This window comes from Camarhynchus parvulus, chromosome 8, assembly GCF_901933205.1.
Source record: "Camarhynchus parvulus chromosome 8, STF_HiC, whole genome shotgun sequence".
Lineage (NCBI taxonomy): Eukaryota > Metazoa > Chordata > Aves > Passeriformes > Thraupidae > Camarhynchus > Camarhynchus parvulus.
The window spans coordinates 26,905,729-27,043,077 of NC_044578.1; the positions used below are offsets into that span (position 1 = coordinate 26,905,729).

Sequence of the window (137,349 nt, forward strand, 5' to 3'; positions counted from 1 at the left end):
GGTCCCTTCCAACCCCAACAATACTAGGATTCTGGAATCAGACGCTGGAACGGGCTGCCCAGGGAGGCGGCGGAGTCACCATCCCTGCAGGTGTTTCGGGACGTGGCATGGAGTACCCCGGTCTGTTTGACGCCGGGGTGCCGGTCACAGCCCGGCCCCGCTGCTCTGTCCCAGCCCCAGCGCTGCCGTGAGGGAGCGAGCGCGCCTCTCCCCGCCCTCAGCGCCGGCTGAGGGCGGCACGGGCGGCGCTGAGGCGGCGCGTGCGCAGCCCGCGCGCGGCGCCGGGAGGAGGCGGGCCGGGGGGGGTCTCTGCGCGCATGCGCGGGCGGGGCGGGCGCCCCCCCACGCTGTGTGTGTGTGAGTGTGTGAGAGTGTGCGAGAGTGAGTGAGTGTGTGTGGGGCACTGTGGCCGCGGCCGCCCCGCGCCTGCGGAGCCGGCGGCGCGCAGCGACCCGCGCAGAAACTGCAGCCCCTCCGGCAGCAGCTCCGAGCGGCCACCCCGCCGTCATCCATCCCCCCTCTCGCAGGTGAGCTGCGCTGTCGCGGCGGGGAGAAGGAGGAGGAGAAGGAGGAGGAGGAGGGAGCCGGCGCCCGCCTCCGCGGGGCTCATTGTCCGGCTCCTCAGAGGAGGAGGAGGAGAGAAGAAAGGAGGCTTCACCCCGGCTCGCACGCCGGGCCTTGCAGGGCTGTTGCCGGCCGGGGATTGGAGGCGCTCCGTCCCCTCCCAGATCCGGGGAGGGTCCCGGCCCCCCTGGGGCTCCGCCGCCCACCTGCCGCCCTCTCCTCCTCTCCCTCCTCCTCCTCCTCCTCGCACGGGGGTGGCGGGGAGCGGAGCCCCCTCTCATCGGTGTGTACGCGGCGGGGCTCCAGCCTGGCTGCGGGACGGAGAGCTGCGGGGCTTCGGGAGAGATGTTCGCCCCCCCGGTGCCTGCTTGCGGGGCTGAAGAGTGGGTTATAACGTGGACACCCCACCCTTGCTGTCTGTGGAGCCCTCAGGGACGGGGGTGTCGGTGCGTGGGGACGGGCAGAGCCGCGTCCGTGTGTGGGGCACCGCGAGGGCCGGAGGGCGGCGGGGGCGGAGCGGAGGCTGTGGCGGAGAGATACCGCTATCCATCGGTGCTGCCCCGGGGTTGGGCCCCGCCGCCGGGACACGAGGGACAGGGCAGCGCACAGGGATGGAGACACGAGGGACAGGGCAGCGCACAGGGATGGAGACACGAGGGACAGGGCAGCAGGAAGGGATGGGGACACGAGTGACGGGGCAGCGCATAGGGATGTGGACACGAGGGACAGGACAGCAGAAAGGGATGGGGACACGAGTGACTGGACAGCAGGAAGGGATGGGGACACAAGGGACAGGGCAGTGCCCAGGGATGAGGATACAAGAGACAACACAGACAGTGGCTGTAAGAAAGGGATGAACACCACGTCGCACCACTTTCGTGTAAACCAGGGTAATTTCAGAGCGTGTTACCTTCCAGTAGACAGGAGTCTGCTTTAAAGGATGGACAAATAGATGCTGTTTATAAGACATGAGTTGTGTTTAGCATTATTTCTTTCCTGGCAGCAGATGCTGGAAAGGCAGTTCTGTAGATATATTTCAAAGCACGATGAGTGGTGATGACAGGTAATATTTTGGAGTAACTTGCCCTGGGGTGTAATAGTAGTTACAGGCCTGGTGAAATTCTGTGGATGTGTATCTCTGTTTGCAGGTTTCCTATACTGACACTATTGGAGAGATCCCTCTACAGAAAAAAACGTGCTTTTGCACAGGTCCTATTCCTGCATCCCTCCTTCTGTGCCTCTGCTGAATTAAAGAGCTTTGCAATCACAGATAGCTAGAAGAGGTGGAGAGTGTTTCTTTTCGGATGATCAGTAGATAATCAGTAGGCAATCAAATGTTTGATAGGCCTACAGCTTTTTAGGTTTTCTCAGGATTGGAAAATACGGGATGCACAATGATTATTTCCTATTTTTCTCTTATCACCGCTTGCTTCTGCAGCTGACTTAGTTTTAGTTGTACTGTGGTGGTGTTTATTTCTAAACAAAATGGGTATAACATTCTGTTCATGTCAACTGGTGGTTTGAGACCCTTTTTGGTATATAGACCTATTGCATGTTTTACTGGTTGTGCATAATTTTATTTAATGAACTTCAACTTATCAGGTGTTTGTTTTAAAATACTATTAACTCTCAACAGGGCATTAGAAATAATACATGGACCAAAGCATGGGAACTACTCATGCATTTTTTTGTGTATTATTGTAAGATGTAGTATCTGATAGCAGAGCCAAAGGATTTCCATAGGCACCTCTGCATGAGCTGTACTGCCTTGGACCCGGCATTTGGGAGCTGATATGATCCACATGGGTACCAAAACAGCTGGATTGAGTTGGCACCATCAAGTGCCACAGCATAATGTTGTACAGAAGTTGGTAGTAGGGATTTTTTTCTAGCAGTGTCTCTGATTACTCTGGAAAATATTTTATGCTTCTGGGCTACATAAGTAAATTATTTTTATTTATTTTTAAATTTCGATGGCGGGCTTTTTATTTAAAGGAAATTCCTTGCAAAAGCAGAATTATTCCTGCTTTCCACAGCCTCTGCTCGTCCCTGTTCGTGGGCTGTTTGCAGTCCTGCTCAGAAGTTGGCTGAAGCTGGGTCACTGGAATTGAGAGGGTGCCCTCTGGTGACATCTGTGCTTGGAGTTCGGGCTGCGTGTAAAGGAGCGCTCCGGCTAGTCTGGAATGAAACATTGCTCCCAGCCCAGCTGGGGCTGTGTTCTGCGCGGAGATGCTGGTGTGGCTTGGCTGAAATGAGGGACAAGCACTTGGGAATTCATGTGGAGGATGTACAACAGTCCCTTGGTGTCTAGGAGCCCCCTTGTGAAATATCCTACCTTGTAATTTATTTTGCTGCATTTTAATATGAAATGTTTAGCTCAGTCCAGTGGAGACAACGCCCCCCCAAGAAAAAAACCCTTCATGTGGTTATCCTCTTTACTCACCAGTGGGTTTTGTTTGGTTTTTTGGGGTTTTTTCCTGTAGAAATGTGGGGGTTTTCCTGCAGAATTTTGGAGCTGTCTTTTCCTTTTTACACTTCTATCTTGCCCTGTGACTGTAGATTAAAAATGTCAGTGTTCAGATGTTTTATTGATCTTTATGCTGCTCGGCACTAAGGAACAAGAATGAAGATACAAGGCTAACTTTAACTATAACCAATTGTGTAAACTTTGATTTTTGAAATTGACTGTGATTTTTGAATGACTGGGATTTTTGAAATTGACTGAAATTGACAAAATTACTTTTGTATGGAAAAGTAATGCAGTCACAGTGTGCTAATGTTCTGCTTGATGTCTTTGAATATTAAAAGATTTGAATTGACAAGCCACACCTCTATCTTAATCAGTTTGTTCCACTATTTTTTTTTTTTTGCATTGAGATTAGGGGTTAATCTTTTCCTTTATATTTGCTTGAAGCTGAGTCATTTGAGCTCCTCCTTTCATTCAATAACTAAAGCTTAGTTGAAAATATCCTTTAGGGATGGGGAGTGTAATTGGTTGCATTTTTTCAAAGTATAAGCCACCAAAGGCATGATATATTTATCTTCTAAGTATTGGTTAGAAAACAGACTTAGAAATGTATTTTCAAAATAATGAAAGATTTCTGTTAAAAATCTTTGCATTTAAATACCTGGAACTGCTGCAGTAGGAATCATCTTTTAATATAAGTGTATGTGTCATAGTTAGTGCATGAACAGAAGCTTTGTGGGCTTCATGTTTGGTCTGTTTATGAATTAATCACCTTAAAAGACTGCTGAAGTGAGTGTGTCTTAATGCTGCAGTTGGGCGTTTTAAGTAGATTCTCTGTGTGCTCAGTCCCCTGGAATGTGTGGATGTGTGACTGCAACTCCTTTTGTTTTACAAAGATCCATAAAAGCCTTGTAGGATTCTAGGGAGAATGGCATTGAAGTCCTGGCTGTGGGCAGGCTGGTCCCAGCAGGATGGGGCCATCAGAGATGGGAGCTGGAGCAAGGCAGGGTGAGGTGTGGGAGGGCTCCCAGTGCTGGCTTTGCAGTCAGGAGAAGGTGGGGAGCAGGGAGAGGGTGGCCCAAAGCCCTAAACAGGGAGGGTGTATCCTGCATCGTGGTGTGTTGTGAACACTGGAGCTGCTGGCTGTGACTCAGGGGTTAGAATGGCACAAATGATATAAAATAAATTACATAAATGATAATGAAATAAATGATATAAATAAATGATGGGCATTGGAGCGGCTTGTGGCCAAGGGACACTGTTCCCAGTCTGGGTTTGAGTTTGTAGGAGAGTTTGTCTCGAAAGGGACCTGTTTGGTAAATCTTACAGTATGGCAAATAAAACACTGGGAAGTCTAGTGAGTCACCACAAAGTATTTTAAAATGCAGTGTTCTTGATCTGCGTATGAGGTTGATCTTTACTCTCCTGGACTCACTGCTCTGAAGTGTGCTGCTTTAGGACACTCTCAGCTGGTGTTTTCAGAACTCCCCATGGGCTTCCAGATGGGTTGTAGGCTGTCATGTGGCACAAGTGGTGTCTGCCTTGAACCCATGGAGATCCCCTGAGTTTGCTCACAGAGTGCTTCCTACCCCAGCCTTATTGTCACTGTGACTTTACATGTCAGTAATTTCAGCACAGACAAACAACAGCTGGGTGGTAAGGTGTACTTTTCCATAAGGATAGGATTCCCTTTCTCTTCCCATGGCTATGTTGTCCTACAGTCCTGACTTACAAGAATGACAGTTTAGGTAAAACTGGGAAAAGAAGCAGCTGTGTACCTTGCAGGGCCTGGAGGCTTTGCCCTTATTTCTGTAGGTCTGCACTGTTTAGATGTGTTTTGGTTCTTTGTATCAACTGCACTAACAAGTCAGAGTTTCCTACCCCAGAAGCTCCCTGGCTGTGCTTCAGGCACACCTTTGGCTGGCACTAAGCCCTAGAGCTGCTTGGTCAGAATATCAAGAAACTCTCTTATCAGTCCCTCCTGAGCATCATATTTGTGGTTTAAAAACCTGGCCTATTTCTCAGTGGTAAAGAGCAGCCTCCTGTGTTAAAGATTAAGGCTGTAACATGGCAGCTGATTTGATGCCAGACCTGAGAGAATAACACATCCATTCCTGCTTGATGGTCAAGGGGAAGCCTTTCCCTTTTCTTCAGGCTGATGCTGCTTATGGTCCCCTATGATAGGACAGATCTTGATTCAAACTCCTAAGAATAGTTATTTATTCTGTTCCTTTGAGATGCAGGACTCGTGGCCTGTTCTCCATGCCTGTTTCAGAATTCCATTTGTATTTAAAGGTGCACATACATTCTGTAGGCACGGGAAGCTTGAGCTGGCGTGTGAATGTGTGCCTGCCCTATTTTCCCTGGTCTGTCTGAGGAGACTGTGAGTCTGTCCCATGTATTTCAAGTGTGACCACAACAGTTAGTGTAGCTCAGTGCCTCATCAGTATGTAGTTGAGATTTGAACATGGATTAGAACAAGCTGGCTGAAGTTCAATCCAGATAAAATATACATGATGATGTGGATGTAATTATCAGCCTCCCTAATTGAAGGGCTGCATTTGCCATTTGGTAGAAGTGTTAGTGCCCTCTGGTGACTCACGTTTATTACTTGTTCTTAGCAGTCATATTGAAGCAGTAAAATCAGGCTTTTTTAAGCCTTTGACTGGAAGACTGAGACCCCCCCCCACTCCCCTTCCAGCTGATTAGACCTGGAAAGTTTTGACTGGAAGTTGTCTTTGCCCTTCTCCCGCAGATTCTAGATAGTAGTATAGTTCCTAGTGCAAGTAAGGAACTGTAACAAGTTTGGGTCAGTTAAGGAGTTGACACCAGCATAGCCAAGGCAGAAGCAGAACTGCCAGTGAGGAGATTGATTGTGGAGCTTGCTGTGAGCTCCTCTGCCAAAAAGTGGTTGGCCCAATTTATTAATTTCTTGAAGCTCCTGGGTCTCTTGACTTACACTGCTTGTGCTCTGGGTCCATCAGCTGTCTGAGGGTTGAAGTGCTCAGAGAAGAAATGGGTAACGGGGTTTGCAGAGGAGAAGCTTGAGGTACCCTGGCTCTCAGGGTGTAATTCCATTTAAAAGCTCTTTGGATGCAGAATGTGGTGCAGAAGGCTTTGCTGGCTTTGGAGCTGCCTCAGTGGCACTTGGGCTTTGGGGATATGTATGTGTCCCCTCTTTTCCTCTTTAATGGAGCTGTGCTATTGGCAGCAATCAATTTCGTCTGAAGTGACCCAGGTCTGGCTGTCCATGCTCTGACCATTGCTGTAGTAGTGTGGCATTAAAAGTTGATTTGTGCCTCCCTCATTATTCATTAAGGGGCAGCTTGGAGACTTTGTAATCAGCTCTCATTGAAATGGGCTCAGATTGATTGTGCTGGGGAAGAAGGATATTGATCTTTTTCAGAAGTTGAAGGTGTATTTCTTAGATAATAGTGGCTAGATAAAACTGGCAGAGATCCTGAAAAAAGTGATCTTAATGCAGTTTGTAAATTGGATTGCTTTTATCACATTATTAATGTGCCCAGGGTTTGGGGTAATTGTTTAGACTCCAGTATTTTATTTTCATTTAGATTTAGAATTAGTGGTATAGTGTCACAGAGTGACTGGACTCAGACTAATAAATGAATAAACAGGACTAGTACAAAACACATTTTCTGCTGTGATACATCATTTTCAGATTAATGTGTAGGCACGCAGAAGCCTCCAGTGAAAAGCTGAAGGTCTCATCTCTACTGTTTTTCTTTATTAGCTTAATATATGAATTTGTCTGAGGAGGTGTGTAAGCACAGTTAGACTTGTGAGTTCTGTGTAAAACTCAAATCTAAAAACTCTGTAAGTGGTTGTTTCTAGTCCACTTGTTTTATTGCTGGGTTGTTTGTGTAATCATCTAATTGCTCTTGCTTGCTTGCTAACTTTGAGGTCTTCCACAGCTGTAACTAATCTAAGTTGGTTTGTAATTGAGTTAGGTTGTGACCCCCATGTGCAGTGGGACAGCTTATTTATTGACTGCTCACTTCTCTCCCTGTATTGGCAGAAACAGAGAGATAATCAGCAGAGAGAACTGCAGGGAACTTACCCAGCTAAGAAATTAAGCTTCCCCCCCACCCTTGCCTTGTTTTTCAGTTTGATAGCTCCCCCAAACTGTTCACTTCAGCTATACAAACTCTTGGGCTAATCTCATGGCAGAGAAAGGAACATGAAAAAGCTTTAGTGCTGGAGATGAATGGCAAGTATAAAATCAAGTTCCCATAAACCAGCTGAAATCAAAAGTGGATCAAATCACAATTGTTTATTAGCTGAGCTTGTGGAGTGGTTATCTTGAATCCCTAACTGGGTGTGCAAGTCTGGGAGCTTGAAATAATGTTGAAAGTTTGTTTCAGATTTTATGCAGGAAAATTTAAGGCACTTTAGGGTCCTTGTGGCACTTCTGAAAATCCATTTTGCATAGAGCTAAGCTCTACCATTGTTGCATCTTTACAGTAGGCTGGTGAAGTGAGTTGGCAGTGATGATGGTGTTGGTGGAAACTTGGTCATATAGCTGATCATGTCCAGAAGTCTGTGAAGTATTTTGGGGATTCCAAAAGCATCTGCAGTTAGCAGATGTGAGGTGTTAGAATGCTGGTAGCATTGCAGTTTCCTGAGTGTTCATTGTGGAAAATGCACATAAATTCTAAGTGCCAGACCAGTAAAAGATAAAAGGGTCCAAAGTTTCAAGCTGCTCACTTTCCCATTACTGCATCACTGTTTTGTGCTGTCACTAATTAGTAACTTCAATATTATGAAGTGTGTTGATAAAGCACACGGTTACGTGGATGACTCATAATTGTTGTACTTCCTCTGCCACTGTTGTGTCATTAACTTTCCCTGTGTGGTTAAAGGGCACCTGAACAGTGCTGCTGTTGCTGGCAGGTCCAGAGCACTCTGCCAACAGCCACTTTTCCCATGTGCTTTATTGGTAAGCCTACCTGAGAAGGGGCAGCTATCTCGTGTATTTTTAGAATATTAGTCATGTACTTTTAGACTGACCAGTTTGTTTAGGCATTAGTCATCAGGCTTGTCTGGTAAGTGCCTCTAAATAATTTTGATACAATTATTGATCAGACTTTTGCAGAACTATGCCAACAGGCATTTTGGAAAAGAATAATGTATAAGGGTAGAATCCATTGAGTTCAGTCCTTCCATGCAGTTGAAGTGATTTGCAAGTATTTTCTGGAGCTCAGAGTGCAAAATTACTGAAGTATTAGCAAGATTTCTGCTTAGCTACACATGAACCCTCTGCTTCTGAGTGACATGAGTGTGGTAGACAGTGAGCAGCCTGAAACTTGAGGCATTTGTTAGGGTGGGTAAAACCTGGCCCTTGCAGGTCTGCCTCAAGATAAGATGAGGTTAAACATTGCCTAGCTATAAGGCTTTATTATTATTACCTTTTAATATGTCATTCAGTGATGGTGTCAGGTGTGTGGTTTCTTAGGAAACTGTTTCCTGTGTTCTTTATATCAGAGCAAATGTCCCTCTGTGGTAGAAATGTTTTTGCTGCTTTGTGTTTGAAAAAGGCTTTGCTCTCCACTCATTGCTGGTTATTTGCTCTGTTGATGACACATAATTTTTTATAATCCTCCTTTGGGGATTTTTTTCCCTCCTAGGCTGGGCCTATTTTGCATTTATTTTGAACAGATTTTGCCAGGTAGCTCTTTGATAATAGATTTTGGTATTCATAGTGATGTGCCTTGCTAAGTTTTTAATGGTGCTTTAAACAAGCACATATTGTGTCACATGGGACAAAGGAAGGTAGCAGTACCAAATCTAATCATAGTGTGAAACTGTGATTCTTTGATTATCTTTTATACCCTTAGGTAGCTGTAGGTATGCTGGCAAAAGATGGTTTTATTTGTGGAGGTTGTTCAGCTCTACTTCCAGTATCTATTAAAGTGGCTGAGTGTCCACCTGGAATAATTTTAAAGGAATTTAGAGAGGAAAATGATGTTAACCAAATTATAGTCAGGAGATGAAACAAAAAAGCAAGCTTGGTAAGTTTTCACTATTGATGTGTGCCAGAGGTACAGTGTTTTATAAAGCTGAAGGCACATGCAAGCAATGTGAAGCAAAAAAAGCTACTTTTGAGGTACTTCTTTACCTTTGAGGAATGGCAGGTAAGCAGATGGAGTGCTCTAGGACCTGCTTGTGAGCAGCTTCCTCAGTGCCTGCATGTAATGACTTGCCCTTGTACCTAATTAACTCTCTGGCTTTTTTTTTTATGTGGATAGGGTCTATGTGATGACAGAACTTGAACTGTATTTCATGCTGTGACTTGCCTTTAATACTTCTGAAAAGTCAGTCTTGACTCTTTTTCTGAAGCTGTCTTGGTGGGAAGGCTTCTTCAATTAGGACCTAGTTCATGTTTCAGATAAGGCAATTTAATTTATCTTCAAAGAGGTATTTCTATAGCTGTGTGTAAGCTGGTATTCAGGGACATGGGTTTGTTAGGAAGAGAGGTCTAAAACTGTTCAAGACCAGCAGTTGGAGCTGTTTTAATTTCTTCTGATTTCGGTCATCAATGCCATGTGACTGGGAGGGAGAGGGGAAAGAAATATCCACATATGTGTTGTTGCACATTGCTATATTATTTTTTTTCTATGTACAATAGAAAGTTTTAAAGTATTTAAGGTGACATTATGTCAGGGCTTATAGCAAAACTTAGCAAGTGTGCAAAACAGGTATGAACTTTTAAGCGTGTTTAGACTAAAAGGAGTTGACAATATGCGCTATTGATTTGAGGCTGATGTGGTTTTGTTCAAGAATAATTCTTGATCTGAATTGTATCACTTACAAGACAGTAAAGACATTAATTGAAAGGGCATTGTTGAGGCCAAAGTCTTTTATAAAGGGTAGGTTTGGAAGATGTGTAATGCGTTGTGCAGATCTGTGTGTTGATACAATTCAGAGGTGTGTTGTATTTGTGTTGCGTTGTTAGACAGACATAGAAATCCAGTTGGCATCTGTTAAGTGATACTGCTAAAAAGGGAAGATAGCTCCTTGCATTATTTATCAGACAAACACGAGAGATGTCTTGCTAAGCTATTGCACCCACAAAACTTCTGTTAAATCCCTCCTTTGTAAACAAAGGTATATTGTAGATGAGTTTAGACCTTTATTTCAGCTGTACCTGGAGGTTTTTTTTTAAGGTAGCTCTTATTTTCCTGACTTAGGAAATTATTTTACTTACTTTTTCTTCATCTCTTTCTATGAAGTTATAATCTTAAATGGAAAACAGAATCAGGCAGTAGTGGAGCTAAAGGACATGGACAGAGGTGAGATCTCTGCAGGGACCAGGAAAAGACAGGCTTCCCTTGCTGCCTTGGGATTTGCCTTAGTTCTGTGCTGCTTTCAGGTGTCGGATTTCTGTGTCTGGTACTGAATGTCATGGATATCTTCTTGATTCTGCTTGAAGTGAGGGAGGGAAGATGAGGAGAAGTGATGGACTTCAGCAACTGAAGTTTTTGTTGCTTGTCTCTTTCTCTGGTGTCATCTTTCCCTATTATGTTCCAGCCTGTTAATGGAATTGGATATCTTTTTTTCCCCAGGGCAGTAGGGTGTGTTTCTATGATGTTATCATTAGACTTGCTGATCAGTCTTTCTTTGTTGCTTTTTCTGTATTTCTGATTCTCATAAAGTTGGTAGAAGTGCTTTGCTTAAAGAAAAAAAATTGCTGTCTTTTGGAATTCATAATCAGCATCTTCTCTGATGATGAGGAGGCTGATGATTTTTAATGTAACAATACTTAAAATCAGAGAACATATAACGGAAGAGGTAAAGGAGTCCTGCTTAGGTTGGAAATGCCACTTGTGAATTGTGTTCTCTTTTGGGTATGGGGCTTTTGGAGCTGGGTTGAGCATTGCTTGGGTCCCAGGGTGAGCTGATGTTGAATTGGCTTCATTTGTCAGTGAGGGGGCTGGTTTATGCAGCAGTCTCTGGTAGAGCAGCCCTGCTGTCTGATGCTTGCCAGCTCTGTCAGATTAATGGTGTTTATTAGCCACACACAAGTCTTCTGGAAAGCTCTGCTCTGTTGTTTGTGAACAAGCTAGATTCTTCTGTCAGAAAGACCCTGTAAATCCCTATATGAATATTGCATTTAAATTAGTAGTTGGGTTGCCTGTTTTTGCTTAGGTAGTTTTTGTTGGCTGACTCGGAGGTAGTGAAAGATAAATTTGTATAGGTCATTAAAATAGCTTTGCTTTTAAGTGATAAAGCTGTTTCAGAAGTATCACCTGCCAAAACACACTAACCATGTTGTGGCTGGTGACTTCAGGGTATTTCAACAGTGAGGTACTAATACCCTATTTATGATGTGGCTGGTTCTCTTTTATGTTTAAATAACAGCAGGACCAGCATGAACCTCCCCTACTTGGCAAGCTGAACGTGAAACTAAAAGATTAAAGTGTTTTCAAAGGGCAGCCAAGGTATTGACTTTTTCAGCCATTCTTTCAGCAGGTAAGAGGCAACTTGTTTCCGGCTAGTTTAGAATGGGGAAATGCATTACTAATTTGTGTTTTGCTTTGTTTTTTTAGTTTGATGATATGGATGATCTTGACTTTGAGATAATACTGAAAGCTCTTAATTAGTTTAGTTTATATATATACACACATGCACACACACATATATTTAATTGGGCTCCCTGTTGAGCTCTCCCAGCTGAGTTTGTTTCCCAGCACAGCTTTCTCTTTGGAGCTTTTTTGTTGCTCAGGCAAGGCTGCTCCTTCTTTGGTGTGCAGCATCCACTCATCCTTCTAATGTTGACAGATTGCCTTGTACCTCCAGAACAAGAACAGTTTAATGACAGTAATGACAAAGCAGTATCAAATCCTTGTCCAAACTGTAACTTGGGCTACTCATTCCAAATGCTTAGAAACAACTGCTAAGACCCTTTCAGTTCTCTGTGTTAGTCATGGGCATTTCTTTCATGTTTTTTCCTCCTATTCAAGGTGAATCTTGCATGAGAGCAAAAGTGCTTGTCTTATCTAAGCTACATGTTTATGTGACTGGATTTTTGTGTTAAGGCAGCAATACAGGGCATGGCAGGGCCCAAAGAAGTGCTGTATTTTCATTTAGATGAGGAGAAGAATTAGCTTCTCTTGGTTTGTCCATAATGACCAATGTCTGTTGCTTTAGAAAAAGCCAAAAAGTGTTGTTGGTTATTCTGGATCAAAAGATGTCCTCCCTGCAGAAGAGGGAAAAAATGTTTGTGCAAAATTTAGGACAGAATTCCTGCAGGATTCCTGCCCGAAGTTGCCAGGGAATCCTTACCTGGTAGATGTCTTAGGATCTGAGGATCTTTGCTTTAATTCTTCTAATTGTGGTTTCCCTGAGCTTTGTGCTGTTTTATTGCTGTGATGGTTTTGGTGAACCTGGTAAGGAAGCAAAGCAATTTCCAATCATTTTGCTAAGATCAGAGATTTTGGCTATTAGTATTAGTGAAGTAGCAGATAGGGGATTCTTTTGGAAGGTTCTAATCTGTGAGCTTTTTAAAGATAAAGTTATCATCACCTCATGGTCCCATGACAATGGGTTTTATATTCCTACTTGTGATAGCTTGCCCTGCCATGCCATGCACTTTCTTGCATTATGGCGTTCTAGGTTTATTTTTTATCAGTTAAAAGATTAACAAAAAGTTGAATATAATTCTCTTTTTAGTTAAATGAAATGTCAAATGGCATGGTTTCCTTAAAAGGAAAGTGTTATCTGCTGTAAATCAGTAGTTTACATTCAAAACACCATTTTCCTTCAAATCCATCACAGCTCTATTGTGTACAGAGTACTTCTGTCATTACTCTTGGACCCAAGTTTCCAGCTTGCACATATCTGCACTCAAATCAATCTTTAATGTCTGCTTTCATTGATTTGGCAGAAATGGACACAGCTGTGTTTCATAAGCTTAAGGATATGTTTGAGTGATAATTATCCAGTCATGCACTGAATGGTTCAAATATCCAAGTAGCTGGGTAGGATATCACTTGTGAACATACTGTGCCGAATTCACAGTGCTGGAATAATCTTAAAAATCCTTCTTGACAGTCTGTATCGAAGGCATGTCATTAATCTTACCCCTGCAGTGTCTTTCTCTTGGTTTTGTAACAAGAATTTAAGGCTTGCCTTTACTGCCCTTAGAGGTATACAAATGATTTTGTATAGCTGGTTCTTACTCTTTGCCAGCTGGGCTCTTCAAATTAATGCTTGTGCTGCTACATCTCAGTGTCTTTTTGATACCTTCTGGAAAGCATTGTATTCAACATCAGTTACACAAGTTCTGAGGATATTTATTATGTCATTCCCTCTTTAGGGCACATCCTTTCATCAATAATGCAGATAGATGACTTAGAAATGGCTCCAGCAGGGCTCTTGTTTATAATGCCCATTTACCTGAAATCACATTGAGGTTTTTCTGGTGACTGGACTGTTGTTGTTAGTGAACAAACAATAAATGGGTTTACCAGAATTTCAGACCTTCAAATAAATTCCTGTCTGCCTTGAGTGTCTAAAGAGACACCATTGCCCTGTGATCTACTATAAGTTTCTATTTTGATAACAAGAAAAAAAGTCTGATGCCATCTTAAAAATACATTGTCCTCCTTCAGGAAAATATTCACTCTGAATTGTTTCAGTTGAAGCAAACATATTTTTGGTCAACAGTTTCAAACACTTTGAGTGGGTCACTGGTAAATGGTCAGGCCATCTGACTGTTGGAGTCCTGTATTTGAATTAACTTGGTTTCTAGGTTTCTGTGTAACTTGGTTTCTGTCATGTTTTATTAGGCTGGTGCTTTGGTGGTCACTGGTTGCTGACTGATCTTGTGTGGAGAAAGGTATTTAACTTTAAGTGATGGGTATTTGGGTCTTTATCTGTCCTCTCCCGAGTTGCTTGATTTACTGAGGCCCTTCCAAAGGAAGGTAGAAATATGGAAAAGAGGTGAATGGGATGCTCAGATTGATAAATAACTGGTTTGTGTGTTGTTTGCTTGTTGAAGTTGTCTACCCTGGGCTTGACACGCTTCCATAAATGAATGCAGGGGATGGTGACACAGGCAGAAGATCCAGCTCTGATCAGAAGATCCCCAAATGCCTGTTGTAGTTTCCCATAGCAGTCGTCATACCAAACAGGCAATTCATAGGCAGATAGATTTTCCCCTGTTAGCACCATTTCTATAGCAACAGTGCATATCAATGCATGATGTTCAGGCAAGAATAATTATAGAGAACATGGCTGAAGTGTTGCTGTCCCAGGTTTTACTGATAAAGGCTGTACTCATCTCTCTGAAAGCTGAATTTCAAACCAGACTAAGATACTGTGTGTCCTCTTTGAGAAAGGTCCTTAGTGTTTATTAGTGGCTTCATAAACAAATACATGAAAATATTCTCAACAGTATTTTCTTCTGAGTGAAAAACTCAGGCGTTCAACAGGGGAGGAGTTTTGACTTCTTTTCCTTTTTTGCTTTACTGTACAAACCAAGGGTGCAGTCAGGGCTGGTGGATGAGCCAAGTCCTTAATTCTGTGGATTTGGAGGCTGTTATTCAGCAACAGTTGGGACTTTCTCATTTCTCTCCTGTTAAAAACCGCCCTAGGATGATTTGATCGTCTTAATTTTGGTTTGACTGTTTGCAATTTTGACTCTAGCACTTGATGCCTACAGGAGTAGTCATGGAAATTTGAGTTTTCTTTACATCCCTGTGTAATGTGTAGGTTTACACAGGAAATTCAGTGTGGATCCTCAGGCTTAGTTTTTGTCAGGTTTTTCTGTACATGTGCTTTTGGCATATGAGGCTGGTGACTGCTGTTGTCAGAGTTCCTGTAGTCTGTTTGCAGTAACAACTCAGGCTGTCAATTGTCATTCCTGTACATAAAATTATATTCAAGTATTTTTCCTGAATCTTTTTCCTTCTGAGAGAAGGCAGCCACCTGCATGGATCCATTGGCAGATCATTACAATGATTTACTTCAAGTCTGCCTTCTGCTGAATTTTTTTGTGCTGCCTTATTGAAAATAATAATAAAGATAGGAATACAGAAGGCAGTTCTAGAGACTTTTCACTGTGAGATGTAATATTTTTGCTGATGCACAGTCTTAATAATTCTTCCTCATTTGTATGTAACTTGTATTATCTTCAAACAAAGCAAAACTGGATCTAACTACCTCTGAAAAGGGTTTTTGGATCCTGAAGTCCATGTTAGCAGCATTCAGTGCTCCACTGTTGCATGCTCTTAAGTATGATTCTGAACCACCTGTTCAGAATGGTGTCCACAGATGTGTTCTTTATTAATTTCACTGATTTCATGCCTGCACTTCTTAGCCAGAATAACACTTTGCAAACTGAGCATCACTTAATCAAGGGGACATTAATCATTTACTGCTCCTCTTGTTTGCAAACAAAACTGACAACTGTATGGCTAAGTGGTGGAGGTCTTGAAAATCCAATTGGGGAAAGATTATCATCTTATAGAACTGCCTAATTAATTAAAAATATTTGCTTCTAGTTTAAATCCTATTTATTTTCTTTGCAATCTTTTTACTTCTTATTCTTGAAAAAAAATATTTCCTTCAGAAACATCTCTAGGTTATATTTTCTCCTGTTGTGTCTTTGGGGCAAGGAGGAATTCTCAGGTTCCTCACTGAGCAAACCTGGATTTCTTCTTCAAGATGAAAGCAGATTTTGCTCCAAGAAGTTAAACTTTGGTTGGCTTTAGTTGTGGGTGGGAGATGAGGAAGGAAGAACCTGTTGTACTTTCTGTGCTAAAAGAATTCCCTACTGCTTACTCTATTGCAGTATGGGAGGAAAACCAAAGTATGTCTCATAAATTCAGAGTTTCACTCTTCTGGTAACAATTGCAGAGTTTAAAAATTGCAGATCCAAAGAAAAAAAGCTTTGTTCTATGCACTTTTCTCAAGAACTACAATCAGAGGCTTCTTGGTGATCTCTGAAGGAAGAAGCGCCAGGGACCTGATGATTTGTGAGCAGTTTGTGAGCAGAAAGTTCTTCAGGTTTTGTGCAATTATTGTCTTAGTGTGCCTACATTTTGTCTTCTAACACTCAGACTGCTGGAGAGGCCTTTTGGTAGCAGAAACCTCTTGGGACCTCAGGCTAAGCCTGAATAGCACATAGACGTGTTCACATTTTTGGCTTACTCCATTTGTTGCCTGCAATGATCCTTTTCCTTCTGCTCGATTCATGCCTTTGTGAGGGCCCAGATCTGCCACTGCTTGCAGCTGTGTACCAGTTCTCATACTCCAATTTGTTGCCTTCTGCTAGAATACCTCCCATTTAAGTCTTGGCCCTGAGTCAGTCCACTGAGGAAAGCTGCTTTTGAGTGGTGGAAGTCAGAGTGGTAAGGATCTCCTTCCTATTTGTGTGTAACTAACCTGGAAAAATTTCCATTTGGAGCTGAACCTCTTGATTGTTGTTGCAAGTTGATGACAGACTGAGATAATGGTTTGATTTTTGTAATAGGATTTGGTAAATGAGTAACTTGTGCCTTGGAGAAGGATATTCTGGCTTTCAGTTTTGGTTTTTCTTTTTTTATCTCATCCTAGGACATGGGAGCTACAAGTTGTACCAGTTTTGGAGATTAAAAAGGGGAGCATGGGTACTGGAGAACCACGGAGAAGAGGCCTAGATAGCTGGAAACCAAGATATGAATGAGACAGAGCCTTGCTGTTACCTTGCTGTTATCTCTCTTTCTTTATTTCTCCCCCAACCTCCTTCCATTCCCTAAGTTGGGGAATGAGGTGCATAAAAGCAGCAATAGGATTTATTCAGAGCAAATTATAGTGAAAGTGCTCTGTGAATAGTGTCTTAAAGAATAATAATTTTGCCTAATTGGCAGCTAAAGCATTTTTCTAAGGTAGAAAAAGAGAATCTAAATTTAAATGAAGCTTCATTTTTATTTAAAACTTCAGTGTCAAACCTAATGAAAGAACTTCTTGTTCCCTTTCTTGCTATTCTGTGTATTCTAATTTCATCTGTCTTGGAGCTTAACCAGCTGGTAGTGCTGTGACTGTTGTGCAACAGATGCTTGGGGAAAGAATGTGTGTGTGACAGAAGTGAGCTGTGTGAGCACAGAAGTGCTTTGAGTTTCCAGCACGAGTCTGTGTCACTGGGTCAGCTGTGCTGCTCCTGCAGCACCGTGTGACAGTTTCTGTCAGGAAGAAGTCCAGCATGAACTTAAGCAGCTGTGAGATATTTGCTATTAGTGGTGGTGTCTGAAAACTGCTCAAGAATCCAATTGCTGTTACTCCAATTTTGAGCATAAATTTGCATTTTATTCTTCTGGTTTATCTGCATTATATACTTCTGGTTTGTCTTCCTGATAGTTAAATATGGCAAGTGTGTCCTCATGCAGATCTCAGTTTCCTACCATAAGCAACCAGAGGTCTCATGGGTTCCTCTTAGGAAAGAAGTTTCACTGCCTTCAAAATACCTGCAAGCCCTTCTGTGCATGAAGTTCATGGAAAAAATGTTTTGAGAACAAGGTGACCAGAGCTGCATGGAGTACAGCATCAGTGTCCCTTGTGCAGTGTTTTGCAGGTAGTGTTGGTTCATAACTAATGCAAATATCTGGGTCTCATGTGGCTACTTGGTGCTTACAGCTTTAGTGGCATCATTTCCAACCGAAATTCACAGCAGAAATTTTACACGAGTCAGCTACAAGAGTCCTTTAATGATTGACTTTTTTTTCTTTTCATTCTTCTGTCCATCAGATAGTTTTATTTCTCCTGTATTACATTCCTTTCCTGTATTTCTAATGGTTTTTGTTATAATATTTGTAGTGGTATTGCATATTTAATAACTCTTAGTAATCTGGTTTTTAACATTATGCTGCCCTGTCTGGTTTTGTCATGTCTCTACCCAACGTGTGTCTTCTCTCTTTTATCTCAGTCTTCACTAGTGGTAAATTAGGCAGTGCTTTGCCAAGATTTACACATCTGGAGATTTCATAGTGTGTGAGATTTTAGGTCTGGGATTTTATTATTTTCAGTGATAAATTTTCTGCAGGACAATGCAGTAGTATTAAGTTGCTTGAGCTTTTATTTTATGTCTTTTGTGGAAGTTACTATTTTTATCAGTTTTACTATCTTAATATCATCATGCCTACTGAAAACTGAATTAAGTGTGGCTTTAGGTGATCTTCATTTCTCTTCTTTAAGGATATTTCCATACTGCCTTTATTTGTACAGTGCAGTAACTTGGGTGGGTTTCTGCTTTGGTGGCTGGAATGTGAAAATGAAGGATATGGTTTGGAAGGTGCAGTTTGTTTTTTCTTTGTTGTTCTTTGCCTCTTCCTTGGTGACTCTGCTTCATTGTGGGGCTTTTATGTTCGTTGGGTCTTCTCCTTTAGGTGTGGAGTGTGTGCTTTGCTTTTTTTTAGTATGTTTGGTTTCTTAGTTTTTTTTTGTTTTGGGTTGTGTTGGTTCTTAGCAGTTGTCTCAGCTTTTACCTTTTAGACCACAAGTTTTTCTGCACTCTAGTTTCCTCAAGATCAGGAGCTCAGGTTCATTGTGTCTGGAAGTTTTTTTTTTTGTCCCTAAAGTCTTGGGTAGTGGCTCTGCATTTATAGGTAATGATGATCCATGCAAGACACTTTTGTTTTCTTAATGGAGATCTGTGATCAAAACAAATGACACTTTGTACTCACATTATGCATAAGAATAAAGAGGATATTGGTCATCTTGACTCTTGAGCTATTCCTAAAACTTCAGTGTTTGTTTCCTCAAAGCTTCTGTACTGTTCTGGGCAGGAAATTTCAAATGTAATTTTAGGGTTGTCTTTTAAAATGCTGTTTATACAGTATTTTGGGGACAGTGTTTGACCCAAACTGAGCCAAGAACATCTGCTGTGGAAGGGAGTCAGGCATCAATGCTCTGTTAGACGTCTGGGAGAGTCCAGTACTCTCTGCTCAGGTTCTTTCAGATATTCCACACACGGAGGGTGTAATGTTTAATGCTAGATTAGCCATTTGAATATAGCTGATGTTACAGAGGATTTCTGATTTAGCAGTGTGATACAAATGCAAGTTCCACCTAGCAAACTCCAGCAATTGCAGTATACAGTTTCTACACAATACTGGTGAGGTCCCCGTGTGTGATCTGAAGTGTGCTCACTGTCACGATGCTGGTGACCTCAGGAAGGAGTAGGTGGGCTGGAGCCAGCTGAAGTTCCCTTAAATTCCGTGGTTCTGTGGTTTTGTAGAGGCTGTCTGGGCTGCCCCGTGGTGCTGCAGCTAACCCCGACAGACAGTCACTTGTAACAAAGCACTCGGGGAGAAGCGTTTCCAGCAGCAGTTGATTCACTCACAATCAGCTGGGACGCAGTCGTTGGGTCTGGCAGAGCTGGTTATCTGGAACAAAGGGCACTCTCTGCTCCCCTTCGTGCTGAGATCAGGTCGGCTCTGCCTCAGCTGTGCTCGGGCACACCCTGCTGCTGCCCTTGCTCGGAGCTGCCTTCCCTTGGGGGGATCTGCAGGGCAGCCCCTGTGTGGGAATGGTCAGCAGCACAGCCTTGGGTGAATTTGCAGAAAAACTCACTGAAGGCAACAGACCCTGCTTAGCTGTGCTGGCTTTGGCTGGGATAAAGTTCATTTTCTCCACAGTATCTGGTGTGGGGCTGTGTTTTGGATCTGTGCTGAGAGCGATGTTGATACCACAGCAATATTTTGATTACTCTCAGCAGGGCTTACACAGAGTCAAGGCCTTTTCTGCTCCTCATCCCACCAGCAAAGAGGCTGGGGTGCACAACAAACTGGGATGGGATATAGCCAGGGCAGCTGACCCCAACAGGCTAATTCTAGGTCATAAATATAATAATATAAATTTGGAGGAAGAAGGTGGAAGGGATGACATTTGGAGTGGCTTTTGCCTTTCCAAGTCACTGTTACACAGGCTGGAGCCCTGCTTTCCTCGAGCTGGCTGAACACCTGCCTGCTCATGGGAAGCAGTGAATTAATTCCTTGCTTTGCTTGAGCACACAGGTTTTGCTTTCATTACTGAGGTGTCTTCATCTCAACCCATGAGATTTTTCACTTCTATTCTGCTGATTCTCTCCCCCATCCACTGCAGGGGAGTGAGTCGCTGCATGGGGCTGAATTGCTGGCTGGGGCTAAACCACAACAATAGTCTAGATATTTTCATTGTTTGGATGTGATGAATATTTGTATCAGTATTTTTAGTTTGCTTTCTACTGTACGGTATGAATGGCATGGTAGGAAGATACCACACAGTGTGTCAAGGCTTCAGGCTGGCATAAATGCTTAGGTGTTTGTGCATCGTAGGAAACACTCTCAGTTCCACATGCAATTAATTTCTGAGCACAAAGGCATTTATTGAATTGGAGAGGAGAAACTGACTGGAAGCTCAAATTACTCAGTGTAACTCAGTTTTGGTAATTTGATATACAAGGTAGGCAGTGAACACTGTGACTCTATTGCAGTGTGGTGGCAGTCATTCCACAGACCCAGCTGTGCTGCTCTGAACTTCGCTGCTCTTGGTCACTTTCTGATATTGCTGTTCACAGATTATTTGGCTGTTGAGCAGAAGGAAAGTATAGGAAGCAAATGATTTAGTTATTCTGGTGTGAGGATTTTTTTTCAATATTTGTCTCTAGTGGCACATTGACCAAAACTGTTGCTGTGGCTGTTCCTGTTAGGGGAGTGGTGATGTACTTCTGAAAGCTGCTAGACGTGAGAACATTGTGAAGGTTGCCAATTCTGGAACTTTAAAGTTGATATATATATATTTATAGCAGTTCAGTACTAATTCAGCTCCTTACTGTATCTCCACAAAATATGAAAAAGTGTAAATATATTCAGGCGTACTCTTGTAATGTAGCAATGGGCACAAAATTATCATTGTATGGACAGCTTTGTTAGGATACAGCTTGATGGCAGATGTTATATTTTGTAAACTCCATTTCCTTTGCATGGAGGGTTTTTTCCCTAAGTGATTTTCTGCTTGTTGAAAAAATAAATGGAAAAAACCAATGTTTGTGTGCCTCATAGAAGTCACTCCTCAGCATGGTGGCCCACACCTAACTAAGAGAGTTCTCTCAACTCCCATCACAGTAAGCAGGTAGAAAAGGAGAACCTGGATCAGTGTGCAGCACTGCTGTCCCTTCCAAGCAGATCCTGTGAGGTGGAAAGTCTGTCAGGGAATATGGGGAGGAAGTGCCTGTGGGTGGCTGTGGATTATGTGAGAGGAGTCATTGAGGAAACTGAGATTGAACATTTGCTGATAGAGGAGTTAATTTGCTCTTGTTGATGTGAGGCTGAGCTGCCAACTCCATAGGCTTCTATGACAGCTGTAATTTCTTTTAATTAACACCATCCAAATATGGCCAGAAAAAAAGCCCCAGAGCTCAGGTTTTTATTTTTCCTTGCACAGAAGGACATCCCTAATTCTTTCCCTTTTCACCTCCCATTAATATGGGGAACAGTTGAAGCTGATGTGAGCCAAGGGTCAAATATATAACCTTGATTTAAGATTACACAATTTTGTCATAATCTGCATAACTGTATCATACAAAGCCAAAGTGCTAACTTTTCTTAAAAATCCTGTGGTTAAAAAAACCCCAAATCTTTAAAGGCTAGGGTTTTTTTAAGCAGAGGAGATTACTTTGGGATAAATGTACCATTTTGAGCATGTGGGGGGGACCTGACACTGGTGTTGAAGATGTGATACCTCTGTCCTCTACTGTCATTACATAAATGAAACTTGTAACACATCAGAGTTTTATTTCTGTGCTTTTCCCTTCTGTAAATGAAAAAGCTGCAGGAGAGAGGCATTGGGGAGCTGTGCATTTGGCAATATTCCACAAGACAATCTGAAGAGTAATTGAGATGGGGAAGGACAGGACAGCAGTGACACTCAGAAGCCAGAGATGAGATTTTTTCCTTTATGTGGTCTGTAATTTAAAGCTTAAGTGCAGTTGAATGCATTTTCAGTGGAGGAATCTGTTAATTAAAGCACATGGACTGGGAGTGTAACATTAAAGTGAAATGTAGCATCCTCTCTCCTGGGAATGAGAGTGTTCTGTCAGTTTTCCCAAAACAACAGAGGGTGGAATGTGAGTGGCTGTCCTGAACAACTCAGATGGGACTGGTAATACTCAGAAATACCTGGAAGCTTTAGTGTTTGACTGACATTTGCCACATTGCTCTCTTTCATTGCTTTCCTTTCTGCAGTGCATTCTTATGGTGACACTTTAAAATGTGAGGATATTTTACTGCTTAAATATTGCTCTTTTTTTGGGATATTTTCTTATTTAAATATTGCACTTTCCTGCCTTCTAAGCTTGTCTGTCTGACATATTTGGTTTAGGTCACTTGGAGATACAGCTTTTCAGATTATTTTATTTCATTCCTTAGAGGCATTAAGTATGAGCTGCTGTAAAACTATTTTGTCATGTGGAATTGTCCAGTTACCTGTCACTCTTCATTTGTTTTCAGACCATGCAATAGCTCTGAATTAAACTACAAACCAAAAGTGAATTTAATAAACAGCAGCAACTTTGGAAGCACTCACCTGTGCTATAGACATAGATCCATGGAAGCTGATTTATAGTAGTTTTCACACTAGAGGGCACTAACAGCTCATTAATTTAAGCACAAACCAATTTTTACTCTGTAACACCGTGGTTGGGTAGTCGTACTCTTTTTATAGTGGATGGGTTCCATTTCCAAAGGCTTCCATTTCTTTGCAGCAAAGATGCAAAAGTGAAAGTTGTGGTATTCATGCAAGGATGCATTAAAAGTCAGTGTGTGGAGTTTTCCTTTGTGTGTTTTTTCTGTTTGGGTTTTTTTTTACTAAGCAATAGTTTGGGTCATTTGTGGAGAAAAGTATGAATTCCATTTTTACTTTTAATTGCTTTCAATGTAATAATTTTTGCTTAAAGCTAATGAAGAGTCCTATAAGACAGGAAGTGATAAGATAATACTTTAAAGTTACCTAATAGAGTTAACATATATACTGGAATATACTTTTTAAAGCTGGTAGTAAAAGGAAAAGCAGAGTATGTGAACTGATGTTGCAGACCTCAATTTGTTAGGGATACTGCATATATTTATATATTGATTCTTGGCATAGAGAAAACAATAGGGGAAAATAATGTGGTAAGTCAGTACTGCCAGTGACTGATGGATCTTAATGGAACCTTCAGTTGTTTATGTTGGTTTTAAATATTTTGGTAATCTTAAAATACAGGTTAGAATCCGAAGTCTGGACCTCAGAGTGATGTAGCCATTTTGGAAGTCCTTTATTTTTGTTAAGGATTTTAGGCACTGCATCTTGATGAAAACCTCTGCAGAAAATGGTTTCTGATACCTTTTTGCTCTTTGTAGGAATGGTTGTTGGGTTGCCTTGGAGATGATCCTGCTGCTGTAAATGTAGGGCTGAAGATTAATGGTGTGGGCAGTATGGAGCTAATGAACGGACAGTCCAGTGGTGTTAACATTGCAGCTACTGCTTCAGAGGTAAGGACTGGAAACCTCAGTTACTGGCTAACTATGTACTCAATTTTTACTTTAAAGTGCACTAAAATGTGAGTTTTTCCTTTAACAGCTGTCATCCAACAGATTCTTGTTCTATGTGTTGGTTTCATACACTCCAGTTTAGTGTGAATAAAATGTAAAGTCCTGAACTTGGCATACCAAAATAGAGCATGAACTTGCATATACCATAGCCAAAGCTGACTTTTTCCATATTCTCTTCCATCACATCTAGACAAGGAAGCTTTTCTTTTCAAGTTTTAACAAGAATAGACACTCTTAGCACATTAAGCTGGCTTGGCAAGGCTGGTGGGAAATGTTCTTTTCTTTGACAGGTACTTGTGTGTGTGTACTGAGGGGCAGTCTGACACAGCAGCAGTGAATAAAGTTGTTCCCTTTGTCTCTTGGACTCTGTTCTGGCATAGGTGGGGGTCCCTCCTGCCCATCAAAGCTTCTGCCCTCTAGAAATGAGCAGCTTGTGAGCTGAGTGTGTGCATCAGCCAAGCAATGGAGATTGGCCTCATCTGCTGGTGCCTCTTAGTTTGAATTGAATGAAGTTTTCCATTTGTCATCTGCTTGTTAAGGAAGAGGCTTGGGCTGAAATTAGATTCCTACAAAGTCAGTAGAGATGAGAGCCACAAAGTCCTGACTGAGGTTGCTTCCTCCACAAATCTCTGCACTGTAGCAAAGATGTTTTGTTTATTTATTTACATGTTTACAGATGAATTTTGATAGCAGCTGTGTGTGATATGCACTTGCATATGGAAATGGGGAGTACTACAAACAAGGTAAAAGGAAAATTGGAGTCTTGTGCTACCAAAAGGAACCAAATAATCACCACAATTTCACAACTATTGTCAAGAAAGCTGGCATCGGTCTCCAAGACTGTTGTTTGTTTTTATATAGATTCTTGTACTCCTGTTGTAATTGCTTCATAAATCATTGACTGTTTTTTGGCATGCACCTGAAAAATTTTCTTGGAGGAAAGCAACCTTTTTACTCAGCAAAATAATCTTGAATGTTTATGTGATGTCTCATAAAATTGAGTAAAATATATTTTGGCAAAATTACATAAATTTACTTTAAGCAAGTGGCATTTTTTTTTCCTATCTTGACTAAGAAGTAGGAAAGAGGACTTGTAACTGAAATGTTTTTGTAAGCATACTGGTTACTGAAAATGCATGTCTGGTTTGGAGCTTTTGTTGGTGTTTTCAAAGGCAGATTTTTCAGAGAGATTGTAATATCAGAATCTAATTAAAAGTGGACGTCACTATTAAATAAGCATTTTCTTTATAATGTGTCCTTGTAACAAAAGTGCTTGAAAATGGACATGAGTTTATTTCAGCTGGCTGACTTCTCAAGGACCCATGTCCACAGCCTTGAAAGCTTGCAACATGAGCAGTGAAATGGCACAGGCTGTCACAAAGGGCCTTGATTGTGCTGGCCACCCCAACAGTCCCACCCTGGGCATCCCTGGGAGTGGTGTCCAACCCCTCCTGGAGCTCTGGCAGCCTCGGGGCTGTGCCCATTCCCTGGGCAGCCTGGGCAGTGCCCAGCACCCTCTGGGGGAGAACCTTTTCCTGATAACCAAGCCTAACTTCCCCTGACACAGCTTCAGGAATGAATAAATAGAATGTAGCTCTGCATCTCTGTGCTAGAGGAAGTGATTGCTCATAACACAGGTGTATTGCTTTAATGTGAAAACTGTATATGAAACATTTGAAGCCAATATGAAGTGTTTATTTTTTGAGCCATATTTGTATTTTGCAGGGAAGCAAAATCTTTGTTTTGTAGATAAATGTTCATAGAATGATATCCCAGGATCTAGTATTCTTTTGCAAATGTGAATTACTGTAATTTAAAAACAAAATTAAAATTCCTTCTGCTAAATCTCTTCAACAGGAACACATGTAAATCAGTGTAATTTTTGTAAGCTTCCTTGTTTTTAAGAGAAAGAGGAAGAGAATTGATAACTATTTCCATGGGGCAGACCCTTTTTCCTTATCTTTGTGATATTTTTTCTGTTTAAAATTCAATGTTAACTGTATTGCTTTTGTTGATATAGTTGCTGTTATTACCTTTCCTGTCAATAAAATTGGAATTTAATTGTGCATTGAAATATAACTATTGTGTTTAGAGGAATTCCTTGAAAGCATGGAATTATTGGGATAGGAAGGGATGGTAAACCCATGCAGTGCCACCCCCTACCATGGGCAGGGACACCTTCCACTATCCCAGGGTGCTCCAAGCCCTGTCCAGCCTGGCCTTGGACACTGCCAGGGATCCAGGGGCAGCCACAACTCCTCTGGGCACCCTGTGCCAGGGCCTGCCCACCCTCACAACAAAGAATTTCTTTCTAATATCTAATCTAACCCTGCCCTCCTTCAGCTAGAAGGAAATCCACAGAAACCCAGATGTCACTTTGAGGGTCTGATTTTTTGCAGTCCACATCAGGAAGAAGTCTGTTCTGTGACTGAATTTGAATTGATAATTTACCCAATAGAAAAATTATGTGAACAATGGCGTTTGGACAGAAATTTTGCTTTTGGGAGTGTAAAAAAGAGAAGACAAATAGAAGAGGATGGGTCCAAAACATCCTCAGTGTTTTTTTGTTTCTGCAGAAGAGTAGCAGCTCCGAGTCCTTGAGTGACAAGGGTTCAGCTGAACTGAAGAAGAGCTTTGATGCAGTGGTATTTGATGTTCTAAAGGTCACACCAGAGGAATATGCGGTAAGCAAGTCCAGGAATTCCAGTTACTTTGTGTGTGACTCTCCTTTGCAGCTTCTCCTGCGCTTCTCTATTGCTGCACCTTTTTTGCCTAATTTCTATCATCCTGTTCTTTAGTTCTTCATTGTCTCCATTCTGTTTGAAATTTGAATGGAAATTAAGTGATCTTTTTGGGCTCTGCTGTCCAAGTATTTTTCATACTGTTATATGTAGCACAGACCAAAGATTCTTCATTTATGTGATGCAATTTAATTCTGACATGCATATTTTAGTTGCAAGGCTATACTTGATCTGTACTTGGGTTTTTCTCTGGAGCTATTTTAATGCTTAACTCTGCTAGTTCTTGCTCTAGGAAGCTTTTCTAGTTTTCTTCTTTTGGCTGCAAGAATAATGAGATGTTTAACCAAAACGTTGGGTGATTGTTTTGTTTTGTTTTGTTTTTACTCCCTGTGGAGGTGAGGACAACAGATGGTCCCTCTAAGTGATTCAAGTATGTTGCTATAAAGATTGCTAAGCTCTTAATGTATTTCCAATTCAAGTGATGAGATTCATGAGGAGTTGTCCTGGGGAGATTATTGATATTGATATTGATACATGTCACAAAATATTCCCATTTAGTTTGGTCTGGTTTGTAATTGTTAATAACTATTTCAGTTAATTATTAATGGCACAATTGGTTTTAATGAGAACACTGAAAATTTAAAGCAGCTGGATTATGAAGTGGTACTTAAATTCTTGGCTAAGGCTCATAATTAATTATGGGATTTATTCCTGACTGAGGCTCAAGTCATGTGGTTTGGGCCTCTTCCTTGCACTGTTGTCAGGAACAGCTGGGCCATGCATCACCCACTTTCCATGGCAAGATATTTTTTGGGGCTGGCTGTCCTTCCAGTTCTATCTTATGATTCCTGTACATAAAGTAAATCTAACTTAGGAAATCTGGGGCTAGGGACATGAATTCCAGTGGAATTATGCATTCAGGCCAGAATAAGTTTGTTGAATGGCTCTACTATTTACCAGTGGTAGATGCTGTTGGGCAGCAGAATAGATCAGTCAGTCTCTGTGGAGCTGCTGTCACTCCCTTGGACAGCAGAATATACAGAAGTGCCTTGTCATAGAATCACATTTCATAATTCTTGTGCTCCACCATCTAATCCTTCTTCTCTCAAATGCAGCAACCTTTGACTCCGTGTGTTCAAAATGTTACCCACTTAAGAAATCTTGGTTAGGAAAAAATCTGTATCCAAATCCAGTGTTTTTCCTGTTTTCATGTTATGCCTCAAAGTGGGTAGAGTTCTACTCACCAACAGGAATCTTTTAATTAAACATTTCACATTACAGTTATGAAGCTGTGCCTGTATTTTTGGTTTATATTACTAAGTATAATTTTGCTGTTTTCTTAGTTCCTCAGAAGAAACATTTTTGCTTTTAACTTGTTTCCTTTTAAAGTGTCTAGTTCTTCATACCAGGTTTGATTTATTGTAAATCAATACGAAACATCTTGCGTGTAGAATTCTGAACAATTGAACAAAATCATCAGTATTTAGTCCTTTGGCAAGGAAATAATTGATTTCATTTCTTTTTGAGTGTTTCTTTACACAGCTGCACTTCTTTGTTAATATTTGTTTCCCCAGGCATGTATCTGCTTTTCCAGTAGCACCTTTTTGCTTTGAATACTGTCTTTTTCTGATCATTCTTGCCGAAGGTTGTAGAAATAAGTAAATTTGCCAAAAACTTAGGTACCCTGGAGGAAAAGTATCTTTGACCCTTGTTTTTATTTTCTTGGCCACTTCCTTACCCTTCCTGGGTTTAGTTCTGCTATAACAGAGAGGTGTAAAATCTTCATCTGGGTTTCAGCATGGATGTGAAGACCACCAGAGTGATGCAGTAGGGCCAGACTTATGAGGATGTAAAAGTGTGTGAGGTTTCCTGGTGGTGGATAGTACCTCTTGGGTAGGACATGGATATGCTGCCAGTTGCTTTTTCAAAGTATGAGAAAGTTTCTCATTTATTGATATCTCTTACAGAATGGATGCAGTGCAGGCTGCAGATGTGTCTCTGTGACAGCAGAGTGAATACTGTTTAAAATAATGTAATTTATTTTGAAGTGGTAAACTGATGAAATAATTTGTGGGCTACCTAAGTAGCTTTTGATTGACAGGAAAGATAACATGAAAAAACCAGTAAAACAGCAATAAAAGTAAGTTGCTGCACAAGAGGTAGTTAGGCAGCTGTCTAAATAATGGTTAGGAAGCCTTGGCTCCAGTGGAAAAGAGTTCCTGAACAGAGGTAGTGTAAAGGTGAGAGTTCACTGATCAGGATCAAGTCAACACAGGCATTGTGAGGTCCCATCCTGTACCTTGTGTGATCTGTTTTGATCAGAACAGATCCCTGTGCACACATGGGAGATATACAGTTATGTCGGAGGAAGAAGAACAAAAATCTGAAAGATAATGAAGTTTGAGATACGCTGGAAATAAGATCCATGCTAGTGATTTCAGTGCCAATGAGAGACACAGATGTATTTTCAGTTCCCACTGTCTCAAAGACATCATTATCATTTCAAAACTCTCTCTGTTTAGTCGTTTAGTGGGTAAGAGACGAGTTGGACAACAAAAGGTTATAATCCTGTATTTTCAAGAAGCTGCTACCAAGCCAAAGAGAAACCTGAGTGCAGATATTTTTGGTGATTTTATTTCCATATTCTCCCCTTTGGCAGTCATCTAACACTGTCCTGAGTACACAGGAGGAGTGCTGTTTCATGTAATGGTCCTTTGTCTCATAAGCAAAAGTCTTCCAGCCGTTGAAGGGGGCCAGTTGGAACAGTAATGGAAATTCTTGTTGTAATCGAGGTGTAAGAGTCAGTTATAACCTTGTTAGCAGCTGGGTGGTTTTAATTCTTCCCATGATTGAAGGCTGCTTTAGAAAGGGCTGAGTTACAGAAATCGGTGAGATCTTCAGGCCCTGCTGCTGCTGTTGCAAATTTATGGTTTGCTTTATCACCTTGCAGCTCACAGAGAGAGCTTCCAGGGGATGTATTGAATACCTGAGTGTTGCATAGATTTCGGGGAAGAAGAATCCCATTCAATAAGTATGAAGTAGTGTCGGGATCTCTAGCTGGTCAGTGTGACCCCAAGAAAAGTTAGAAAGTCTCTTTTCCCAGCCTGGCACTTGAAGAAGGAGCCAGGGCTCTTCATTTCTCGGTCTCAAGGTTGTTTATTGTATCTTATCTATAAAATTCTTTCTCCTGCCCTGCCGAGGTCCATCCAGCAGGACAGTTCCAGGCACTCTGCCTGCCCCCGGGGTGGTGTTACGTCTTTATACTGAAAACTACGTGTACAATGTTTACAATAACTTTCCAATACCTATCACCTATGTTAGACAGTGAGCTTCTACTCTAAACCAATCCAAAAGTGCCAACATCACAGCAGAAGATGGAGACCAAGAAGAAGAAGGAGAAAGGCAGGACATGCCCAGATCCCTCCATCTTGCCCCTCTGAATCCCCATTCTAAAAACCCCAAAATCTACTTTTTCACCTTGTGATAAATTCACTATCATTCTACTTAATTTGTCACGGCTTGCAGATCTTCATCTAAGGTTGGTAACTTGCTCCACGGGTCATGATCAAAACCACAGGAATCTTGGGCTCTGTGCCAGGGTCTCTGAGCCCCCTGGCAGGGATCTTGGCTGCTCAGGACAGCCAGAGGGATGTCCTGGGTCCTGACAAAGTAGGACACATTTAAGGATTCAATGGCCAGCTTTGTAGATGGAACTAGGAAGGAGACCATCTCTGATTTAAAGCCCTGCTTTTAGGCTGGTCACTGCTCAGTTCTTTATTGCTGGGCTGGAAGCCACAGCCAGGCTGGTGCCAGCCTTGCCCAGTGGTGTCTGGCCCTGCTGGGGGGGCCGTGGTGTGTCCAGGGTCGGCGTGGTCGCAGTGAATGCTCCCCATTTTCATCCCAGGGAGAAGTGTGGTTTTGAGCACACAGGGCACAATTTGTGGGGGAGGGATCTGTTAGTGGTGCAGTGGCAGTGGGAAGGGGAGGCTGGTGAAGCTGAAGGAAAGAAGGAGAATGCTTGGGGACATGAGCTCCAAATTAAGGTGCTGGCCAACCTCAGGTTGAGGAAATATTTATTTTTTGCTTTACAGTAAATTCTTATTCCTTAGACAGCAACTGTTTAATTATTAGACTGTTTATTACTTTTTGACTCACTTTTCCATTTTATACTTCAACTTAGCCACGGTGGTGTAAATATTTGAGGTAGAATTAAGGGAAGCACAGCTGTATAAATCCATTGCTTTTTTTCCACCTACTTATCTAAGAAGGATTCTTTATTCTTTGCCCTAGTCCCTGGAAGTGCTATGGAGTAAGCTTATGCTAAAATCTATGTGTATTTCTTTCTTTTTAATTCTCGAGAAGCTTTGTCAAATGGTTGTTGGAAGAAAATACTGCTTATTTTGGAAACAATGTGAAAATAGAGTTTATTTTAAAATGGTTTCAATGAAACCAGGAAGAGTTCTTGTGACAGTGAAATATCAGGTTATCTACATCCTGCTAGCTTTACTTCACAGAAGAATATTAAATATGTTGCCAATGAGAGCAAGAAGAAGCAACTTAATTACAGCATGTGGAGGAACTCTTAATGATGAAAGTTTTGGAGTGGACTTTGTGAGAAAACAAGTAGAGCTTCAACACAGGAACTGGAATCCCCTGGTGTTCATTCTGGACAGCAGAATTATTCTCCTACTGATGCTGTGCTTAACAGAGGCTTAGCTATTTTTTCAGTGAGGAAAATATCCTGGCAGCCTAGAGAGACAACACTAAGCCAAGTTGGAAGGCTTAAATATAATTCCTTCTAGAAATTCAGATTAAGGAACAATTTATGAAGTGCTGCTTCAACCAACATGGCTTCAAGTAAAATCAGGTGATTGCAGTATTCTTCAATGACCGGAGTGCAGATGTTTGACTTTTTAAATTTCAAACAGAAACTGAATTTCTCTTTAGACTGAGGATTTTCTGTCTGGGAGGGAGCAGTGGGGGAAGTGCCCTGTCCTTAGGGTAGGTACATGGCAGGAAAACTTAGAGTACATACAGCAAGTGGCCTGATAGAAAGAGTTCATGCTTGAGGAGGACTAAAAAAGTGGGAATATGGCTCAGGTCCAGTGAGAACTTTCATATAGGAATGTGGAGAAGAGCTTTATGCAGTGGTCTTAACTGGAACTAGAAGTTCTTAAGTTATAGATTTTTGTGAAAGGAGGATAATCCATGTGTCCTCATAGAAAAGAGAGAGAATCAGGAAATATTCTTGAATTTTATTTCATTAAGCTTCTTCATATTCCTCAAAGAAGCAGCACACAGAAATGTAGTTCTGAGTTGTTTGAATATAAAATTTCTGACCCGGCAGACCGCCCCGAGAGAGGGGTAAAACCTCTTTATATGAAGCTGTGTGGTAATAATTTTAGTATTTTGAAGTACTTAATTGTTAACAAGTCCAACTTCTCAACACCCATGAGAGCTAAAATATTTTTACACTTGGCTGTTGGAGGCTCCCCAGGCAAGGTCTTTTCTATACATGCAGAACTCCTGTGGCTGTGGAGGGGTGGGGAGGTGTCTTCCAGCAGCCATTTCACTGTGTTAATTGGAAAATTACCATGCACCACTTTTAAAAGATGATTTTGCCTTGTACAGCTGTTCAAGTGGTTGAGAATTGGGAAATATAATTGTGATATATTAAAAACATACATTTTATACTTTTATTCTAGAGCTGTTATCTAGGATCTAGGGCAAACAGAAATCTCAAAACCTCCATTCAGCTGACCCTGTACAATGATGAAATACTTTTATTATCTAAATGAACTTGGTAGAAATATCACTTCTGGAAAGAGAGAAAATACCATGTTTCCCTATCTCTGCATAATCAGAATACTTATTTAAATTATAAGTAAGGACAAGTTCACAATTTTGTATTGCACATGTAATTATTTTTATTTTTTTTAAATCTGTGCAGCTGGCAGCTCCAAAACCAGAGAAGTTATGGTTGGCATGCTTTATGTAACAAGTTGATTTGAACACTTATAATTTTTGGTTTGAATATTAAAGCATTAAACCACATTTGGGAGAGGGAAGCTCTCCAAGAATTTGTATTGGCTGGGTTAAGGAGCTGGAGTGAGAAAAGTTAGTGCATTGTATCCTTCTCACTTGCGGAAACCAAACTAGGGGCTTTGTTTATTGGGGTTCAGATTCCCCTTGAGATGGTCAAGGCAGAAGTTTTTTGTTGCTGTTAGGGCTGAGCAATGCCACATAACATAAAACTCAGAAATTATTTTTGAAGCTTTCAAGTGCTATTAATTAGACTGCCAGCCTTTCAGTCTGCTTTATTTACTTACTTAGCAGTGAGCGAGCACGTTTTAAAAGAATAAAAATTCAGTCATTAGACTTATAAATATAGACTTATAAATATGAGCAAGTTAATGTTTCAAAAAATCTGTTTTGTTAAATGTAGTTTTAGACTCTAATGTGAGTTATTGTCATATCTACAAACTCAAATAGCTTTTTAGCAATCAGCTTAGATATTCAGCTCTCAGTGCCTTGGTTCCTTTGAATTATGAGCAATTTACTAAGCCCTGGGAACTCGTAATGGAAATTTCGAGCTCTCTAAGAAAGGGACTGCAATAAGGGGTGTTTCTTGAACTAGTGCTTCTGTGATACAGTGTTACTTAAGGTTTTAATAAAAGCAAAAATGTGTCAACCAAGCAAGGAAAAAACCCCATCAGCCTAATATCAACATGGTGCTAGAAGAAGGAGGTTTCTATGTTAAAAGCTCCAGAGGTTTTTTTGTCAGACTTGTAAAATACTGTAATGTACTTAATAGCAATTTCAAATATTTTTAATAATGACCACTAATCCTGAACACTGACACTTGTGTGTTTTTTCGGTGTTAAAATGTCCTTTTTAATATTCCTGTTTAAAATGTATGCATTTATTTTTATATATGAATTCTGGTGTGAAGTTCTAATAATACTTTTTGTTTCATAAGTATTTTATATTGATCCTTTCTTAAAGTAATAATTTGTTTAAGAGTCACTAGTGAAGCAAGTCAATTTAGCTAAGGCAGTCCAGGCTGATGAAAAGAATGGATTCTGGAGGGCTAGCAAGAAAGACAACATTTATTTTTAAGTCTTTTCTCTTCAGTGTGAACAAATAATCAGTTTCCTGGCTTTTTTTATTGTGCTGTGATTGCAGTCTTGTTTCAGTGAGGAGGATTTGCAGTGAAATGTTAAAAACTATTGAAATGCCCGTGTCTTTTGTAAGGATCTTTTAATGTGCCTTCTACTTGAATTTTATTGAACTGCCCATTCTTTTCATTTCATCTTCCCAAACCCAACCAATTTTGCTATTAATTTGCTTTACTGAGAAGCATAATGATGCACCCACTCAGCCACATATTGACCAAAAATAACACATTTCTGAGGAAGCTTGATAAACTGAACACACTAATGGGGGACTGGAGGTGGAGTTCTGTGGCTGCTGTTCCAGGACTGGGTTCCTCCCTTTCCTGCCACTCTCTTCACAGGCTGTAGCTGTGCCTGGGGTTGTGATCCAAGGGCAGGACCCAGCTCTTGGCTTTATTGACCCTCATTGATCCAACCTGTCCAGATCCCTCTGCAGAGATTTCCTGCCCTGCAGCACATCGACATTCCAGCCCCACATGGGGGTGTCTACAGCAGAGGCCAGGAAAGAGAGTGTGTAAAAGTGAAACATGTAGAGGGCTTGTTACTTCTCTGGTGTTGTACTGCAAAATACCAGATGATTGTGTCAGGGTGTTGATTACAGACAAATTTTATAATCATAGCAACATAATTTTATAATAATAAATTTTTAATATAAATTTTTTAATGTTTATTGTTGTCAGAATTCCTATCTAAAAATACATTTAGAGGTCAAGATGTGCTACCAAATACAGATTGGGTTGTCTTTGCAAAACACAAAATCTTGCCTCATCTCTGTACTTGCTGACTTTCACCTAGAGCATCCCAGTTAAAATTTTCCTGCAAGGCTGGCTTTCTCTGAGGAGCTGTTCCACCATCCACGGTGGCATCCAGTGGCAGCTGCAATTTGTGAGAGTCACAAAGCTGTCAGTGTGTACCTTGGAGTGTATATATGGGGCACTGCTGTTTTCAAGGAAATAGGAATAAAGCCATGCAGCTGACAGCTGAGGGAACAGAACAAGGTCCCTGGATTCATTATTTAAAGAGAACTTGTGATATCTAACTTGGATGGCACTGGCCTTTCTGAGCTACCTTTGAAAGAAATGGTCTTTTTTTTCTAGATGTATAGGCTGTCAGCAATCCTAAAATGTGCAGGATTAATAAACTTAAAGTAAGGCTTGGGGAATATATGTCAAAATGCAAAACCTGGTCTTTGACTTTACTCTTTTCAAAGCTAAGCAAACATCCCAGAATGAAAATGCACTTATTGACTCTGCCTTGCTGGAAAAGAGATGACTGTGTTGAATTTTAACTGTTGCTGAGCAACTGAACAATTGCTTTGCTTTGTTACTCAAATATGGTTCAAGAATTGATTGAAAAGTTGTAGGGATGTTTCAGTAGAGCTGTGTAGCTGGGCTAACACTCAGAGTTTGGAGAGAAGCTACCCTTGAGCAACTGCAGTCAGGTCCTTGTCTTTCTGGGGAGGCTTTTATATTCTGTTTCTGAGTTCAAGCTTTTACTTGCCTATGTATGCTCCTGAGGATAATTTCTCATAATTTGTTCATTATTTGTGCATGTAAAGCTGGGAGCACATTTTTCTTTGGTTTTGCAGGATGACCCTGTAGCAGAAGCTGAACTTAGGTATCAAATGAAAGCCAAAAAGAAAAGGAAACAGAACAAATGTAATTCTTAAGCAGCACAGCACCTAAATGGAATGCAAGGCTAATTTTGATCTTAACTTATGTTTTCTTGAAATTTTTATTCCAGGGTCAAATAACACTAATGGATGTGCCTGTATTTAAAGCAATTCAGCCAGAGGTAAGTATTTCCTTAGCTTTGTTTTTCAGTTTAAATAAGGAAAGTGATGCCAGAGTATAAAATCTGGAATTGCCAAGTGTATGTCTGTAAATCTTAATTTTTGTCCCACTTCATATATTTCTGAAGCAGATGGTTTTTTAACAGAAAAATATCTGGAACTAATAGCCTGTTTGGGGACTGATATTGGTATTTAATTCAGCTTGTGCTGGAGATGAAGCATGTGGGATTTAGTGTTTCTGAATGACAAACATCCTGATTTGATAATTCTGATTATAATGTTTTAGGTTTCAGCTACTGATATGTGTTTTAATACTTCATCCTGTCCCTTGTTTCCATAACTGCTTCACTTCTCCTTTGGCAAAATGAAAGTGGTTGTAGTGGCAGTCGAGATGTGTGTGATCTGTTGGGATAATACATGGATGATTTGTGTTCTCTCATTTGTTTTTATGTAATGCCATATTCCTTTCAGATTGTAGCTGACTTGAGCTCATTTCAGCAGCTTCACAGTGACTATAATAAATGATGAATTTGTTTTTCCTCATTTCTGTACCATCAGCATTTTCCTGTGGGCATTGTTTTGCACTTTCAGGGTTTATTTTTCAGATTGTTGTGCATTTTATCAGTGCTGTGGAAGTCTTTCTCAGGTCATCAGTCACTTCAGTCCATCACAAACTATTTCACCGGCAGCAGGTTTGTTATGTCACTCTTGTGACTGCTGAAGAATATTTTGCTTGAAGTGGAGAAACCAGCTCAATCTCTTGGCTGTGATTATTGATTTCATCATTTGTGTTAGCTGAGAATTTTTTTGAAGGCTGCTGTTTGATCTGTACTTGAAGATGATTCAGCTTTCATAGTATTTCCACAAGATATTTCCCAGCACTTGTGGATCTGTGTGTGATTTTTGGTTCATTTCTTAGTTTGTTGGTTTGGGTTTTTGGAGTTTTTTTGTTGGTTTAATCCTTCAGAGAGTTTTCCATTTGATCTGTTTTGAACTTACATCACAGCAGTACTTAACATTAGCAAAAGTAGTGCACAGAATACATATGAGAAAAACATTTAGAAGAGTCAAATAAAAGGGCAAAATGCTTTAAAGCTTTGGAGAAGAGCTTTAAAAAAAGAGAGATCCTATTGGAAGATCAGAATAAACATATTTTGCCAATAAGAGGCACTCCAAGGCTTTTCAGAGAAAATATGAGAGTGTAGGCAGATATACCTGCAAAGTAATTATTTATAAAAAATCTCATAAGAATAAGAAAAAATTAATAAGAAAAATTGGTGTGATGCCTTCACTAGGAAATAGCCATGAGGAAGGATGGCTGATGGGTCTCTTAAACTGTGTTCACCTGAGGAAAAGGGCTGTAGAGATCAGCTCTCACATCAGAAAAGGCTAAATACAATTAAATTGCTTTTCTCTTGGTTTGCAGAAGGAAATATCAGGTGTGGAAGGCTTAGTTTACCTCAAGGCATCTTGACAGCAGGTTAATGAAGTGGTGTAGATTTCTGAGCTTCCTTCAAGTTTCTACCAGCCTGTGCCATATCCATGTCTTGATTCAACTTGTAGATCTTTATCCATCCCTTGGCACATGCACTCAAGCATGGTGGAGTTTGTAATTAGAAAACAAAACACCATTGAGCTGATTTCACCTGTATGAAAGGGCTCCTAAACTGAATGTTCAGTGAGTGACTGAAAGGCATTGATAGACTTGGGGTTTTTCATTCTAGATAGTAATACTGAATTTCACAGCTCTCATCAGTGTGCATGGTGGGAGATGATGAGCAATGTTTTTCCCCAGTGTGCTGTGGTTTAAAAACAGGGTGTTTATTGCAATTTGTAATTCATCAGCAAATCTTTGTTACACAGGCTGTGAATCTCCCTTCCCAAATTGTAGAATGGTATCTGAATCAAATTTTTTAGCCTTTAATGTGTGTTCATTTATTTTCTCGAATAAGGTTTCTGAAAGATGTACTTAGAGATGCTTTATTTTTTAAATTGCTGGAGATTAATTTTCATCTTTAGGCTGTGTGAGCAGTATTCTTTTAATATGTTTTAAATTATTGTGTTGCACCTTCCTCGTTGTGTTAAAATATTTATTAAATTATTACAGGTAGGATTTTTTAAATAAAAAGCAATACCAGAATTTCATCTTGATTATCTTAACAAAAAACAGAGCCTTAGAACACTTTCCAAAGCAATATGTAATAGTTTTTGTTTTAGTATCAAAATCAATGAACATGCTCACAGCACACTTAAATACTTCAGCAGCCTTTTGCCTCCATCTAAAGCAAGTAAATAGAATTATTTCTGTTTATATTCAATTTTCTTAGCAATATTGTGGTTTCACACATGTGCTCAAGTTCCTGCACACTGCCCACTACAATTCACCATGTCATGTTTGGTGGAAAAACAGACTGGCAGCTCAGTGTTGCCCACAGAGTCTGGGATTAAGGGAAGTGGTGGATCCCTTGACATTGGGGGTGAGCCAGAAGCAGGGACTTGAACCATTACCATGGTGAGATAATCTTTAGGGACACAATTGTCTGCCTGAGCTGTGTGCAGGCTGTATCACTCCTGGGTTCTGGAAACCACTTTCTTCTTCATTAAAAACACCTGCAAGTTGCTTCTGAGAAAGAGAAGGAATTACTGGTTGTTTGTTAATTAATAGTTAATGGGCTGCAGTATAAGAAAATAAAGATTATAAAGAACACACCTCTCTGACATAAACATCTATCTGTATGAAAGCATCCAATTTGCATTTTAATTTTAAGGGGGAAAAAAAATTACAGAGTTCTCCCAGTCAGTCATAAGATTTCCTTCTCTTCCCTGGGAATGGTGAGTGGTATTTTGGTTTTTGTTCTCTCTCTTGTAGTGGTTGTGGCTTTCTAGAGAGCAGTGACTGTAAAGGTCTGCTTTACTGTAAAAGAAGGGAGACCTAGACTTGCTTGGCTGTGCTGCTGGTAGTTGTGTTAACATTAAATAACAGCCACATGACCCCTTGCAGAACACATCAGCTTGCTTTTTTTGGAAAATATGATTACTTGCTTTACATGTTTTAGTATGTCATCCAAAATTATTTGCCCATGTGTTCATATTGAAAATCTCTGCTGCGTTATTGTCTTTAACCTCTTCATCCCCTCTGCTTCACCAGACTAGGCAGTGAAAAAACATTCACTTACTGAATATTCTTAATCTCTGCTCACTCTGAAATTATAGAATGGTTCCACTATTAATCCTTGCTTCTTCTCTCCTCTTTTTGAAACTTTCCCTTTGACCTAAATAAAGGTTTTTGTGAGAAACACGATCTCGCTCTCTGCTGTGTAGTACAGGTTATAATTTAAATGTTCCCACAGTATTTTGTTAAGGAAATTAAAATGCTGTGTATTCAAAAGGGAATAAAAACCAGAATGAGTTACAGAGAAAGTTCAGTTTTTGTATTCTTGATCCTATGTCTTTCAGTTTTTCAGATCAGTTTAAATGTACCACATTAAGTAAGAAATTGGTGGTTGTAGTGATGTAGCTCCTGCTCCTGAGCTGACTGGCAGACTAAGGAAATAATCCTGGGGAATACTTCAGGTTTGAAACTTCTGGTGGAAAAGGTAGAATCCTAGAGGAAGATCAAGAAATAGAGTAAGTAAGAAGTCGGCAGCACAGCCTATTTAGCAGAGCAGTGAGTATTTTTATAGAAGGATAAGAGTGGTTTCTCCATTCTAGTGTGGTGTGAGTGTTTCATTGCCATCATGAGTGCAGTCAGATGTGTCCTTGTTGGGACTGTATGGGACTGCTCCAGGCCAGACCCAGGGAGTGCAAACACCTTGGTGGCTGCTCTTCTGCAGGTGGCATCTTGGGGCAGTGCCAAGGGCAGAGAGGTCACACAAGGGGCAAGAGGGTTCTGAGTAGGGGTCCCCTGAGGCAGAAATGTCAGGTGCTCATCTGGGAAACCTGGCAGGCAAAGGGAAACCACTCTTCTTCTAGTTTGGAGATGAGAGAAAAGGAAGTTGGCTGCCCAAGGGAGAGGGGTCTTGCAAGTAAGATGAAATATTTCCTACACTTCTTAAAGGGAGGGGGAAATGCTTTTGGAACTCCCAAAGCTCTGTGCCTCTCCTCTGTCTGCCCCTGGACAGTGGTGTGGATGTCACCCTAGGCTGTTGAAGAATCAGAAGGGGTGGCACAGGTCCTGAGTGCCTGTGTGACTGTGCCTCATACACCTCTGGAAAAAGCTTTGGATGTGTGTCTTCCCAGGCAGGAGCAGGATCTTTTATTTTGCAGTATTCTCAAATCTGTTGCCATTGATGTCTGTGCCCTGTGGGCCCTTAGATGTACAGGGCCAGGGCAATGGGGATCTTCTGCCTAGAATCATTATCAGTTTTTCACTCTGTGGTGAGAATTGCAAATTAAGGACATGGCCTGAATTTGTAAGAAATTCACATATTTTCCCTGAACCTGAGGTGACAACTAATTTTTTCCTGCTGTTAAGGAAGGGTTATAAGATGCCTGTGAATGAATTCCCTTGTGTTCCTCCGAGTGCAGAGCTGTGATTCCAGTGGAAACTAGAGATGCTGAGGGATGGAGAATTTAATCAAGAGTCTCTTGAATGGCTCCCTTCTCCAGTAGCCTGCTCTCCCTTTGGAGCAGGAGTAATTCAGGGCTGTGTGGGTGTCTCATGCATACTCATTGAAGTGGAGGTGTGAGGACAGGGACATGTGCTTTCCTGTGCTGAACATGCCACATCTTCCAGGGTAGATTTAGGTGGCACAACTTTCTAGTGAAATTTGAAGGAATAGCCCTAAATACAAAGCCATAAATTCTGCATTCTTTCCAGTGCCTGGCCAAGAATCTCTGGGTCTTCTCTAACAAATACCAGCGCACAAACTTCAAGTGGAAGAATTCAGGGACACTCTTAACTGGCACGAGATTCTTTAGTAGATTTGGGTCATGGGTTAGAAAGATGATAAGAAGTTTCTGATTTTAAAAAGTCAAAAAAAAAAATTAGACTATCCAGTACCAAATTCTTTTAAAATCTGTCTTAAATGGCACCATTACTGGTTACATGTTGAGTCAGCTTATCTAAGTTATGTGATAGCTGGATGTGTAGTGTGAATCTGGCTTCAGTGAGGAGTTTTCAGCATGGTAATAAAACTGAGAGCACTTCAGAGTGGATGATGTGGAAGGAAGACATGAATAAGTGAAAAGGAAGGGCTGTACTTTGCTATTATGCCACGTGAATAATTAAGCTGTGTCTATTTTGATTCTTTTCTTGGTAGCACTGTGGAACAGGTTGTGTGCTGAATGTCTCTGCATCTATTCATGTGCTGTTATATACAAATGGAAGAGCTCATTTTGATACATTTAGTTATTTAAAGTTTTAATGAAAACTTCTTTGTTGAAATTAAGCGATGGTAAATAACAAGATGATGTAGTTTCCCAAAATAGGCTCCTTTGGAAGGGAAAACTGAAAATAGTGTTTCTTTTATTGTCATTGCAAATGATGACATTTTTTTGGTATTTCTTTAATGCAACATGCCAAGTTAAAAACATGTCTTAGATTGAGTTAACTAGGTGTATCATCTCTATAAATATCTTCAGAAAGTGATTAAAAACAAAAGGACATTTGGCTCTCTAGCTCAGATTCATGTTTGAAGCAGGATCTCTGTGGTAACAAAATTAGGAAAGCTCTAATTCAGCAAAAGATGAATTGTAATAATCAGTAACTCAACACAATTCAGAAATTACACTTGTGGAATCTCAGTTTTCAGAAGGAATCAGAACAAGTGTAACTGTATTACTTCAATGTGTTGTTGCTCTGTTGGTTTAAAACTTACAAGATTTGTGTCTCTATATGCCTGTGTCTCTGAACATGTGTTATGCACTAAATTAAAGTGAATTTTCATCCTTGTTCTCCCAGGAGCTGGCAAGCTGTGGCTGGAATAAAAAAGAGAAATACAGTTCTGCACCAAATGCTGTTGCTTTCACCAGAAGATTCAATCATGTGAGTTATTTTCTTCCAGCATTATTACATGTACACATTTGAGAAAGTCTGTGGGATTAAGTGTTCTGGCACATCACTTTTATTTTGGATCACAGCTGATTACTTGACAACTTAAGGAACTCCTTTTAGCAAATACTTTATCTATAGGACATGCAGAAAGACCAAACCAGTGTTGAAGAAATATTCTGTTTTAAATAGCAGCAATCGATGAAAAGTGCCCATTTTCCCCAGAACTGCTGGCTGTCTTTTATATGAAGACAGAATCACAATTACAGGTTAAAGGCTTGCCATACAGGATTTCTGGACTTGTAATTAGATGTAATTTCCTTCTGTGTTAGTTGAGTGTCTTATGCTTCACATAGATATTTTTGTCCCTAGAAATAGAAGCCTCTTGTCAGCATAGGTACCTTTTTAAGGTGATTCTAGGCAAACTTTTAAAGATTCCAAACAATACTTCTGTAAAAAAAATTGTTCTTTAACTCTCTATTTCACATAATTTTTAGGTAGTATATTTGAGATTTATGGGTTTTTTACTCAACAATTTCAACAATTTCTTTTTACTCAACAAAATCAACTATTAAAAGGAGAACAGAATTCTCCCTTTCTCCACAATTAAAGCTGGAGGAGTCCAGCTGTGGAGTTACCCAATCATGTCTCAAAACTGTGATGCTCTTTCTAAGTAATGCCATATTTTCTCTTTCAGATGAAGTAATTCTATTACTCTCATCTCTCATCTTGTAAATGTTTAATGATGTCTCAAACATACAAGCTGTCTTGCAGAATTAACCTCTGTACCCAGTCTCAGACTTACAGAGATCTTTGCTAATCATCTGAAACTCACACCAAACCTCTGAAATTTTCAAGGCTTTTTTCCTATCAATTCTTGTGTACTTTCTCACTTTTCATGATTGCTCTCATTGAGGATATGATCAAATCCTACTACTCTTCACTGATAACACAGAATATTTCTTAACCTACTGACTGAAATGCTTGTCTGGCATTGGGTTTTGGACACTTGCCTGATTCTGCACTGGGCTGAAAAGAGAATGTTACACTGCGAACTTTCTGTGACTGTATCATCTCTTGAGATCCTGAGAGGTTCGATCAAGATTTTGGGATTATTTCATGGGGTTTTTTTGTTTTGTTTTGGTTTTTGGTTTGGTTTGGTTTGGTTTTTTGGTGGGGTTTTGTTTGTTTGTTTTGGTGAGGTTTTTTTTGTTATTGTTGTTTTTTGTTGTTGTTGCTGCTGTTCTGCATTTAGTTGAAATTTTCCTGATCTAGCTTTTGAAGTTGCTCCTGTTAGAATCTATAGGCTGCTATAAAAACATTCGTGATTTTGACACTAATCTCACAGATTCCAACATTTGCTGCCTTGCTTATTCATGGAAATCGACTCTTCAATGAAATGTTTAGTTTTGCTGAATATTGTGGAATGTTTTTGTGGTAAAAACCACGTGAGGCAGTGTAACTCATCAAGGATTTCACTTCTCAATTGTTGTTATGTGCTCTACTGAAGAACTGCAGGAACTGCCTGAAGTCAGCTTCAGACATACTAAAGAATTGGTAAAATATGCTCAGTAGCCAGAAGGAAGGAGAGGAAACCTTATCATGGAATAAGGACTTCCATGATGTTTATATCAGCCTTTGTTCTGGCATCAAGGAAGCCCTCAGCATAGGACTAGAGAGGGAAAAGGACAGATATTGTTTCTGCTCCACTTACCTGGGGTGTTCTAATGCTTAGTCCTAAAACAAATAATCAGCAAAGTCACAGGGACTTGTGGCCTTGTCAGGCAGGGATACATGTCAGCAAAATTTTGCTAACCTTTGAAATTTCACTGGGGCTAAATTAAGCATTATGCATCTGTCTCTTCTCTTTTTACCCCCAGCTTGCCAAAGGAAAACCATGAACAGCTCTCACTTCTTAAATAAAGAGAATATGAAATTACTAACAGCTGCTGCACAGCAAAGTGATGTGCAGGTAGCATTTTGGAAGCAGTGATGATTCTGTGCAGTTGATTACATTCCACTGAGGATGAAGTCAGGCAGTTCCAGCATTAGTTATGGGATAATTGGATGTGCCTGTGAAAACAGATTGAGTTCAGGCAACAGAAATTAGCGGAATCCTTCCATGCCAGGACTCTCCTGTTCTTGGAGAATTCATTGTTGAGTGGTACTCCATATAGATCTACATATCTAATATTAATTTTTTTTAAGATATGTAACTTAATGTGCTAGTTTTCTAGTTTTGCATTAATTTATATTTAGTGAGGAGGGAAGAATCTTTTTTTTTTCCCTAAACTCTGATCTCTCATTTTCAGCTTTCTTCTGAAAGTGAGTTGCAGACTTGCTGTTACTGGTAAATCTGTCAGAGTGCACAACTGCCAAGTCCACTTACTAAATCATTGTCTTACCTTTTGAAAATAAACTTTTATCATTTGTTTCAAATAAACAATTATTTGAAGGTAACTGTGAAAAGGTCACTATTGGTCTCTTGGTTATGAATCCCTCAACTGAAAACTGAAAACCTCTTTCTTGAGGTTTTTGTTTAAATGGGAGTGGAACTGTGCTGCCAGAGAGCTTAAAATATTAGAGAAACTTGTCAGCTAGATTCAGTATATTGGCACAATTTGAAAGGAAGAGATCCCACTTGCCAAAGGAAAATTTTTTGTTTTACTGACTGTATTTATAGGTGTTTTTCACGGTTTTTTTGCATCCTTTTTTAACCCAAATGCAAACATTGTATGAAGAACTTTTTCTTGAATATTGTAGTGTGGCTGAATTGCAGTGGATTTAACTGGGATTATTGGAAATTAAGGAGTGGAGTGGTTAGTATGAATGGAAGATATATGAAAGAAAAATCTAGAAACTATTAAAGGAATATTCTTGAATTTCCCTATTTTTTGATTAGCACAGAAAGGAAAGATAGTTTTGGAAGCAATGACTATGATCTTAAAAACACCAGTAGAACAGAATTGGTATTTCAGATAGAGCAAACATGGGATAATTTAAAAATCTTAAGATGTGATTCAACTACAGATATGTTCAAAGTTAAGCCTGTTATTCTCAGTTGACCTTAATAGGGAAGAATATAAATATACAATTATATGTCAAGAATATAAATGTACAATTATATGTCAATTATATGTCTTGAACTTGTATCAGAAGTATTGATACCCAAATGCTGGCAGTCATGTTACTGATTAATGTTGGTATAATAACATCTAAATGTAGCAAGACAGGACTAGATGGAACAAATACGTATTATTTATGTAAAGAATGAAACAAAAGTATTTATTTAAATTGTTGCTTTTTCAATATGTGCAATGTATTAGGTTATGGTGCTGTCTAAAGATACCAGTTAATAGACATGACCAGCCAAACCCCAGTGTTTGTGTCAGTAAAAACACATCAGAGAGGACTGGAAGTGGTTGAGGTGGAAGTGATTAAGTGTGTTTGGTTCTGTATCTCCTGCCTGCTCTGTCACTCAAGGGACTGGAGGGCTCTAAGCTTTGAAGGAAATTTGTTCTGGTTTGTTTGGGTATTTTTTCTTTTCCTGCAAGAGCTTGGGAGTGTTGAACTGAGGTCTGCCTGGGACTGGGACAGAAACCAAGCTTCCTTGGGCAAACAAGAGTGTTTGTGTCTCTGTGATGCCAGGGAACTTCCACAGAAGTCAGGACAGACAGAGGAAGTCAGGGGATTTTTGTCCTGATGGAAATGCTGGAGTGTTGCTCTGTGTTCTGAGCAAGCGTGTCACAGTCTGGCCATCACAGGCATTCTCCTGTTACTTCAGCACTCTCTGAACTTCAAATCAAAGAGATTTGGGATCGTAAGGTGTAGTGCTGTGTGTGTTGTACTCACCTGATTTTTTATCATACAGAAATCTGTGTTAAAAATTTAAATTTCCTTGATCTTCAGTGGGAAAGCATCTCCTTAAAAAACTCATTGATCAGTCAGGGAAAGAAAGTTCTTTTTCTCAAGCTGTGTAACTACAGCAGAGCACCAAACTAAGGTCAAGCTTTTTAAGACAAAATTTTGAAGTACTGCCAAATATTTTATGTATTCAGTACTTCTGTATTTGATAGGGTCGTAGAATATCTCAAGTTGGAAGGGGCCCATAAGGATCACTGAATGCAAATCCCTGCTCCTGGCAGGACTCAGTAAGGACACCTTCAGAATATTTAATTAAAGAAAATACTGGAGAAGACCTGGCAACAGTCCATGTATTTTTGTTTTCTAAACAATGAAGAAGGTGCAAGAATTTAAATTCTTTTTTACTCTCACTACCCCTGAGATTGTCTCAGCACTTGGAGCCCTGTCCTTAAAGGAAAATTATTCTCTAACTAAACAAAGGGAATGGCAATATCAATCATTAAATACAACTACTGTCACTATGACTTTCAGATTATTACAATTTGATGATGTACCCTTAAAAATGAGACGATTTTCCATATTTTCTCCTTTTAACTTTAAACAGTGGTTTCAAAACTTTGCTATTTTTGAACATGGCAACATATTGATATTTTTTAAAATCAATTGGAACCACTTTTTGTTTGTGAAGAGATATTTTGCTTTGCAAAAAATCAAAAGAGGAAAGAAAATGAAGAAAAATGAAAGGAAATAGAAACCTGAGCTCTCTGGTTAATTCTTTCCTGGCTAATACAATCTTAGACAAACAGACCAAAGGGAAGTGATTCTTATGCAAGATGTTTGTGGGGATTTTTTGTGGGTTTTCTTGTCATTCTTCCATTTCTCAGTTCCAAAGAGCTGTTGTGATTTAACATCCCAGTTTTCATCAGATCCCTGTAGCTTCGCTGCAAATGTAATCATTTTGGAGGTGTGGATCTTCTTTGTGCTCTTCTGTCTTAGGAGCTATTGTACTGAACAAAGTGGAACAGGATATTTCATTTTTCTAATTGAGATTTGGGCCAGGAACCTAAAGACATACTCAGTGTTAGTTTACAAGAAGTAGTTCAGCATCACTTAAAAATCAAAGCAACATGACATGTTGAAAGGTTTTCATGTATGAGTAAACTTGTAGTAAATTTCTTCATACGCTGTTTTCAGTAATTTTGTAAATACCAGTCATGCTGTATCTTGATGATAATTAATTTTTTTCCAACTTGTAGCAAATACATGAATAAAAGCTGCAGCATTTGTTACGCTTTGCTAATTCTTTACTACTGATTTATTACAGTGTTTAATTTTTATCATTCTTTGTGAGGGCAGAGAGTGACAGGGAGCAGAGAAGAGAAAACAGTGGAGTTTAGACATATTATCAAACACTTTTAGAGTACAGCCTTTATGAGATATTCATGTAAGTATGAAATGCAGCAGCCGTTCTTTATACTGAATTTAGCATGGATCTTACACAGGAGTGAAGTCAGTCCTGGAGAGTTTAACCAAAAGTATGATACTGTGCTGTACATCAGCAGGTAATTGGCATAGCTAGAAATAAGAGTATAAACTAGAAGCTGGGTTATGGCAGAGCTTCCTACCTTGCATTCTAATTTTGTTCAGGGTTAATTTTTGTTCGATGTGTTGGAAATGTCAGTGAACTGTAGTTGAAGCTGCTCAATTCATGTAATTCAGCATTTATGTTGTGGGAAAGCAAGCTGGTGAATATGATTCAGTGTTAGTGTTTATATTCCTTCATTTTATAGCCTTTTCATGACATTTCTTCATGATTTTATTTTCCTGGGAGAGCACTGTTCAAAGTTTGAGTGTTTTGCCATTTGCTTTGTGTGTGATCTCACCCTCAATCTTACCCTGAACTTAAGTCTGTTTCCATAGACCATACTTCCATAAAAATAAATAAGACTTTTAAAAGCATAGTGTTGAAACTCTGTATTTTTAAAAGGCTTTTTTTTCTACATTTTAGGTAAGCTTCTGGGTTGTTAGAGAGATTCTGCATGCACAGACTTTAAAAATACGAGCTGAGGTTTTGAGCCACTACATCAAAACTGCAAAGGTAAGAATTTGTATTGCGAAGGGGACGTGGGATTCACCATGATCAAAGGTTTTCTACCCAGTTTGGTCAGTTCAGAAATATCCATGGGGAAATACCTAATACCTGACTTATCTGTGGTTGTTTCTGTTGACATCTGTAACTGTTTGGCTCCTATGTTGTTACAAAGTGTACAGTCAGTTTCAGCAGCTTTAGTCAGAAGAAAAATGGTTTGTTTGCTTTTGCCATTGGAAGGAAAGGATCTTTTATCTCTACTCAAATAATATCAACTTTAAAAATGTGGTTTGAAAAATAGACTTTGATTCAGAAGACATTTTGGAGCTCTTAGGCTTTCCTAAAGCCTTTTGGACAGACATTCATAAGAAAAGGGTCAGCAAATCTGGAGTGACATATAGCCCTTCAAAGAGAGTGAAATTTCTTCACAGTAGTGAGAAAAAGGGGATGTTTTTCAAGTTTCTGCTGTCAGATGGTGGCTGCCTTTTACTATAACTGACTGCTGTGACCACCCCAGGTCACCTGCAAAAAAAAGATGTAAAATATTTGTTAATTAATTCATTTTGTATTCAGGTGCATTCCCTGTCTTGACAAGCCCTTTTTTAATGAACCAATATTTTACTCCTGGGGGATTTGACTCTCAACTTTGGGCAAAGCAAGAGCTAATTTTGTAGGATAGCACAGGCTCTGCTCAATAATCATGCTGTGGTCATAAAGTGTTAATGATCTCTCTTAGACATCCTTTGATATCTGGTGAGTTAATGTATCTTCATCTCATGTATTTTTAAAAGTCAGTTCTTGTGGTTTTGTTTGAAATACAAACATAAAAGAATTGGCTTCACGATCCATGTCCCTGCAGAGGAGGGAGAGGTCCAGCTCTGTGTGGCCATGGTGCAGAACAGATGTGGGAAGCCAGCTGGGCTCAGGGCTGGTTCATACTGGGATGGGACTGGGCAGTGCTGGGTGTTACAGGCTCAGCTTTGGGCACAGCACCCTGAGCATGCCTGACCTCACCAGTGCACTGCAGTGCAGTGGCTGCAGGAATGCTGCTGGCTTGGAGGCAGTTATGTGCTCTAACAATCAGGTAATTGAGCTTTGCTTACCTGTCAGCTGTAAAAATCACAGTTACAAAAGCAAGCAGCTCTGTATGGGGTGTTTTTATATCAGTTCATTTATTTCTGTGCTTGCTACCTTGGCTTTGCTTACATGCAGCTGCTGACATGAAGTTACTGCAGTGGGGGCAGTTGGAAGGAGTTTCTGTTATCCAGAGCTATTATCAAAGCAGCTTGGTGCCAGGGGTCACACTAATTACCTTTAGAGGAGCTGTAAATCCACTCCACAGTGATTCCTTGTGCTGGCAACCTACTGTATAGCTTAAATGGTATCTCACCTACACCGCCTAATGCATGAGGTAATTAGACCTAACAGTTCCCTGAAGTTCCCAGACTGTCCTGGTTGGTGATGACTCCTGTTTCACTGCTGGCAGCAGCTGGGAAAGCCCTTCTTTTCATTTCTGATCAGCTCCACTGTCCTTTGGGACAGTGAACTTTATTACCTTGCTTGGGATGTGTGTGGGAGGAAAAAGAGTTCTTGTGTAAGTGGAGGGACAAACTTCAGCAGGACTGCTTGGACGGATAAAAGGACTGTGGTGTATGAGAAACATCCAACCCTTTCCACCTCACCCCACAAAATACTGATTACCCTTTACACTGGTTACTGAAGAATCTTCCCAAAAGAGGATGAGGAGAGGCAAGCACTTCATCACAAGGTGTGGGCAAACTTCCACTGTCAGCAGGGCATGCTGGAATCATGGAGGTCTGAGCCCCCAGAGTGGAAATGCTGCTGGGGTGCCATTAAAAGTGGCATTTCTGACTAATACTTGTGAGGACTTTGTTCCATAAAAGGCTGTAAGTTTCCTGACAGTGTATTAAGTGGAGAGAGAATCAGTTGCCCTGTTCCAAAACTGTTAGCCAGAAAACCATCCTTGGGTTTTGGCTTTCATCCTTCCAAATAGAGGCTCTCCTTTGGTGTTCAGCATTTAGTCAGTATTCCTTTGGTCTAGTTTTGTTGTCCTTTTGCCTCATGAAAGGCTTCCTAAGCAGGAAGTTAAGCTGAGTTTCAAATAGGAAAAAGGATTTCCACCATTTTTTGAATAGGAAGGGTTTCTTATTTTTCCTTGCTGGAATCCCAACCTACCTTGGTGAGTATTCCAAATGGATTAAACAAGATTTGCAATACTGCGATTGAGTATCATTTCTCCTTAGCAAAGTCTCTCTGTTAGGGTTAAAACCTCAATTTGGGTGCACTGCACCAAAAATGAGTGTAGTTTGGATCTCTGAGAACTCACAGCTATCAGAACATCATTGCAGAAGAGCTTCAGGAAGAACATTTTCCTCCAGACTGTTTTTAAGCTTTCATGACAGTAGTACCCATAGTTACTTGGTCAAGGCAGTGGATAGTTTTGGAGACAGAGGGAAAGGAAAAAGAAAAGGGAGGGAAATTCCAAATGTGTGAGAAAATGCACTTAAACACGTTTTGTATGGGCTTTTTAAGGGAATTCTTTTACCCCAACATTTTTGCTGTTCAATTTAGATTGGGTTGTTGCTTTCCACTAGTTAGTTGTCATACCCCAGAAATGGCCTTTTCAGTGAGAGGAGTACTCCAGGGATGTGGCTTTTGAAATTTACCTCCTTGATTTCATCCTGCTAAGATATTTTTTGGGTGCTTTGATGTAGCCTTGGTCATTGCATAAACTCTAGGTACTGACATGATTACATCATTCACCACTGGGTTGTCCTTTCTGGTGTGCTGTTTTAAAATACTGTTGAATGCTATGAAAGGAATTTGTTGGGTTTGAATGTCAGAAAATTTCTGGCACTTCTAATATATTCCCCAAGATGTGTGTCTATATAGATATTTTTAAGGGTTCTCATGGGCTATGAAACAGCTAGTTAGTCTAATCCAAAACTATAGAGATGCAGTAAGGAAAAATTAGGAGGTGCCATAAAAGTGGTCTGTGTGCACAGCAGTTCACTGTAACACTTCATTTTAGACCATGCGAGATTTCTCCATCTTTATATTGTTATTTATTCTGTGATCACTATTGACAGCACTTGGAATGTTGTTTATTGTTGGGTTTTTTCTCTTTTTTTTTTTGTCCTCAGAAGCTGTATGAGCTGAATAACCTCCATGCCCTCATGGCAGTGGTGTCAGGCCTCCAGAGCGCTCCCATCTTCAGGCTGACCAAGACGTGGGCGGTAAGTGAGGAGCAGCAGGGCAGGGGAGAGGGGTTCACTTCTTCCCAGGTAAACACAACATCCTGAAGCTTCTTTTCAAGGATGCAGCAGTTGCTACAGAGAGCTTTAACTGTGTACATAATGCTTCTCGTTCCTCTGAAATCTATGGTTTCCTCTTAAATTTTTTTTTCCGTTCTCCTGTAGAAATATTTTCCTCTGAAAAATAGTTCCCTGCAGATTCTGCTAAATGCAGAGGCTTCTCATTTGGCCAGAAGCTATTTTGTATTTAGTTGCTGGAAAATTCTGAATGCCAAAGTGGGTCATACTTTAATCATTTAGGGGTTTATACTGTTGGAATTTTTTTTTTTGCTATGGAGAGCAGATGTTCAGAAACTCTTGATTCAGTTTCCTTAAAGAGATTTGTTGTTTCTCTGACTGATAACTCTAGCACTTTTCATTATCATTTCATACTTACAACTCCTTTACACAGTGTATTTGTAATTCTGCCTTTGTACAGCTGTGAAAGGAGAGTATTCTTTGGAATCATTTTTGTCATCTGTTTTTTGACTGGCATTAATATTGTTTATCATTGTATCCTCGATTAGAAGAATATTAGGAATTACTTTTGCTCATTGATACTTCAGAGTTTAGAAAACAGTCTTTCTTCAGCCATATATTGTTTAGTTTTTCAGCTGTTTCAGATAAATGTGACATTCAGTGTGACAGAAAGAATGAGGTGATTGAGATACTCCTGTGCACAGGATACATATCACTAAAAAAAGCTGAAAGCTTTCCCTGAACACACATCAGTGCATCCTTGGATGTCGCAAGAAGTTTGTCTGATAACTGCATGAAAATGTCATTCAGTTGATAAATATTCCCAAATTGAATATAATTCACTTCTGCCAAGATACTCCTCTAGAATTCTGGTCATATTTTGCAAATGCACAATTAAGTTAGACATTGCTTCCAAATACCAAAAATCTCTCTGAGGAAATCTTAGTGAAATTAACACCTCAAAATTATCTCGAGGGGAACTTCTGGTTTTCAGACTTTCAGACTAATTTTGGAATTGATGCCTCAACAGTTTTATGTCACTGTGAGGCTGAGTCAATTTTTAAATCTTTTTGTGCACAGCTCAAATTAAATGTAGCTATTTCCATATATTAATAATAACCACATTAATTACTACCATGATAATGCCATTCAGAACTGGGAGTCCCCAGTTTCTTTTGATACTTGGTTATGCACTGGTTTGCACTCACAGGGTTTATTTGTGTGCTCTTGACATATGTATCAGTCATTAAAACTCATCCCTCTTCCAACCTCTGAAATTCCAGGTAGCTTCTCCCACATTTCTGCAGGTGTTTGATTCCTCATACAATCCCAAGTGAGTCTGTGCTTTTCATCATCTTACACGAGCCTTTGCAAATGCAAGTTGCAGGATAGCTCCCAGCAATGTGCACTGCAAACTGATTTAGTCATCCTTCTCTTGAAAGTTCAGCTTATAAATTCCTAAAGATAATTCTAAGCCTTTAGATTTCTGTATATTAAAAGCAAGGAAAGGCACACCAAGCCTTTATTTGAATCACAAAGGCATCTGGGTAAGTTGCATAGGAGCCCTACAAACCCTTCAACAAGAATTTCTTCTCCATTTCTGAGATGGTTTGTAGCAACCTCAATCAACTCGATTTACAAAGTCAGGAAAATAGCTGCAAGTATATTCATTCCCTAAAAAAAAAAAAAAAAGCCACCTTAAATGGTTGGAATCTAGAGTTTAAAGGAGCCATTAAATACTTGCTTGGTAATCTAATGTTCCTGAAAAAGATGGAATTCATGTCTTCTGACGGTATGTCTGCATTTGTCTGAAATTTGTCTCGCTCATTGCCTGCACACACTCTGAACTCTGGAGAATAGTAAGTGCTACTTTTAATGTGTGATTTGCCCCATTCAAAACTTGAGAAGAATTGTGAGCCTTTCCAAGAAAGTTCACAGAACAGAATATTCAGCTTCTCTCCATTTAATGTAAAGGAATTCTCGATGACCAGTGAGGGTTTGGGCAATAAAGGAAATAATCATTAAATATGTGAAGTGGGGTGAGCCAGCATCCTGAGACCTCATCTCTTCTTGCTGGCATTTTAAAAGGTTGTATTCAGTGTTGGCACACTACAGCCAGAAAGCCAAGAGCAATTTAGAAGGCTCCAAATCCTTCCCTGCTGCTATAAACTGTCAGCCTTAGCTTTTATTTTCTCTGCATATATACAGCTCTTTACTGTTCTTTTCGTCCAAGAGACAGAAGAAGAAACTTGATTTAAAAAAGAAGCAGCTCCAAAGCTGAAGGCTAAGAAATAGGTCCTTACTTGGCCCTCACAGAAACACTTCAAATGTTCTTGGCTTCTCTGGACTTTTCTCCCTGAGTGCAGGAGGTGGAGGCATGGCATGGATTGGCCTGGGAGCACCAGGGGAAGTCATGCAGGATCAGCTTGTTATGAGATGATCCAAAGAGCCTGAAAAGATACATCGGACTTGAATAAGAGTGTGCAAATCAGCATGGTTTGAGGAAAATACAGTTCATTTCATTCAAGTTTGAAAATATGTTAGTCTTGTCTCGCCTTTCAGTCTGCAAAACTACAAAAAACTTTCAGACATTAAATGATGGCAGAACATTTTAGGATATTAGAAACAAGCCTAGTCCAGGCTGATAAAACTTGGAACCAGCTTTGAGATGAGCTTCAAAAGTAAAATGTCACATTTGGGTGGTTGGAGTCACATCAGTCTGCTGCTTCCTTCTCCTGGAAGAGTCTGCAGTTCTCATTTGAGTGTTGGAACCAGACCTAAATTAAAGATGCTAGTTAATTGCTGGAATGTCAATGATGAGTATGTCTTGGGAGACAATTCACTCTCAACTATTGGCTTTCTCCTGAGATCCAGCATTCAGTTTGTCTGTCCTCATAAAGAGTTGATTATAGGAAATTGAAGTAAAAACAAATAATTTCAACAGTGAATTTGCAGAAGGGAGACTTCACTTCTGTCAGCCTCACCTAGGCTGATCTTTAACTGAAGTGAAAAGGGAATATGTGTAGAAATTCAGTGATCTGGCCCTTGTCATTGCATTGTAGGAGAAAAATTGTGACTGAGACTTGGAACACTGAATCTCCTGCCAAAATGTTTGGTGGGAACATCTTGCACTCTGTTAAATTCTGACTCTGAGTTGAAGTGAAGACTTTGAGGCAATTTTGCAGCAGCAATTCAGCAAGATGTTTGGAAGATATCTTTACTTACTTTCCCCATCTCTCAAACAAAGCCTGGTTGCTGTTAATTCTGTCAAAGGAAGGCATTGGAGGCAGGAGGAATGGATAATGAAGGAGAACCATGACTTTTAAGTTTTCTGTTCAGAGTGGACATTTCTGTGATATTAAGAGCCAGTAAAATTGCCAGTTGGCAGACAAATACAAGTCCATGAGCTTTCTGTAAAAAAAGCATAGATAAAATCCTTACTCATATCCAAGATAATAGCCCATACAAGCCACTGTGAAGAGAATTGACTCCATCCCATTCCAAGCCAGCACACTTTTGGGTAATCAGAATGAAAATGTTACTGGCATGAATACTGCTGAAGTGGACAGCACATGAAGTTCTGGTGTGTGTTAGCTAGATTTGTGTTTTGGTAACTTATATTGTTTCAGAAGGATCCTCCAGGACACCAGCATTTTTACCTGCTTAATTTTTAGAAGTATTTTTAAGTTTAACACCCAGAATTGTTGCTTTTCTTTGTAAACTTTCAAAGTGCTCCTCTTCAAGAAGTAAGTGGTGTAATTTTGAAGCAGTTGAGTTTAAAAAAAAAAGAAAAATCCAGCACACCAATAACAGCAACAACAATGGGGAAGTGGAAATCTGCTTGTAAGGTAAGGGTGAAAGAGGAAATCAAGATCAAACTTAAACTCATCTGGTTTTGCCTTTTTCCTTTGCGTAGTTACTGAGTCGGAAGGATAAAGCCACCTTTGACAAGCTGGAATATGTTATGAGTAAAGAAGATAATTACAAAAGGCTCAGAGACTACATCAGCAGCTTGAAGATGACTCCTTGTATTCCCTACTTAGGTAAGCAGCCTATTTCTCCAGTAATTACACAAGCTAAACACCATCTTTTAAACATTCAGGAAAGTCTGAGTACTTGAGTGGAGAATCTACAACCCAAGGTGATTCTGAGCACTCTGTATGTGGCAGGACAGAACCTCAAAAAGAAAAATACCTCTTAAAGATCACAAACACTGCAGGTTTTACATCCAGTATCAGTTTTCTAGGAAACTATTTTGCCACGTGTTGTACAGATACAATGACTTCTGGAGAAGTCATTGTATCTGTAGCCCTCCTAAATACTAAATACTTGACTGTTCTGCTAGCCCTCCTAAATAATAAATATTTGACTGTTCTAATAATGATGGCTTTTAATTTATAAGAAGCTATAAATTGCAAGCCTCTGAGAGAAATAAATACAGATCTTAGAGTTTGGAACATGGTAAAATGTGGAGATATTGCTGCATTTAATATGCACCAATGTGACAAGAGAAACTAGGCTGTTATGACTGAGTCAGCCTTCTGGAATAATTATTAGTAAATTATAATTCTATGTATCTAAAAACTACATAAATGCATTTAATATGTGTTGGTTTTGTTTACAAGCTAATTTAGTGCTACTTAAACTAAACAGGCATTAAAATGATAAGTGTGCTGTTTTTAATGTAGCTTTTGTTTCATGAGCTGTTGGTAATCACACAAAATTAAGGCACTGTATATCCAATTCTTTGTATTTTTGCAGATAATAAGTTGCTCTTATACCTGAATTCAAGATGAGCTCTTGTGGTCATTAAGGCCTATTAAACTTCAATTTCTGTTCCTGAATTTTGATACTTCCTTTACTCTGCTGGACTGTTAACTTTTCCTGGGTTAATTGGTTGGATTTTACATGCTTGCTACAGAAACAGAAAAAAATACTTCACTGTGGGGGACCAGATTTTAATGCCCTGTAGTGTTTGGCACAAACACTAAGGCACAAAAGGAAATCAAATATTATGTAATGTGATGAACCATGGAGCTTTCCCATCTTGTGTACATGGACAATATAGAGACTTGATATATAGTTCTGAAATGCTTCTTATTCTGATGCTTTTAACCTGTATGCCATGGTTTTTGAAACATGAAGCCAGCATCAAATTGTTTTCTTGCTGGTTGTAAAAATCTCAAGCCAAATATTGGGAAACAGTTTTTAAGTTTTATTCAGTTACAGATGTTTTCCCCAATAAGTTGCAGCTTCTTGTGTAACTTTTGCATTAGAATAACCTTTGGGCTTGACTTGATAGTTTGAAGTGAAATATATAATTCTTTTCTGTTAAGAAAGAAATGCTCTTTACTGTGACCTGCTGTAGTTAAAGCATGTGTTGTGACCTGGTTTCATGTGATACCAGTTCTTATTAGTGACATAAGGAATGTCCTCTAGCCTTTTTTAATTCTCCAAAAGAATAGTGAATCCCCACTGGTGCACTCCCTCTAAAATTAATTTTGTGCAGTTTAAAGAAGTGGCAAAAAGAAAAACATTGCCTTGAACATACAGTCATGCTAAATCTGGATCCACTTTGGAGGATTGATAGCTGAGTCCAAGTTTTCTCATTTGATAAAAGCTTTAATCTCTGCTAAGACCTGAGTAGATTTGTTATTTCTTCCATTTTCTTCCCAAGGCATTTTTACTAATATAAGAGTCATTTGGAACAGAAGTGACTTAAACTGTTTGTTTAACTTACTGTTTTAAGCTGATCAGTTACAGCTTAGAATCCCTAAAAGGAATACTTCTGCTGTAAGATTCTGTAAGGGAGTAATGCTGCTCCTAGTTTTGGAAGGCCTGCCTAGAAGTCTGCGTATGGAAATGGTGATCATGGCGTGTGCAGGGCAGGGATTCCTCAGGAGAACCATTCTGTGGGGGAGTGGGGGCTTCTTCACTCCTGGTGGGGAGAGCCAGCAGATGCCACACTCCCTCAAAATGCTCTTTGGAAGAGTGTAGGGCATCAGACTTGTCATACAATTAAATTTGCCATTGCAAATCCCCTCTAGAGGAACACTGGTCATGGATATCTCTGTTTGGAAGGTCACAGGGAAAGTGAGCATATAAAGGAATTTCAGCTGCAATTTCAAGGATGAATGTTTCACCCTTATGCAGCCAAATACCAGATGTGGGTATAGATTTTTTTTTATGCCCATCTTGGCATTATAAGAAAAAGCTGAAGTGCTTTCTTGGTGTAGGTTTTGCCAATAGGAGTGGAGCCACAGAAGTACAGATTTCCACAGCTCACCCTCTGTGGACAAGATAATGATGTGCTTCCACATTTAGCTGGGGAGAGGAAATAAAAATGTTTCTCAGCTCCTTGCAGCAGTGATTGTGATGTGATTCCAGAATTCTAGAAAAGCAGGTGAGAGCAGCACATCATCAGTGTGCACTCACTTAAATGGGAGTGTGAAAAGCTGTGCAACATCAATAAATACGTTCAGCATCAGGCCCTTGATACACAGTGTGGGATATGTCATCAGTGTTGCATCACCCAGACAGCTGAAGCAGCCAGAACAAATGGGTGCTGTGCATGTGATGTTCTATTTCACCTTAGAGTAAAACCCTCTTCTCCAAGGGAGTCTCATTCCAGAACTGTGATCCATTTGAGATTGCACAATGAAACAACTGAGCCGTATCTTGAGAAGTAAGGTTTTTATTTAACTAAGCAGTACTACCTTGTGAGATATTTTTCTTATAGCCATCTTTGAGGAGTGATATCCAGAAAGAGAAAAGCTGAAAACAGGTTATTAAGTAATCATCAGAGGAATATTCAGCTGCTTCAGTGATAGTGTTTGCAATAGATTTTGGAAGCAGATGTGAAAACCGTGTTTCAGGTTTCATACAAGTTGAACTTTCTTGAGGTCTGCCTGGTTAAATTTGGACTGATGGTAGAGGAATGGTGAAGGCTTTATCCTTCCCTTCTGAATACCCAGGGCAAGAAGCCTGAGGGATGCTACAGGCTCTTTTGAAAATCTTTCAAAAGAAAAGGTGTGAGAGAAAACATTGAACTTTTAAAGTCATTCACCCTGCTTAGAAAATTCAGCCCAAAAGCTGCAAACTGATAGAGTTACAAGCACTTGAAAGTGAGTTATTATACAGAGTATGAACCAACCTGAAGAAGACTTGCTATGCTTTCCTTCCTCATAATCTTAAATTGGCAACTTAATTAACTCTTTCCTTTCAGAGCACAGCATTTATACAGTCTGAGGTTTCTGGGTGGATTTTGTAATGATGTTTAATTAATGCCATCCTGCAGCTTTAAACTGGGGAAGGCTCACTTTTTAGATGTCTAATATATAAGATTTAATTACAAGGTTGAGTGCAAGCTAATTTTACTTTGGGGTTTCTGCAAAGTACACCTTTCACTGAGTGCCCTGAATAAACAAACACTGTTTTTGTAGCAGGCAAGAGATTCATGGGGTAAAATACGCTGTCTGCCAAGGAGAGGAAATCTGCCTGTTGAATGAACTAAAAGCTGTCAGAAGTGATCATTAAAGGAATGTTTTGGAGGGCATTTTCCTTTTTTTAAGTTTACCTGAACTGCTCTTCTATCCAGCTACCATAGAGAAAAAAGGAGAGGCTATAGAGAGTCAGAATTTTAAGCATTTGCAATTAAAAAATGTTTTGCAAGACACTCAATCAATGAGGTCTGTATGATATTTGTAACAAACAAATATTCCTTATATGAAGAACAATTCCAGAATTGTAATCATAAACATTTGTGTCAGTTAAAATTCTTGGAACTTGGGAATGGAATATGCTGGGACTGATTCCCCACCGCTGCCAACCCCAATTAAATATTGGTGGAACTGGTTGGCTTTGATCTCTGACCAAAGATTTAACTACAAGCCTTGCAGCCATACATTATCAATGAAGCTTTATCTCTGCTCCAAAGGGTGTGTTCTGAAAGCAAAATGCTGGTTTTTCTCCTCTGAATTACATCTGAGGCTTTGCATAGTAATTGATATTGACTAATTTAGCATAACAATAATACTAGATTATGGTTTCTTATTTTAAATAGGGACAAAGTTCCTTACAATCCTGGAGGCACCTATGGGTTGCTAAACAAACACATTGATTACAGTTCAGAACAGCATATTCAGTTTTACATAATATAAAATTAAATTTAGCAACCTGTGTGGCTATAAGTGCAGTTATAAAATAATTTTATGTAACAGGAAGAAAGATTCTGGTACCTAAGGCAAATGTTTGGTTGCATCTGATTTTGGAAATATCTTCTTTTGAATCAATGTGTGATATAGTTTTTGTTAAATGTTGGGAAAGTATTTTCTATTTAATTTCTTAAATTACTTATTAATTCCAGTGAAAATCTGATATCTAGAAGCTAAAATTTAGTCTAAACAGTATCAAAAGTTGTATAGGGGTAAGGGAAGGGAAACATCTGTGTCATAAGAGCAGCCCAAGTTTGGGATGTCAGGGAGAACACACTCAGAGCTGATTTCTAACCTTTGTTTTACTGTGGGAGCAGAAAGCAGTGTTGAAGGAAAACTTCTAATATTCAGGGATATATATCTCATATCTCAATGACTATGTGTGAATGCTTGGTCAACCCTCATCACTCCTAATTGGAGCAGGGAAGTGTCAAGTCATGATTTTAGTACCAGGACCTTCAGTTTTGCCATTTAATTTCAAAGTTTAATTAGAAAGCTTGAAAGTAAAAAAAGTACCAAGTAATTTGATTGTCTCAGGTTTATCAATAATTTTATACAATTGATTTTCTTATGCAAGGAACATTTTGCCTGAATTTTTACAGAAGGTAGAGCTTGCAGATCTTAGCAGTGTAGAGAATTCCCTAAGTTCTGTACTTTGTGTTAAATTTGCCTCTTCATTTTGAAATAATTGTTTGTTGCAAAAATCTCTCTCTGCTGGCAAAGCTAAAATTTTTTATGTAGGTTCTTGGAGTAAATATCAAACAGTAATGTGAAGTCATATTTTTCATTGAAAGTAATACCAACATTTTTAAATAAATTGTTAAATAACTAACCAATTTTCACATTAAAGCAAGACAATGTCATTTCACATATTTACATTTAAGGGTTGAGCTAACCTGAAAAAGCATAAGCTTTTTGAACTGGAAAAGCTTATATCTTGTCAAAGACCTGGAATTTTTTACCAGTTTTGACTGTTTACATCGAGCGTGTTGATCTTCAAAAAAAAAGATAAATATGCTTTGCAAGCACAAATATCTGCTTTTGTGAATGTGTGTTTAAAAAAAAACACTGTCACAGTAGAGAAGGGTCCTAATAAAGGAGAGGGGAACATGACAGGGGAAAGAAGACAGGAAAACTGTAGACCTGCTTTTTGCAGGGGCAGATTGTGCAAAATAATGATTAAAAAGTAACATTTTTTTTTTTTTCTGGAGCTCAAACACTGAGAATTTTATGTGGGAGCACTGGGGGATTTTCCTCCTCAGTCTATAGGTCTGATCATCATCTGAACTGCTTTCAAGGAGTAGGAACCTCCCCGGTACTCAGCCCAAAAGATTCCATCCTGGTACTTGCTCCTGTAGTGGCCCCCTCGGTACCAGACCCCGTTGAGGTTGGAGTGGGCACAGGCGTTGTACCACCAGCCACCCTTGTGGAAGTGAGCACAGTTTCCTGTGGAACAGAAGGACATGGGTGAGCTTCAGCTTTGAGCAGTACAAAGGGAGGTTTGCTAAATGTTTTCATATTGTGGCTTATTCACAGAGGCAGCTTGGAAGTATTTCATAGCCTGTTGTGGTCGCAGCTTGCTGTTCTTGCTAAGTTATGAATTCTGGTGTAACAGCAGCCATTGCTGGAGGGGGGGTTATTGACATGGTCTTTAATGTGACAGCTGAAAATGAAGGAGAGAGCTCTTCTCAGCCTGCCAGCACTGCTTGTCCATGAGCTAACACCCAAGGAACTCGGGTTATGTGCTGTTTAGAAATACTCCAGCGGAAGCAACGTGAGTTGATACAGCCCCGAGCAGCACACGGGGCCAGGGTTCCACAAAGAGCTGCTTGTAACTTGTGTTTTTACTGTTACAGGCTTGTCTAAGAGTTTGCAGGATTTGTCCAGCTTTATGGTTATTGACAGCTGAGGAAAGGCAGTTGAAGTATTGCACTCCCCAAGCTTCCTGTTACTGCAAGGGAAAAACTGGCGGAAATGAGAGAAAGGGAGCTTTAAGGAGTGCAAAAACCAAATGATGGGCCCCTTTCTTAAGTATTAACCTCTGCACTCTTGCAGTTCCTTTCATGCTCTTCAGAGGCTTTAGTTCCTGGCGATTCTGTGGCAGCAGCACTAGTCAGAGATCACCTGGACAAATACTCTGGTTGCAGTCACATGCAAGTGATGAGCTAAACAGAAAATTGCTGCAGAGTGTTGTCAGTGAGGGTGATTGATTTTGAATTTCTGACAGGTGTAGGGGCTCGAAGGGGGCCTTTCCAATGTGGTTTTTATCATCATAGATTCAAAGCATCTCCCAGTAGGGTTATTTTACCAGAATTTGCACACTTTTTTGGTCCTATGCTGTATTTTTTGAGGCGATGTCACTGGTGGAACACACTTAACTCACTTTTCACAGGCACACCGCTTTGCTTACCTGAATACATGTCCCTGTCCCTGTCCAGTGTGGTGAATTGCTTTCCATTGTGCCATATCATGGAGTCTCCAGCGTTGCCCTGGTAGGTGCCCAGGCGCAGGCGGTAGAATTCGCTCTCGGGCTCCAGGCGGAAGCTGCTGTACTCTGCGTACACCTTCTTGTTGCTCCAGTCCTCCAGCTCAATCAAGAGTCTGTAATTATCCTGATTGGTGAGCATGTAGATGTTTTCCAGTCCCAGCCAGTACTCTCCATCAATGTTCCCAAATCCTTTCTGTGCAAAAGATGGGAAGGTGCTGTTAGCTTAGTTCTCTGTTTGTTAAAACATTCATCGGCAGGAGTGTGATAAACCAGGGGCACATGGGTACTGAGAGCCTCTGAACTTCTGAATGACTTCAGCCCATGCATTCAAGTGCTTTATTTTGCTGCATTGGGACTGCTAAGCTGCATGAGATGCTGCCAGCACCATTAATGGTGGCAAAACATCTCTGTTCTTTCTGTCCTCCTCTTTTTAAGGTAAAGGGAGGGAGAATAGGGAAACTGAAACACTATTTCTAGACAAAGCTAAGGAGATTTGTGATAATGGGTGAATAATGGAATTTTAGGTTATAATTCCAGGTTGAAAAAGGTATTTATGATTGCACAGTGTCAGCGTTCAAGGCAAATAACTTCTTTTGCTTCTGTATTGCAACTGGTGTTGTTTTTTACTGTGAATTTAATCACACTATTCCTCTGTGTTCTTTACAGGATTTATTAGAAATTAAATATAAAAGACATATTTTCTTTCAAATCACTCCCAGCACAGTAGCTGTGAAGTGATATTTCCTATCTGCTGTGTGCTTTCCCCAAGTAAACCAGTGTTGTTAGTGTTTCATGTTGCATTAGGTTCAGGATGTTTATGATTGCTTTATAAGGCACTCCATAACTGCCTTAAAACATTTTATAACATTTAGCAACTCCAGAACCAACCATGGACTGCTCTGAGAAGTAAAGGCTTTGCATAATTATTTGTTTGACTGATTATTGAATAATTGTTTTAGTTATTATTGATTTAGGGATTAATATTTGAATCACAAATTTCCAAAAATGCAAGAAGCTAAAATCCTCATGTTAATTTGTGTCCTATATATAATTATTATTATTAATATTATTACTATCGTTATTATTATCCCAAACAAATTATTTTCAAATTTCCTATTTAGCATGTAATTCCTCCAGAGCAGCATCCTTTTGTCATCCTAGAGATTCTGCCTGCTAGTGCACAATATCACAGCAACACACAGCAGTGTTTCCTTTCACCAGCCTGACATCTTTAGGTTTCTAACCTAAATTAATGGGTGGAAATTACTTCCTTTAATTCATTATTAGAACTATTTTTAAGCTAAGCCCTCAATCCAGCAAATCTCTTAGTGTGTTTAAATGAATAATTTCGCTGGCTGAGTTTGCTTATTCATGAGGGAGACAAATGAAGCTTTACAAATACTCACTGTAGTTCTCAGTGTGTTAATAAAAATCATGTGTTCAGTTAGAACTTTGTAATTAATGACTTCCCAGCCACTGTCTAGAATAACATGTGTCCCATTTGCGTTGTGCATTACAAACCCAGGCTGTCTCAGCCAGGTTGGTTCATACAAAGTTAACTGTGCATGGGGGGAAATGGGACATTCTCACTGAAATGTGGTTGCCTCTGAGGGATGATCACTCTTTTCAATTATCTTTCTTTGCCCACTGATGTTCTGCATTCTAGAATTTACCTTGTAACTGTCCCAGTTCCTGAAAAAGTTGACAGATCCATCTGTCCTCTTCTGGATCACTGCCCATCCTCCAGGGTCCAGGCTGTTCTCACACCACAGTTGCATTGGCTCGTTGCTGTTTTTGGGTTTGATCATGTAAATCCCACTGTTGGCATGCCCAGCTTCCCTGGCTTGTTGGCAGTCTTTGAATGGACCTTTTGGAAAAGAAATACTGTAAGCCTCCAAGATTGGCTGTGCAGTGCCCTTTGTCCAGGAATATTTTGTAATGGAAAGTCAGGAATTCAGTTAAGGTATAAACCTACCATGGAAAACAGTGCAAAAAGTTGCTGTCTGAGTTTAATTGTATGTATAAATAAACATGTCAGTATCCTCTCTCCATGTGTTTTGGAACAAAAATTTCATTTTGCTAAATAAATAATGGACTTTGGTTACCAGCACCTGATTTTTTGTCTGCTGTGGCAAAGGTTTATACTTTTATATATAAGTATACTTGTATACTTTATACAAAGTATACAAGCAGCTCTTGATACTGAGAAACAATATGATTTTTTTTTTCATTAATTATTTCCTTCTCTTGTGCAAAGGGCAGACATCAATTTCCTTCATTTTCTGGCACACCAGTTTGAAACTGGTGGAAGTAAAAACCAAAACAAACCCAGGATACCCAACCAGCCCTACCTATTTCTGAATAGATACATAGTTTGAGAGCTGCTATAAGAAATATCTACTGCCAGAGTCTACAGATATGAAATTTTTCTCTTAGAGAGAATTCTTATGCTGCATTATTTTCTGCTGTTATGTACTTAGGCAGTTTGAGAATTAGGCTGTTACATGTGGAGAGAACTCTTCTTAAGTTTCCTGTGTCATCCTGGCGTGATGTGTGTAGATGGATACTGATGAAGGAAATAAGCAAGCAATGGAGAAGGGTTTTTGGGCAGCTAAAAGGACTCACATATTTGTTCTCAGGGCTGTGGTTGCACAAAATTCCTGTTGCTGTTGTGAGTGCTGCTTGAAAGCTCTGTTTTAGTCCATGTGAATGGTGGTTTTACAAGTAACACTTAGAGAAGACCATCTGGTAATTCTCTGAGAAGGATGCAGCTTACATGTCTCTGAAAATTTTGCCTAGTTTGCCTTTCAATTTTTAGTAATGTTTTTATTTTTTCCTTTTTGAAAAAATTTTGTTTGTGTGTCATTACTTCAGTTGATTTAAAGAAACTGGTAATTTACTAATGAAAAGCAAAGTGTGTTCTGATGACTAGTTAGTGGTGGATGCCCTAAATGTGTTTGAAAACTCAGCATATCTGAAAATAAATTAGCTACAGCCTTTCTCTCCTTCCAGAGGGTTTATTTTCTCAAATCTTTTTGGAAATTCAGAGAGAACCCATCAGTCACAGAAACAGCTCATGTGCAAAACAGCATAGAAAAAATTTGTTGAGGTTATTCTTTAATCAAAAGTAGAGGCTGAGGGAAAGGCACTTCGCTACAGATTAAGCTTGTGTGACAAAAGCAAGCTGAAAATTGCATTTTTTTAAGATTTTCAGGTAGTAGTTGTCAGTTGGACAAGTATGTAATTAGCAAGAAATCTGTAAAGCATAATTAGAGTGCATGAAGCTTGTGTGTCTAATGAGAGGTACTCAGAGCTTGTGGCTGTGACAGGAATGTCACAGACACTGAGCCATTGCTGTAGGTATTGTGCACTGTCAGGATTGGCATGGCTTTGTCATTCTTCCAGTGCAAGCAGTGGCACCTCAGGAAAGAAATCCTGTAGCTTAGGTATACAAGTGCTTTTTTCCCCCTCTTGTTCACAATTAAAATTCCCAGAGTTTGTCCAGGGGATGGATAATTTCCTGGACTAAGCTGGGTCTCATTCCCCTTCCTTGATCTCTCTGAAGTAAATTTGGGGGCTCTATAACTGAACAGGGATGTTGTTCCAGAAGTAATTTTGTAAAACAATTATTGCTTTAGGAAAAATATGAACAAATAAACCATATATTTTGTAGTGTTAATTGAACACTAAGAATGGTTTAATTAGATCTGCTGTTATCTGAGTGTTATGCCACATGATTATTATTGGAGGAAGACTTGAGCATTTGTTTTTTTCATGAGAGACCCAAGCAGATGTTTGGGGTCATTTTAAGCAGTTTTTAAGGCAGACAGAATTGTACCAGTCTGTTTATGTAGTACTTGGATCACTTCTGGAGTTCAGCTGGCTTTAAGTTCACAGGATGCAGCTCATGTGCTTTGATGCTCAGCTTTGTCTGCATTTATTAACATAAATTAATGTTGTGGTAGAGGTAAGAGACTTCTGCTCTGAATGTAAGGAAATCCAACATATCCCATAATTTTTGGTGTACAGCTTTGAATCTTTTTACTGAAGTAAATTCTTTGTTAGGTATAATTATTTCATGTTCACGTTATAAGAACTGATCTTGTTCAGGAAATACTGAGGTTTGTGAAAGTGAGAGATTCTCCACAGCGCTGGTGTGGGTGGAGGCTTGATTGATGAAAAAAGCATGGATTTCTGTTTAAATTTTTACAGGTTTTATAGTTTATGTCAGGACTAAGTATCTCATGCACATCTAGTCTTTTGTTACAGTCTGTGTACATAAGTCGCTGAGACAGTGCTAAGTCAGAAATACTCTGAGAAGATGATCTGCTAAATATTTCATTTCCAAAATTGTGGCTTAGATTAATGATTTAGTGCAGACCATATTCTGTGCTAAATTAAATGAAGTAGAGAAGAGATTAAATATTTTAAGTTGAAAGCTTGATAACTTGATGGCTGAAACCCATTTTGAGATGCCAAATGTTATCTTGAGCAGATGATACAGAACTTGTGCTTGTATAAGTTTCATAGGGAGGATTTTGGGGGCATTAGTAGAGGAAAAGTCCAAAATAAAATTGGACATATATTAAAAAAAGAAGCTATATTGTTAACCAAGAGGTATTAGAAATTATTATATGGGGCAGTGTTTAATTTTCAAGTTTCACTTGAAACTACTTTTTGCAAAAATAGTGGCAGTAATTTTAGGGGTCACTGGTTATTATTCCAAATGTTAAGGTAATTGTGACAACTACAATTCACAGGTATGTCCAGATCCAGGCTCATAATTCTGTCTGTGACCACATTAACTTTCTTCCACTTTTAGAGCAATTTTTGTACAAAATAACTACCATACTCAGAAAACAGAACTTCATCCTTTTGTTCCCCATATATTTTGCATTTTACTCTCCTCTCACAATAATCAGATGCAAATTGACCTTTCTGACCCATCTGCTGCATGCAAGTATTTGTGAGGAGGTGCAGGTATTTGTTCTGACATCAGTCTTTAACTGGCCTGTTTCAAATTGGGACTGTCTGGTTTTCATTGGTCTTTTTTGACATCTTTATACATTCTGAAAAATCTTTATCTTTTAACCGTAAAGATGTTTCTTCTATGACCTGGTTTTGATTCTGTGCACCATGAAATCTGTTTACCTTAATTTTAAAAATCAGTGATAGGGACTGGGCATTGTGTTGGAATGTCCAAATTTTGGTTGTGGTAACTGATGCTCTACCAGCTGTCGCAATTCTGAGCCTCCCTTTCCCAAGCACTGCAAGAAACACTTAAACTTCCAACTCAAGGGTCTAGTGTTAAAGGAAGGTGAAATAATGTTACAGTTTCTTTGTGTTCTCTTCCAAAAATGGATTCAAACTCTCAACTTCTAGGGGTGGAGGGGTCAGTGAACACCAGGGTAGATAACTCAGAGGATAATACTTAGTGCTGTTGCATCTTTTGTACGTGCAGCCGGCGTGAATTGAGAAAAAGATGTGTTGAGAGCAGAACCTGGAAGGGAGGCTTTGCTGGGAAGCAGGAAGTCATGGCTTTTTTAAGAATTGTACTTGTGCTGTCTGACCAGACATCAGCAATGCTTTGATATGAGCTGTTTCCTTTCTGTCATGATGTGCCACTGAAATTCACATGACATCTGGCATTTTGCTTGGGCTCATGCCTGAATTTTCTGCAGACTTTGAATAAAAATAGTTGTTCTTTACATGAGCAGCTGGTTGGGTGTAATGCTGCAGAACAGTCACAAATGAATGTTTGGCTTCATCTTAGGAACCAAGTTCAACCTTCAGCTGTGACTAAAAGCAATTTGAAAGAAACAAAACCAAAACAGCCACCTAAACCCAAAACCCCACACCAAACCCTTTTGCTGTGCTAGCAGAAGCCAAGAGCAAGCATTCAAAGGGAAGTCTGAGAAAAACTTGGTTTTCTGAATCCTTGAATTTTTTTAAAATAGCAATTCTGTCAAAATTTCAATAAAGTGAGAAACCTGATAGAGTTCAGGGCAGCTCAGAGGTAGTTAATTGTCTTGTCACTAATTTTGATTCCTAGTGATACATGAATTTATCTAATGACCTAAAGAGTGTAACATGTGAAGATGAGATACAGTCACCTGAATGTGTTTTCATAATATTTATGGTTTTGGTTTAACTTGCCATCCCCCACTGACAACAGGTACTGGGAGTGTAGTTACTGATTTTAAATTTTCAAAGCTGAGTGTCTCTAGTTGGATTCAGCCTCAATTCAATTATCCTTTCAAACTTACCACTCTTGAATATTTCAATAAACACTTAGAGACTCATTGCATGACTGTGTTGGTGGATTTAGATGTTCATTTTAAAGCAGGTCAGAATAGAAGGATGAAAATTCTTCTAATAGAATTTTCTTCAAATGTAAGTAGAAAGGACAAAAACTTGAAATTATTTAATTTGTTTATGATTAATTAGTTCCTCTTATTCACTCTTGCCAACTACTGTAACATGTAGATAGCAGGCATCATCAAAGCAATGGGTAAATATTAGAAAATTTATGCTAATACTGAATTTTCATATTTTCATAACTCAAATCCAGCTGCAGAAAGCAACCCCAACACTTTGTGACTTGAAGGTGAGTATTGTTCAGATTGCATTTCTGGGTATTGCCATTTCAACAAATTCATCTCAGGGAGGTTTAGGCCAATTGGCAAACTAAAGCTTTCCCTGGGAGGTAGAAGGGGGAGAGAAAATCAGGAGCAAGAGTGAGCTACACCAGTATTTTAAATTCTTCCTTCTGTTTCTGTGGCTGGGTGTTGGAACCCTGGTTACTGAGAATTTTAGACTTTCTGTGCTGACAGGCACTGACCCCCAAGAGAATGCTGCATTTGACCTGAGGCCGTGGAGAAGGCTTCCAAAATTGAATGGTAAAACTGAGACTATGGATGTGGAGTTTGAATAGAAGAGTGTAATGTCACATGGTAGAAAACTTAGAGTTTCAGGTTATAGAATATAGTAACATAATAATAATATAATAATAATATAATGAGTAATATAGTATAAAGCAAGATGGAGGTTTTAGAACAGAGGCTGGTCCTTCTTCTTCACCACCTTCTCCACAGGTTTGGGTGGTTTTGTGTAATTGGATAAAAAAGTCCACGTTGCAGGACATGGGTGGTTGGTTATTGGGTTAAAAGTCAAAATAATTTAGGTGTCATTTCTTAATTGGACAGTTTATCCTTAAAAAGCCTCGTAGAGAGAGAGACACAGCTCCATTTTTAGTTTCTTAGAGTGAAGTGCTGTAGAACTCACACTTAATAATATAATAGAGATAAGAACTTAGAGTAAAAGCAGGGCAGCCCTGATGATGGCAGAGATGAAAAGGACTCCATCTTATCAGAAGGCTAATTAATTACTTTATTATACTGCATTATTCTATACTATATTACACTGAATCTGCCAAGCACTCAACTCAACTGCACTCAACTGCCCAGAATCTTGTGACTGTCAGCCAACAGTCCTGACACACACACACATGGATTCAATTGGTCAAAGAATCAAAACACCATCACCAGAATCCAATTAGCAATTCCCTTCAGGTAAACAATCTTCCACAGTGCATTCCACTTGTGAACAACAAGAGGAGCAGCAATTGTGAGATAAGAATTGTTTTTTCTCTCTCTGAGGTGCGAAGAATGTGAATCCCAGAAAATATCCTTGGGAATTTGTGCCTTGCTTTTCTCTGTGAAGAGAAATGCAGCTACAAGAACTAACAAACCTCTGAGTCCAAACAAGAAATACCATCTCGCGCTTTTAATCCCTACCCTGGCAAAAAGGAAGCAAAGATTCAGCAGTCAGGACGTTTTCCCTCAGAAGTGGGGAGATCTCAGGTTAGATAAATAGTGACAGGTAACTCACCCTCGTTGATCAGAGCCAGAGGGGGCACTCTGAAAGGGCTCTTTGTGGGAGCAGTGGCGGGGTCAGGCGGTGGCCGTACGTCTCTGTCCCGGGGGTAGCCGGGGTCTCTCTGGATCTCGTTGCCCCCCAGCAGGACAGGAGTGTAGGGCTGGCTGTTTGGGATGTGCTGGGGCACCACCTGCACCAGGGGCGGGGACCCGTGGGGGTCCTGGCGCGAGAAGATCCTCAGGCACTGCTCCTCCAGCAGCGAGATTGTCACAGACTGGTTGTTCACCAGGTCGGTTAGCGACGCGTATTTTACTTCCAGCTCCTTGTATTTTGTTGCCATCTTCAGCATTTCTGTGGTAACATTAAGGACTTTGTTTTCCAGCTGGGAAAGCTCGAGTGAGTTGTCGCGCTTGCGAATTATCTCGTGCAGGAGCTGCATGTACAGTTGGGTCACACGAGAGTTCATGTTCCGACTTTCTTTCCTCAGTAGTTTGACTTCGTTCACAATGTTCCCGTCCACATCCACCACCAGCTGCAAAATGTCAATCTCCCTCTTCTGCTTGGACAGCACATCCTTCAGGTTCTCAATGTCCATCCTGGTGACTTCATCTTTCCTGTTCCCAGTGCCCGGGTCATTCGTGTTCACGCAGATTGGCCCTGTGATTTTTTGTTCTGGGACCAGGAAGGTGTAACCACATTTCTTCCCTTCCTCTGGCCCATCTGCTGAGCGAGGCTGCCTCTGCTGGGGCATCTTGCTCGGCGTGGATTGCTCTGCACAGCGCCCGATAGACAGCAGCAGGAACAGCAGGACACCCAAAGTCCACTTCAGTATCTTCATTGTAAAGCACGTGTGACCACTGCCAGGAGCCTGTTGAACAGATAAAAGATCAGTCATTCAACCAGAGGCATAACTAAAGCTCCTGGACTTTTAAACTGCCTAAACTGATGGGTTTGCCATGCTTGCGTGTTTGCAGCCAAGCCTTTGGCATCTCTTCCTTGGAGTTAGATTCCATTATATTGGCTGGCTGTTTTGAGCAGGAAACACTATAATTTAGATACAGGATTTAGTAAAGGAGTTGTTGCAATGGGTAACTTTTCAGAAACATTGTTGTGCTTAGATCTTGTGTTGCGCTCCATTATCAGATCACTCAGATCTGTGCTCACTGCAATTACCTGCACAAGGTTATGGAGCATGGAGTGCTTGCAAAATCCCTCCAGGAAGGGAAGGAGGGAGATGCAATTATTTATATAAATGTTGGAATTTGGATTATATAAGCTTTTCTGCTCTTCCTTTAGCTTTATATAGAGATAGATATGTATAATTTGTTAAATACTATATACATACTGATTCATATAAACACCTATTTTTCAAGTTTATATGTACACAGTTTTAGTAGACTTGAAAAACGCATCTTTAAGACTATTTTTGGACATGAGTGTTAGGCAGGAGATTAGATATTGTTGCAAGCATCAAAAATTACTTACTCAAGTGACTCTGAATTTGTAAGGAAAGCTTTGAACACTGTTTGCTCTGCATGTGTGTCCCTATTCAGTTGTCCTGAGGTGAACATTTAGAATTGTTGCCACACTATTTTTGTATCTCTGAGAACAACTTTATCCAAATAATGCTGAAGTATCAGGTATGTTTTCATTATAAAAACCATACTGAAGTGTTTCATTCCTCTTTTAAAGAAAGCTAGGAATTTCTTTTAACTCTAAAGAGTTAAAGTGCAATGATAAAGATCTGGGAATATTTTTTGAGACCTGTTTTTTAGTTTTAAATATTTGAGATGATAAACAAAGGTAGCACTTAAATAAAGAAAAAAAACCTTCATTTTTATGGTTTGTTTGCTCTGTGAATCAGATCACTCTTCTTATCTCAGCTGTTGATCTGGCTTTCCTTTCCAGCCTCCTTTTGCCAACTTTTGGATAGCCTTTCTACAGTGGCCTTTGGATAATTACAAAGAGTAATACAGTAAGAGCAGGCAAAGTTAATTATCCTTCTGTTCCTGCTGGGTCCAAGTGGAAGTGCATTTGGCATTCCTGACACAGTGATCCCAAAGGAGAGCAGAGCTCTGCTGCTTCCTTTATAATCACATTACAAATGAGAAGGTGACTTTTGGGTCGGGTCCCTTTTCCCAGTTCTGTTACTGGCTTTAATATTATTGTAGCAAATGGTGTCTGCTCAGCCTCAGGAAACCTGTCAAGCCTTTGTTTTTTGGCTTCACTAAGAGCAGTGGTTACAAGCTTTAAACCATGATGTACATGCAATCAGGAGTTGGAGCTAGGAATTCTGCTTAAATGTTTGGTAACTTTTTGTTTGTCTGATGGTTGTATTGCAAACCCTGCATCTGTAAAGGGAAGAAAACATACTTAACACATACTAAAAATCCTTTCTTATGCTGCATAAATGGAGGGAACACCATAAGTTTGAGGAGTTTATTTTAAAATACTTATCTTAGTTTGCAGTAATAGGTATTTTTGTGTCTACTATCAAAAACAAAACTTAATAATTTTGTGTTAATATTTCTCTGCTGAAACTGTAACTTCTGTTTAAAGAAAAAAAAAGTTAGGAAAAAGTATCACTTTTCTCCAGAGCTGGTTGTGTGTTTTTCTTTGGTAATTTCAGGCATTTAAAATATTAATCACTTGGACAGTGCTCAGATTTGGTAGTTCATTAGGTTAAATGTTCACATGCATCATGGGAAGCACATGGGAAACTGGTCTGTGTGTGGTTTCTAATTTGACAAAGATGAGCTGAATTAATTGTCTGAAGTTTAAAACCTCTTTGCATCTCCTAACTCATTTTTTGATACTTTTGCATTTAGTATTTGCAGATTGAGGGAAAGAGACTTTGTGGCATATGGTTGAGGATGAAGCCATGGTACAAGTCCAGTATTTTGCTGTTTTCATTTCACAGGGTGTAATAGGTACTTCATAGTCCAAGAAAATGAATAACATTTTAGTTCTTGGGAACTTTTAAAGACCCTACAGAGTTACTGAAATAATGAATGGCTGGGGATTTTTCCCCAGAGCAGCACATTTTCCCCAAAAAATACATAGAACTTAAATTAATCTTTCAAAACAAATCACTTTGCAACACAGTCCACATTCTAGCCATATATTCTGCTGCAGTCTGCTTTCTGCATTTCTTTTAATATTAAATGTGTTCATTTTGAACTTTTACCCTTATGTATTGAAGTTTCAAGCTCTGTCTATACATGTGCTGTCAGACCATTAAATTAATTAAAGGGTCTAATACAGCATAGCCAAATCCAGCAGCTGCATAAGATTATGCCCTAGAATTTGAAATTCAGAAATATCTTTTAGTAAACTGAGACATTCAGATAAGCAGGGATGAATTTCTTCTGAGAATCTACCTGGTAGGGAATGTATATGCTTCCATGGAAATGCTGATGTTGAAAAAATGAAGTGTTTTAAAATATTGCTTGTCAAGTTTGAGCAGCTTAATGCCTAATTTGTTCTACAATAATAGGTTCTGAGCAAGATATTTACCTGGAGTTTTAATCAGCTTAGAAGGAAATGAAAATACTGTTTCAGAAATTTCGTGATGTTCTGGGCAAGCAGCTTAAAAAAATAGGAGCTGTTTATCCAAAGTATCCCAGAATGATAGCCTAATATGTAAGACCTAAATGACGAATTAAAATTAGAGTTGGGAAATAGTTTTAGGGTTTTTAGATCAGACACATTTTGTGCTGGATTCCCAGGTTTAGGTAGTGGCAGAACTGTTAGGAGACAGCTGAGGCTCAGGGATCAGCTCAGGCAGAACCAGTCTACAACAATCCCTGAAGGTTTGGAGTCACCTCTGCTGAGTGGAGCTGCTGGTGCAGACCTTGGAAATGCAGCAAATATCTTGTGATCACAGATACCATTGCTTTGAAACATGTTGTCTAACTCTTTATTAAATGTCATGTTTTTTAGATGAGAACAAACTGTCATTTCAGCTGGTTCTGTCGTGTTTCTGTGCCGCCCAGTTTTGGGCCTCAGATTTCTGTAGAAGTTTCCTTATGTATGTTCTGGCCTGCTGATGTTTTATAGCTTCTGCAGAAGAAAATGTGCAGTTATTCACAGCAGCACAAGCTTCTTCATCAGCTTGTCAGAAACACTCAGAGCTGTAGACAGGGCTTCAATACTATTTTATACTTAACGCCATTTCTTTTGATTTCTTTCTTTTTCCAGAGTGATCCCTGTGCAAAAAAAAACCCAACTTGCTTTCAAAAATAGTTTTTGATTTATTACTTTAAAAAGTGTTTAAAGGTACAAAAATCCAATTTAAAAGAGCAAAACAAGCCAGTAACTTCTATTTTTAAGTGCTGTAACACAGACTGTGTTACCCCCCCCCCACCTAGAAATATTGTGATCACAAGTACAGATATGCATGGATCATGATGTGGGGAAGCTGGTATATATTTGGCATTTTTTAGCTTTCTGCACAACAAACTATTTGTTCTTTGTTGCACTGCTGTGAGTCATGTTCAGCAGGATGTAAAATTTGGAAACCCACAACACAAATTGGAATCTGTTCTTCCAGAGCTGACAAAGGCTCGTTCTCCCTGGGCAGTGTAGGGTGATAGGGGTGATTGTAACAAAGCTGTTGCAGATAAATGGGAATATAGGATTCCTTTTGTATGGAAAATTCAGTATCAGTACTTATCTTTATTCCAAATATTTATTAGGAGAATATGGTCAAGTGATAAATGCCAGCAGTGCCCTCTTACGTGTAACAGGAAGAGAAACAGACTGGGTTCTTTAAGAAAGTAAATTACAATCGTGACACTAAAGATGCTCTGCCCATGATACCAGCTAATCAGGGAGCTCAGTTATTGATGTTACACAGACTTCATTTTCTGTTGAGCTTTGCCTTAGCAGCTGAAATCAATAAACCCAGCTGTGTTCCCCTATGTCTGCACAGGCTAAGTGAGGATTTTTGTAGATTTTTTTAGCTTAAAAGTGGGTCTGTGACATTAGAAGTAGTATTAAGGTGGGAAAAACCCTCTTCCTATAGGAGAAATGTTCCCATGGATTTCAGTATATCTCTGGATTTAAGTAAGTTACTTCTCCCTATATAAACAAGTGCTTTTCCCTCTGCCTCTGCTGAAATAACAGGATTACTTTCAATTGTATTGACTGGGTTCCAGGAATAATATGTTCTTGGGTTTTGTTCATCAGATATGTGATGTATTGAGTCACAGAATTCTGCTTCAGAGATTGCCATCAATCTGATTCCTTTTAGGAAAGGCAATCTAAAAATCTTCAGGGGGTTTTGAGGTTGTCATTGAAAACGTGCCCCTTTTGCAAATGATAACTTCTTAGAAATTCTCTGCAGAAGAGATTTGTTGATCTTGTCACAGTAGATATTCTAAAAGCACAGCAAAATTTCATGGCATTTCCAGATTTTTTGTGAGGTTTTTTTAGCATGAGGGTTCTTTTGCATTTGTTGGCAACCACTGTGTGTATTTGCATTGTTTGAACAGGCAGGTACAATGCAGTGGTGCATTTTGTTGGCAATGTGTGATTTTGGGGCTCCAGAGTTCTGCTTAGAACAGATACTGAAGATATTAAGCATCCAGTTATGCTTGCTGTAGGAAATTGTACTTCATTCATTGGTGTATACATTTTAAGGACCAAACCAATAGGACACGTTACAAAAAACAAAGCCCAATAAAACAATAACTAAAACTCGACAGAGCCATGTAGTTACTGCTAAAGTTTAAATGTTCAGAATTTCCATTCTTTTTAGTAAGTTCCTTTAAAACTTCAAATAGTATATTTTTTTTCACTGTACTTCAGATCATTCTTTTGGCAGCAGCATAATATTAGTGTTGCATTATTTGTTTTAAAACAAACATTTCAAAATTTGAACTCTAAAGTTGGAAGGCAGCAAAGGAGAGAGAGTTAAAACCTTGTATACAGCCAGTTTATTGCTTTAAAATTATTGGCTCAGCTGTTTTCATTTGTGGAAGGTTTAGGAATTGTTCTAAGCAGTGTAAATCAAGCCCTTGGCTGATGATGAATGAATGGAGTCTGGTGTCCAAAGCACATTATGTGCTTCAAAGGGGGGTTGTGTTGTTGTTTAGATTATTTTCTCCTCCTTATGTGAATCAGCACAAAAGAATTGTAAGGAAACGGGCTCAAGAACTTGGAAAGGATCTCTCTTTCTTGTTTATCAAGGCTGCTTCAGACTTTTTTCCTCTGGTAGCTACTAAATCTTAATTAAGTTTGTAACACTTTGTGTCTCCTTTTAGCATCAGCCCCTTCATTCTCTCTTACCGTGTCAGGCAGCTCTGAGTTTGTAAATGCAAATACATCACTGAAGTTCATTTGCATTGTTCTGGATTATTTACTGTATTTTAATTTCCAAGTCAGTATGAAGAAAGTTTTCTACGCTTTTCCTATGTATAAGCAAGTATTTTTTTTGTTTTCATCTGTACTTTTGTCTTCTGTTTGTAAACAACTTTCTTGTTTTAATCATCGATTAGCAGCAGCATTCTTCTTCCTTTCTTCCACTAGTGAACTGTGACAAACCCCTCAATTTTCCACTTAATGTAGTGTTGCTTTGTAGACTGCATTTCATGTTTATGAAATGGATCTTTGTTTAGAAACAAACTGCAGTTCAATTGAGGTACAAATAAGGAAGGTATTGGTGCCTTTTGCAGCAATGCCTTTGGATTTTCAGCTGCACAATTGATTGTGCTACAAACTCGATTATGTTCTGAATCAGTGTATGACTGGTTTCTTGGTTGGCTCTAGGCTCAGGCAACTTCAGCTTCTCAGAAGTACCATAAATAAAACCATACTTGAAACGATATACAATGATTGCTACTTACAGATGTGCATTGATTTGCTTGGGACTTTTCACAGTGGTTTTATTGAGGTATCCATTTTCTAGTTCTAGTAATGCTAGGTCTATGCTCTGGTGTTGGGTGAAATCCAGCTGCCTGAAATCGATAGGATTTTTGGCTTTTGCCTTCTGGTAAGATCAGAATTTCACATGAGTATGTTCACAGTACCCAAATTACATGCTTAGCAAAGAATCTGGTAGTGCTAATTTTCTGTAACTGTAGATAACAATACAGCTAAACAACCGAAACTTGTTCATCCCTACAACTGGAACAAGTTAGTCTGTGCTCTTATGCAGTGCCTTTTTAAATTCTTTCCAAAGTCTACCAAATGCCACAAAAATGAGTCTTAATGTTAGTTGTCAAATGTTTCTCAGGCTGAGAGGGATTTCTTTCTTCACAATTGTATGTTGAGGGAGATGCATGTAGCATTCAGAAATAGCTCAAAATTAAATTTGTAAGTAAGAATAACTTTAAAACTTACCAAGAAATAAAGTCTTCCAGCTGGTTTGCTTCTGTGGCAGATGGAAAATCCAGAGGCCAAATTGCTTTTGCTTCCTATATTACCCGATGGTGTGGAGTGTTAATCTGCAGCTGGAGCTGAAAATTGCTTTTGTCTTTCTACGTTAGATCCAAGCTGTATTGAGGAATTGGGTTTCTCCATACGATAACCAAGCTAACTAATCAGTTAAAAAAAAAGAAAAAAAGTAATGCTCCAATATGCGTTATTCCAGGAGAGAGAGAGATGTTTTTTGAAACTGCAGTGTTTAATTCTCACATGCAGAAGTGCTCTAACCAGCTACAGCTGACCCAGATTCCATATACATCACTTTTGGACAGTGTTTTTTTAAACAAACACACACTCGGCTCAGCCGTTCAGCCCACCTATGATGTCACCGCGAGCACTCGGAGAGCAGGAGAAACTCCTCCTTCGGATTTCCTATCCATACCCTCCAGAAAAGGAGGGGGTAGGGAGGCTGAGAAGTTAGGAACAAGGAAAGATTGTTTGCCAGTAGAAGGGAGGTACCATATGGCAACGGACTGTGCAAGAGTTCAGCAGGCAATTACAAATCAAACATTTTTACTATGCTGCCTAAAGATGCCTTTCAAGTTATTACAGTACTGGGCTTCATTTAGAAGAAAGATTCTTTCAGGCTGATAAAACTCTATTTGTGTTGCTGGGAATAAAAGGGGCAGCCTGGCTGGATACAACAGGAAAAATGAAGCATTTGTAGTCTAGAAGAATGTTCAACAGAATGTCGCATTCAATTCTTGACGTTCACTTAATAAGAAACAGTTCCAGTTGTTAAAGGCATGAATTCTCCAATACATGTGGAAAACGTTAAAACTCTGTGTGTGATGGTTTTGGGTAGGTATCAGAATATTTGATAACATCTGACTGGTGTTAGAAGTAGCAAAAGCCACAGAGATTACGCTCTACAAGAAGTACAGGATCCGGGATTGGTCCTGTCCATGCTCAGCCAGCACGTGAGTGCATTCAATTTACTGCCATTGATCTTTCTGGTTTCTTCACAACGGCAGTGCCAATTACATTTGAAAGAGGATTACCCTTGTATGCTTTCAAAATTATTTTAGATTTCATAGAAATGCATCCAATAGGTTTAGAGAAATGCTCTTTACAGAAGACTTAGAAGGCTAAAAGAAAAGATCAGTACAAGTCATTCAGAGGTAATTCTACAAATACAGTGGTTTATAAAATCCTGCATAATAGTGCAGGTGCCTGTTACCGGGAATTTCCTTAAATATAGTTAATAAGTATGATTTACTTCCTTCTGTGGAAGATTGAGTGGGTTTGGGATTTTTAAGGCTTGTTAGGACACGGGTTAGTAAATTCAGATTCAGGACAGCTTATGCACTTTAGGTAGCATAGCAATTAAATGCCACTACCTGATGTTTCTGATTATCCTTTCTGTTTTTTAGCAAACTGTTTCTAGCAGAACAGAAAATTGAGAGATTTAGTAGTATATCAGGTCATGTATAATACCTTTTTATTCACTTTTTTATGTGTCACCTTTCAACCACAAGTATTTTAATTTGTTTCTGTGTGTGCGCACACACGTGTGTGTGTGTGTGTGAGTGTGTGTTGGTTTTGGAGGGATGCCCAGAGTTTCCCAGCTCACATTTGAGGACTGTACTGGTTAGGTGCTATACAAACACAACTGCTGTTCTTGTGAGGTTGTATTAATAGTCTTCCACCTGTAAAGCCAAAGTCCTTGTTATCCTTTTGGTTGTACAAGGCTGAGAGGTGAAGTAAAATATAATTAGAAAATTTCCCTGTTACTGAAACACTTTTCTTAAATAATATTATTTAAGTTTGTGTCATTTTTTAAATTGGGATATCTGTGAAAGATGCAAGGGATGCAGGCCCATTCCTTTGAACAGCAGAGTTGGTCAGGATATGCTTTGCTTAGTTGAGACAAACAGGTGAAGTTCAAGAAATGGAGTTGTGGTTGGAAATAAAATAAACATTTTGTCTACAGCAACAGTGTGTAAGGAGGAGGATTTTCCTCTCTACATGATCAGGGGATTGAAGGAGCAGTGCAGGGAAAGAGGGCAGGTAGGGAATATGAAGTGACTTATCTAGCAGGCTGTTGGCTCTTTGGAGTTGTGATTATTACAAACTGCAGGATTCATTCATTTCAGTCTGGTTGCCAATTTTCTCTAAGCTGATCTTTCCCATGTTGCTGAGCTTGAGTTTTTATTCAGCTTGAAGTGTTTTGGGTATAATTTATCCTTCTATTGTTTTTTAATTGCTGCTTTGGAGGAATGAAGTAGTAGACTTCCTAAACAATTAATTTTGATGGTGTATTTTAGTATCGTGTGTTTAGTGTGTTTCATGTTTGTCAAGAGAGTAGTAAATTGGTGCTGTGGAGAAGATGAGGTTTATGAGTAGCTGTGCATGTCCTTGTAATTACTTTTAGATTTCTAAAATTATTTCCCAGATAAATCCAAAATCCTATTCTGAGACAATGCTTTTGTCAACCTGCTTTAATGTTAGTGCAAGCAAAAATTCTTCACAATATTCTTGATGACAGGGTTTTTTTTCTGCTCAGTGAAAGACATTAAACAAAGAAACTTCTTATTCTAATCTCATTGCAGGTATTTATCTGTCAGACTTGACATATATTGACTCTGCCTACCCCTCAACAGCAAGCATTCTGGAAAGTGAGCAAAGAACAAATTTAATGAACAACATTCTTCGAATTATCTCAGACTTGCAGCAGTCGTGTGAATATGGTAAGCTAGTGTGTAAATATCACAGTGTGAAAGAGAAGAACTTAAAAACCTTTCATTTTTGTCTGCTGTGATTCAATTTAAGTAAGGCTGGACCCCTGTGAATGCCATTAACACCCTCCCTCATCTCTCAGCCCAAAAGTCTGGGTTTATTCTACTATTGTTGGTTAAGACAATCACCCATCAGAGTGAGGAGACAGAATAAAATTGCCTTTCTCTTACATTGAGCAAACTGTAGTATATATTTTCTGATGATAAATGTGTAGTACATCATACTCAAAGAGTAGTTTTACTGGTATTTATAAGCTTGTATCCCTGTGTTCATAATTTTATGACTGATTTCTAAAAGTAGGTTTTCTTTTGGAATAGTATTTTTTCTGGAGATAATAAAATACATTCAGCTTGTCTTTTGGACATTTGTAGTTCTGTCCCTAGATCAAATAATGTATTTATTTCTTCAAAGATGGTTTCCCTCACAGTCCTCTTCCCATGCTAGCAAAGTCCTAATGCTGTGTTTGTGGTGGTGGGATGTGAATTAGCACAGGATTGTGGCTTCACTGAAAGCTCAGTGTAAAGAGAATGTGGGTTGTGAAGGGGTCCATGTTCCAGTTCTGGGCCTTTGGTTTAGCCAAGGATGTTGTCTTACTTTTCCCTTATGTGTGCTCTGATGAGCAGCTCTGGGGTTTGTGTGTGTGGAGAGTGTCAGCTCAATGCATGAGAATTGCTATGAAGTTCTAAAATTTCAGTATCATTAGGGCCTGTAATTTGTACCTCCATCTCACATCAAAAGGCAAGAAATCTGAATCTGTTCAAATAGTTTCTGGGAAAAAAAACTTTGCTTACCAATGAGTGGCACAGTGTCAGTGAATGCTGTCTGTTTTCCAGATATTCCTATGTTGCCTCATGTCCAAAAATACCTAAACTCAGTTCAGTACATAGAAGAACTACAAAAGTTTGTAGAAGATGATAATTACAAGTAAGTACAAAATGCTATAAACTGACCATAACTTATTACAAAATTACTTCTATAACTCAAAGCCTGTCACTTGTGAGATTGCACTTGGATTGGGGAATTGTGTTATATTATGTGGGTGTCCCTGCCCATGGCAGGGGACTGGAACTAGATGAGATTTAGGGTTCCTTCAGACCCACACTATTTGTGATTCTGTGCTGGTGCACCTCAGACACAGCAGCTGTGAGCAGCTGTGGTTCCAGCAGGATGTTGTGCTCAAGGCACTTTCCCACATGCTGAATGGCAGATCTGCTCCCTTTTCTGTGCCAGACCTTGCTTCAGATGGGTTTGGTCTGCTGAGAAAGACTTTGTACACGTGGCTCACCTGTAACACTGTTCTGTCATTTAGAGGAGTCCTGTGGTTGGAGATGGCTTAAGTCATTCTTTATCAGGACAAAACCATCTATGCATCCAGCCCCAGATTTTTACTGAGGGTGACTTACAGCTTTCACTTGCAGATAATGCTTCATTTTATACTTTCCTCTTTGATTAGGTTATAAAGTGTGAGTAAAACGTAAGCACTTGGTTTTTGAGAGGCAAGTTCTCTGCCTGTTCCTCCCAGCCTCCCACCCAAGGTTTCCATGTCCTTAATTAAAAGATTATTACTGTAATAAGTGACTTGGCATCCAGCAAAACTGGGGGGGGGGGAATCTCTGGCAAGAGACAGGAACTGAAGGTAGGAAACACCCTGAGGCAAATCTGTTGCCTATGAAGGAGGGTTTTGTTCATTGGCTGATGTGCTTGAGGAGGTTCCCCACCCATTCCCATCCTGCCCGCCCGGGAAGTTTGTCACCTCGGAGGGCTTGAATTGGTTACTTGTGCAGCTCCCTTGGAATGGCAGGAGGGGGATGCACACTTCAATAGCAGCTGTACTTTGCCATTTAATAGCCCTGGCTTGGATTTACTGAAAAGCAGCAAATGGGGACCCTTCAGTTTATGTCAGAGAACAGTTAATGAGGACTCAGACCCTTGGCTTCTCTTCTGAGCTTTGGAAGTTGTTCTCTGCCTGTCCCTGTGGAAACATCCACATCACCTTTTTCCTGGGATGTTCTACAGCCTGATTTGGGAAATGTCACTTGTCTATCACTGAGAGTAAAGCTCCGTGGTCAAACATTTGAAGGAAGGAAAAAAAAGCCAACCCAAACCCAAGCTTCTTACCTGCAGTGTCTCCTTAGGGCACTGTATTCATGAATTCCACTCTCCACCTTCCTCCACCTTCACTGGCTAGGACTCACTAGCAGGGGGAATTTGATTGATGAAGGAGCTGCAGTCTCTTCATCCTGTGCAATCCATGTTTTGGTAGCAGGGCAATGACTGGAGACAATGGCACATAAATCAGAAGCGTGGCTGCTGTTCACAACGTCTGGCTTTGCACTGATGGGTTTCGTACATCTCCAGACTAAATGTTTTTATGGTCAAGGATTGTGTTTGAAGAATTGTTCTTAAAATGACTCTTCTACTTTTCATCCCCTAAGGTGTCTATCAGCAAAAAGGTTGAAGTTAGAGAACAACAACTGTGACTTGAATACATGGTTTTTCTTCCTAAAAGATTTTGTTTGAAAAAATTAAATTATAAAATTGTAATGAATCATTGCTATACTGTCTGGAATGGGAGGGAGAGGAGCTGTCAAACTTTAAACTTTTCCTCCCCAAAATTAAATAGATGCTTTTTCAGTGTTAGTAGTTTCAAAGATTTTAGTTCTAAAAACTGTGTGGACAAGATACACTTCATCTTCCTGGAGTTATCTGCCCCTGCAGTCTGCCTTCTTTGTGGGCCCACTGGAAATGGCATTAAAAAGTTACAGAAAAAGCTTGAATTATGGCTGAAATCAAGTTGATAATGTATTTTCCTAAACACAGAAGAGGATTTTGGCTTTTGGACCAGTAAAGACAAAAGACTTGGTACTCAGCACACTAGTGCACTTCATAAAAAAATTTAAAATATGAAGTGTTCCAAGAATAAATGTTTTGGCCAAGGTGGGGGAGAAGTTGTGTATTATTTTCAATTTTATTTTTCCCAGGTTTTAGCTGGAGTAGCAGTTTCATGTGTGTGCCAGCCATCCCAGGGCACTGAAGGTCCTGATGGTCTGTGTGAACCAAAGCAATAGGCAGGGAAAATCAAGTCTGGAAATAGTGTGTGCTAAAGATAACTCTGCACTGTTTGTATTACCTTCATAGTATTCCTTGCAATCATAGAATCAGGCAGCTTGCAATCATAAATTTTAAAAATTCTTCTTCATAAACTTATATTTTTATTTCCTGATAAAGTAATTTTTAATGTTTCTTTAATGCAGACTTTCATTAAAGATAGAACCAGGGACCAGCACCCCCCACTCTGCTGCTTCCAGAGAAGATTTAGTAGGTAAATGCTTAATAAATGTGAGAAGACTTGAGGTTGTCATGTGCATTATTTAAGAATTGCAGATGTGGAAAATATTTGCCTGAGGCTATAAAGAAGTGTGAAGTTTAAACACTGCATGTTTGTAATAAAAAGTCTAAAGGTGATCTGTAAAGAAGGAATTGAGTAATTTTTTTAGGTTCTTGTATGTATTGTGGCACTAAGTTGTTAATGTCATTTGGGGTGAACAGCTATTAAATATTCATTCTTTGTTGTGTCTAGACAGAAGGGCCTTCATCTAAACTTCTCATGGCATAATATGCTTCCAAAAATGAACATTCTTCTTGATCAATGCCAAAAGTGGTTGAAGGCAGGAGTTTGAAAATGCAGAATCAGTGGGACATGCCCAGTGCTGGTATAGTAAATGCAGCCACCTTTAGGACTTGCAAAATACTTCCACTGGATGGTCTATTTGAAATAAATGTGTTAGGTTTTAATCCTGTGCAAAAACCCTGAAGTGCAGGGGGTTTAACTATCAATAGATCAATGAGTTTTACTGAAGCTATCTCTTATAAAGGGAGTTAAGGAAGTTTTGTGCAACTTTTCCATTATTTTCTGATAAGTGACCCTGACAGTAATTCTGAAATGACTTGGGAATAATGTCTTTTTTCTTCCCAGGCTCTGAAGTTGGAGCATCTCCACAAAGTGGAAGGAAAAATGTTGCAGCTGAAGGAGCCTTGCTACCACCAACACCCCCTTCACCTCGGAACCTGATACCCCATGGACATAGGAAATGTCACAGTCTGGGATACAAGTCAGCATTTTGTTTAACCTAAAAAGTCCTGAGCTTTTTTTTTTTAAGTGATTTATCATCTTTCAATACAAAAGTTTTGCTTGTAAAAAGTAGCATGACTTGTACACAGTACTTCACTTATAGAGCAATTTGTGGCTAGGGAGCAAGCTCAGAACTATAATGCTGGTATCCCAACCAAAGAGAATTAATCAAAATAGGAAAGCTGAAGTTTTGATTATAAGACTAGTCAATGAGTTAACCAGAATGGCTCTTTCTGAATGACAAAACTTCCACTGTTTAGTAACTCAATGCCACTGTAATTATTTCAAATTCAAAGCTATATCACTGCTTTATTGGTATTTTTACATGGAGACCTCCTTTATGGACTTTCTTTGTACACTAACTCTGTTTAGTAATGGCTTCAGGCATTTTCTATATAATTGTACTTCTAATGTTATCTTGATCATTATCTCATCGTTTCCCTTGTCTTCAAAATGCAAGATTGTATCTGCTCAGTAATGAATAACTTCTATTATTTAAGTTTACCTTTAATGAGCTAGAATGCAGCACTGCAGTTCACTTATAGAAGTGTTACAGAAGACAAAAATATAGTGTTGGAGAAGACAAAACTACAGTGTTATAGAAAACAAAAGTAGCATAAGATATTGAAAGTAATTGTTAATGTACTCCTGAGTTCCTCTTTGTTACACTAGTTCTGTGCAGTTTTAAAACTGGCGATTCCTACCAGTAATTTAGGTAAATTAATTTATCAATTTGTGTACAATTGCTTATGGCTTGGCCATGATTTAGTTTGGCTTTAGGAGCACACTGCACACAATCCTTCAGGATGTCAAAGCAACTCCTGGGAGGTCCCAAAGGCAAGGTTGTAACGTTGTGTCCTCCTTGGTTTCTAGTTTCATCCACAAGATGAACACAGCGGAGTTCAAAAGCGCGACATTCCCCAACGCGGGACCGCGGCACCTGCTGGATGACAGCGTCATGGAGCCCCACGTCCCCTCCCGAGGGCAGGCTGAGAGCTCCACCCTGTCCAGTGGGATTTCAATAGGTAGGAGCTGCAAACACACCCAGGCACTGCCTGGGCTTTTAATAAAGGTTTTAGCACAATTAGTTGGTGATTGAGCAGTGCTGTTCCAAATTATTGCTTCTGTTGTCTAACAAATCTGAGAAATGCAGGGCAAGGAGGGTGATTTCATTTACACACCATGAACTGAGAAATTATGAAAAAGATTTTTGTTTTGGGTTTTTTCCGTTGTTGTTGTTTGGGGTTTTTTGGTTGGTTGTTTTTTTTTTTTCTTCTTTATCCCTGTTAGTCATAGCAGCTTCCAATACTCCTCTTCCTCAGTGGAGGTGAAAGGAAGTATGGGACATGATTTTCTATTATCTTTTCCCCCCCTAAATCAATTCAAGTTTTATAGTAGGATTTCTATTTAAAATGCCATATTGACTTGACAGTGTAAATTGCTGACAGTTTTAAGAGCATAATTTCTAAATGCTTCTGATTTCGACAGAAGATAGAAATCTAACTTTCAAATTCCTCAAAATGTCAGAATCTACTAAATTTTGATAAATTATTTATCTTCATATATTTAGGGTGATGCTTTGTTTTGAGAAGTTCTGCTGCCTGGGTTTCCTCTGTGAGAAGAGATGCTCCTTTTTCCTGTTGCACATAGATCTTTTAGGTGGAGGGAGGAGAGGACACAAGTGCCTCTCAAATCCACCTGTTTGTAGCCAGGGCTGACAAATGGAACCTCTCCCTGCAGTCCTTTTCTTCAGAATCATTTGTTTGGTAGTATTTGTTTGGTTTTCTTCAGAATCATTTGTTTCAATGGTGTTGAATTTTTATGCATTTATGATGATGAAAGATCCTTGTAGTGCTTCACATTTCTTTGGATAACTGAATTTTAAAAGCAGTTTTGCTTTTTAGCCTTCATGGAAGGAAACAAGGTCACAGATTGTCAGATGATGCTCCTTTCAGGAGCTGTACATGTATTTTCTTGAGGAGAAGGCCGTATAGAATTAGACCTAAGTAGCTGGTCTAAGTGAACCTGTTCACATCAGGCAGCTTCCACTATTTAATGTGCATTGCCTGTCTCTGTTCCCTGCAGGTTCTCTGCAGTAGCAAAGTTTTCCATTTCAAAGCCATCCATCAGGAATGGTGCTTCTCCTCAGCATCCAGGCAGCTTCCATTCCCAGGGTTTGCATGGTGCAGGAGACCCAAACTTTTGTCACCATTGCTGAAATGTAACATTGCCCTTTTCTCAGGGCAATGTTTTATGGATGTTTTCTATCTGAATACTTAAGAAAGTCTCTGCAGTCTTTTTCTCCTGAGTAAATTACTTCTGTACCTCCATTACAACCTAGCAGGGAAGGCTTGCCAGAGCTGACAGGCAGTTTCAGTAAGGTACAATTGAGACCCAGTCACCATTTTTATATTTTGGAGAATATAGGGTTTTCCTACTTTGTTTCCTCTCTGAATTTTTCAGTTCTGTTTTCTGGCTCAAGCATGACCTGACAAGCTGGAACAAAATTGCCACTTTAGAAGGCTTGTATAAATGACTTGTAAAACAGCAACCTTGGGCATTTTGTGCAAGATCAGCATTTGTTGTTAGAAATTCCCTTCTCCCATTCTCTTTCATCTCCAGCCTCCCCATACTCAGTTTTATCACTTTTGATAGTCCAGCAGTGGTGTTATTTTTGCTGCTCCTTGATGATGAAAATTTCAATGACAGAAAAGTTTGATAGAGGTGCTAGAAATATATATGGAAGAAGAGGGTAGGTTCTGGAGGTTTGCAGTATCTATTACTGCAGAATTCTTGGAAATGTAAGTTGTCTGGCATTCTGTGCTGCTGCCTCAGCAGGATTTAAGGAAGTTGATTGAAGCTGCTGAGTTCCTCCATCATGTTTGAAGTAGTCTGTTTACTCAGGACTTGGAATTAGTACAGTCACTGCAGCAGAGAGGAGGTTTATGGTATCCTACAACACAGCTTCAAAAGACTGTCAGGAAAATGTCTCCTGAATGAGTGTACTGAAAGGAGTGTTATTCCTCACCTTGCCCATAAATGTGGATTTAAACCTGTTGCTCTAGAAACAGGACTACCTTTTTTACATATAAGCCTATATGGGACTTTACTTTTTGGGTAAATGATCCTTCTTCAAAACATGGACAGAGTTTCTGCTATGTCAGCACCTTGAATGTGCCTTTAAAGACAACTGTAATGCTGCTTTAAATCACTCCTGTGTTTTGAGGACTCAGAGGTGTTTAGACCTTTCCAGTCCTTTCATATTGGAGGGTCTGATAGGATCTGCCTCTGTTAAATATCAAAACACCATCAGTGTAACAACACTGTCCACAGGTATCCATCAGCAAGTCTGCAACCTAAAGCACACATTGAAGTGGTGATGGACATTTTGGTTATGCCCTGCTGGGAAAGGCTGACAGTCCACTCTGGGAATGGTGCAGAGCATGCCACAGTTTTTACACCCGTGTCATTAACCTTTCACAGATGAAGAATATACTAACTGGGTGTTTTTTATTGCAATGAATGATTCCTAAAGCAGCAGCAGTGCAGTAAGTGAGACAGGTACAGGTTTTTGTCAAAACAGGCTGATCTGTGATGTGACAGCTGTGGTCAGAGAACTTTATCAGATTATTTTCTTAATTTCAGCTATTGGAGGCTGAGTGTGCCTCAACATTCAACTCATTCTGAGAACAAACAAACTCAAAAATATTAAAGATACAGCCTCTTTTATATTGATTTCTTGTGCTTGGTTCAAAACAGTTTTTGTTCCTAGAGCTGTGGGAAGGTGTTCCATAGCTGATAGTCAGGGGTTATGCGGGAATCAGGGAGCTGTACCTCTGGTTCTGTTGCCATCCTCCTGTATTATAAATAGGTGCTTGTTATCTGGACGAAGATTTTAAAAAGTGAGAAATATTTTTCCAGCAGTGCCAGGGCTATCCTAATAAGAAGGAAGAAACACTTGTCCAGTCCCATATACAGTGTTAGATGAGAAATGTTCTCTTGAATTCAGGAGTGTAACAAGAGAAAATAGTCTCTTTAAGTTTTAGGTATTTATAAGGTAGATGACTACATTTGAACTGGTTATAGTTGGAGCTCTTCATAATCACTTAGAGAATTTAAATCCTCAAGGATATGATTCTCATCTCATTCTTAGGTGAGTGGCTAAAAAGAGGTTTTATGGCTTGAGTCCTTAGGACCCCACTTTATTTCTGGTGATTGCAGACACTTTTGAGAGACAGCACAAGCAAATACAGACAGATGAATAGTGCTGAAAATGTCGGTTTTGTGCAGACAGTGCAGAATATGTGCTTTCAGTAAATTGGGACAGATGCTTTTACTTTGCAGTAAAGGAAGTTCATTGAGAGCCCCCACTCACTGCTATCAGCCAGGCCTAAAGCTACAACGTGGTTTTGTTCTTGGAGGGCTGTGTTTGGATGAGGTCACTGTTTTGGTGAGGTCACTGTGTACACTGTGCCCTCCTGAGGTGTGAGCATTGCTTTTGGCTGGCTTCAAGGAACCACCTGCAAGCTTGCACCACCTGTTCTCATGCCTGTATTTGCCTCCTGTCACCTCCTCACCTAAAATTAAGATGATTTTACTAGATCCTGGTTCCACTCAGAAATAGCATGAAACTTCCTTTAATTCATAAGATATTTTTCCAAAGAATATATGGTTTTCTATTCATTCCCAATTTTCTTACACTTTTAAAGTATTGCTTAAGTGTGCTCTTAAGTATCTTTGCAGGAATGTTCAGCTTGTTTCATGAATGTTCTCAGAAGCTTTGGATTTCCACCATTTCTTTCCACCAATTTGGCTCTGCTGCATTACTGAATTTCTTAAGCTGAGTTGGTTTACAATGGCAAATTGTTCAGATAATTCCTAAGAAGTAAAGGGAGCTGTGTAAAATAGGCCCCTCTTTTCATATACTGCTTCTGTGTGGCTTTTCTCCTCTTAGAGCATCTAACCTAGAGGATGCAAAGTCATTTTGCTAAGGAAGTTATTCTTTGAGAGTGCTGTTTCATGCATACCACTTCAAAACAGATGTCAAGGTATGAACACAGGAACACTGCTGAAATTGAGATTATAACTTGAGGTGTTTAAAAATTCAAAGGAAACATTAATGGGTTGTGTTTGTAGCAGTGTTGGATTAAAATTCTTTTTAAGCTATTTTTTTCCCACTTATTTTTCCTGATCTGCAATGATATGGATGAAAGCTCTGGAAAAATGAGAACTATTGAACATTTGCCTTTGTTTGTGTGTTGCAATCACAGGAGGATAACTTCAGCGTTTTTGTCCTAATGCAATTGGAAGAATTAATGCTCTAGAGTCAAAGAAAGGAATTCTAAATCAGAATAATGTAAGAAAGTGCCTTTGTAAGAACAGTACATTTCCAAACTAAATTGGATGAAATACGTATGAGAAATCAGCTTTTTAATGAATTCCTCTATTAAGTCACCACCTCGAAGTTATTGAATTCTACAAGGGATTATATTTCTCTTTAAATAAATGAAGTATAGGTGTAGGTATACAGTGTATGCATTTACTTTCAGGGGTCTTGGCAGCCTGTAGAGCAGGGAAGACCTTTACACAGTCAGTGTTTGTTTGATTCTTTAACCTGTACTGTGCTGTTCAGGTGGGTAGGACTGAGTCATCAGATCAGATTTCAGGTAGGGTTTCAGGCAGAAGAAATATGTCAGGTTTATTTATATATTTTCTTTATATGAGTGTATGAATGGCTGTCTCTTGCCTTAAATGTTGATACATGGTTTTTCTATTGTGAATTAGTGCTTCTTTAGTGATAGGATAAATTTAAAAACTGTATAATATTACAGGTTAAAAATGCACACGTAGGTGCCTGGATTTGAGAGGGGAAGATACAGTCTAGCACTCCAGTTCTTCCCCAAGAAGAACTTGATACTTTCTTGGTACTGTTTGCTCCAAGGCTCACTCTCTGGATGTGTTTACATCAATGTAGTTATACAAACCCCCTGTTTCTGCCCCATCTCTATCCATTGGGTTATTTGCTTTTGCTGATTCTTCACAATGAAACTCAGTGATGGTATTAAAAGTTTCTATCAATTCTCTGGCATGATATTGCCAGAGTTCCTGCCATCTGTTTTTGATGAACTGGGGAGCCAGAGCTGAGCTGCTTAAACTGAACTGAAATAGTTAAATAGTCATGAACTGCATATGAGGATTTGCAGTGTGGTTGTGAACCCACCAAGCAAAGCAGAGCTTTCAGGGCATGGAGCCCATCTCTGTGGTGCTGTCTGGACTGTGCTGTGCTGCAGCCATGTATGTTCAGGCCTCTTGACCAGTTCTGTGTGGTAGAATTTTTCAGTTTTCATGGTAGATTTTCAGGCTCTGCTGGGTCCGTCCCCGGCTCTGGAGACGCGGTGTAACCGGAGCCAGGAGAGTGTCAATGACAGATTTGGGAAGGGGAAAGAATTTTTAGTCTGAAGACTTTTTAAACTCTTTGGGGTTGGTTTGTTTATATTAACACCTGTTTAACTTTGGGGACTAACTTCTGGATAAAGAAAGCCTGTGTTAAGTGTTCAATATCCCCAGACCTGGGGCAGCGAGTGGGTGCCGTGACCAGGGGAGTGGATGTGGGATAGCACAGGCATTCCCTCTCCCATAACTGGGAACCTCATGCTGTTTGTGTGCCTGGAGCACAGACATCTCACAGACATCCATCTGCCTGTGCACATCTGCAGATGTGAGCAGAAAATTCACATCTGACCAGAGCTGCAGTGCTGGGGCTCTGCAGGCAATCCTGAGCCTTCTCAGATAATCACCAGCACAGTTAGCAAAAAAGCCATCTTGCCAAATGCTGTTATTCCTAAAACAGGGGAAAAAACCTTCATAAAGATTTTATTTTATTTCATTTCAATCCTGCACCATAAATTTATTAGCAATGAAGAAAACTAGGAAGATAGTGTTTTGTGTTAAGTGGCTTCTTACATAAAGCCAAAGTGTGTTTAGAACTTTTACTAACAGAAAGGGCTTATACTACCTAGGATTTTTTATTAAGTTTAACCTGAAGAACTTGCTTGAGGTTGTTGGAAAAACTCAAATATTGAGTACATACTTGAGAAGAATTTAAGAAGGTGATATATTTTTAGAGTACTGAATGAATGAAATATTTCCAGTTGAGGTGACACTCAAATAGTGCACTTAATGTTGAAACAGAACTTGGCTAGACATCTAACTTTTATTAAGTTAAAAACAGTCCCTTTTACCTCTGTTTTGTTTTGGAAGGAAGGGATGTCAGGTATTTTGTTTTGCTTTTTAGGAATGGGGTGTTTCTTAGTATCAGAACTTGTGTCTTGCGAAGTATCTCCTAGAGGGTTCTAGAATCTAAAAAATCCTGTTGGAGATGTTTTTATATGGATGTTAGTCAAACACTAAAATTCAACCTTTTCCAGGTTTTTGTTACAATTTTTACAACCCCTGTAGGCATCAATGTCAATGTTAAGTCAGTTGCTATGATGTTTTGTCCAGTTTTTTACAAATTGATGTTCCTTTTAAGTGTAATTGGTAATTGCTGTATAGATTTAACTTTTTAAGTGAAACTTTTGGTTTACAAAGCCCCCAAATTCTTGTAGGTTTTCTCACTGTACTGATACTGTACCAAGGATTGTCACTTTGTGATAGGTGACATTTTAGCTCTTGATCTAGATTGCTTTGCATTTTTACAAAGCAACACTAGCTTTTAAATCTTTCTGTAGTGTACTTAGCACAGCAGTTGAATTTGACTTTATTGGCAAAGCTGATACAGTTGCCATCAAAATGTCATTTCAGGTAGAATTTTAATGTATCAGCCTACTTTAAATGCAAACAATAACTTCATAATACTGTCTCATTGGGGGGTTTTAATTGTGTGGATCTGTCACGTGGGCCTAAATTAAGTAGCGCTCTAGTCATATTAAATCTGTGCTTCTTGCTCATACAAAGCTAAATCTAAGCAGTAGTAAGAAAATAAGTAAGGTGCTTAGTTTCCCTAATGCTTTCAGTGCTGGCTGAATGACTTGACAGAAATTGCTGCACCATTTTGCAGGACAGATTGCTCCAAGTAATCACAAAGAAAACTGCAATTATATGCAAGGAAAACTATTTTCATGTTGGGGTTGAACTCTACCCTCCTAATTGTCATTCCAGCTGCTAAAAGGATTTCAGCACCTTAAGGTCTTACTATGGGAGATTCTACCACAAAAAGCCTTCTTCAAAAACAGTCAGCTGGGAGGTCTTACCCAAAATTCCTGCCTAAAGTTGTCTCTGAATTGTTACATCTGATTCTGTCTCCTCATCCCTAAACCATGCTACTTAAAAATTAGAGGAGACTTCATGTTTTGCCTTACAGAGAATGCAGCTGTGGTGTCATTAGGATGGAATAAATCACTGAGCTTTTCACTGTGATGTGGATTGTAGAATTTGCTGAAAGTATTGAGTGGCAGTTGTTTCTTCCAGGAAATGGTAAGGACTTTGCAAAGACTTCTTCTGTAACAGCAGGCTCTATCTGGATAGGTTACTCCACTGGTTACTCATTTTTTCCTGGGATAGTTCATGATTTACCTGGTAGTCTTTCTGTATAGAAATGCCTGGAATAATGTGGAGCTCAACCCACACATTCTCTTTTCCATGTTGTGCTGAGCAAAACTTCTGATTATTGTTATGGCCACTCCTTTGCTCACCCGCCCTGTGGCACCTGAATGTTTGCTGATAGATTCAGTCTGAGAGGGTCACTTGAAGTGCCAGCACTTACTCAGCTCAGAGGAAGTGTAACTCAAGCAGGAGTAACTGTGCTACTCATCTGTGCCCAGAGCTACCTGCTGCTGTCACCCTCCCTGCAGCTGAATGCTTGAGGATCAATGATCTGCAAATGGAAGCACTAAAAACTTAAAGGCACTTCTAGAAAGTAATGCAGGTTACCTGTTGAATGTTTGACCTCCCTGCTTGCAGCCTCCACTGGAACATCACTTCTGTATTTCATAGCTCCTTCCACTACACAAATGGCTCTTTCTGTAGAGTTGGTGTGAATCAGGTTAGGACTTGCCTTTAGGAAAAAGTCAGAATAAGCTGAGACCAAATGATCTAGTATCCCACAGAGATGGTGTTAATATGTGGATGTTGAGCTAATGTTTGCAGAAGAGGCATCTCAGTTGAATTGGCTGGCAGATAAAGGCTTGTATTTTCTCTTAAATTTTGCACAGAGGGAACTTCAGCCCATGCTGAGATTTTCATGGCTCTTGGCTGGAATTACCCCTGCTGTGTGTAAATCTTTATTGCCTCCATCTTTACTCCATGTTTACTCAGTGAATATCCAGACCTACTTTGTACACACGCTTTTTCAGGGCACTGCTTTTCCCTGCTGATTTTCTGTGTAAAATTACAGGGAACTGGTTCCCATTTTCAGTCTCTGTTTCTCTGAGGGAGCTGTTGAGTAAGAAGCATTGATTCAGATTTTTTGTTTGGGTTTTTTTTTTCTGGTTTGTTTCAAAATAATTGTATTATTTTATTGCTTCCCTTTTTATATGGGTGTTCAGGCAGCAGAGCAAACAAGGTGGCAAGTTAATGTGCCAAAAGGTGGCTTCAAGCATTGACTGACATTGAATTGCACTGATATTTAGGCTTTGGGATTACCTGGAGCCAGAAATGTTGGTTTGAAGTAGTGAACAAGGCTAATAGCTCCTGTGGGCAGCTGAGGTGGTCTGAATGGTGCAGAGCAGCAAGGCAACAGATTGGAATTGTGTATAGAAGCTGCTGATTTCTGTTAACAGCATCTCTACTGATAATTATTTACTAGTTTTTAACATTAGAGCTAACACCCACCTTGTATCTGTATTTAAATACAGATGCTCATTTTCAGGCTGATGGGATTTAGTGGAATTGTAAAGTTACTGTCTTATTTATGGGACTGCCATGAGTGGATGCATCAGACTTTTGGGTTTTGGGATTTTCCTCTATTTTCAGTGTTTAAAATAAAGTGCTTGTGGATTAGTTTACAAAGCACAGAAGGAAATAATACTGTTGTGATCTGATAAAGTGGGAGATAGCTTTAAAAATTGTTGAAGGCTTCTCAAATCAAAAACTGGAGATTTAGCAATGAATTTACACCTCTGTGTCATGACTGTGTGTGACTTGATAAGAAATTATTTAAATAAGTGACCTGTTTTTCTAAATGCAGACAAATCCATGTTTAGAGTATTCTTTATATTCTGAAAATAAGGTTCCTATTTATTAATGCTCCTTTTCTTCAACTTATTAATGTGGAACTAGACCCTGTCCCTTCAATCTCCCATCTCAGTGTATGTGAAATTCCTGAAGCAAATCACAAAGTGTTTTTCCTTGTAGTATTTCACTGAAGTAGTTTTTTGCATTTCATCTTAAATATTCTGATATTCAGAATCTCAAATATTCTGATTTGTTCAGATACAATTGACAGAGATGGTTTGTAGATGAAGAAATAATGTATCATCTGTTGTTATATTTCTCTAGGTAGCAGTGATGGTTCTGAGCTCAGTGAAGAGACTTCCTGGCCAGCATTTGAAAGGTAAGAAAAACCTGTGTTTCTCTATTCACATTGTTACTTAGAGTCTCTCACTCAGTCCTGAAAATGATGCTTTTTTCACTGAACTAGAGATCTTCTGCCTGTAAGAACATTCAAAAGCTGTAGTAAGTGCACTGGATCCGTTAAAGCAGCATAGAAACACCTTCTGCTCACTAATGGTTATTAGGGCTTTTATCTAATGAGGTGCTTACTCAGTGCACACATCCTTGAAGGAGCTCAGCCAGAGAACCATTAGACCCCAAAGGTTTTATATATGCGGATATCACATGTGCTGTTTGTGTTTGTCTGATTTTCATTTTCACTTTCCCTGAGACACTTCATCTGTTCATAGTCCCTTTGCTCTCTTGTCATTGACATTGTCACCTCTTTTGTCCCTCTCATCCTTTTTTCCCTTCACTGTTACACAACAGTGCCCCTTGCTCATGTCTGACTTTGTGGTCCAGAGTTAACTAGTTGTTCCTTTTCCAGCACCTGTGAGTGCTCAGGTGGCATTGACCACTTCAGCCCATTCTCATGTTGTATTTGAGAATGTGGAAAAAGACAAACAGCTGTAATTTACAAAGAAAAAGGTGCAAATTCACCTTCCCACAGCTGAGTAAGATGCACAGTACAGTGCATTGCTTGCTTCTATAACACAGTTTCAGGTAATCCATCAGCTTCAGAGTTGCCATGGATGACTTCTTCTGCCATGCTTTTACATTTTTTGTAGGAATTTTTGTCAAAAAACTTTGTCTTTTTAGTTGGGAGCTGTTACCACAGACATATTCTGATTGAACTCATTGAAGCAGTTAAAAGTTCTTAATTAATTTTGGAAGAAGTCTTTGAAAATCTCTCTGTGCCAAAGGTGAACTCCTGGATGCCTCATGCCTTAAATATGAATACATACATGAGGAAAGGCCCTTAACAATTTCATCAGATAACATTCCACATGAGCAGAGAACACAAATGGGGTCAGAAAGGCAATCTCATAACTTGTAGGCTGCATCACAGAGCACACGCAACATTCAAAAAGTTTTCTTTCTTTCCCTTCCCTGCTGCCTTGTGGAATTGTGTATTGGTATCACATTGTCTCTCAAAGAGAAAAAGTCATTAAGTTAGAAAAAATGGTGAGTTGAGTGTTACCCAGAGCAGCATAAGAAACTTTAAAATTTAGGTTTAAACTTATGATAACACTCTTCAGAATTGTTGTGTGGACTTCTGAGACAAAGCAGGAGCTTTTCATGCCTGTGCTAATGAGAGCTGGCAGCCCCAGGCTCTCCCAATTAAAGTGTTTGCTCCATGTCAAACAGAAGATTCCTCCTCCAAATTCCACTTGCCTTCTGTGCTTGCCTCTCTCCTGAGAGAGCTTTTGGGAACCCTGTTGGAGGTTTCTTGTGTTTCAGGGTGAGTTCTCTTGCCTGTTTCCGGGAGAGGGATAGGGTTCCTTACAGACATTCCCAACACCACGTGGGAAATTCCTAGAGATCTGCAGCAACCTTGAGTCTGTTCCTTGCTTTATAAGATGATGTGGCATGTTTTAAGATTTCATAGGTAATACCCTGACATGCAAGTGTCAAAATTCAAGATAACCAGAGAATGTCTCTCTCTGGTTTTGGTCTGTACAGTGGAGCACAGTGGTTTCAATTCTTTATAAAGATATTTAAGTGAGGGAGAGGCATTAGTTGCCTGGAATTATCAACTCTGGTAAAACTGGGATACATCCAGTGTTAATGAATGTTTTCTATGCAGTACAAGTAGGAATTCAGTATTTCTCTGTGTTTTAGGAACTTGTAGGAAGGCTTTGTGTAGGAAGGCTTAAATCTGCATTGTACTCCTTAAGAGGAAGAGAACAATTTCTCCACACACAGATTCCCCAAGTAACAGAAGGAAATGTAAAATGTATTCTTGTTTTTCCTGGCCTTTCTACTTGTAGCTGAGGAATGCAGAAGGGGTGAGAACTAGAGCCACTGATTTTTTTTAAGTGCAACAGAACCTTAGTTTGAAACTTGAGAAAGAGTTTTCAGCATTGGAGTGTCCCTTCAGGCCAATCAAAATTACTGGAAGGACTAAAATTTCAAGTCCTTGCAGTTACATCCTGTTAAGGGCAGCGTATTGAGTGACACTTCAGTCTCACTGGTTGTCATCCTGAGTGTCTCTGAATAGATTTCCCTGAAATAGCAGGATTCCAAGAGTGGTAGCCTCCTTGTTATGCAATAAAAAACAAGCTTAAAGGTAAGAAGAAAACATACTTAATTTGCATGCCATATGTATTCAAAAATAAACAGCTCATTTTACTTTATTTTTCTTTATTGTTTTATTTGCCTATATCTTGAGTGTGTTGTGAAAAATAATTCATAAGTTCAAAGATACGTGTTATGTTGAGAAACAAATGATGGCAAATTGTGAAATAGGTTAGTAGATGGTGATTCATTAATATCCTTTTGATAATGCTTGCTCTCAAAGGATTGCTGATCTTCAGTCTTTCAACAGAATACAAGGAGCTAGAAAAATGGATAAAAAAATAGGATGTGAGGACAAAGTGCCTCAACAATGCTTTTGTTGACTTAAATGGAATTCAGTCAATTAAGAGGATCTGATTCAGAAAAACAAAGTTCAGTGAAGCAAAGCAGTGTTCTAAAGGCAGGTCTGGGGCACAGTTCCTGAATAGGGATAACAGTATGGATCAGGTAAATGAATTTAAAATGTGGAGCTTACAGGTGAAGTGTACAGCGTAGATGAACTGGAAAATTGAAATATTGCTGAGCTGATTTCCATGTTACTTAGCACAACAGGATTTTAAACAATGTCAGGTGTATTTTGACAGAGCTTGTGGTTCCTTCCAGCCCAACAGCTTCTGTGTTTTCATACTCATGGAAGTGAAACCGTTTTTGTAGTAACATCTCAAGTCAGATTTCAATATAAGTTTTATCAGTATGGTTTGGTCTAAACTAAATGCAGACTTTGCTCTAAAAATGTGTTAATCTTCAGTGCCAATAAAACACTTCAGTATTGTGAGTTCTGACAAAGAGAACATCTGATGAAATGAAAAACCATATTATTTACTTCTGCATGCCTTTTTCTAAATAAAATTACTCGCTTTTTTTTACGTGGACGAAGTGGCTTTGTGATATGCACAGGAGAAAAGTTCTGTGCTGTTGTAGCAGTGGTGGTGTTTGTGTGAATGACAGTATATGTAACACATCCAATTTATAATGGAATCCAACAGGAACAGGTTGTACCATTCTCTCGGCCCGGGGACAAGAGTGTCACGAAATGGCCATCGAGGCCACATGAAGGCCAGCAGGTACAATCCCACTGCACACAGAGGTGTCAAACCTTCCCTCTGCTGTTGGTGATTTGGTTTGGTTTAATAATTAAGTGGGTGTTTTCTGATGTTCCCTTTCTAACTTATGTGTCAAAATAAAGGTAGAGACCTTTTTCTTCAGACTTGAAACTTTTCCTTTCAATGACTTACTCTATGTCAGCATAAGGACTGTTCATTCCAGTCTGCAAATCCAAATTCTGAACCATTGGATCTTTCTATCAAGGCTAAGGATGTTTTGCCAGGGTAGCTTTTGAACTGCCTGCCGCTGTGGAGCAGTGCTGGTAGTTCTCATGGGGAAAGCAAAGCTGCTCCTGGTGCTAATGGATGGCATTCCAGATGTTTTCTTTGCTGGCAGTTCTGTTTTGAATTTCTTTGCTCCTCTTCCCTGAAATCAGAGAGATGCCTAAAATGAGTAACACATTCAAATTGCCCCCAATTTAGTATACATAATATTTGCAAGCTGACAGAGTAACATAACTGATTGTTCTGATTCCTTATGGATACAGATTCTGTCTCCAGCTGTGTCGCTGTAGTTGGGAAAGAAATTGCCATTAACTGTGAAACCTCTGTCATGTTAAGAAGCAAGCACTGTCTCACTGAATTAAACCCATGTTCACATCTGTCAGTGTCCAAAATTGTCTCCATATCATCATCCTCAGTAGGTGCTGCAGTGAAAGTGTTTGTCACATTTCCAGTTTACTTTGGACATAGGATGGATGAAACAACAAATCCTGGCTTCCTTCACAATGATTTTTGGGTGCTGTTCAATCTCTTGGCTTTTCTAGAAAGCTGCTGGGTTCAGCACTTTAGTTACATGCTCTGATTGACATTCACTGAAATGATTCCTGGTGTAACTTTTCTCTGATGGGAAATGTTTTTGAAGCCAGTCAGCTTTGTAATTTTAATCAAGCTCAGTTTTCTTTCCTCAGTGCTGTACCTGGCCTTTGTTTCAGCCCATTGCTCTCCAATCCTTTGTAGGGCAGATGATCAGTAGAGCACCAGTTGCATTAAAACACCTTAAAGCTGTGGTTTGGGTTTCTACTCTTTATTCCTGCTCCCTCCCACTCTCCTTGCTTTCAGATATTTTAAGGATTGTGCATGTTTGAGCTGTGCTTTGTTTTTGATGTGCTAATGGTTCTGGTGTTTCTAACCAAAAAATAGTCAAATCTTTCCTGCCAGGGCTGAAGGAGAGGTTTAACATGTACAGCAACTTTACCAGTGTACTTCAAATGTTTACTTTTTCAAAATTAATTTTTCTTGTCTTTCAGTCGTGTTTTGAGTTTTAATTTTTTTAATTAAGGATTACCTGCTTGGCTAATTAATTTTTCTGATCACTTTTGCTTGCGAGTGTTAATTCCACAACAGCAATTCCTTGTAACAGCCAAAATCTTTTTCCACAATGAAGTCAAATAAATAGAAAGTTGACATTTTCAAATTACAATAAAGGTATTTGCATTAGTTTTTGGTAATGGTTGGAAAATTACTTTAGGAAAAATATTTTTTCACACAACTCTTCACATGCTCCTTTCAGCTCCCTAGAATCTGAAGATTTGGCTGTTCATTTGTATCCAGGAGCAGTTACTATTCAAGGTGTTCTCAGGAGGAAGACTTTGTTGAAAGAAGGCAAAAAACCTACAGTAAGATTTTTTTTTAATAAATTAATTTTCTCACCTTCTTCCTTTGCCCAGTTATAAACACAGTAAAATGGCCATTGGGCAACCAGTTCTGAGATCTCCTCTGCCTTGCTGATTAAGATTTAGCGTCATTGCCAGGGTTTCAATCCTTCTGTTTGGTGCATTTAGTCAGTTTGTAAGGCTGTACACATAATCTAGGAAGTAGAAGAGAAGAGGATGCTGCATAAAAATTTCTACAGTTACTGATGACTTTAAAATGGAGAGAATCATGTTTTGTCTTCCTTAACAATAGGTAAATCCCAGCAATGTATCAATAGATGATAACTCTTAGCATTTACATTGCAAATACTTGATGATAAATTATAAATCAAAATGCGTATTCAGGATGATGGGGGATACCTTACGGCAGCACCTAAGATGGAAAAGGAAAGGGACAGATGAACTCTGACTCCACAAAGTGTTCTGTAGGGATTGCAGGAAGTATAGAGCAAGATGCAGAGCATTTTTCTCAGATTAGAGAGGAAAGGCACATGTTCTTTCTGCTTTCTGGAGTTTTCATGCATTCATAGGCCTGCATGAGTAACAAACAGCAGCTTTGGAAACATGGCTGATGCTTGGCTGGACAGTCAGTGCTCTCATGTTCTTGCAGGATGGTGCCTCCTCTTTCACAGCTCAGTGTTACGAAGCATTTCACTTACCCATTGCACTTCTGGGTTTGTTTGTTTGTTTGTTTTCTCTGCAGGTAGCATCTTGGACGAAATACTGGGTAGCACTGTGTGGAACCCAACTCTTCTACTACGCTGCAAAATCCCTGAAGGCTACAGAGAGAAAACATGTATGTAAAGCAGGCATGTTCCAGTATCACCTGCCAAAACTGAAATGTGATTTCCTGATGTAAACACTGAGAGTAGTTCATGCCTTGCCTGATTTCTAGTCAGCACTATCCTGTCTCCCAGTCAGTCAGTCACCTCATATGGATACACCCCAGGGAAATATCATTTACATTTGTATGCTACACCAAGAACATCTGCTTTGCATCTGCCATGTGTCTCTGACTTTGCTGGCCTTTTAGGAAAGGAGCTGTGTCATTGGTCTGTCCATTTTCAAAGCTCTGTCTTTGGATGATTTCAGTCTTGCAGCAGTTTGTCACGGTTTGAAATCCAAACAAGCGCTGATGAGGAAAAATTGAACAGTTACAAGATAGAACAATTAAACATGTACTGATTTCATCCATGTGGTAAAATTAGACCATTTGATTTTTCTGTGAAATCCTCTAAGCCATTAACTGCAGTGGAGTACGAAACATTTAATCTGCTCAGCAGAGAGCTGCAATGTCAGATGGGGGTTCCTTTTATTGGCTGCAACTGGATCTGAAAGAAGCTAAAAATGCTTTGCTTGTGTGGGGAAGGACCAAGAGGATTTTCTGTATGGATGTTAAGATGTGCATTGTTCCTGTTTGATGTCCCTAGTTAATTGTAATGATTCTCTTAAGAAATTGGGTAAAATTTGAGATACTTGAATCTGAGTGCATTCACTACTCAGAATCATGACTTGGTTGCCTTGGTAGGTGTTTCAGGTTAATTTATGCCAACTGTCACTGTAGAACACTTGCTTTGCATAGAGCTTATGGAATTTTGCAGACTGAGTTCTGCTTTTGGAATCCTTGTAAAGGGGACTCTGGTACAAAATGCTGTTTTCTTATCCCAGCATTTTTATGTGCAGAGAGTGGAGATTTGAAGCTTAACATTTCTGGTTTGCATGCTCCTGGTTATTTGAAGTTTCTGTGTGGAAAGTTTGTGTATAAAGTTCCCTTAATCTAAGAGATTATTTCCCACTTTTTATTGGAAGTTCATTAGGAAACAGTATTCTAATACTCCTTACTTTCAGAACAATTTATGTGGTTTCTTGGCCATCCACCCCTACTAGCTTTGCTTAGGTAAGATTGAAACTGATCCTACTTAATTTGAACCTTCAGGCTGAAGGTTCATTAGCCAATCCTTCTGTCTTCTGGGTGTCTTGGGAGAAGTGTGTGTGTTTGGATGCATTTGTTTCTGGCTTCAGTGAAAACTTTAGGGAAGGATTCCACCTCATTAAAAGGAAAGAGCAGACTTGTAAGGTCTTATGAGTAGAAATGCAAAGTATTAAAAAAAAGAAGGAACCAGAAGAGAACTTTTGCTGGCATTATGTCACTCACAGCTAGTTGCCTATTTTTCCGGAAACACTGAGAAATGGAAAAGAAATTTTTGTGGTAATGTCAGACTTTGTGTTCCTGTTGCTGCTGTGATTCCTTTGGGCTTTGTGCCAAAATTGCATTTTGTTTTCTTTTAGGAATAGAATGTGTATTTGTAAGTCTCCCTGGTTCACTGTTCTTTACAAAATTGTGGAGAACTTTACCAGACTTGTATCTATTTATTCAGAAGCTTTTTTCACTCTTCTGTGTTAGCATTTTGAAATTATCTAAATAGCATGCAGGTTTAGAAAATTTGAAAAAAATTGTTAGCAAGGAATTATATTGATTGGAAATTGAGTATATTAAATTTGCATTGTTTACCTGTTTCCTTCAGAATAACAATTTCAATAATTTAAATAATCTTACCCTTTCTTTAGCAGAAGTAAATGAAGGAAGAATGTAAACAGTCTGGTACCTTATCCTTCTGAGTCCCTGTTCCTGTAAAAGCCTTTACTTTGCCTGGAGATACAATCCCATCCATTTACAGTGCTCTTTCAGAGATTATTTTCTAAACCTCTTCAATTGACTTCTGATATTCTCCAAGTCACTGATAATGTTGTGACACCTACAACATCTGAACTGCTGGTGAACAGAGGCTTAAGAAGCCAAGATCTGTCTCACTTGCTTGTGTGCTTGTGTTTCTTTGTCCAAGGGAAAAAAAAGTGGTTGTTCCAGCAAACCACTGAGGAAGTTTGCAGAGGGAGGTGAGAAGGTGTTGGAGTCCAGGGTGCTTGCAAGATTTCCCATCAGGAGCCTACCAACCTTGTGGCTTGCAGATACTGAGAGGAATTTGAGCAAGGCAATTCCCAGGAGAAGGAGGAAGAGGAGTGGTAGTCAAAAGCAATGACTGCTGAAGAGCACTAATTCCTTTTTAATAGTTGGCTCTATGAAGTTGGGCTGAACTGTCCAGCACAGCTTGTACACAGCACATGTCTTCCTTTCAGCTTTTTGGGGCAACAGACAGGCTCTGTTCTGTTTGTGGATGCCAAGCCTGTTGTGGAGCTCAGCCTCTGATTTGGTTTGCCAGTGCAGTTGAGGTTTATCTATTGTAATCACTATTTACTACAGTTGGGGTTGTCTTTTATTTAAACAAATAATTTGCAGTGAGTAGTCACAGCAAACTTCTGCTTCAGAGGTTGTAATTATCACAGAGCATGACCTTTATTTTGAAATTAGAGTGGGAAACCTGGCAACTGCTGTTGAGATAGAGGGATTGGTTGATGGATTCCAGTTCATTAAACAGGCTAATAATAGGTGGTCAGTAACTTGTTCAGCTGCTCTGCCTGTGTTGATGGCTTAGGTTTCCATCCCTTTCACTACAGAGTTACTGTACAGAGCCTCAGCTTTGGTTCTGGAGTCTGTGAGGTGACTTGTCAAGGGTCATGCTTCAGTTCAGTTTGGTTGCATTTTCAGGAAAAGTTAATCAGGAGAGAATGAACTGCAGATGGTCAATCATCCCTAGATAGCAAGAGCATGAGTCAATGCTCCAGATACTGTCCAGTGATATTCCCAAGAGGTTCACTCTGCAAAATGAAGAGATCCAAAGCTAGATTTAGGCTTTGGGGTTTTTTACTTCCCAGATAAAAAGGATGATGCCATCTACTTTGAAGCAGGTTTCTTTTTCAGAGATTGATACATTGGAGATTTACCTCAGCGAAATATTCCAAGCATCTTCTGGAGCCATTTAAACATCTGTCTTTTCTGCTTCCTTTCTCAAGCCCTCTGTGACATGGAAAGGAACGCTGGCAACAAAAGGCTCAGTCTGCTATATAAAGTTTCCTGGCTGCAGCTCTCAGGGTAAATGTGTCTTGATTACAGGCATGCTTTTGACCATTCTGCTGCTGCAATTGCTCCAGGCAGCTTGGAATGCATCGACACTCAAAGCTCTTCCAGGCTTTTAATAGCCAGCCTCTTTGGAAAATTACCTCATAAAAATCCCAGAGTAATTTCAGCAAAAGGGACAAGAAATCCCCTCCCTTTTAGACACAGACAAGCCAGCGCTTCTCCTGCCTGTGGTCAAAGGCCAAGGAGTGCATCCAGTATTGTCTGCTGCATCTCCTAAGAGTAACAGCATAAAATCAACATTGAGTTTAAATAGTGAACAGGTTTCAGTTATTACTACAGTAATGGAGAATTGTCTATAAATAAGCATGTGAACTTGAGAGGCCAGAAATGTAGTGCAGCACAATCTGAGAGGAATGTGTGGACAATGGTTTTATCTTGTATGCTGAAATGGAACTCACAGAGAAGCCCCTATGAAAAACTACAGCACTTGTGCACATTCAGAAAAGGGCAACAGTAAGAATAGCCACTTGAACTTAGATTTCAAATAAGCACTTTGAAAAATGTGAATACACCTGTAAAATAACTCTTTATAGTGATTGGACTGAGAGCCTTGCCAGTTTCTGTGACAACATAGCATGCATGAGAGATTTTTCTGTGTTTGTAGGTGCTTGAAAAGCAACAGAGACTTTTTATGCTTCATGCTTGAGCACAAACCCTCATTAGTTCTAAGCCTTCCATTGCATGCTATAATCAAAATTAGATCAATTTATTTATAGGGTAGAAACCTGGTACTTGTGGCTCAGGCACTTCCACTGAAATACCCTGATGAAGAATGCTGCCATTCTGGGAAGGATGTTCAGCCACCAAAAAATTATTTGAATATTATAAATCTGTAGAATCTCAACAGGAGATGTGGAGGAGGAGATTCGTAGGTGCCAAAATGTTGGAGTGAAAAGTACGTTCACATATTAATTCAGAGTTTTTGAGTCAAAGATTTACTTGTAAAAGCCTTAGAGCTCAGAACAACAACAACAACAACAGCAAAAATCAATTATGTGAAGCCTAGTGCCAGAGCTGTGCAGTTTTCCATGTGTATAATAAGAGTCATTCCAGTGGCCTGTATTACAAAAAGCAAATAGGAACCAGGAACATTAAATTACAATGAAGCTTTCATTCCCTTCATGTTAACAAAGCAGACTTGCTGTTAGCAAGGCTCTGTGCATCAGCAGAGAATGAGCTGCCCTGGGGACTGTGTAAACATGGAATACAAATCCAGCTGAGCACAGGGATGGAAGGCTGACATGTGTTTCTAGAGATGATGGATTGATGCTGGCAGGAAACACTTTCCTTGTGTGGAGCTTTTCATTTTATGGAGAAGCACCATGATTAACTGGTGGTTGGGAGTGAAAAGAAAGGGAAGGAGCTCTGGCAGGTTGGATTGCATGGCAGTGTCACATACTGGATACCTGTTGGGAGATACAACTGAGATAGGAAAGCCCAATGTGCTGTTTCTATGAAACTCTAGAAATAAGTGTTGTTCAAAAGGTACATTTTGATCTATAATCCATAAAAACTGCTTTGTGACTCAAATTTCCACCTCTGTGAAAAAGACCTATTAATGCTTTAGGATACTTGGAAGGTTGCATTTTACAGGTCCCTTTTTAGTGTTGTGTCATCATACTTTTTGAGGCAGTGTTGTCAGTGAGTCCATAACAAATCTTTTATATACACTTCCTTTTTTTTTAAAGAATCATGAGCTGTATCCTTAACTTTATTCTCTTTCCTTGTCTTTATTACTTCTTTCAGATAAAATGCCATAAATTTTACTTCAGACTGACATTACTTACTGCCTCCTCAAAGAAATTTCAGTTTCTGTTTGAAAAGGAGTTACAGCCCTCACTGTAATGAAATCTTATCTGATAGAGCTTTATAATTTACCTGCTCCTCTTCTGAGGCTTTACCACATCTGTCCACCTCTCTGAGATACTTGACTTTAGTGTGTTTATACAAAGAGCCTGGACTCTTAAACTATTTTGAACTTGGTTTAAATAATTTTTCTTTCAACTTCTGTTCTAACATTTGGTCATTCCAAGTTCTAATGGATTTTAAACTAGGGTTTAAAATGCAGCCAGTTGTGCAAGTCCCAGACAGATAATCTTACCCAGACAATGGTTTCACAGGGATAGGTGCGATATTAGGGAGAAATTCCTCCCTATGACTGTGGTGAAGCTCTGGCACAGGTTACCCAGAGCAGCTGTGGCTGCCCCATCCCTGGAAGGGTTCAAAGCCAGGTTGGACAGGGCTTGGAGCACGCTGGCCTAGAGAAAGGCAGAGGGATTGAATGAGATGATCTTTAATGTCCCTTCCAACCCAAAACATTCTGTGATTTTGTGTTGATTCTGTGGTCTTCAGTTAATCTGTGGCAGGGATTAGAATAACTGACATTAGACTTTGCAGTGAAATTTTATTTATAATGCAACTGTATTCCCATGCAGAGAACATTCTTATAAACTGCTACTTTGCTCATGTTACCTTCAGATTTATTACCAGTAACTCTTTTCTTGGCTGAACCAGAGTTCCAGGATTGTAATACTAAAGCAATAGTTCTAAAATAAACAAAAGTAACTTGATGCTTTGTGTTGTGCATCTGCCTTGTGGCATTATGTAGTGGGTTGACACGACACATTAGCATGAAAAATAAAAGTATTTTAGAGTTATAGATTAATTTTAATGACTTCAAGCCACAACAATCTCAAGGATGTTTTACTGTTTCTAATAATGCAATTAAAGAAACATCAAAGTTGATGTGTTAATAAAGAGGTTGGAATGGGGATTCACAGGATAGGAGGAAGATGCATCTGATGAGGATGAGCATACACCAGAATTCGACTTTCTGGGCAGAGAAGTTGGGTAAAGCACTGCAGAGGGTGAGAGTGCAGGGATTGATGGAAGAGTCTCTGTTGGACCCAAGAACTTGGGAAGAGGAGACGTGGCAGCCAAAGACATGAGAGAAACTGAACTAATCAGGTGCTGGGGCATGGATGGGACTGCTTGGGCATGCAAGGAGAAGTGAATTGGGTGGGTCTATTAACAGGTAAAAAGAAGGTCAGGGAGAAAGGAAGCTTATGGCTTGGAGATAAGTTGGATTGAATGGGTGAGTAGAGCTTGGAACTGAGAGAAGCATGAGAAGAAGAAAATTACACTGTGACCAGGTGAATGAAAAACAGTGGGGTCAAGGAGCTGTCAGGAAAGGGACTGGTGAGGCAAAGACAAGTGTGCTTAGGCCTAAGTTACCTGCAATCCATGAATCCAAGAACACCACCATTTTGAACATCTTGTTGATAAATGAGCATTATTGCCCACTTCTGGGCACTTGCTCATTGAATTTACATCCTCACTTGATCCACTTATTTCATCAGGTCATCATATTTAATTACACAGTTGTGTTATCTTGTCCCCAGGACTCATGTGTAATTACAGAGTGCTGTAATAATTACTGCATGCTAACTGTGAATACTTATAGCACAGGCAAGTTCAATTCTTCCTTCTGTGAACAGTGGAGGGAATAGTTTTGCATTTATTAATATGCTTTAGAACTATACTGTACTTGAAATGTGAACTAATGTGGTGAGGAATGCTGCTGTAATCATGCAGTGTAGATTAGATGTCTAACAAGCTTTTGCAGAATGTGATATTCCTTTTAATTTGTTTTGAATATATTTTCTTCAGTTCTGTTTGCACTAATTTCATACAACCTTTGTTAATTTTCTTAATCTTGTGAAGTGCTCTGCTTTGTTTGAAGTTACCCAGTCTTTAATAGTGAGAGGAAGTGCCCTGCTGGGTGCTTGTTCTGGGCAGATCTGGCCTCTTGTTTTAAATCCATTTTCATCCCTGTTTGTGTTTCCAGTTCAAATCCACACCAAGTAAGAGTGTCTCAGTGGTGGGCTGGATGGTGATGATGGCAGATGACCCTGAGCATCCAGATCTCTTCTTATTGACTGATTCTGAGAAGGGTAAGGAGTGCACAGAATAAACATTTTCTTTGCTGAGGTCATTTGTCAGCCACTAAACCAGCAGGTGAGAGGTGACATCCTTCCAGTTTCAGCTGCTGTCCAACATGTCATCTTCTCCTTTAGAATGCTGTGGGAGCAACAACCCATGGAGAATCCTTCTTCATTGAGTTGTAAGAACTCTCCAAACTCTTAACAACCCCAGATGTGATTTTAATTGGAAGTATTCATCTGTATTCTTTTAAAATATATTTAGAACACTCAGAGGCATTTTCATATGTGTGAAATCTTATTAACAATTTAAAAAAAAAAGATTCAGCTAACACTAGCTGCTTGAGCAGTCCCTTCTCTCCAAGTGAAAACCAAAACCCAAACCATCTGTTCAAATGTGGTGCTATTACCAGGAAAAACCCCTCAGCCATGTTGACTGTTATGTGGAGAAGCCTGTGGATGTCCATTACTCCAACACAGTGGCTGCTTTCAGCTGAAACTCTGAAGAAAATGTTACTTTTCCACAGCACTTCAAATTGTGCAGAAAGAACATTATTAGAAGTTCTGATAAAGGAGCTTAAAATTATTTATTGCTTTGTCTGCTTCAGGTCTTAGTACATTTTATTTCCAAACATCTCTCCTAGCACAGCTGATATGAAGTATAAATTGTGAGTGCTTGTCAGCTTAAACTCTGCAACAGCAATCTGAAATGTTTTTGTAACACTTGACCTTCCTGAACCCAAACAAGCACTGTGTAACTCCAGCCTGGTCTGAAATGTATCAATACATTTAGGAGTGATTTTCAGATATTTTCAAATGTAGCTTTCCAGGGTGCATTTCAGTGATACCTTGCACTTGGTTAAAAAAAATCATGATGTTATAAACCAGTTACAGTAATGGCAGTGAACAAAACCACTTCTGTTTTGAGAGATATTTTATTCTTTCCTAGTTGAGACAGGCATTAGTTGAAATCTAGAATGTTGGAAAGGAAGAGAGGAAAGCTGAAACTTTTCTTCAATTGGTCAAGCAATTGTACCTATTCCAGACAAAGTGTAAAGTTATATGAACGATCTATTAATAAATCTTCTCATAATATTTCAGTTTAGAGGTACTTGAATATGGGTAGGATTTAAGTGTTTAAAAAGGACCACTGTTTATGTTTATTCATCTTTTTTTTTCTCTTTCTTAGGAAATTCATATAAATTTCAAGCTGGAAACAGAATGAATGCAATGCTCTGGTTTAAACACCTGAGTGCTGCCTGCCAAAGCAACAGACAACAGGTGAGAGCAAGGCAGGGAAATGAAATTAAATTAAATGAGCTTTTAAGAGCTCAGAAGTGATGGATCTTCAAGGTGACCAAGCTGTCACTGAGGGCTCTGTGTGTTCCCTGAGCAGCCTCTTCACCCCTTTCATGTGCTCATGGGTTTCCCTTGGCTTTTCTGTTTGGCCCTTTGCAAACAAGTCCTCAGAGCTTCTGGAGTAATGAGGAAAGATTTGGGGCTGCCTTGAGACTAATTTAAAGCAATTGGGGAAATGCAAGGAATGCTCTGAAATACCTGAGTGCAGTTTTTTTGTCTTGCCCATTTGATAAAGGCTATTGCACAATTATATAAAAAGCTGTGAACTGCAGCATTCAATATCAATTCCAGGTAAGTCTCCTGAAGTGCCTTTTTTCAGGTCATGGGCATCCACATTTTCTGCTGTGTATGTATTTTATATTCCTAAAATGTACAGAAAGTAGTTTAGCCCTTGGTACATTTTCCAGTCTTTGAAAGCAAACGAAGCATTTTCTGTTAATCAAAAAGCAAGATAAGACTTGAACCCCTATTAAATGCAGTTGTTGTATAAATTCTTACTGACCTTTTTCATCAGCAAAATCCTTTTTAAGTTACTTTGTCTTCCTGAACTCTTCCTTCTCTTTGCACATTTGTTTATGGAGTTCCCAGAGCAGAAATCCTACTGAATTTCAAGGGGAAACAAAAAGGCTTTTCCTGATCCTTCTGTGCTTTCTTGTTCAATTCTGCCTCTGAGAGAGATCTTGAGAAGTAAGGAGGGTTGCAGAAGCTCCTATGAAGGTATTTGAGACAGTGCAAAGGAGAGAAATTGTGTTCCTGGCTGGAGAAAGTGGGAATAGTAGCAAAATAGTGGCAAAGAGTTTGCAAGTAAGTGGTGAAAAACTGTCCTCTAAAGACAGCTCTGGTTCAGTAAGGCTTGGCAATGCAGTTTATTACAGTTAGCAGTGTAACTGCCTTAGAAAAATTGGATGTTTATATGTGTTTTCAATGGAATATAAGCACCTAGTCTGTTTAATAGTAATAGCTGAATAATAGTAATAACTATTTTAATAGGTACTATTTGTGATTTTAATGGTGCAGCTTTAGCCCAGTTGAGTATTCTTTCTTCTGCAGGTAAATGGTAAATGCAGAGCAAGAAATGCTTGATTCATATCTGACCAAACTGACTATTTATTGACAGTTGTCAGGAATGGGGTGGCTCTTTAACAACCTGACTAAATGAGAGATCTTGGTATCAGACAGATTCCTGATGGAGGGAAAATGGGGATATAAACTAATGTATTGCAAACATTGGCTTTAATCTTCATGAGTGATAGCTGCAACAGGCATTCAGGTTTGCTATAGGAAAACCCAAAGAATTGTTTGTGCCTTTTTTTTTTTAATCAGTTTTAAAGAGACCAAGGAGCCTCACTGATCACTGATCCTGTGTGCCAAGAATTTTCTAGCTGGGGCTCAGGTGAGAGGGTACTCCTTGTCTAGCAGAGCTGAGATTTATCATGTTAAAGTTGTTTTGACGACAAGTCTTAAATGTCATCAAAATTAAGAAGTTCTACAACCATATAAGAAAATTGTAACTCTCACAGGAGTTTAACATTTTTATTATACCTGGGGTTTCTGCAGCTCTAAGTATATTTTTCCTGCTGGATGATAGTTGCATTCCTTCTCCCTTTTTTTGAAGACAGAATGATGTGCACTTCAACAAGGGGTCTAGTCTGTGAAATAGTTGAATGCAAGTGGCTACTACCTGAAGTAAATTCTTCTATCATTTATGTTTTTGTTTTCAGGTTCCTGCCAACTTGATGACCTTTGAATAACAGGCAAATTCAAAACAATAAAAAAGGACAATTTGAACCATCTCATAATTGAGAACAAGGTCCTAATGAAAAATGTGCCAGCTGTATTCTGTGCCAGAACAGAACCTGTCAACTCGATCTCTGAACTCTGGAGCCCTGAACAAAACCACTAAAGGTTGGGGAGTGGAGTCCCCCAAATTAAAAATGGAGTTGCAACATGAATTGCCATGGACCATGCTTCATTATGTTCTGAGAACTGACCTGTGGAAACCACTGCCTTAAAGAGTGAAAGGAAAAACAACATGAAACACCAAATAGTGTGTGTGAAACTTCTGGCGGTGCTGTGCTTGAGTTAAATAGATTGTAGCTAGTTTTGAGTTTCTTTTAACTTTATACTAATTTTGAAAATAACTCACCTTTTTAGGCATTCTTAAGAAAACAGGTAAACTGGTATTTAAGAGTTGTATCAAAAGCTGTGTATGAACCAGGTAAAAGGTACTACATGTTGTGGAGATGTTGTTTAGGCCATCCCAGGAGTCCTGGAGGGGAGCTTGTCCCAGGCACACAGCCTGGAGCAGTGTTATTTCTCTCAGATCTGTAAGAAATGTAACACAACTGCAAGTTCAGAGCAGCACTGAGCTTGCAAACCTTGGTCCTGTATGGGAGCCAGACTCCGACAGGGGCACAGAGCTGAGCCAAAAATCAGTTTGGTACGTTTAGCCCTGATTCCTGGTGAAAAACACATGTTTGGGGCAGTCAGGGGGGGTGTGTGTATGAGACAAAACTGAAAGCACTTTTGGGTCAGAACTGAGTGTTTTCATCCCATGTGTTTCTATGCCTGTGACTCCTTCACAGAAAAGCTGAATGATAAAACACCAACACCTGGGTACAGCTCACTGAGACTTTGGGTATCTGCTAATTATGAGTTAGGGACCACTGTTAGTGTGTGGTGTTTCATAATATCACTTCAGATGGACATTTTAAAAAGATAGAGGCACAACTTCAAGCTTTCATGTTCTCATTTGGCAATAATTGATTTTAGTATCTGTCTCGGTCAAAGTAGTTGACGTTGTGTGGTGTTGATAACATGGCCTAAAGCAGACCTTACATACAGAAGCTCTTTTGATCTTCAGGCAATTAACTAATTTATTAGAAGGTAGGATAACCTAAGGAGAGAAAAGGTGTGGGGCCATCAAAATTCCATCCTTGACAGGAATCATTCTTGGTCACTGAAATTACTCACAGAGAAAAACATAATGGTTGTAAAAAGGGAGCTGTGCTTTATGTGTGTGTTTGATGCTTAAGACTTTGATTCTTGCTTTATTGGGGTTTCCTTGACGTCACCTAGTTTCCTGGATGATTGGTCTTTCTTTAATCTTCAAAAATATGATCTTTGTAAAGCAAGGAAACATTGTCCAAAATATGACTCTGATATTGGAGCTTTGAAGTCTGTGAAAAAGTAGTAACTGTTCCATTGACATTGTGGTTTAGTGACCGTAAATATGCTTGCAGATTCCACCATGGATTCTCCTTTTTAAACAGAAACAAGCTACCTACCAGTCTGTTTCAGAGTTCTCTGACTGTCTAATAAAGGTTTCTACTAGTAGTTGTTATTTTGAAAATGTATAGTTTGTTTATTGCATCTGAGTAGAAGCCTATAAATTCACATTTGAAGGGGTTTTTTTCCAGAGTCACATTAATCGTGTAATGGAAATGATTAATTTTTGATTTCTGACAGGTAAAAGGAAAGGTAATCCAGTTTCACAGTAAACAAAACAAAACACAAAAACCCCAACCACTTGGTAATGTAAAGTGTAATAGGGTGGTTTATGTTTCCAAGGATTATTCTGAATTGGCTTTTGGTAAAAAGAAAAACAATAGAAGGATGCTTCTGTTGGAATTACACCACAAGGACTATGAGAATTTGGCTCCCCTTGCAGTTCTTTTGTTGCTGTTTTTTATATGGGGAATGAAGTCTGTTCTGAAGTCATGAATTTTGGGAAGGGGTTTCTTGTGCTGAATCCCTCTGCAATTCACACATCTCCCAGGTTTACCCACTTTGGGTTTGTAGTAAAGACAGCATCCTGACAGCCAGCAGTGTTACTTTAGTAGACTTTGCACAACTTGAGTTTGGTTTTTTTCCATTTTCAAACTTACCTAATGTGTGTTTCTTCTCAATGACTAAGTGTTTATTTGGGTTTTTTTAACAATTTGTGCTCTTTTTTTAAGCATTGTGGATAATAGCCTGTGGATTTTGAATTTTTAAATAAGCTATTCTAGGTTCATTGCAGCATAACTGTGTCTGTTCTTTTGTTAGTGAAAGGAAAGATGCAACTGGGAGCCACAGCCTGACAGCCCTCAGCTTTGCTAAGGACAGAGCCAGGTCAGGACATGTCATTTATCACTGGATTTTTGCATTTTTCCAGCTGTTTTCAGTTAGGTTTTTATGGTAGGAGGATGGTGGGGAAAAGAATTCACAAATTATCCTTTAATGAATTGCTGTTACCAGCTTTCATTGTCCTTGGGCCTCCTACTCTTCCTTGTTTTCTGCCCTCAGATCTGCTGGTTTTTTGTGGGAGAGATTGAATATTATGGGAGGAGTTTCTTTAAATGTGTAGCCAGAATAACTGAAGTGAGTAATGACAACACAGGAAGTATTTTTGGCACTTGTCACAGTGAGTAGTTCAGTACTTTCCCTTTGTTTATGGCCACGTAGTCCTGCACAAACACTGACATTTCTAGAGCTTGAGCTAAATGGTGCTCAGAAGGAGGTGCTGGGTTTGCTCCCTCAGGGAAAGCTGCCTCAGCTAAGCTGTGGAAAGACTCAGACAAGTTAAATGACACACTGTAAAGAATGTGCTAATGCTCTTTCTTTAAAAAAAAAGGAGTTAAAAAAGTTAAATAACTGAAAGTATTGCTGAGAAAACAAGGAGAGCAGCAAGCTCATGGTATTCAGGTAAGGCTGTCATCCAGACTGCTTCAGACAGTTGGCAGTTTCTCTTTGATTTTCTTTTTTAATGTCTTGCTCTAATTGTTTATCTTGTTAATAACTGCTGAATCACTTCAGCTAATATTTGTCACTTTATCCCTTAATGTTTTGATTTTGAAGCTAAAGATGCCCCTCTCAATTCCTTGTTTTAGCTGCATTTGAGCAAAAATTATTTAGAGTAGCTCTTCTAGCAAGACTTCAAATATGAATATTAATTATCTGCTGACTGATAACCAGCCTTTCAGCTAAACTAAAAGTTTTGGGAAAGATTAAGCAGCAGGGAATTTCTGGTTTATGAAATTGGTGCATTGCATTAAAAATATATAACACTGCACTGCTTAGTGTTAACTTTTACCTAATTAATCTCTGCTACTTTTGGCTAGGATTTTCAAATCTGATTTCTATTCCAGTGCCCTTTAAAGCAAATAATTTTTATAACTTTTATTTTTAAAACATTCTGGTAGTTTGAATAAACATAGCTCAGCTCAGACACTTTTTCATTTTTAGATGTCTATTTTATGCCAGAGGAGTATTACTCAAGCTGTTATGTTTCAATAAGTATTTAGGTGCACATTATAGGCATTAAAACTACAAATACTGAATGAGTCACCTAAATACTTAATGAATGAGCTTTAGCACCCTGCTTTAAAATCATGTTTAGGGAATCATGCACATTGGAAAGCATATTGGAAACAAAAGGAAGCATAAAAAACACAGCAGGGTTTTATTAGTTATCTACTCCTCACTAGAAATAAATTCATCAAATTTAATGCCTCTTGCAACATCAGCCTCCTGTATTTGCATTCTCTATTTTCAACACTTCTCCTCCTCTATTGCTATCAGACCTAACACATGGTGACAGCAAATCTCTCTCTCCCAGCAGAAGCAGTTGCAGGTTTTTGTGCTGCTGAGGCACATGAGAAGCAGAGGTCTCTTTTGACAAAAGGCAAGTTGATATTATGGTTTTGATTAACTGTAACAAATATTGTCCAAATGAAGGTAGAAATCATGGGATGCTTTTTCTTCTGGCTCTGTCAGTGGCCTTTTTCTTCATTACTTATCCTTTTTTAATTGTTTGGTATTCTAACTCACCAACACTAGTAGTTCCAACCTTATTCATGGCCAGCTCTTAGTGCTGCCTGCTGTATAAAAACCCCAAGGCTGGTACTAAATCACATCAGTGAATTGTCTGTTCATCCTACAAGGAGACAGCTGTGAAAATTTTATTATTATTCTTTAGTATTATTAGCTTTTTTCTTTAATTTTTCTCTAAATGCAGCTTGCTCATGAGGTGGTTTGGCTTGGGAAAGTTGCCATCAAAAGGATCTGTACAAGTGGACATGGAATTCTTTGCTAGGGGTTATCCCTTCTTTTACAAACCATCATTCTGATTTGTAGTGCATGAGGAGGGTGAGTGCTTGGATTGGAGCAGGACTTCAGTGCCTTATTATGAACTTGAAGACCAATTCCTTTATTTCAGTGGTGAGTCCCACCATGGCAGACTTGCAGGCTGTGTCCTCAGTGTTCCAAGGGGTGACATTCCTGACAGCCACTGCATTTCTGCAGCAGTCACTTGTTTTGGTCAGTGTAAAATAGCTGTGGCTTGAGTTGCTTTAGTATTATTTCTGTATTTGAGTAGCCTCTTTTTAGGAAAAAATGCAGAGGTTTTTGGTAGCTTGGGCTTTTTCAGCTTTTATCAGAAGTAGCTCAGACCTCTTAAAAATTAACTTATTTTTATTTTGGTATGTCTCTTGAGTAGATTTAGTGAAGGGGGGAAATGAAGAGCATAGTCCAAGTCATGGTCTAGACCACATAAGCTCAGGATCTCACATTATTAGAAAGGAGCTTGCTTTGTCTGTCCCACTTTGAGGTAAACACTGAGGAGCATTCTTAGGAGACAATTTATCTTGCAAGCTTTTTGTTACAAATAAACACTACAGGAAAAACTGTTTGGGGAAAGAGGAGGCTTAGCTAAATCTTAATATCCCAAAAGCTCAGTTTTGTGTGTTGTATTTCTAGTGCCAACACTGGGTAGGGAGCACTGTCCTTCACTGAAACAACTGCTAGAGACTGTTTTAGCAGCAAAGACTTCAGAAGCATTGGAAGGGGAACTGAAAGAAAGAATGTGTTGTTCTTAAGCAAGTAAATATTTGTTTTCCTGGAATATATCCTTGTAAAAACACAGCAGTTTTACTGTAGTCTTTTTATAAATTCAGATGTTGGAAGGCTAATTTGAAAATTAATCTTACTCTTTCTAAGAATACTCAAAGAGAGCAGAAAAGTCAGAAGGGAAAATACAAATTACTTGGTGTAGCTCTGGCTGTTGCAGAGCTGAGCTGACAAGTTTTCTCCAAGTTACTGAGTTGCTAAGGAAAAGAAGGTGTATAAAATGTAATGAAATGCAAATTCCTGCAGATCATGGCACAGTTCTGGCTGGTAGCCTGGTCTTGCTCTTGAGTGACTAAAACCACCATAAATACTCTGTTTCCTTTGTGTGTTTGATTATTATTATTTCTCTTTATTTGGGTGGGTTCTGGCCTTCATGTGTGTTTACTGAAGTAATTTCTTACCATTCCAAAGCTGTTCACAGCTGAAACTGCAAAGCAGACAAGCAGTATAAATCAATTCAATGTTGAAATAAAGGGTTCTGGAGTGCCTGGTTTACTGGCACTTCTGGCCCTTTGTGTGCAGGAGTGTATCCATTCAAAAACTACTGTACTAGAGTGGGAGAAGCACCAGGAAACATAGAAGTGTTCTATAATAATCCTGTAAGGACCAGCCATCACTGGAAGGGGGATCAAGGTGTCATGCAGTAAACACAAGCCATTTTTAATGTTCCCTGCTGGTGTGAGGCATTCCAGGGATGGAGGGATTGCACTATGATCTCTCTGAGTGATGTGCATTTTGGCTGTCCTCAAGCCTCTTCCTTCACCTTTTTTAATACTTTGTTCTGTGTGTGTGTGTGTGAAAATTGTGTGTTTGCATAAGCTAGTTTAATTGAATTTCAGAACAGGTTTCAAAAATCTTTCCTACTGAAATAAATGATTTAAAAGACGGCCTGTGTCTGAAGTTTTAATTTCTCATTTTAAAAACTGCATCCAAACTTCATCTAGGTGGAATTTGACTGTCTTTTGGAATGGTGCTGAGATCAGCTGGAATTTTAGTGGCATTTTTCAATGAACCTTTGAAATGAAGCATGTAAAGATACCAATGTCCACTGGTGCAAAGGAAATTTAAAGACAAGCAGGGAAGAGTTCATTGAAGAGATGTATGTCTGGTCTCAGAGATCATTCTGTTAAATGATGTGGTTTTTCTCTCCTTGGTAGTTTATCAGGGTTTTTTTGTCTGTTGTTTCTATACTTAAAGTTGTGGTAGATTTAAACTCACTGAAAGCAGTCATCAGGCAGATTGGCTCTTAAGGAGCATCTACATGGAAGAGAAATTGAAAATGAAGAATGAATGAATAGCATGCAAAGCCTTGTATTTCCTTAGCTCTTTGTTTGGTGTTGCTTCCCTACTCTCTGTGCCTTTGTAATGCTGTGAAGCCTTACTGATCATACAGCCCTGGGGGAAATGCTGTGAAATGCTTGTCAGAATGTGAGCCTTGGGCTCCTTCACCTTTTCTCCTTAATGGAACCATTCATTTCAAATGTATTTACAAAGAGAGAAGGAATAAAGTAGATTTTTGTAACCCCCCTCCTTTTTCTTATTTCCAGATTACTGAGTTTGAGAAATGCTTTCTGCTCAATAGTGTGAAAAGAAATACAAAATTAATGAGCTGGTGACCTCTCTCTTGTCTCTCTTCTCCTCTCTCTTCTCTCTTCTTTCTTCTCTCTCTCTCTCTTCTCTCTTCTCCTTTTGCAAGATGCTCATTTCATAGCAAACATTTTCAGGTAAGCTGCTTTATTAACTCAAAAGCTGACTCCTGACTCTGCAAGGTGGGAAGCACAGAGCAAAGAGGTTCTTGGTTCAGATCCTTCTTGAAAAAGACTTTCTCTCCCCTGTTTGAACTGCATCTCTGTCCACAGCAAAGATTCCAAGTCAGGCTCTGTTTTCATCCTTGACTTTGTCAGTCAGGTTCTCCCTTGCCTTTAGATATTGAAAGGCTGTAGCAGCTCTGCAGAGCCTGGTAGAAGTGGCTGGAGTGACAGTCTTCAGTGTATTTTTAATTTTATCTTTTTTCCAAGGCAAGGACTATGTCAAGGACTCCTTTTGCCCCTGCCCCTTTCCTTATGTTCTTGCCTCTCAGGCTGCTGTGTACATTTGGAGATGGCCTCCAAATCCACAGAGAAGAGGGGTGGGGGAAAGGCACCTGATCCCTTCCTTGCTTCCCAACTGGCATGATTTTATTTCCAGATACACTTCTGCTCTTTCCCCAGGTGTGTATGCTGAATCCACCAATTGAATGTTCTTTTTGAAACTGTAAGATTTGAAAGAATTGAAATTGCCTTGGTTTTGTAACTTCATCTTCAGTTTGCCTTTTTTTTTTCCTTTTGCATGGGAAGAAGCCACAGTGCTGGGGGAGGGATTCACATCTGTGGGAAAAGCAGAGAAACCAGACCACAGAAGTATGAAATAACCCAGCTGGAAGAAGATGATCTTTTCCTCTTTTTTAATATTAGTTTTTGTAAGTGAGAATGTTAGGTAACAAAAATGCGAGCAGAAGACAGCCAGATGTAAACAGATGATACTGTTTTGGCATAGCCTACATGCTTTCACTGAACAGAGCAGGGTTATGGTTTTTATATCAACAAATAAATGGAATACAGAAGATTGAATCCATGCTTCTAACTTGTGAGTAATGTTTTTCTTAGTTTTATTAGGTTTTTGCTTTAATTGAGCATTTATACTGCAACATACATCTTTACATGGGTAATGCTTATCTTTGCCTCATTCAGTTTCTCATTTTTAGTTCAATTTGGTGCTTAAGGACAAAATGTAGATCCAAAATAAAATCTTCTGCTTGTCTCCCCGAGCAGAAGTCACAAGAGACTGTGCAAAACTTGCCTTTTCTGAATGTCTTTGTCTTGCTCTGTAAGAGAAGTGGTTTTTCTGTGGTGTGTATAGTGTGATAGAGCATGTCAAGCACCTGATGAATAATTCCAGTGTATAAGATGATATTGTTTTAATGCTAAAACATTGCAAAGGGCCTGCTCAAAGGAGATCTGCAAAGAGCAAAATAAAAGCATATTTTTTCAGGTTAAAAAAGTGTGGGGTTTATGTGTTTGAAAACACAAAGTGAGTCCAAGGCATTTATTAAGCTAAAGAGAAACCTCACACAAGAGCACAGCCAGCAGCAAAGTGCTAATCTCTCTTTCATTTTCTTTTCAGGTAGGAAAATGTGTCACTCATTGTGGAAAAGGGAGCTGAATTGTTCTAAGGTGAAATAAAGCAGCAGCTAAACCTTTAACCAAAGCATTGCTTGTTGGAGATGGCACAAGACAGCCAAGGGTAAACTGTGGCCTGTGTTTCTCACTGCCTGACTCTGCAGATCTGCTGCAGTGTTCCAGAGTGACTGGAATATGAAACAGCTCATGAGAGGGGGGAGCCATTCCCTCATTCAGGAGCAGTCCCAAAGCAGTGGCTCAGAGACAAACTGATGGTGGTGGGAGTAGCTCAGTAATGTGCCATGGTAGAGCTGGGAAAAGCAAATGCAAACCCTGAGTCCTTGGTGCTGGAACAGCAGGATTCTCTTTAGTGAGTATAAACATGAATCTGAGACTTACTCAAAGCAATACGGTCAAAATGGGCTAATTATGATCTATTCTAATTTCTTGATTTGGGGATATTTGGTGTTGGCAAGCATTTTATGAACTTCTGATTAGACTTACATAGCCAAAATACTGTGTACAGGAGTTACCAAACCTGAGTGACTCTCACCTCAATAATCAGGTCTCCATCAGTATTAAATTCTGTGCTGTTACACCAGTGCTGCTTTTGTTCTAATTCCCTGTCTCTGGCACCTGTATCAGAGGCTTCAGAGGAAGAAGTAAACATACAGTGAGTGTATTTGCAGCCAGGTAAGTTCTGACTTCTGGGTATTGAAAGTTCTACAGTTTCATTTTCTCAATTTCATTCAATAGGATAATGACTCAATAGTGAAAATGTTCCTGCAAATCTTTTGGTTTCTTTGAAAAAAAGCTGTGAGATGATAAAGAGCAGAAGGAATGTGGTATGAACACACCAACACAGAGCAAATGTGAAATGTACCCCAGACTTTGTGTTAAATCTTGATTCACATCTTGTCAGAGACATCTGTATTTTATTACTTTTAGGAATTAAAATAGTTCATGCAATATCAATGACACATAGGGCTCTTGCACACAACTTTGCATTTAATTTCATAGAACCACGGAATGGTTTGGATTGAAAGGTGCCTTAAAGATCATCTCATTCCACCCCCTGCCATGGGCAGGGACACCTTCCACTGTCCCAGGCTGCTCCAAGCCCTGTCCAGCCTGGCCTTGGACAGTCCCAAGGATCCAGGGGCAGCCACAGCTTCTCTAGGCACCCTCAGAGGGAAGAATGTCTTCCCAGTATCCCATCCATCCCTGCCCCCTTGACAGTTTGAAGCCATTCTCCCTTGTCCTGTCACTCCACACCTTTGTGAATAGTCTCTCTCCATCTGTTTTCTGGGCTCCCTTCAGGTTCTGAATGACATTTGAGAGGTTCCTTCAGAGATCTTAAATGGAATGAGGAAACTGTTTCAGGATAGATGGCCATTTTGGTTATCTATCTCCTAGCCATTGTACATGGATATACCATGCTTGCTACTCTGGTATCTAATGAATATTTACTAAACAGCATCTTGCTGAAATCCTCTCTGTTGTGCTGCTCTGCTTCCAGTCCCCTTTGTCCAAATCAAAGCTTGAAAATTCAGTACCTTGTTGGTTATAAGATTCCAGGGGAAGCTGTTCCTCAAGAGTGTGGTGATGCCTTACTGCCCAGTTCAGAACATCAACAAGCAGTTCATATGTTTGCTCTTCCCTGGGATTCATCCATCAGTTGAGTGCCTTCCAGAGAGGGAGCTGCTATCATCCTGTCCTTGTGCTACAGTGGAGAAACTGAGGCACAGCAGAGAAGTAAATGTTGTGTTCATTGTGCAGCACTAATAGAATGATATCCAGTGCACTTTCCAGTGGGTCATAAATGCATAAAATAATGGAAGAACTTGTCAGAGCAGGTCTGCTCTGGTGTTTCTAGCCAAAATCCATCAGCTACCCTGATTTAAATCACTTTTTGACACTGATGATGTGTGGAGGTAGAACCCATCAGTGACCTTGCTGTGTGTCTCAGACAATCAGCCCCAGAAAAATTCAGGGCAAGGTAAATCATTTAAATCCTGGCAGTGCCAGGGCTGTAGGGAGGTGTCTGTGGACGTGGAACCTCAGGGATTTGGTGAGGCTCTGTGCAGACAGAACCATCTCTTGCACTCAAAGAAGCTTAAAGTATCAAAAATAAAAACAATTCTCTAGACAAAGCTCACTGAGCTGAAGGGTTTCCAGTAGCTCATCAGTAATGCTCCCAAGGTTAATGATGCATTTGGATGACTGAGCCCACTGCTTCTGCTCAGTCTCCTGCCAGTCTCAGAATGGGTAGCTCTGTGCTCCTCTTGCCATTCTGTCTGCATAAAAGTGGCCAGGGAAAATATGAGTAAAATAGTTTCTTCAAATAAAACAGTAAGGAAAAGCTATTTATTAGGTCCAAGTTTAAAAGGGAAAGTATGCAAAACTCTCAATTCACCCCCATATTTTGATCCTTTTCAAGAGTAAAAGCAGGTCACAAATCCTGCAAGGCTTATACATTTATTATTTTCTCTAACTCAGTGCTTTGTGTTGCCATTTGATCCTTGAAGTGCTGCTTTTTCAGTGCTGAATGTAAACGAGCAAATACAGGGGAGGGGTTTCCCTCCTGCCATGTATGTAGTAAGAACTTCCAAAAGAGACTTTTGGGATGCATCAGACTGGTTCACCTTGAGCTCATCCAGTCCTTTAGTTAAGCAAGAGTTCTAAAATATATTGTGCTGCCTGTCACTTCTAGTTAGATAATGACATTGAATGCTCTGATAATATCAACCCAGCATTTGTTCTTCAGGGTCAAGGATATGCAATGAAAATGTAACAGGCAGTAAGATTAAAGTAAAAATCTGCTGCTGGCAAGAAAATAACAAATTGGATTAAGTCAATGTTGTTTTGAATGTTGGTAACTAGATGAATTTTAATTTTTCATGGTTCTTTAAAAGAGCAGTTTAGGCAAACACAACACTTCATATTTTAAGGTTATGTTACTGTTTTAAATCTTCTTCCTAATTCACTTCAGTATTTCAAAAATGTATTATTCCCACATTGTGAAACTCGAAGCTGCTCCTTACGCATATCCTGGAACACAAGAAATGGAAAAGAAACATCTAAAATAAGAGAATATTGTCACATGAGCAGCAAATCTGTATAATCTGGCTATAGATTAAAGATAGGTTTCACACCAGCAAGGAGGGCAAGTTTCTGTTACAGCTCCTCAAAGGAACAGTGGGGAGCAAACCCATAAGTGTGGGGGTTTGGTGGGGTTTAATCAGGTCACGAGAGAAATGCCACTCTTAGTGAGGTGTCTGCAGTGCCACGAGGCACAGCTTGGCAGTGTGAGAAGGCTTCTCTGGGCTCTGGTCTCTTAGGAACAGTCTCAGACTGTTAAATATCAAAGCAAAACCAGTCTTCTAAAGGTTCTTTTTAAAATAATGTATTAGTACAAAATACTGAGTCCAGTGGTACTGCAGGGCCAAAATGGTGCAGCTCTGAAACCTGCCACTTACTGAGAGTAGCCCAGAGTTTCCTTTGGTCACACCTTCTATCAAAATCTGAGCTTGCAAGTTGAGAATTCACATTATGATATCTAACATCAAAGAGTCTGAGGTTTCAAATACCTCTGAGCCTTTGCTTATCCTAATTTAAATCATGGGGGTCTCAGCTGTGCTGAAAATAAACTTTAACTGGTACAGTTTCTCCAAAGCTGGACTCTAGTTCCTTTGTTGGTATTAAAGACTAATCAGAACAGATTATTAAAGATTATATTAAAGATTAATGGAAAACAGATATTTTGTACTATTAACTTTGTATAATTACTTACAAGCCACAGAAAAATGCTCTTTTAATTTTCCCTAAAAGATCAGGCTGAAGATTTGAAGTCATAACACATTTCTTGTGGTGACTCAAATTGAAGTCATGTGAATTGAGAACTGTAAGGGTTCCATTAGCACACATGGAAAGTGGGATTGGATCTGGAAAAGTATTGACAGTATGTCCTGTTCCTGTATTATTTTTTAAATTAAAAATTAAACAAAGCTTTCAAGTGGTTTACAGTAAGTTGACAGTGCCAACACACTTTAATTTCCATTAAACTGGAGCTGCCACACTCTTCATTTTAAATGGAAATACTATGTTGCTGGTGTGACTAGTGAGCTTTTTTCCCTTCTGCCACTAAAATATGTTTGTCTTAGAGTGATTTTTGAAAGGAAATCCCTGTGAATACGTTTGTCCTGGTAATCTGCTGCTGCTTTAGATGAAAATTGCAATAGCAGTCAACTTGTGGGAGGATAAAACTTCTTTATTTCTGTCAACTTAAATCCAATGTATGCTGCTAGATATTGGAATAAACGTGGTTAGTTTCTGCTGAGAAGCCTGGTTTAGGAAGAGGTGTCTCATCCCAATGCACAAAGGCTGTTTCTCATTTTTTTGTGTGTTTTTTTTAAAGCAGTGTCTGTCTTTTCTGCTGAAATGTGCCCAATAATAGAAGTGCATAAACAAATTTGGGAAATTCTCACTAGTACCACAGACTTGTGCTTCTCTCCCTCTTTCCCCAGCCCTCAAGGAAGTGCCTGGCTGTGCCAGGCTTCCCTCAGGGCTGCTTTTGGGGATCCTTCTGCTCCTTGTCTGCAGCCTGCTTCAAAACCTGCCCCTTCCATCTGCTCCATAGCAGCTTTTTAGGCAGAACCAGTCCAAGCACCCAGGGAACAGAATAAAGTCTGTTTTTCTGTTGCCACCAGAGTTTACAGCTTCATCAGCCTGCAGCAGTCCTCAGTAGGACCATTGGTACCTGCGTTTTCCAGCATTGTAAGAAATGTTACTGATCCTAAATGCAAAAAAAAAAAAAATCAAGTTTAGCACTTAGTTGATCTTAGTTAGCACTCTCAGACTCCTGAGAGTCTGATACTTGAGTACAGAATGATTTTTTTTTCCTTGATACAGCTTTCATCCAGAAAAGATTGCCAAATGCATTCTGGATCACACAGAAAAGAGAAATTGTTTCTGGCACCTACTGGATCAGCCAATAATAAGCAACCTGTTTACCCAACTCATAAAATGCAGAACCTTATTTTCTTAGGACAACATCAGCAGAAATCCCTATCCAGTTCAACCTGCTGCTTACCAAGTTTGCTTCTCTTCTTACAAAAATGGCAGGTGGGTTTTTAGTTCTTTCAGTGGGCATGACTTTAACATTTGTGTTTCTAGTGGAAGGTGGTGGTGCCTGGGGTGTGTTTCCACCCTGACTCTGGGTCAGTGATTTAGGAGGCACCTCACTAGCAAAGTGTTTGGAGAAGCAGGACATCTGTGAGAAAGGAAGGGCTGGAAAGAACAAACTCCAGAAATGTATTTTCCTAAAAGCCACTTGGGGTGTGTGTCTGTATTGGTGTAGCATTAAAACTCACACACACTCTTTTTCTAGAGCTGTGCTTCTGTGGCAGATGGCAAAATTACCTCCTTTCTTTTTAATTGGAACCCTAGGAAAAAGCAGTGACGTACTTCCAAGTGGGCTGGTGCCAGTGAGGCACAGCTTCTGTGGGATCTGCTAGCTCTTCTCCAGGGAGGCTTTTCTCTTTGCCTCCTGTTTGAGCACCATTTCTGTCCCACTGGGAGTTCCTGGTGGCCGAGCACAGTTTGCCACGTGTGGGGGTGCAGCTGGGGCAGGGCAGTTGCACAGCGTGGGCTGTGATAGTGAAGACTCTGACAGCCCAGGCCAAACACACTTCTGTTTTGTTATCTTTTCCTAGCTTTCTTCCTGCTCTTTTCCTTCTTGTCTTTTTTTTTTTTTTTTTTTGAGGCTGGTTTAATGTTGTAATCATTTCAGATTGACACAATCAAGCAAAATTCCACTTCAGATTGCTGGTGATCCCCCCTCTGTTTTATATTAACACTGAGAATTTGTCTGGTTGAGAGACTTTTTGGGTTTTTTCCTCCCTCCCCTGCCTGAAATTGTTCAAGAAATGTTGAACAGAGTGCTTAATGATTTCCAGGGCTTTCTCTTGACGTTTTAGTTTTGGAGAATGAGCGATGCCTCCACTGGGGACTTCCCTGGCAGATCCATGTCTGAACAGCCAGGGCTGGCTTCCAAGAACATTAAATTCCAGCTGCTTTTCCATCCAAGGCAAGGTTAGTTTAGTATCCCCCTTCCTCCTGTGTCTTTACAGCAGGAGATATTCTAGCCAACGTATTCGTCATGTTTCTGAGCCTCCCTGCTGCTTGATTTATGCAGAGAGGGCTGAGGAGAGAGATTCCAGAGCTGTGGGCTGAGTGTGGAGTCCCTGCAGGTGTGTGGTGGGCTGGGACGGCCGGCTGGGCTGCCCTGGGCTGCTCCATCCCACACAGACACAGAGCTGGGCTTGTGCCCTGCACGCTCAGACTCACCAAACACGGCCCTGCCCGTGCCATCCCACTCTGGGGGGAATATTGTGGAATCCAGGAGGCCTGGAGAGGCCTGGGTGGGGTGAGAGATGCTGAGACAGGGTTGGGTCTCCCATCTGAGGTTGCTCTCCTCGTTTATGAACAGCAGTGTAGGGAGATACTGAGTTACAGATAGGTAACAGGATGTAAAGCTTCAAGTAAATTCACATTTTCAGTTCTATAAGTTTAAGTCTCCCTTGTCAGCTGGGAGTTTGAGTATGTGGCACATTTGGAGTTTCAGCCCATGCTGACCTAACAACTGACAAAGCTGAAATCCCAACTGCTCAGTTGCTGTTTACACCTGAGATTTGTGCTTGCCTGTGTCTCACCTGAGCAGGGTAAGGTGTGTGATCTCTCAGAGCTGGTTTTACACGTGCAGCTGCCTGATAAAAGGCACTGCAGCAAACCCCGAATGCAGCCAGTCTCCAGCTGGTAAAATTGTCATCATCCAAAGCCTAATTGAGCTGGAAATTTACCCAAGTGGAGGATCAGGTCCAGTGTACACAGCTGGGAACCAAGCTGAGCTCAATAACTATCTGTGCTCAGTCCTCAGCCCAAGCCAACTGGGCTGCACACAGATATTTCTCCTAGGCAGCAGCACATGGATCAATGTCCTCTTGTTTGCTTGTATCCTTGTTGTCCCCTGCTCTCCTTACCCTTCTAACTCAGCAGTCCTCACACCAAAAGGAAAAGGCATTGTAGGTGAAAACTGATCACCTTTTCCTGATGATTCAGAGGAAAACTTTACTGCCTTTACACATTAACTTCTGCAACAGTGCTCATCATTTGCTGCAGACCTTTTCACAGAATCCCAGAAAGGTTTGTGTTGGAAGAGGCCTTAGAGCTCATCTCCTTCCAACCCTCTGCTATGGGCAGAGACACCTTCCACTATCCCAGGTTGCTCCAAGCCCCATCCAACATTTCCAGGTATGGGGCAGCCACAGGTTCTCTGGACAACCTGTGCCAGGGCCTCCTCACCCTCACAGAGAAGAATTTCTTCCCAATATCCCATCCAACCCTGCCCTCTGTCAGTGTGAAGCCATTCCCCCTTGTCCTGACACTCTGCTCTTGTAAACAGGATTTTTACCCCCTCTTTTCCTTGATTCAGAAAGAAGTATGAGTTAAGCTTGATGTGAGTTGGGGAGAGAACAACACCAGTAGATATTTAGGGGTGGTTATTCCTCATTGCTCCATAGACAGCACATTACAGGCCAGAAAACTTGGAGAAGGTTTTGCTTAGCTCTGTTTTTTCTCTGTGACTTTATGGTCATAATTTTTCCCCACACTTCTCTGCAGATCTGCACTAGGACCCAGACCACTAAAATGCTTTCATTTTGGTCCTTTTCTGCCCCTGTGTATTCAGTTAGTATGGTAAAATGTTTTGTTTTTCTTTTTTTTTTTTCCCAGAGCCTATGAGATCATTCAAGTATGGAGACTTGGCAGCTTCTCCATATGTACAAAGACGGCTGTTTGAATGTCTGAGTGTCTTTCTGGCTAAGGATAAATTATTTGGTGTGTTAAATTAGGATTTGTTGCTTTATCTGGCATGAATAAGGTTCGTTTATTATCAGTGTTCCATCATGATTTACGCTGGACTGCATCTTTGGGGTTTTGCTTTTTCACATTTTATTACATAAAAACATAGGTATTTCTTTTAAACAATTTGCTCATAGAAAGGACTGCAGGAGCAAGTTAATGTGGTTGTAAGGCCAAGAAAAGGCATTGCAAGACAGCAGATAAACAAGAGTAAATGCAAAAGTAGTGGTGGGATTGGAAAAACAAGGTGGATGTTTACCCAGGCTTAGCTGGTCATTTACATAGTGGTCTGTGTAGAATTTAATGGTCGCTATAAACAGTGTAATCCATGGAAAAGATGTATAGGCAGTTTTGTAAACATGAAGAATTCTTGGTGAAGGTACAATTAACAAAGACAAGAAAAAAAAAATTGGTCAATGCTTTAAAGATTCCATTCTGGTTCCCAAAATACCTTGTTGAGAGGAAAAAATTTATTTGTTTCAAAAAAGATGTACCTTAGTGATCCAGTACTTGTGGCTGTTGTCAGCTTAGAAACTGGGTGCATTGTACAGCCACCACTGACTCCTGGTCTGGAGGTCTCAGTCTTGGCTGCAGGAGCCATTTGCAGGGAGCCGCTGCTGGAACCGTGTTCCCTTGCCAGAGTCAAGTATGCCATGTGCAATCCTTGCTTAGGGTGGGTGCTCTGAACTGCTGGGAATGCTGAAGGGATGGAATAAATGCTTTTTTTGAAAATATCTTTAATAAGCATTACAGCTTGATTTACACCATCTGGGTTTAACTAGAAATAGTGTTACAAAAAGTAAAACATCTGTACTTACAAGCTACAGAAGATTAATAGAGCTTTATTTGCTTCTAAATCCTCCAGTATAGATTAACAGCATAGACCACCTCTCTCTCCCCATTTTTGTTTAAGTTACACAGGCAGCCAGTCCATCTGTACTGATGCTGCAGCACACAACTGCCCTGGCCTGGGCCTCTTTATTTTCACCCAGGGCAAACAAGTGTCAGTCAATATTCACTTACATTTCTTAATCTTTTGTCTCCCACAGTGATTGTACAAGTGTCAATCACAGTGCAAGTCTCAACTTCTATTTTGGGCAGTATTTGAAAACTGCTAAAAGCAGAAGGATATGGTAAATATACACAGTTTCCAACACTGTTTGGTCTTCGTGTCAGAAGAATCAAGAAACCCAGACATTACTGTTAATCACAAGGTGGGGCGTGTCATTAAAGCCCTGTGCTTACCAAAGGAAAATCATCCATGTTCATCCTTTGGCCAAGTTTCAAACCAGAAAATAGGAATGTCAAAATCTGTGCAAAAAAGCTTTCTGCCTTTACTGGTGACTCATTTAAAAGAACCCAGGGGCTCATCTTCTGTTTGCACAACCAGTGTTGTGATAAAGTGCTGGAGTAGCATCCTGGCCTCTGTGTGTGTGTAATTTATCCTGGCCTCCGTGTGTGTCAGGTACTTGACCTGCTGCCTTTTTTCTTTTCTATTTTTCTTTTTTAGCAGCAGAATTTATTTAGCATTTGTGCAGATTAATTTCCAACATGAAATTGAGTTAATATTGGAGACTGGAAGATGAAAGATAAGTGAGTGGGAGGGGGAAAGAAAAATAGAGCAATCGCCTAGAGGGTTGCCAATAAGAACTAAAGGAGTAACACCAAACAGTTGGCAAAGTAGCCTGTGGCTTCTTTGATAGTCCCTCATCACAAGTAATAAAACACCTTTGGAGTTGTTCTTTACCTACTGGTTGTAAATCCTGGTGTAAAGCTGCCTGTGTTTCCAGGAGTCCTGGGGACCTCACAAAAGCTTCTGCTCTCCCACAGTCCAGCCTGCCCTGCACACGGAGAAGCAGAAATATCAAGGTGGGGAAGGTGGGAATCACTGAATTTCTCACTCTCTCCTTCAGGCTGTGGTGTTGTAGAGATCTCTCTGAATGTGAAGGCCACATTTTAAAACAAAACACTAGCACATTCAACCTTCCTTACTTTTGCTGCGAGTCACTGCAGCTGTGGTATGTATGAAGCTGGTACTGTCCTATCCTTTTTAATGTGTTTTAAAATGTGCCTGGAGGCTTGGGGAATTTCTCATTTCTTTTATTTGTATTTTTTTAATTCCGGCTGAAATGCTCTGCTGTTTATATTTAAGCAAAACCTCCAGCAGGAATGAATAAAATCAAAGAGCATCATAATGTTGAAAGGCAGGTCAGAGGCTGACAGATAGGTCTGCCTGAAGGGGCCTTTTCACGAGGGATGGGGCAGGCAGTGCGCTGGGAACAAGGCAGCCCCTTTCCCCTCCTATCTCTCTCCGTGCTCTTTTTCCCTGTCATCTCTCTTGCCCCACATCTATCTCCTCTGCCTAAAGCTCATGTCAAAGCCAGGGTTTCACCAACAGTGGCAAGTCTCAGCAGCATGCAGAGAAGTGAGTCTTGTTCTGCAGGGCCTGCCCAGCCCCTTGGCTCTCGCTGCCTCGGGCGCTCCAGGAGCAGCAGCGCTGCCTCGTGCCTGGAGAAGCTGCTCCTTCTGTTTTCCACTGGAACATCTGATGAGATTTCAGTTTCCACACCACAATGCCCTTTAATTCCAGTGCAGTTTTTAGCAGCCTGTTTTCAGCCAAGAGCAGGAGTAAACTCTGAGGGCTTTTTCCCTTTGTTAAGCTCCCTGTGTCAAGTGACCTGGTGTCACATCCTTGGCTAGGGGAACCTTCTGGCCACAAACAGTGGGGTTTGCTAGGAACTCCTGCCTTTATCCAGGAAAGACTCCAACTAAGCAAGGCTCACTTTTCACTGTGCCTTCTCTTATGCCACTTGCTTCCAAAAAAAATGCAAGCCAAGCTGGGCAGCAGTGCTGCAGCAGGCCAGTCTCACAGCACATCTGTGATGGAAACATGACAGGAAGTTTCATTGCAAGGAAAAGCAGCTGGCAAAGGGGAAATAATGAATTTGTGTTTCATTTTGCTTTTCATGTTGTGCATTGAATACCCATGAGAATTTTGCAGAGAGTAGAATAAATGAAATTATAAGGGCTTTTTTTATGGTGTAAGATGCCAGGCTTGCTTGCCTTTTTAATCCTGGAAAACTAGACCCTTAGTTATCCAAGGGAATTTTGGAAAACTTTCCAGCCAATGTTACCCCAGGTTAGGGGTGGTACCAGCAGCAGCAGGGAGTCTGTGCTTAGATGAGACCATCAGTTTCTGGCATGTATTTACCATCTTGGCAAGTAGTTTTAACTGATTGTAGAAAAACCTCCTGGGAGCTGCTGGGGCCTTGTTTAAGGTCATCTTCTGGTGCTGTCCACCAAGTGATTTTTTCAATAGGTATTTTCTCAAATTAGGTCTGGTAAATGAAATGAGATCTGTGGGTGATTTAATAACCTAGTATATCATTCAGGGACTGGGAAGATGCTCCTTCACTTTCTCAATCTGCAAAGCAGAACCAAAAAAAAATAAGAGTCTTGCAAGGACAGTGGAGGAAAGAAGTTTTGATAGTCCTGTGCCATGGGTTTGGATAGGGAGATGGGAAAATGGAACATGAGAAACACACTCACCCTCCACATGCACTGTTTCTACCATCAGCCTGCCTGTGGTCTCTGCTCCTGTCTCTGGCCAAGCTAAAAGCATCCATCTAAAATCCCTCCTGGTGGAGACTTTCATCCATGCCTCTTTTGGCCCAAGATCAAGGTGTTTCCCAAAAGCCTCTGTTCCTTAGGCAGGTGTACAGAGAGCAGACACTGCTGATTTACACCATCATTGTGGCATGCCCACAAAACAGTGTTTAGCTGCATTTTGAACATCTCTTGCTGCCAGGATCCAACACAGTTGGAGTTGGATCTTTGAGTCTTCTCTATGGTCTTTACCTCTGATAATTTCAGCTGATGTAGTGCTGTTTATAAACTGCTGAGGGTCTTACAGAAATACATCTCCACCCACAGAGCTGCCTCCAGCCCTGGGGTCCCAGCACAGGAAGGACAAGGACCTGGTGCAGTATCCAGAGGAGGCACCAGGATGATCAGGGGGATGGGGCAGCTCTGCTGTGAGCAAAGGCTGAGGGAATTGGGATTGTTCAGCCTGGAGAAGAGAAGGCTTTGGGGTGACCTCATGGTGGCCTTTCAGCGCCTGAAGGGAACTTGCAGGAAAGATGGGGAGAGACTGTTTACAAGGGTGTGAAGTGACAGGATAAGGGGAAATGGATTAAAAGTAACAGAGTAGATTTTAACTGGATATTAGGAAGAAATTTCCCTGTGAGAGTGGGGAGGCCCTGGCACAGGGTGCCCAGAGAAGCTGTGGATGCCCCATGCCTGGAAGTGTCCAAGGCCAGGCTGGACAGGGCTTGGAGCCACCTGGTCTAGTGGAAGGTGTCCACTAGGATTGGGATGGCTTAGATTAGATCTTTAGGGTCCTTTCCAACCCAAACCATTCCATGATTCTATGTCAGAATGCCTTTTCTCTAAGTGCTCTTTGCTCTGGCCATTAGATTAAGCAAGAAGTGTCCATTATGCCTCTAGTTTTTTCATTGATTTTGAAGTTTAAGTATTTCTATGAACAGCTGGTTTTATTGGCCTGGAGTTCTAAGCCACTGAGGAGCTTTTCTACTGATTTTAACTCTTGCAAGCATTAGTTATTTCAGGTTATTTATGGTTGGGCTTCTGTGCATGGCTTTTTTCAGATAAGAAAAAAAAAAAGAAAGGAAAAAGCCTCCAAAACTGTGGGCCTGCCTTATCCCTTCTTGCTCAAGCAGTGAAACCAAGTGGGAATGTTTGGGTTATTTCTGAACTCCACTGATGTGGCCCTCCTTCATGAAGGCAGCAGGATGATGTCACATTCAGCAGCTCAGGAGAGGATCAGTGCATGCTGCACCCAGCTCAGCACACCCCAGAGGTAACACCCAGAATAAGGCAAAGAACTACCTGCTATTTGCTCTTTTTTTTTGTATTTAAAAATGTATGTATGTGTTTGAAGAACTGCTTTTACAGGCTCTGAGAAGAAGAGAATTTTTGAAAGGAGTTTTGGTTCCTTGGGAATTTCTTTGTTAATCTTTAACGAATTTTCCCTTCATGTTTTGCTGCAGAAGGTGAGGCTTTGGCCACAGGCTTGTTCAGAAGCTTTATACTTTGCTTTACTTGGTATTTCTACTGTTTCAGTAGATGAAAAAAAACCAAAAAAGTCCAAAACTAATATTTGACCTTTTAAATCTGGTAATGTCTTTTTTGTTGTTGTTTTTCCTCGCCTCTTACCCTTTTCATGGTGAAGAAATAGTGTAAAAAGTTCAACATTTGTTTCCAGGTGATCTGTTCTTTTTCATCCCTCTCCTTCTCTCCCTGGAGATGGAGGCCCCTGCCATCCTTTGAGATGTCAGGAGTTTCAGGAGATGATTTATGCAGCAGCATAAAATGGCATTGGACCATGTAGTGAGGGTCAGACATATGGTAGCAATGATCATATACAATATATACATGCCCAGTAAAGCAGCTTCCCTGCCTCTATTTGAACATGTTATGATATCCTTTCCTGGGCAGCAAAATGCTTAAAATTTCATTGTGTATTCTGATCTTATTCAGGTTTGTACCATGCAGAACAGGAGTGGGAACAAACAAATAACTGCTTTCCTTGACCAAAATAAATTATGTACATTTTGGTGTGGAAATGAGATTACAGTCCTTATTCTCTTTTTGACTTGACTGGAGCTGTTGAGAATAGCAGCCCCTCAGGTCTCTGGTAATGTAGTCTTCAGCTCAAATAGGGATTTTAAAATATTTAAGCATCTCTCTCACGAGGCTTCTTGTTTCCTATTTGTTTTGTGTTGCTAAGCAATGCATTTAAACCCCCAAAGTTAAAATTTACAACTCTCAAATTGTCCCTCAGCCTTATTCTCCAAACCTCACATCTGTAATGGGTTTTCCATCTGCCAGTTTTCCCAGGTCGCCCCATCCATCCTCAAGTCTGCAGAGGAAAAAGCCTTGTGGTTGAGAGGTGGGGGAGGAGGGGGTTCCCCTTTTTTTTTTTTTTTTTTTTTTTTTTTTAGCCTCCATCTGTAATTAATTTCTTGCAAAGCCACATCTGTCCATTTGGGGCAGGGGAAGTGGGGAAGGGGAGGTAAAGAGTGAAGTCACTCTCTCCCAGTAAAATGCAGGATTTGGCATGTGTGACTGTAGTTCCTGGGGGCATTTTAGCCTCTCCCTGCCACCCCCAGCTCCAGTGCATGCCTTGCAGAGGGCAGAGTGCTGGAACTTCTCCTGCCTCTGTGGAGCTCGCTTGTGCTGCTGCCCACATCTGACACCGCAGTGTTTCGACTGCTGGGGTTCCTGCAAAAGCTGCTGGCGTCCTTTGGAAAACTTCCTTCTGTCAATATTTGAATTTTCAAAAGCCATACTAAATAGCTGCCATGATGCTTCGTTTTTTAAAGACTTAAGAAACAGCCGCAGCAGTCCCAGTCAATATTCCTTCTCTGCCATCATCCAGTGAAGCTGTTCCAAAATATTTTTATGTTCTGCAGACCACCAGGTAGCTTTGAGCAGGAGCTGGGCTTGCTGTGAGGCTGGTCCCCTGCCTGGTGCCCTGCTCTCTGTGGTGGGGGAAAGCAGAAAGAGCCAGCTGTCTCAGAGTCATGGAATTGATAAGGTTGGAAAAGGCCTCCAAGGTCATCAAGTCCAACAGTTCCCCCAGCACCACCACAGTGCTCACCTCTGAACTGTGTCCTCAAGTGCCACATACAGGGTTTTTGAACAGTTTCAGGGATGATGGTTCTGCCACTCCCCTGGGCAGCCTGGTCCATGGCTTGACAACCCTTTCCATGAGGAAATTTTTCCTAATACCCAATGGAAACCTCCCCTAGTGCAACATTTCCTCTTGTCCCATCACCTGGGAGAAGAGTCTGACCCCCACATGACTATAACTGCCTTTTAAGTAAGTGGTTGTAGAGACTACCAGGGTGTCCCCTGAGCCTCCTTTTCTCCAGACTTAACAGCCTCAGCTCCCTCATGCTCCAGCTCCTTACCCAGCTCTGCTTCTCTCCTCTGGGCATGATGCTGTTTGTTGTACTTCTTTGCTTATGGAGGAAAAAAAATGTTAGAACAAGAAAATCCTGAAATATGGGAAGAAATTCTTTCCTGTGAGGGTGGGGAGGCCCTGGCACAGGGTGCCCAGAGAAGTGGGCATCACTGAAAGTGTTCAAAGCCAGGCTGGATGGGGCTTGGAGCAGCCTGGGACAGTGGAAGGTATCTCTGCCCATGGCAGCGGGGTGGAATGAGAAGATCTTTAAGGTCCCTTCCAACCCAAAGCATTTTGTGGTCTATGGAAAGTTGAATTTTTAGGCATTTTTGGAGATCTGGTGTTTCATCTCTTTGTTACTTTAAGGCAAGTCAGACTCCAGGGGTATAAATTGAACTGCTCTGATTTAAAGAGCAGTGCTCCTCCCACACTTGGTCCTGGTGACACAACTACTGGATAGTTGGTGAATTGGATGGGATCATTAACCTGGGTTAAAAATATATACTGATTTTGATGCCAGATTATTTTTAATTTAGGTCAGTTCTGCGATTCAACTTATTGCCCAGCCTCACAGGCCATGGGATTGGCACATTGAAAGGCTGGCAGAGGGGTGGGAGGATAAATGGCAAGGAGTGTGGCAGGGGCAGCTAAAATTGATGCTCCTGCTGAAAAACACCCCTGTTTGTCCAACTGCTGCCTGATATCTGAGGCAGAACCTGCTCTATGCAGGGCTAAGACAATGTGCTGCCTGTTTGCTGCCTGTTACAGGCACCTTCCTGAGCATTGCTTTCAGGAGAAGTTCTTTGGGATGATGCCCCTAACACTGACAAGAAATGGCAAATTTTAGAATAATAAGATAATGAACTGAAATGCAGAGTAGTAAATAGTTGTAGAAACTTCCTGACTCGGAATTCATCCCTGTTGGACATCCAGCAGTGCTTCCAGTAACTCTCATCATTCCAGGTTAGAAGAGGAGCTGTTATAGGAGCATTGTAGAAGGCTGGACCACTGGAAGATGAAGAAAGCTGGGGCACCCACGCTGGGGGGACATTGTGTGTCACAGACACATCTGCCACAGCTGCCAGAGCACAGTGGGACCTTGTTCCAGCACAGCCATGGTAGTAACGCGTCTGGAAAATAATTTTTGGCAAGGGTCAACTTAAACAGCTTTGCTCTGCCTCAGAGTCAGCTCTCAAACAGCTCTCAATTGCTGAATGGGTCATGGCAGACTCTTGAGGTGGTCATGTCAGGGAAAGGACATGGAGCCCTGGGCTGGTGCCTCTGGAAGGGCTCTGGATCAGCTGCTGGAAGATCCTTGCCCAGCAGCAACTGAGAATCCCACCAGCAAACTGGGAGCAGATTTACAATGATGATCCCATTGCAGATCCTTCTGAAATCTCCCATTTTCCCCAGACCACGGTGAGTGTGTGTTTCCATCTCCCCATTTTAAGATGTTTTGCTTTAATTAAATGAATTTAATTTAAATAGAATGAAAAATATGGGCAAAATTCTGTGGTGGCAGCTGCTCTCTGAGGAACAGACTCATAAAAATAATGTGGTGAGAAATTAGTGTGGTTCTAGCATAAAATGACCCAAATTTGAAATAACACTGACACCCTGTGGAGATGTTTGGAGGGACCTTCTCCAGGTCTTGCTGATCCTTGTTTCTGATACTACAGGCCAGTCATCAGATTCATTCATGCCATCTTTTAGAGAAACTTTTATTTTTTCCAATGAAGGTTTTGTTGTCTACAAAGTCAGATTAAAAAGTGAAAATCATTTGTATCTTTTCTATTAGAAATATTTCTTTAGTCCTGTGGCTAAACCACAAAAGCTCAATTACCAAAAAGAGGATGATGACGAATATTCTAACAAGACCTGAAGAATGCACCTGCAGTGGGTTGAGTTTCCTGAAGGACTTTCTTCTGCACAGCTGGAAGCATTGGAGGGAGCTCTTCATGGCAAGGTGAAGTCAGGGTGGTAATCATATCCTTTCCAGTCTGGACTCTAGATTAAAAATGTAAGAGCTGCAAAGTTTAATGGTAAATGTGCACTGTGAATATGCAGAGCAGCAGCTTTGTGTTTGTTCTTGCTGCAGGTCACTCAGAGGATGGTCTGGCTCTTTGGAACATGTCCTGGATGCCTTCATGTGCTTGTGTTCTGGACTGACTCTGGACAGAGAGCATCCCAGTTAAAAAGGGATCAGTTTCCCTTCTTGCTCCAGGTTGAGCACAGGATCCCCTTCCCATGCAGGATTAAAGGTCAGAAAGAGGAGGGGGTGTTTGAGGAGGCTCCTGGTGATGTGAGAGCAGCCAGCACTGCAGGGGAAGGCATGGCAGCCTGTCCCATTCCTCACCTGCTGGCTGGAGCACCTGAGTGCTGCAAGTGCACTCTTCACGTTGAGAGTTGCCTGATCTAAACGATTTCCTCCAAGGGTGATAGGATGTTTAATTCCCTGATGTTTACATTGTCTGCAGAAGGGGAAACTCAGACAAACTGGGCTGAGCAGAGCCAGAATAGGCAGTAGAAATGAGTTGTCACATAAACTCTGTTTGCTAGAGCTGGAGTTGTTGATCTTTGTGGGTGAGCAAGGTTGGATATCATTAGTCTTACACTTCAGGAACCATTTTCCCACTGAAGGAGTGGTGCTGGTTGATCAGCCTCAGTTCTAGACCCTCACTCCATCCTAGAGGAAGTTTGAGCTCCAGTGTATCAGTGTAGTCACCATCTCCCATCTCAAAATCACAGCAGTTTCAGACTGTGGTATGGTTTTCCTTCACCTCCAGCCATGTCACCCCTCCCTGAGCTCTGTGCTTTCATCCTGCTGAAATCAGTGAGCAGAGCTGCAGCCCTGAGAGCAGTATCCCCTGTAGATCCCATCCCAGTGAACAAGGAAAGGATTTCTGCACAGAGCCAGTGTGTCTATTCAGAAAAACTTTTGAGATTAGAAGCATTTACAGACACTGAAAAAATTCTTACAGAAAGATCCAGCTTCCAAGACAGGGGGTGTTCATGGAAATAGAATTCGACTTGACATGTGAATAGCTTGGCTCCAAAAAGGCTGGGCTTGCTCTCTACTTGTCCTTACCCCACTGAAAGCTCTCCTGGTTGTGCTCCAGATGCAATATCCACAGTTGTGCATGGGGGTCACACAGGCTGCCCCCTTCACAAACCACCTGAGGATTGCTGCTCACAGAGGAGCATTTCCTTTCAGTTGTCTCTGGAACTTGCTGCCACTGAACAACACCACAACCTTCTGAATAAAAGGCAAATTCACCCTGCATTCTGCAGCAGTTGCCTTCAGCCCTGAAGGGAAACCATCAAGGGAGTTATCTGCAAGGAAGTGTCAGCTGGGTAGCCATGGAGGACACTCAGCATCAATTACTCCTTTAGTAAGGCTGGGTAAATTTAAGTGATGCCTTGAATCACCAGGAGAGGAATTAGAAGCCTTTTTCATGGAAGCAGTTCTCATTCTGTAGCTGCTGAATTAGCAGCCAAGTTGGGATCAAGGTTAAATGACTTGGAAGCTCTCCAGGTCAGTTCTCAAGGCTGTGTTCAGGACCCTTGCTGTGACCCCTCTCTTTCATGAGGCTCACAAGAAGAAGGAAGGACTTTCATACCAGGAATCTGATAAAGGCCATACCTTAAAAATAAATCCCCATGTTCTGGTGACAGCCTGAGAAAGTGGCAGGAAGAACCATCAGAGTCTCTGCACAGCTCACTTGGTTTGCTCTGAAGTCATCTAGTTGTGATTTAAATATCTTGAGTTATTCTGGGCTAATACCCACGTACAAGAGAAGATGCACAACAGCCTGGCTGACATGTTGTCACAGCACAGTGCCTTGTTTCAACCCCCCAGCTCAACAGAGCTTGATTTGTTGTGAGAAGCTTGAGAATTGCTTTAATCCAGTACCTCCAACACTTCTCTAGAGAGAAAGAAAGGTAAAATCTTGGTACTGTAGTTACTGCCCCTTTTCCTTGGCAGCATATGTCTCTGGAGTTTGTTTTCCAAGCAAGGCAGTCTCTCTTCTCCCTTTCTTTTTCCCAGGCTGTGCTGAACTCTAATATTTTAGAGAAGGCTCAGAACAAC

The 137,349-nt window shown here is 40.0% G+C and overlaps 2 protein-coding genes across 5 annotated transcripts; one reads left to right on the forward strand and one right to left on the reverse strand.

Moving 5' to 3' along the window:
* The first annotated feature begins 362 nt into the window (after positions 1-362).
* RALGPS2 (Ral GEF with PH domain and SH3 binding motif 2) lies at positions 363-116,081 on the forward strand. Of its 4 annotated transcripts, none has more exons than XM_030953759.1 (20): positions 363-527; positions 23,407-23,538; positions 26,175-26,282; positions 35,258-35,308; positions 41,209-41,292; positions 47,171-47,260; positions 50,416-50,508; positions 54,461-54,587; positions 79,104-79,241; positions 80,124-80,214; positions 82,545-82,612; positions 83,267-83,402; positions 84,296-84,447; positions 93,920-93,974; positions 97,198-97,275; positions 98,828-98,933; positions 99,673-99,765; positions 106,853-106,958; positions 108,136-108,227; positions 110,027-116,081. In XM_030953759.1, the coding sequence occupies exons 2-20, from the start codon at positions 23,482-23,484 to the stop codon at positions 110,054-110,056; spliced, it is 1,755 nt and encodes a 584-aa protein (XP_030809619.1). In that variant the 5' UTR covers positions 363-527; positions 23,407-23,481; the 3' UTR covers positions 110,057-116,081. The 4 variants fall into 4 exon arrangements, with proteins under 4 accessions (XP_030809619.1, XP_030809623.1, XP_030809620.1 ...); XM_030953760.1 differs by lacking the exon at positions 363-527 and adding an exon at positions 595-1,010; XM_030953761.1 differs by lacking the exon at positions 363-527 and adding an exon at positions 15,922-16,404.
* ANGPTL1 (angiopoietin like 1) lies at positions 56,760-77,092 on the reverse strand. The gene is made up of 5 exons (XM_030953764.1): positions 76,468-77,092; positions 69,136-69,991; positions 62,919-63,112; positions 61,168-61,438; positions 56,760-60,203 (listed from the first exon to the last, which is right to left on the reverse strand). The coding sequence occupies exons 2-5, from the start codon at positions 69,959-69,961 to the stop codon at positions 60,016-60,018; spliced, it is 1,479 nt and encodes a 492-aa protein (XP_030809624.1). The 5' UTR covers positions 69,962-69,991; positions 76,468-77,092; the 3' UTR covers positions 56,760-60,015.
* Positions 116,082-137,349: the final 21,268 nt, after the last annotated feature.

What these genes read in the sequence shown, in the direction of transcription:
- RALGPS2 (XM_030953759.1), top strand. Translation starts at nt 23,482, where the DNA reads ATGGAGCTAATGAACGGACAGTCCAGTGGTGTTAACATTGCAGCTACT. An exon ending in ACTACATCAAAACTGCAAAG is followed by an intron (nt 47,261 to 50,415) that starts GTAAGAATTTGT and finishes TTTTGTCCTCAG; the next exon opens with AAGCTGTATGAGCTGAATAA. An exon ending in GCAGCAGTCGTGTGAATATG is followed by an intron (nt 79,242 to 80,123) that starts GTAAGCTAGTGT and finishes TCTGTTTTCCAG; the next exon opens with ATATTCCTATGTTGCCTCAT.
- ANGPTL1 (XM_030953764.1), bottom strand. Translation starts at nt 69,961, where the DNA reads ATGAAGATACTGAAGTGGACTTTGGGTGTCCTGCTGTTCCTGCTGCTG. An exon ending in TCTGGCTCTGATCAACGAGG is followed by an intron (nt 63,113 to 69,135) that starts GTGAGTTACCTG and finishes CTTTTCCAAAAG; the next exon opens with GTCCATTCAAAGACTGCCAA. An exon ending in GGAACTGGGACAGTTACAAG is followed by an intron (nt 61,439 to 62,918) that starts GTAAATTCTAGA and finishes TCTTTTGCACAG; the next exon opens with AAAGGATTTGGGAACATTGA.